At 35.2% G+C, this 144179-nt stretch overlaps 1 protein-coding gene and 1 non-coding gene across 2 annotated transcripts; both read left to right on the top strand.

Annotated features, from left to right (window-relative positions):
* The first annotated feature begins 8497 nt into the window (after window positions 1–8497).
* On the top strand, window positions 8498–8637 carry LOC128993669 (U4 spliceosomal RNA). The gene has a single exon (XR_008490798.1). It is a non-coding gene; the product is annotated as a U4 spliceosomal RNA (small nuclear RNA).
* Window positions 8638–37475: 28838 nt separating this feature from the next.
* On the top strand, window positions 37476–141965 carry LOC128991612 (uncharacterized). The gene is made up of 6 exons (XM_054414646.1): window positions 37476–37503; window positions 99119–99180; window positions 114673–114704; window positions 125326–125530; window positions 133838–133956; window positions 136671–141965. The coding sequence occupies exons 2-6, from the start codon at window positions 99138–99140 to the stop codon at window positions 141345–141347; spliced, it is 5076 nt and encodes a 1691-aa protein (XP_054270621.1). The 5' UTR covers window positions 37476–37503; window positions 99119–99137; the 3' UTR covers window positions 141348–141965.
* Window positions 141966–144179: the final 2214 nt, after the last annotated feature.

Raw genomic sequence — 144179 nt, 5'->3', positions numbered from 1 at the left:
AGAGGAAACTAAAGACATCACTATGAGCTATTTCACTTACATTATTTCATAATTAGACTAATTTTATCAATCATTAACATTAATTCCTAATATGCTTGATGCTTTAAACAATTTAATTTCAGTGTTGACGGATTCTAATTACTAAACTGTAAAATATAATTACTAAATTATTTACTTACATCACTGTAATTGACTTGTTGAGATGTTACTTCTTAAACTGTATTTCCAAGAATTGTTAAGTACACTTTTCTACTATGCTGTATATATTTAAGTCTTTATTTATAGTATTTTTGAGTCGCAATTTACTAAGTATCGTATGTCTGAAGTCACTGAGACGTTTAATAGCTAGAGAAGGTAGTAAATCAACCAATCAGACGTATCCGGGTCACTAGATAGTTGGGACAAATGGTACAGTAAGTCTTCGGTGTATAACAGTTTAATGGGGTATTACGATCTAACATAAACACACTCGCTCATAAATTCATCTTCCTTACTGATTTGCTGAAGACCGTTTAAAGGTACTGTATGTTTACGTACTGTAACTATTGACAGAGCTTATTTCTTCATTTGTAAAACTTTACAGTATTATGAAACGTCTACTTTCAAGATCTAAAGCCATTTTGTATGTTAATTGAATTATATAAATTTTGGTGCAACTTATGTTTTTCTTCTCGGCATTTACTTTAAACATTCATTAACAAACGACCTCGGTATCAGACAACTTTTCTTTTAGTAACCTAAAACTTTTATTTTGCGTTTACATTTGTGAGAAGCAATTAAAAACATAAAAATGTTCATCAATTATTGCAGATTTTTCAAATATTCAAGTTTGTAATAACATCCATAAAGACAAAAGTAGTAAACTTAACTAAACATTATTTTCAACTTGTGTTTAGAGAATAATAATTTATCAAGATATTTCATCACCTGTCACGACCAGAAGAAACATCAAAAAGCCTACAGTGTCAAAACCACCATAAAAGATGGACATTGATATGAAAGATTTGCATAGAATATTAATATTTCAAATACTTTTATCAGAAGGAGGGTAATATTCGTATTACGTTGACAGTACATTGACAACAAGAGAGAATTATTGGATCTCATCTCAACAATTAATTCTAAAATTTCCTCAATACCACGTTCATTTTGAAACAGGGACAGTATAAATAAAATTGTATTACAATTATAACTAATGTCATTTCATTAGTGCATTTCCTCGTGGTGCATTTTATTTGTAAAATGTGACGCAAGCCTTTCATGTAAATATGCTTTCAGGCAAGAAATTAATATTTTATTAATTGATAGATATTTTTAATGCCCTGTATAAAAATCTTTGGAGGTCAAATTTTATTTTTTATTTATTAATTAAGTACAGAATGCAAAACTATGTGTATGTTACAAAAACAGTTAAGATGTAGACTATAATATACAAATTTACATCAGCATAATTAATGTACTGTGTACGTAACAACAACAATGAAAGCTGATGCTATATGAAAATTATTAGGAGAGGTAGAAGTAAGTATAATACCACCGCAGTTTTTTTTCCGACCATTTTTTATCTAACAAAAAAATCAACAAACGAAAAGATTTGTTTTTATAGTTCCACGTGGTAATTTTCGATCTACTGGTTTGCGAACTCATTCAAATATATCTACACACTCGTTCATGCCAGATCCAATCAAAACTGGACCAAAATAACTCGAGTTATCGTGTTCATGGACACGATATACATATGAAAAATTTGAACGAATACTGTTTTTGGTCTATAGGAATATGAAAATGAACAAAAGAAATTGGTTGCGGGTCTAGTTCTTGAAAGGTAATAGCTTCTTCCCTATAAGGAAATTTCAGAAAAATTTCAAAATTGTTACTAATTTCATTTAATTTTTTTAGTTTACAAAGTTAATGAGAAAACGCCATGGCGCGCTCAGGTGACATATTCCAGCCACATCTATACTAGAAAATTATTGCTTTAAAAATGTATATCTTGGATACCTTATTTTAACTTGAATTTAATATCATTGGAGCAATACTTACCTTATCCTTCTAATAAATGAGCTTAAAATCTAATGGGGCAATAACTGTGAAGTCATGGTTGTTATAATTACAACACCTAATATTCTGTACAACTAGTTAGTTATTTTTAAATTATGCTCGATTAATTGTGGTAAATTTGTGGTGTTTATGATTGTAAACACAAGCTACAAGTTACTAACAAGACTATAAGATCGCGCCACTCATCCTACACTCGTCTCCATTCATGCTTGGCTTAAGATACCTACTTTCGTATGGTCGTCATTTTAAAGTAAAGTATTAAAGTACTAAAACATAACATTCTTAACAACTATTTAGTTATCAATCATGATTTTAAACACCTAAATGTTTACCAATAATTCTCAATTATGTTGATTCCCCATTTAACATTAAGTCAGGAGTTAAGACAACAGTTAAGTTAGATAACTGTTAAGTTGACAGTTAACATATAAAAGCTAACATTCAAGCTAGTATCAATCAGCTACGATTTACTGTAATGCTCGCATATGCTCCAAATGCACGGCGCGACCCTGGATAACGATAATGTTTCTTTTATCTGCAGACATTAGGACTTGCGCTAACGTGTGTTGTCGGTAAAGAATACGTTTAGGGTGTGACTTCAATGATTTCCAGGATCTATATTTGATTAAAAATTTTCATCTTCATGTAAAACGTCATTTCAATAAATTGTGTGTTATTTAATTGGTTTAAAAGACTTTGTGGAAAATTAGGCTAAATTAATTATGTGCGTTTTACTGAAAGTGTTATTTTACAGATCGTTTTTACTTTGTTAGTATTCTTTATTTATTAGCGGAAGTAAAGTTCGTTGACCTAAAAATTCCAACGAGTTTTATAAGTAGGATGAACACAATAAAAATGACAAATTTCATAGGCATGATTGCTGTACGATTGGCCATAACCAAGTTCCAATATTACAACATTAGCTTGGCATATCAGAGGATAGTGTTTGCAAAATATGATAAAACAATAACAAAATACGGTAATAGGATCAGATTAATTCTAACAATGTAAAATAGGCTCCTACTACGTATTCGCTGTTACAATTTAATCTTAATTTCATCAACGTAAATTACAGTATTGTGAGCTGAAACGCTGGAAAAGATATTTACATAAAATTACGTCAACAGAAGCGCTCTTACAATTTGACTTGTAGATTAATTAAATGAAAGACTAATCGCTTTATTTGGTCTGCCAAAGATTTACGTAAAACTGTGAATCCTAAATATTTGTTTAATAAATCGTATTTGATACTTACGAGACCGTTTGATTAATATTTACTCCTGACGATTTTTTTCTCGTATCTACGCCAGTAGCATTTTTGTAATGATGTCAAATACTTTTAAGGGAAAGCGGTCCAAACCTATTAAAGTTTTGTGGATGTGCCGGGGATCGAACCTGATTCTCAGGATGATAAATTATTCTCATTCAGGACAATTTTAATAGTTGGTAACTTACCTATTCTTATATCAAATACGACCAACAGAATGACCTACATTTTTTTACGATATCTTGAAGTTTACAAATTAAAATTTATTGAACCCGTAACAAAGTTGGCCCCTAATGAGGTACGAGTCGGTGTATTTTGGGCATATGTACTCAAGACATTTGCTGAGTATGTTGGGGTTGGAAATCTATTTGATTGTTATATAAAATTAGATAATGACTCACATCATCCGAAAAAAATACAAACCTTTTGTTTTATTACTCTGAGGTAATACGAAATTATCGAATCACTTACTAAACAGCAGGTTTATTTGCATTAACAAATTTGAAAAGTAGTAGGCCTACATTATTTATAATACATTATTATTGAAGTTGTACTGTATGAAGTAGTATTGAGATGTTGTCTATTCATGTAAAATATTTTAGTTTTCTAACTTAGTTTGTTAATTAATATTGCAATGAGTAAACGAAAAATATGGTTTATCACAAGGGCCCAAAATATGTCTTTTCAACCCTCGCTCATTTTCGACCTCTGCTTCACCTCAATCGTAAAACTTGAGCTCGGGTAGAAAATAGTCACTTTACGTCCTAGGGACCTGGTGATGGAATGTAGTAAACTATATTTTAATAATGCAACCACTTCACTTCTACGGTAATCCATCACTAATGAAGTATGTAGTTTGCAATTAACGTACGGTAGGCCTACGTACGTACGTGAACCATGGTAAGTATATCACAAGAGTAGCAGACGCAGACGCAGTCGCAGCAGAGTAGGGGGAATTGTAATTGAGTTCGAAATGTCTAAGGGGAAGAATAGGCATAATTATTTAGAGTTACGTTACGTTACAACTACCAACCATTGACTTTAAACACCATCGAGCGAATATATTTGAGGATTAGGTGGACCAGAACGTTACGTTCCGATACGTCCTTGAGAAAGTTTCGTTAATACACGTTGCTAAACGCTGTTGAATAATGGTGGTTAAACAAGAAGTCTATGTATTGCAACTCTTACTTCCTAGCGAGAGTGTAAAGACTCTATATCTGTTTTTAACACGTTCATGCGAATATAACTATTAGAAGTATTGCTCTATGTAATACATTGTGTTCCTATTTAAGTGAAATGAGTGCATTATAAGATAGTTTTATTGTTTATGGTAATACTTTAACCATTTATACAGGAATTTTATTCAACATCCCGTTAAAACTGTTAGCGCTACTCTGCGGCGTTTACTGGAACTACCTGCAGCAATAGTGCAGAATATGTCCGCTATAGAAGCACAGCGCTAGCTATTTATCAAGGAACAGGAAGCGATTGCTTCTATAGAATAGAATAGTGCTGTATAGACTTTATTTTCAATCGTTAAAAAACAAACTTCAACTTTTACATTGTGTTAATACTTCAGGAATAACATTAAACATTTTTAGACCCAAGAAATTGTAAAAATTTTGTAAAAAATACTGAATTAGCTTTGGGTACTGTCCTACTTTTTGCTTACTTCTTAATTTGTCTTTGAACAAGCTATGTATTATAGGTTCAGTACTACCATAGAAAATTCCTAACACCTTAAAAACAAACATACAGTATTCTATTTAAGAGGAAGGATTTCTAAATTAACAAATAATGGACGAGATGGTTTCATCTTGCCTTTATTTTAATGATCCTGACAAAATGTTTTGGAAGTTTGAACACAGATTTCAAGTTGGTTTCATGCGCCCCTCCCCAGCAAAATAAGCCAAAGTCAACTCTGCTATGTACCAGAGAGAAATCTTAAAACATTTTATGGACATAGGCCTATATTTCTTAGGAAATAAAAATATCTATATAAATAAAATTACAGTTTTGTCTGTACATTGCGTAGAATCATGCAGTTTTTGGTTATTTTTATATTTCATAGCCTAAGAAAGCCGAAACTAGTCTGATCTCAATTTCTATCTGTCCGTATGTCACTCTATCATTCTGTCTGTAATGCCAAAATGTCAATGTACGCGGCCTACTCCTAGAAAACTAGAGTACAAATCAAGATTCCAATAATTTTTCTGTATTCACTGGATTAGTGAGAGTGTCTTCGGCTATTATAATATGGCCTCGCTACTTTGGAAATAAAATTACGAACCATCAAAAACCCAATTTTGTGCGATTTTTGTCAAGTTTTCTCCTAATGTTTACTATTACATTTGATTATTTAACGAACAGCTTAAATAGCGTTTTAATTTATTTTTTAACACGTATGTGGCATTTCCAATTTAATTCTTGATCCAAGATTAAACACAAATATTTTATATCTTTTGTTTGTTCTACCGTGGCACACATAGAAGAACACTGTGATTAAAAGACAATTAACACATTTGTAACAAATGGAATTAAACTAAATTTTTTAAATGTTGTTTTTTTTTGGGCCATTTTAGGGCATTAAAATCCGAATTTATTGCTTCTTCTACATAGCTCCAATTGTCTTTTAAGTAGCAAACTGCAGTGTCGTCAGCGAAGCACGTTAGTTTACCTTTCAAATTCGCATTACAAAGATCTAAAAATAAGATATAAATTAAAAATAATCTTGGACCCAATACACGGACAATATAACGGACAGTTTCGGCACTACTAGAAGGGCTGCGCGTAGTTTCAGTTAACGCTGCAGAGTAGTGCTAACTGTACAAGAATGAAACAAGCTGTACAAACTAAAACCTTATCTAATACATCAATAATTAATTGATCAATCATTTCGATCCATGCGATTGCCACAAACGAGATGTTTAACTGTTTACAACAGCTGCTCATTACACTGATTGATTCAGGAATTATACTGATTGATCTGTACACTGATCATTACACTCCCTAAGGACAAAAACTTCTTTTTGCTCCCTAAGGATTAAAAATGCTACTATAAGACCCGCAACGCAAAAAAGCATGTATTAAAACACTGATGAAGAAAAATATTTTACTACTTTTGTAAATGTCTGCTTACTTGGCAATGCTAGCTTAGCCGCAGGAATGTTGAGCAGATGGTATCGTCATTTAAACCGGCGCTATCTATTAAACCGCGCACTGCGCACTCTTGTACAGGTACGGCAGTTGCCTTTTTTACTGAAGTATACATTCCAAGTATATGAACTATCTGTACAGTTTACTTTGAATGGTGTATGTATACGTTTACTCTAATGCCTGTTTCATGTGGTTCATATTGGCGGCGTTTGAGTGTGCTAATCAAATGTTTTCCTATTATTTTAGGGTGAACTAGCTGCTGTATCCGTGCTTCGCAACGGGAAGAATATTTAGAATGGGTGTCCCCTTTGTATCATAACATATCTTGATAGCATAGTTAATACTATCTCTGGGTTGATATACAGCAAGAGTTGTAGAATTGTATTTCCATAATCAACGTCATAGTTTTAGAATTAGTAATCAATGACAAAGTTTTATAATAAATTACTACTGACACTACTAGCATTACCTGGTTTCCTGTTAAAGGGAACATTCATTATTATCGATGATTTTGTTTTCGATATATCGATATTTTATTTTTTATCCGATATATTGATATCAACAAATTGAAACTTATCAGCGTACAACTATGATAAATAAATATTGTTCAGTATCAACAAACAATAAAAAAATATAATATTGAAATGAAACTGTTCTAAATTAACCAAAATTACTGTACCCTTTTAAAATTCCATTTGATAGCCAATCCCCAAATTCCTTTTCTGTTTTTAAACGGAATTTTGAAACGGTAACTTGGCCTACAGCAAGTTTGGTTATACAGTTGAATTTGTTTCTAAAATCAAAGAATCGTTTTATACAGTATTGACTTTCGCGTCCTCTCTTCCTGTCACGATGCACGGCGGCCAATGTAAAATAAAGTTTTCATGGATACAATTACCATCCTTAAACATCTCAAATACACAGTAATATACCTTTTAGTGTTGTGACCTTTTAATTGGAGCTATTATGTTCAAACATGTCTAAATGTTAATATAACATTTAAATACTACTTGTAATGGTACTCCCTGTAAATGGTAAACATATAACGGGTTGAATACCTCCACCACAGCAACCTACAAACCAAGTAAATCTCGATTTACCTGGTTGGATTTTCACTAAAATATTCCCCTAAATCTCAATCATTATGAGGTGAAGATAACTTTTCTACAACCTTCCTACTGTACAACTTATGAAATAGCGACCATACTAATGTAGGTATTTTAGAAGGACGAGTGTTGAATGGACGAGCCTTTAATGAGGCATGTCTCTTCTTATCTTTGCGAAACTGTTAAAACCTGTTCTTACAATACAATTGTAAAATATTGTAGTTAATAACAAATTAAAGTCCAAAAAGTACGTGTGGCATTCTGCTCAACCAATCGGTAACTACAAGAAACAAATAGATAGCAGTAAAAGATACTCAATCTCTACAGTATACAGTAAACAAGACAAAACCAACCTTGCTTATTATTTTCACCTGATTCATAAGTCCACGACCATCTTTAAAGGCAGCCGTAATATGACGAATTTACATATATTAGAGTTTGTATATACCAGGTGAAATCAATTACTGTGTGAAAATGAATAGTTAGTTTAGGTTGAGGTAACCTTTTTTATTAAAGTTGGTGATTTTCTTTCGTAATGCAAAATGTGTCCGCTCACCTCACAAAGCGAGCTGTTCATGAAACATGAGCGCTAGCGCTCCTAGCAGCGATAACTAGGGCTACCAAACTCATGTAGTGCAGAATCAGCCCGCAAGGAAGCGCTAGCGGTTTCCTTAATAAAATTGTACTTGGATAACAATATTATTCGAATTTAATAACTATTTTGATCCCTAACAGACTGTTATAAAAATGTATTAACAAGGTGAAATAAAATGCTTATAAATAAAAACATCTGGTCGTTTGCACATCGTAATTCTGAAAAAAAACCTATAGTTTATCATTTAGCACTCGCTGGGTAATAGGAGTGTAAATTTGGTTGGGTGCCTCTGCCCAACCGCCTCGGATTAACTTTGCGCAGTGCCAATATCGTAACCAATGAAGTTCAACTGAGGTGCGATTATTGCTAATTGAAAACCTTTACCAATATCCCGCCGTGGGGCGTGAAACACCACCCGCATCGGCAATTTTTGGCATCCCCCACGGGGGCTCATATCACCGAAAATTAATGAGTGGTGGTGAGGTGAGATACTACCACGACACTTGGCCTTAGGAGTTAGGGGATTGAAATATAAAACAAAATTGGCTCCTTCATTAAATCGATTAATGTTTACAGGGCTACAACATCAACTATTAACTATTGCTTTCTTGGTTACTTAATCTTTTTTGTTAGGCTATGTTTCAATAAAAATTCTATTATCATGTCATATGAGTAGTTTAAGAAAGATTTTATACTATGGACAATATTCTATTTACAGTTTGGTTTTTAAATTGTGTACAGTATGCTCATGTTAAATGGTTTTTATGGCATTTAATTAAAACAAATACAATAGGATGAGAAGTCTACTTGTGGTTGGTTAGTCTATGGAATTGCTGTCCAGGGACGAAATGCCAGCTGTCGTTGGCATTTGGGGACCGAGCAGGTTTTTATCTCACTTCAAGGATTTTTTAATCAACACAATCGCTGTTTTATTGCAAAATAATAGATTAACCTAAGTCTAAAAACAAACGTTGGAAATACTGGGCTATTATAAATATTCACATAGCCTTTAACATTTAAAATATATAATACACTTCAACTTAGAAAAATAAACGCTTCCTTGCGGGCTGATTCTGCACTACATGAGTTTGGCAGCCCTAGTTATCGCTGCTAGGAGCGCTAGCGCTCATGTTTCATGATCAGCTCGCTTTGTGAGGTGAGCGGACACATTTTGCATTACGAAAATTATCAAATTTAATAAAAAAAAGTTACCTTAACCTAAACTAACTATTCATTTTCACACAGTAATTGATTTCACCTGGTATATACAAACTCTAATTTATGTAAATTCGTCATATTACGGCTGCCTTTAAAGATGGTCTTGGACTTATGAATCAGGTGAAAATAATAAGCAAGGTTGGTTTTGTCTTGTTTACTGTATACTGTAGAGATTGAGTATCTTTTACTGCTTTCTATTTGTTTCTTGTAGTTACCGATTGGTTGAGCAGAATGCCACACATACTTTTTGGACTTTAATTTGTTATTAACTAAAATATTTTACAAATGTATTGTAAGAACATGTTTTAACAGTTTCGCAAAGATAAGAAGAGACATGCCTCATTAAAGGCTCGTCCATTCAACACTCGTCCTTCTAAAATACCTACATTAGTATGGTCACTATTTCATAAGATGTACAGTAGGAAGGTTGTAGAAAAGTTATCTTCACCTCATAATGATTGAGATTTAGGGGAATATTTTAATGGTCGGATGCTTATAGGGTGGCTAGGAGGTATCTTCGTCGAGCCATCAATCGGAGTAAACGCAGTTGCTGGGATAAATTAAGGGACGATGTTGATTCCAACTCTTGGGGCCTGGGTTACAAACTTGTAACCAAGAAACTTGGAACCCGCTCTCCACCTTCCGTCATGGACAGGGTCACTATGGAGAGGATAGTCGAGTCCCTTTTCCCGACTCACGCGTTGCGCCCACTGCGGGATTTTGGAAGGGTGGACGACATCCCACTTTTCAGCCCTTAAGAGCTGGTGGCGGCCGTCATATCCCTGAAGAACAACAAGGCTCCTGGTCCCGATGGGGTACCCGGTGAAGTCCTCAAGAAGGTTTTGACCACCAACCCCTTGATCTTTTTGAGCATGTACAACGCCTGCCTGGTTGAAGGGGGTTTCCCCTTGTGCTGGAAGACAGCTAGGCTTGTGCTTGTTGGGAAGGGCAAGGGAGACCCAGATCTGCCATCCTATTACAGACCTCTGTATATGTTGGATACGGCTGGCAAAGTCCTCGAGAAATTGATCCATTCCCGGCTAAATTCAGCCGTTGTCGCTGCGGGGGACCTCTCCCCTCGTCAGTATGGATTCAGGATGGGGCGATCAACGATTGATTTGATTGAGGAGGTGAAGCAAGCCGTGATGAGAGCTGAGGATTTTAACAACTACTCTCGCAGGGTTGTGCTGCTCGTAACGCTCGATTTGCGAAATGCATTTAATTCGGCGAGGTGGTGCGATATGCTGGACGCTCTGGAGAACACCTTCCACGTGCCGGCATACCTCATGCGCATCATAGAGGATTATCTCCGGTTTCGCTTCCTCACGTATGACACTGCGGAGGGCCCGCGGACGATGAGTGTCACTTCTGGTGCTGCCCAAGGTTCCATACTCGGCCCAGACCTCTGGAACGTCGCTTATGACAGCCTTCTGAGGTCTGAAATGCCTGAGGAAACTGTTTTAGTTGGGTACGCAGACGACGTTGCAGCTTTGATAGCTACACGTAGCGTTGAGCTGGCTCAGCTAAAGCTAAACCGAGTTATGCGTACCATAAACGCATGGATGGCAGACCACGGTCTCTCGCTTGCTCTGAGATTCTATTTAAATCTATATCTATAAAAGAGGAACTATGTATGTGTGTGTGTGTATATATATATATATACGTTATGGACTCCGGAACCGCTCTACAGATTGTAATGAAACTTTCAGGCATTATTAAGCATCTCGATGGTTCGAGTGAAGTTTGGTGCAGATCTGTCAAAAGGGCTCTGCTCCAGAGGGTTTTAAGTGGGCCAATGTCAGACTTTTTGATCTACAATGTTTACAAATAAATATAATTTAAAAGCAGATGTTTACTTCCACCAACTGTTTTTTAGGTTTGAATAATTACAGCATTCTGTAATTAGCATTAGGTAAGCATTAGTCATGATTTTAAATAGTGCCACAGTGTTTCTAAAGAGTGCAGCACAGAAAACTATTTTACTTTTGAATAAGTCCAAATGTATTAAACCCCAATCGCAGCACACCTGTGCACTTAACAACGTTTAAATTCTCCAATGTTAAATATTAAAACATAAAAACCTTTATCAAAGTATTATAAACAATAAAAGGGATGACTTTTTAAAATTTATGACAACAGCTAATTTGCAACCAAAAGGTGAGTGAGCGTAGCGAACGAACATCAACCTGGAGGCGAGTTAGCGTAGCGAACGAGCTAACCTGAAAACAAGTGAGCGCAGCGAACGAGCTCCAACCTAAAGGTGAGTGAGCGTAGCGAACGAACTTCAACCGGGACGTGATTGAGCCATGCGAATACTTATGAAGTTAAACGGGGCAAAGCCCGTGGGTACAGCTAGTAGGGAATAAATGTGATATTTTTAAGTAGACATTTTAGTGTAAATTCAATCAGACAAATGGAAATTCGCTTAGTCTGCAGGTTTGCTGCGGCGGGGGTATTTTCCAATATATCAGCATACACTAGATTTAAAATTAATCAAAACAAAAATGGTGGTATCCACTACTTACCAGATTTAAAAGTCATAACTTAAACGTTTCTATCTATATCTATAAAAGAGGAACTATGTATGTATGTATATATATATATATATATGTATATACGTTATGGACTCCAAAACCGCTCGACAGATTGTAATGAAACTTTCAGGCATTATTAAGCAACTTTCAAGGATGGTTCGAGTGAAGTTTGGTGCAGATCCGTCAAAAGGGCTCTGCCCCAGAGGGTTTTAAGTGGGCCAATGTCAGACTTTTTTATCTACAATGTTAACAAATAAATATAATTTAAAAGCAGATGTTTACTTTCACCAACCGTTTTGTAGGTTTGAATAATCACAACATTCTGTATTAGCATTAGTCATGATTTGAAATAGTGCCACAGTGTTTCTACAGAGTGCAGCACAGAAAACTATTTTACTTTTGAATAAGTCCAAATGTATTAAACCCCAATCGCAGCACACATGTGCACTTAACGACGTTTGAATTCTCCCATGTTAAATATTAAAACATAAAAACCTTTATCAAAGTATTATAAAAACTGTTTGGTTTGGAGTTGAGATACTATCACGACACTCGGCCTTTGAATGAGGCCCCTTTAAAAGTGAATAATGTTGACACGGCTACAACGTTAACTATTAATTGCTTTGTTAATTACTTAATCTTTTTGTTTAGTTTCAATTAAAAAATCTATTATCATTGTAGGGGCCTACAAATGTATAAATAAAGAATATTTGAATTGAATTGAACATTATTTGTCTCCGAGGCATAACGAATAATACAATACACTTTAACGTTTTACAGATGACTTTATAGTTGAAAAATCATGATATGAGAATTGATGTAACATTAATGGTTTTAAGTCAAGTAGGCTGATGATATAAGTAACACTACCAATTTTTAATTATATGTGTGTTGTAGATTGATAGCATAAAGATTATTATTTACTTTCCCCAATCATGTTTTAGTTATCAATCAAAGTAGCTTATTTGACATTAATTTTTCATACACTGTTTTTACACTTGTTTACAATCTGACTGATGTTTAACAACCAACTGATGTTAACCAGCTGTTAAACTACAATTAACTCTCATTTTAAATGGTTAAAGGAATTTAATCAGCAACACTGGGCCTTGGACAGCACTTTGAAGTAAATAATGTATTGAGATTATTCACCACACTACGATGTTTTTAGCCGTTTTATAAACGTTTATTGGAAGCCGAAAGCTACGTATGGGGACCGGGCAGATTTTTACATCCCTAGGGCCGAAAATCAGCTGCTCGTTTATTTGCATATTAAATACACAATCAGTATACATGAGCATTGTAATAGATTTGTTTTATTGTCACCGTGGCCTAGTGTTGTTGATTAATTAATTTAATTACACACCTAGTCTCTAGACTGTGGTTATTATTATTCTGGTGAATGGTAAAAGGGTACAGTGAGGTGTAAAATAGCGTTTATACCAAGGACCGAAATGGTTTTGCAGCTATTTATCGTATAAACTATCTTTAGCCGGCAAAACCTTATTTTCGAAATACTATATACTATTAACTCCTTGGCCTATGGAGAAAGAGAGCTACTTTAGACTCGCAAAACCTATAAAAAAACGGCAAAAAGCATGTAACGTTATACTTTATCGATGGACTGTTAACAGCAATATGTATTTCTGAACTAGACAATTATGACGTAAGTTGATATAAATGCATTGCGGGATTAGCATTGTGTGTAGCGGATGCGGAAGTTGTCGTGCGACCGAGCTTTCTACACTACAGCTGTCAGTAATGGAACATTGTCTAAATATTCTCAACAGTTGACTGCAATAATGAGCTTGCACCTCCTGCAGAAGTAGAACCATCCAACGTGGGTTTGGGGGTAAATTTTACTTACTAAGGTTGGCAAGGTCAAATCTACCCAAGATATTTTTCGTCTACAGAAAGTCCTAAATCCTGTAGGTAAATTTTTAAGGTAAAAAACCTTCACATCAATTAAAATCTCGTGTGAATTTCACTAAAGGGATGTTTCCAAGCAGTAAGCTTGTGAACCTTTTTCATCAGAGGGACTTACCATGTTTTATTTTCTAGAATTAATAGCAGTTTGAGATTGGCTGCAAAACATGGTTTACGGTGGTATCACAGGCAAACTCAATTAATCAACGAGATCTGAACCCTGAACGTTGAGTTCAGTGGTCCCGTGCTTTATTCCACTAAATCAACGATCCCTAACTTGTGGTTAGCCCAGATAACTTACATGGAATACAGAAATGAATCGACCAAAGTTGTGTACATACAAGTAACATACCAAACAAAATACCATCCATTCACCTTTATCATTCAAGAATTGTTCCTAGAAGGCCGCATGATTACACTAACGATATATTCAACCTCCAGTGTAGGTCTGTACAGTGTACATCGTATACACTGATTATACGATCGCACGCAGACCTTTGATTGGGCAAAAGTCATCTTCATTATATCAAAGGTTAGGCCGCTCGGCCAATGAAGATCAACTAGTTTCACTATCAACCATTGTTCAGATATTAAACAGTCTCGACTTTCTGTTATGAAGGTTTTCATTATCTTGTCTTTCATCCTATCTTTAAGTGTTCAAATGGCAAAGTTGTAACATAACGGTTTTCATTAACATTTAAACTTCTTTCTTTTTCCTCCTATCTTCAAAGAGATCAAATAGCTAAGATGTAACCTAATGGTTTCCATAAATGTTAGTTGTAGTGCAGCTTGAAGGGATTCGAAACATAAGTTGCGGCAATATGGCATAGCTAAAATCCATTGAGAGATTAGCAGAATTTGAATTTTAAACCCATGACTGCAACAGAAAAAAGCTCTGAGATCATTTGAGCTCCAAAACGTCCCAGCTGTCATGCAATGATAAAACCATCACTGATAGTGAGTCAGCTGGTCAGACGATAGTGCGACATACAACAAGCATCGATGTTTTGGGTTTGCATCCAAATGCCGCCATTTATCAGCGCCTACAGTTGCTTTGCTTGTCACAGGCATTTGAATCTCATGGGTACGGACAAATGTAGGGCCATAGGAGGACGCTAACCTCTTCGAAAAAAAGACGAAAATGTATGTACAGTAATCATACAGCATAATGCCCACAGATAGGCTAGGTGTTCCGCTATAACTCCTATACCTGTCGGGGTTATATGAATTGTGTGGGGACACAGATTACGTCACATGGAAGGTATGCGAGATTGACAGATCTTCAAAGCTGCTGCTCGGTGCAGACCAGCGAACACATAACAAAATAGAAGCGCTACTCGGAGCGCAGGAGCGTGGCAGTCTTACTAGACGGCGAAACGGACAAAGATGGCGGCGCTAGCCTACAGTACATGTCGGGGAAATAAATATGTGCACTCGAGTTTGAGCCTAACTATCTCAGAGATGAATAATCCAATTTTGTTGAAACAAAAATTAAATATAAGCTGGTTTAAATACGTTTTACGTGGTAGCAATAAAAAATCCGTTTAGCATAAAAATGTATATTGTTGAAAGATCCTAAAAAGTGCCGGGTTTTAAGAAACTCTGCAATAACACTGAAGTTTAAAATTTAATTGTCAACAACCCACTGAGCCAATCGGCCTGCCAGTTGCGGGAGAAATTTTTGTTTATATCTGTTTAAAAAACACCTTTTTTCGCATTATTAATCTGTCATATTGGTGTTATTTCTTGTATCACGACAAACACGATGGTATTTTGAACGAAATTTTTAGCGTATTATTAACGTTGTTAGCATACGTTTTAAAAATAAACATCAGCATAAAAACTATCGTGAGTAAAAATTTTAAAATGCATGGAACTGTTAACAATAAATCTACCAATAAGCCATACAAATTTCAGAAAGATTGGCTTAGTGGTTTGTTTAGAATTAAGTTTTAAACTTCAGTGTTATTGCAGAGTTTCTTAAAACCCGGTACTTAGGATCTTTCAACAATATACATTTTTATGCTAAACGGATTTTTTTTATTGCTACCACGTAAAATGTATTTAAAATGTATTTAAACCAGCTTATATTTAATTTTTGTTTCAACAAAATGGGATTATTCATATCTGAGATATTTAGGCTCAAACTCAAGCACATATTTATTTCCCCGACAGTAGTCCCGGCGTGTGCAGCGCGCTAGTCGTCTGCTATGCTTGATGAGAATAGTGTAAATATAAAGTTAATGATATTAGTGTAAAGGAAAACAATGTAATTGAGGACTTGACGAAAAAGTACTTGGACATTGTGTAGGAGTAAATTTGTTTCCAAATAGTACATATTTCTCAGGATATAAAACAATATGGACAAAAATCAGTTTTGTTTAGTACCTAATTAAAATTATTGCTCAAAAATATTTCAATATTAGAGTTCGCTACTACTGTAAAATAAGTAACGAAAGTCTTCACAAAAATAAAATCAGGCAACATCTCAATAAAACTGTAATTTTTCTGGGACAATAAATTGAGTGTAATTTTACAAATATATTAGGGAAGTTTAATTTAACTTACAGAATTATCTTTAGTTTATCTTGGATCATATTGAAAGCTAATTAATCCTTAAAAAGTTGTGCTAAACGGTTGAAAATTCTACATAGACAGTATAATTGAAAATTTCTTTAAAAAAATATACAATATTACAGTACAACAGTATAAAACATTACTGCACGCTAAATGTATAGACGACGGCCCGGCGGCGCAGCGGGCGTGGCGCGGAGCAGCGGCAATGGATCTCTTTTGTACCTGATTTTTTAGAAAACCGAACATGATAAAAATTTTCGGTGAATCTGATAGTTAAATTTGGTTATTTATCCACAACTTTCCCGCTGACGAAATCTCTCTGACCAAAAAATAAAAAATTTCCTCGCAATACAACTTTTTCATGTCTGAATCTGAAAAATTAAACTACATAAGTATTAAACATATTTATAACTCAATTACTATCATAACTAATAATTTTATATTAACACCATCGTTTTCCTCAGTATCATATCTACAAGTGTGCAAAATTTCAGAATTTTTTGTCAACTATTAATGTTGTTTATGATCGTGTATTTGTCGCGGGGTTTTTAATGCGAACTGAGCTCGCGGGTCTTGGATTCAGGCTGTATGACGGACCAAGATGGCGGATTTGGCCACACTTTCAGTGCATTTGGTTAAACGCCGTGTCCTCTCTATTATTATTATTATTATGTGCTCGCTGGTGCAGACCTCATTGTCGCCAACCTAAGGCCTCATTCACTTGACTGCTTTCTCCCTTGTCGTGTTCGCACGCGAGTCTGTCCTCAGCACCTCTTGGTACTTACGTAAACTGCTTCCCCGGCCACGGCTAACAAGGGGTTTAAGCTAGTGGTATAGGATCGAGAGCAAAGGCTTAGTGAGTACGATATACAACTCATACTATTAACCAAATCATACAACGTCATAAGGACTAACCCTATCACTTGTCACTTGAACACAAAAACAGCTGTGAGGTCACTTCGGGGGTTTTACGACTTTGTTCGCTCAAAACGTTTGGAGTCGTGTGTGAGTTGCCGGCAGAAACAACCTTTTCCAGTATTTTTTAATTGGCAGCTATCAAGCGAATGCGGCAAATACACTGGAATAATTTGCCAGCTGCTTGTAAAACGCTCTGTAAAATCGTGCCTTGAGGAGTACAAAGGTAAGAAGTGATGAGTTATAACGGTTAAATCCCTTATAATATAAGACCCAACATACATACTCATCAAATTGATAACGATCTCTAAAAAAATAAACAATAATTTGTGTTATTGAACAAAGTCTGTCAAATTGTATCATCTGAGGGGTAATTCCGAGGAACCAAAATTGTAGGGTATAATACTAATTGAACCGTAATCACTTCTAAAATAATCTAATAAAATTGTTGCTGGACATAGGAAATATATGATAGTTAGAAAGAGTAAAATAGTTCTGCATTTTGTTGTTTTAATTTCACTCGTAAGTTTGTACGTAATAAACTCTATCGCCAGGTGGTTAAGTATATTTATTCTTTTCTTTTTCTTTTAGCGTAGTAGGTTTGACTGTAAATGATGTAGCTTACCTCGACTATTTAGTCAGGAGTCCATAAAAAAAACAATCGGACCTGTGATTAAAAGAGACAAAAACCTAATTTCATAACGTGTTGAGGTGTTGATAATGCTAATATTTAGTTTTCCATACATTCTACAAAACACCTAACATATTTTATTCGCCAACCTGACTGTCCTATGTATTTAACAAATCCATATAAACATGTTAACAACACTAACGTCTCCTAGCCTTCGAGAGGGGGGTTTTAGTTTTTTTCCCGGAACCAATAATAGTAGTTTATTTACAAAACAATACTTTTAATATCACGTCATGAAACTTACAGAAACATTTTACATCCAACTTTACCTAATCCAACTTACAACTGTCCATAAATCAAACACACGTCCAATGAATCCTCGGTTTCCCAACTCCGTAATTCAAAACACAATGAGGATCGACCAATCAAAAATTCATAATTAGCCCTTCAGCTTCTGTACACAATTGGGCAATTAGACTGGGCTTTAGGATTTTGCAGGAGCTGTGAAACCTGACGTAACTATTGTGTGTTAATAATGTGCGTGTGGAAATACTTGGGAATATTTTTGCTTTATCATACATACGAACATTCCACTGCCGATTACGAAACAGATGACAATCACTGCCTAAAAGGTGTCAATATAACAATGAAGCTGCTAAGTGGATATAAGAGAGCCGTCTCGTTTGAATCTGATATGATGATCTAACTTACGTAACTATCTGGAAGATTCTTTAATGTATGATATATTTGTTGTCAATCCTTCCTCTTTGTTGTTCAAGATGAGAGGGAACAACGGGATATAGTATTGACCTTGTGAGGCTAAAAATACACTTATGTAGGAGCAAAGTACATTTTAAATACTAAGAAAACAATTATTGGTTTGAAACTGTAAGATGTTAATTTATCCAAGGTGTCGAATTGAAGCAATTGATAATTTGTTGACTCTAGAAACTAAATAAGCCAGACTTTATGTGAACTTATACACATAGAAAGGTATGTTCCCGTCATGAAATATTTGAACCAAACTCAAACTCCTGTTTGCATTTGGTTTCTATTTTTTTTTTATCTTTGTACAAATCCGTTAAGCCTGGTAAACATAACAAACCCACATTTCTAAACACCAATGAGGCAATTTAAGCACCTTTTAAAGAGCAATCCACCAATTGTAAGATAACCTACATCAACACCTAATCCTACTGACCTCTCTGGCCTATTACTAGTGAACAATGCAAAGACCTACAAAGTCACAATGATAAATGTACCAACGACGTCCACAGACCTGTAAATGATCGTAGGATCTGTTACATCCACGACAGTCTCGAGTGACAAAAGAAGTTGGTCACGATGCAATTCTGTGTAAAGATTGCAACTTGTGGGTCTTGCTGTCATCGGTAATGGACAATTAATGACTAGGAGTGTACCTGAAAGCAAACATTTGAAGCAGTTTTAATGTTCATCAGACGAAGATTGGACTGTTTCTACTCGTAATAAAGTTTATTACGAACTTGATAGAGTAAGTTTGTAGACCATGAGAAGGTTATCATTGGAAGACCCAGATGTTTATAGGTAATTTACTCGAAGCTTAAACTCGTGCTTAGAAACTAGGAATAGACTTAGAATCCAAGAAATTTATAACACCAGAAAACTTCTAGGATCAATACCCTACATATTTGTTTTGTAAAAGCACAGATTGATCATAGTCTTGTTTTGATTCATGATGTTCATAGGAGAATAGTTATTTGTGCAATTATATAGTGAGCAAAGTGAGCAATTGCCTCACTCGAGAGAAATTCTTACTCACGAGCCGTAGGCGAGTGAGGAATGGTTTCTCGAGTGAGGCGATTGCACTTTTCACTAGAGTTGCACATTATATTTTTCCTACAGTTACCATAAAAGAAATAAATTGGTAAAGAAACGTGCCTTCACGTTGCAAATCTGGAGTGGGACAAAGTAATTAGAGTGAAACAATGTTAACATTGTCTTACTGATGAGCAAATTGGCCATTTTGCTTTTTCAAATCAGTGAGAGAACATGTACAATGTTAGGTAACTGAAGGAAAATAATCATAGCTCTTAGTTACAAAGCATTTTCAAACAGTAGGTTAGTAGCGTAAAATTAGCAGCATTTGATTAAGATAAAAAGTATAATATAATACGATCGTGAGTTTTCTTTTTGGTGTCCAAAAACCAACCAAAAGCCAACTATTTCCTGAAGCACATAACCAGATTTTTTGAAGCCCCGTGCAGAGCCCTAAGATTGATAACGAAATGATGAAATGCCTATAAAATCCTGGGTACCTAAAGTAATCCTGGGTTAATATGAAAATCATCATAATTTGGTTAAGTGGTCTTTGCGCCATGTGAAGATTGACATATTTTTTCAGTACGGTAGAAGAGGTTAAACATAATTACTGTATTAGTCTTAGCTGTTTCTTGCATCTTTAAAGGATTTGGATTCATCCTTCAAGTAAACCTTCAAAACAGTAAAACATTAAGGGACATGGTTTGCCATAGTCATGAGGTTTATATGAAAAGGTCAAACAAGTGTAAGACTCGGATATTATCTCATTTTCGGCATTCCTGTTATTTTAAGTTGTAGTAGTTAGTTATATGATCAGTTACAGTGTCAGTTGAAGGGCCTCCCCCCGGAGAGGAGGTGGTCAGATGTTGGACCGAGATGCAGATACTCCTTCGTCTTCCCTATAAGACCTTTTACCATGATAAGCAGGGCCGCCGAAGGTAGTCATTTAGGAACAGAAAAAGATGAAGAACAAACAGCGGTCAGTAGAGAACCATAAAAAACATTAATAACTACAAACTTAACTTTTAAAATCCATTTGTAGCAATATAAGTACCGTACAGTAGTTGCATGGTACAATTTAACTTGAGTGTCTCTATGTTGAGAAATCCACGGACATCTAGGTGGACATCCATACGATGTGTGTAGTGTGTACAAGACGCACTGAAGGGTTGAGCAATTCTGGTAACAGAGGAAGTGCCACAGCCACATTAATCGCCAGTTGCAACATGTGGACCCAAGGTATTCATTATCTTGATGGTAGTGTGCTCAGCTGATGGCCGCTAAAAAGATTGGGTTACAGGACACTTCTTGTCCAAGTTAAAGGGTTGATTCTTTCTAAAGGTTTGTGGTGAAAACTGCATTATGTTTTCGAAAATATAGTTCATAAAGGAGTAATGTATCACAAAATATAATTACTGTATGTTACAGATAGCACCATTTTCCATCTTCGTTCAAGAATACAATTAAAAGTCCTTCTTCTATTTGGATGCAAAATAACTTAATTAATCACGTTAATGATAGGTAAACATTATTTTCAAAAATATTCCCAAAGGCAATACTGTTAAAAACATAACCTTAGTAAGTGCAATGCAAATAGGTGCATTCTAATTAACTTAGAAATTTTTACTCAGATGTCCTTTTCTCCGCGCCTATTCAAACTATCTCTGCGGATAGCGAGGCACGTGCTTGTGCGTGCTGACTCAACGAGCACATAATATATATGTGCTCGTTGGCTGACTTACTTATTCTTCGTCTGAGGAGAGTATCTGTCCACTGTCCATATAACAAGAGGAACTCGGGTGTTTCACGACAAGCCTCCCACGACCCACGAGGAGGAAAATGACATTTCCAACAAAACAAAATCTAACAATTTATGCTAAAAGGTAAGAACCTTCTAGCACAGACCACCACACCAACTCTTTGTTTAAATACACCTTAATATGGATCATCATCGATTTAATCAACTCTAGTCTAGTGTGCTGATAAGATTTTCCTGTCGATTTTTTCTCCTCTTCCACCCTCTGTAGATTTTACTTTCAGTATTAGGTCCTATTTGATGACGTCTTCACATTTCTTTCGTAGTTTTCCTACCCTTCTCTTCTGACCCATTTCTCTGACAAATCAAATTTTAGCAACTCCCATTTCATGCACCCTTTTATGTTACTTGTAATGATGCTCTCTTACACCTTTCTGCACATTCTTTTTTATGATGTTTATTGACTAAATGGCATAGCAGGTAAAAAATATATTTAGCCTAAAATTATTTTGGATTGTTTGGTATTTTACTATTCCACAAAAAAGATTTCAATTAATTCATATAATCATGCTGTTGCTTTATTTATTGTGTAATTAATTGTCACTTATAGTTTTTTTAAGAATTGCTGTCAACACTATCCACTTATATTCACTCACATAATAAAGACAAAAAGACGATCCTATATATAAACAACTTTTGAACCCACAGATGGTTTATGTTTTCGCTCAAACAAATCGACCCTATGTCCACCAAAAAACCCCATATTTGGGATTGAAATTCCACAAATGAAAACAGTAAGTTGAACGTCCTGATCTAATTCCACCAGGACGAACCACTAACAATCATCACTGACCTTTGTTGATGGTTTATCCCGCATGCGCAACTCTGATGAGCTTTTGCAAGATCCGCGATGAGTTGACTCGACGGGGAATCGATTAGGTGGATCACCGACCACCGATTATCCCACAAAATCCCAGCGATTATATTGTCAAGGGAAACAAAGGTTAACTATTAAATGCTGGATAGTCAAACGTCAATAACGTTTATCTACAAACACCCATTTTCGTATATAATTTTTGGGGTTTTCGGGATTTTTCAATAATTATTATTGTTGTTGAGAACGAGTGTGACAAAGTGAATTTATAATACAAATACTAATATTTATTCCCCAGTACCCTGGTAAATATCGATGCTTGAATATCAAGTCGATATTAGGAATAAGGACATTAACTAGTAGGCATGCAGTGAACAACTTTGTAAAATGGCTATACCCTGTTAGTACTAAATAAATACGTTCACTGATAGCTTAAAATATCCCCTAATACGTCAATTAATTGACTTGTTAAAAGAAAGTAGTGTGCACTTTGCATGATCTGAACAATTAATACTCTATAAATCTTGAGAAATTCTCCGTGAAGGTTCAATACTTGACCTGGTTTCTTTGTCAACGAGTTGTGTTAGTTAATTATGCTCGAAAGTGATTGGTTTCGATAGTTTTATTATAAATCTTCTTCAAAACATTGAAATAAAAGTAACAACACTGGTTATTTGAAAGGCTATTGTGGAAATTGTCTATCATGGCTGATAACAAATACGTTTCCACGAATGTTCAGGTTCTGGATCTGATCCTGTCTTCAGATGTGTTCCTAAAACATAACAAGATTCATTCACTTAATATAATTCGTGTACGTAGAATAATAGGAATATAATTAACCTATCGTACCTAGAAAGCTAAGTAAATCTGTGATGTCTATAAGCGTACAACAAATGTATACTGCAGAAACAACTCTGGTTGAATAACTCTCTCAACTCTCTTTATCCAAATTGCCATGATGATGAAGTAGATGTCGCATTGAGGAAAGTGTCGTCCCGATAGCAGACTCAGGTAAACGAGTCTGTTGCGCGGTTGCGCGTTGTCGCTTGCGCGCTGACGCAACAGCGTTGTTTTGCGATGAGCGGTAACCGCGCCTGCGCCTCGCTTGCGCAGTAATCATAAGTCGTTTAGTGCGGGTTTCCGCGTTAAGAACTCTAAATTCAGCGCATATCTGGGTAATCTAGTATATTTCATTATACAAATGCACTATCATGCAATTTATATGTCTGCGGACTTCCTTAGAAATTGTATGCATTGCAAGTAGTTTTGTCTGTACTTGATGCGAAGTATGTTTCCGAATAGAAAAGTTGAAAAGCTGCTTTAGAGAAGATATTTATAGTATCCCCGCGGATAAAAGGACATAAACTAGTGTATGCAATTAATGGAATCGCCATGGGATAAAAGAAAGTTCTTAGCTTCACAATATGTTATATTCCTTCGTGTTTTGGAAACAACTCTTTGAATACGTAAAATAAGCAGCATTTAAAGATCTTACAAAAAGTTAAAAGATTGTTGTTTCATTTCTAATGTTTTGCCTTAATATAGATCTTTGAAGACGTGGGGAAACCCCTTAGGCCTTAGACTAAGATTTAAAAACGATGATATGGCTGTGACACTCCTCGTTACTTCTATATAAATAAAAATAAATCACTTTTTTGATGGTATTCCATAACTCGAGAACGAGTGCACTAACGTAGATGATTATTGTTTTGTGTTCCTTAGTGCCAGGGCAGGCTTTTTATGTAAGGAAATTTATAATCCATCCAACAGTTATTCAGCAATTTGATTAAAAAAAATAAAAACATTGCCTTACATTAGGTCACTCACTTCAACCTGGAGGCGAGTAAGCGTAGTGAACGAGCTAAATCTGAAGGGAAGTGAGCGCAGCGAACGAGCTCCAACCAAAAGGTGAGTGATCGTAGCGAACGAACTTCAACCAGGACGTGATTGAGCGATGCGAACGAGCTCATCTTGAAAATGAACGAGCATTTGGCATAAAACCACATGAGACAGGATGTAGTCTGTCAGGCCAGCTAGTAAAAAATAAAATACGATATTTTTGAACAGATTTAAGCATTAGTCCAGTGGCTTGAGCGTGATGGACGACTGAAAGATACCTCAATTTGATGAAAGCATAAAACATTACAGTGCTGTAATTTTTAAAGTGTCAATCTAGTCTTAAATGGCGATCTATGATAATACGCGTTGTTTAATACAAAACACAAGTAATTCCCATTCAAAACACTGTATATACAATAGTTTTAAAGCAAGTACAACAATCAATTCTTAGTTTTTTTGTGTTCTCTGATACGACTAATAATTTGATCTCAAGTTATATAAGTCGCAAAGTTACAAGCCCAGTGGCCCATATAATACTATCATATCTTATGTTTTCAACTTACTTTCGTATGCGTTATGAATTTATTTGCCAAAGTTTGAATTTTGTGCTGTTATTTAAACGGATAAAACTAAATCCACTATACGTTCTAAATATCCGTAGTAAAGCTGCACTCTGCATTATTGTTCAAACATCAGTTTTATTACCAGCATTGTCGACTGGCTACCAGAATTGAAAACTGCAGCTAATACTTTGGCAACACAGAATTTATTTTTATTGCGAAGGTTTAATTTAGAGGAGTATGCCAAGGTACTCGTGAACGAGCAGTTTAACAGCTCTGCTGCAATTTATTTCCAACATCCTGGAACGTAAACATAAGGGAAGTAGTGATACCTCCGTATACGGGTGGAACAGCCTCCAGATGATCTTCCGGAGGTGTAGACGGCGGGGGCGGCGACCTTGCAGTGTAGGGCAAGGTCGTTGAGGATGACGACGGTCTATGGTCAGCACCGCACACACACGGTGAGTCTATCACTAGGGAAGGCTGCAAACCCACTGATCCAGTTAACTGAGTGGTTGTAATGCTCGCCTATCACGATTACTATAAAAATACCGGTATGGATCATAAACATAAACAAATGACGTTTTTGGCCCGAAAATAAACATTATTTAACATTGCTTAAATGGAACTTTTTTTTTGTTAGGGAGGTGTAAAATGCATTGTCTAAGTAAAAAACCATACGAGGCATCTCACTTTATTCTTTTTCATTCTTCACTCATTTTCGGGTTTAAACACGTCCATAGGGACATTCCTATCCCAATGGGTATTATTATATACTAGGTCTACATTCAAATAGCGAATCTTCATTTAAGTTGAGTGTGTCGATGAAGTAAGTAATAATAATAGAAATATTGACATGGCCAAGATGAAAAGGTTGTTTGAATAATGTAGTTAAGGAAAAGAATAATTTTTGCATTACAAGATTTCAAATTTAGCATAGGCAACTCAAAAAGTGTTAATAATCTACATTTAAAATTACCAACATGTAAAAAAAGATTACACAGTGACTAATTTACTTATGTGAAAAACTAAATAGCAACAACAAAACCTAAATGCTTATCCAACTCCTCTGCATGTTTTACAGTTTTATTTATTTATTTATTTTTTTTGCATGGTGTGCTCTTTGGATTTTTTGTTAGTCAAGAGGAAATGCATATATGTTTTGTTATTTTTAGTTTAGTATTAGTGACTTGGCGAATTGTAAAAAAACCGATCGGCTGAATAAATCTTGAATCTTCAAGTAAATTAGATCGCTCATCCGTGAGTTGGAGATACAATATGGGCTGAATTAGGCAATCCATTTGAGAATTGCACACGATTAACCTTTATGGGTTCTTCATAGAACAGAGAGATGTTTTATTGAGAATAAATTCATAATATGACTGATATAATATGTGGGATAGTTGAAAGTGGATTGTTTTAGTGTATTTAAAATATTATAATCTCTTGTAGGTTGCAGGAATGTCTCTTTCATGATGCCTAAATATCACAGTAACACATATTTGGACAAAAACTGCAACGCTATTGTGCTACAGAATACAGTTCATGTTACTTAAACTTTTACTAATTGAAATTGATAATCAAACAGCTCTATAAAATAAAATATTCTCTTGTCATTCATATTTAACGAAATAACTAGTAAATTCTCCTCTTCCGCAGCAGCACGCCTAGCCAGTTAATGCACCGATAGCCTGATAACACTGCAGTCATCGTGCAGCTGAAAAATGAATAAAATAAATTGGCCAGAATGTCTAGTTGTTCCCACAATACCATAAAATACAACGACTGTCATGTTAGACGGATGTAACGGTATTGTTCCCACGAGCTCCAGTCAGCTGTTATTTAGCCAAGGCTGTTTCTGATTGGCCGTCGTCGTGATGTTCCAAACAGCTGATTATACCGAGATCATCTGTAGTATAACTGCCGTGGTTTTCGCACCCGAGATTACACCGACTGTTGACTTGTGATAAGTTCAAAGACACGTTGAAAACTACCTTGAAGGAAAAGGTGGATGACGCACAGTATGTTAAAGAGAGATAGAAAATATATCCACGATAGAGATATTATTAGTTTTGAACAGATGTATTATGCTTAAAATAATGGTTTTACGTGGCTTCGTTTGTAAATTTTAAATTTTTATGATAGTAGAGATGAGCTTGTTTGTTTTAAAAAGTTAAATAAGGATTTCATGTATTTTTTCACCCAGGTTGTATATCTCAATATATGCATTAAGCATGACAGACTTAGTAGAGTATTAGTTTAATTTTGAGAAGAAACTTATGCGGTATTCGAACAATAATCGTATTCAAGACTATCAAGTTACACCTTCCTACAGCCAGGAATCCTTAAAAATCCATGTTCACTGCGTTCTTGAGGAAAGTGATCTGTCAGCGAGAAGATCCTGCAGTGAAGACAACATAGTAGTGACGTTGCACCATCAGGACACGAGTGTAATTAAACTGTCTGGTTAGCAAGAGCCCAAACTTGCCTTAACCTTTCACAACAAGTAGGTTGCAATGTCAGATTAAACGCCAAACTATGATAGGTCGCCTCGGCGCGAGTTTCACTGTTGTACGAGATCTTAATCTTCAGCTGCAGTTAATCATTATCAAATCCCTATCAGTGCGTGGGGTTAAACACTGGGTGGTTATATTTTGGCAATAACACACTTTTTTCATCGTCAAAGAACATATAACAGACTTTCATTAGTTAATCAGATCGAAGAACCATGAGCACTTTTTTAAAGTCCCGTGTTCACATCCTAGGACGCTAGGTTCTAGTCCGGAACTGTTTTGAATATTACCTCAGGCTAGTCCTAGATCATTATCACATGGATAAAATCAATTGCGATTGGAGGGATTTGAACCCGGATCTTCGGGCACCAAAGCCCCGCGCTCTAAAAATTGAACACTAATAATCACTAATCAGCTGTTTGATGAACAAAGTTGATTTGGTACTTTCCTGTTAAAGGGAACCTTCATTATTATCGATGATTTTTTCTCGATATATCGGTATTAACACATTGAAACATATCAGCTGACAACTACGATAAATAATAGACAACAAACAATAATGAAATGAAACTGTTCTAAAAAAATAACCTAACATAACTAACCGAACTTGCTGTGTAACATTCCATGTTTAACTTGCCTTTTCTGTTATCAAAAGGAATTTTTAGTTATAGTTGGTTATGTTAGGTTAGTTTAAAACAGTTTCAATTCTTAATCCATATAATAGACTATTTTAGCCTAAACGAGATCAGTTGTCAATATGTAATGGATCGGTAAACAAAAATATCGATATATCGAGAAAAAATCATCGGTAATAATGAATGTTCCCTTTAACAGGAAAGTACCGTTGATTTCTAAACACTGATCGGTCATCAGCTGTAGGTACCAAAATGTACTAATAATTTATAAATTTAATCAGCTGTTAGGAAAGAACACAATTGAACACCAAACACAAGATAGATACTGCAAGTCCTGCACTGTTACTCAATATTTACAGAGATATACAAAACTGAAACCTTTACACTGATTAACCATCTTACTACTTCAACAGATTCAACAATACACCAGTAACCTAACTAACCTAACCTAACCTAACCTAACCTAACCTAAAATGGCTTTACGGTAAGTGACATGCGTAAGCTACTGACGTACATGGAGCGTAAAGAGAAATGCAGCGTTTAATTGGCTGTTCATTGCGTTTTGTCACGTCATCGACGAGCTGTTTATTTAACATTGCAAAGATAGGGAAAGTAATCATATAGCATTGCTTTTGTACTCTGAAATGGACATCTCACCTATAAAATTGTTTACCAAATTGAACATAATACTGAATGATCACATCACAGAGTGTGTTACAGTACAAAATTACCTTTTATCCTCTCATTTGTATCACTGTGATAGTTGATGTGACATAACATATAATATATATTATTAAAAGTGGCACAGTAGTAACGCTTGCTTAAAAAGTCGACTTAACTCAACTGCACTCATTTTCAATCTAACTGGATACAACTTTAGCATGTGAATAAATATCTACCTCTACCAATTAGTGTTCAATTATTATTATTAGTGTTCAATCTAACCTACTTCCGTCATAGTCAAAGGTCATGAGGTTTCTTCCACCGTATTATGTTTGTTCTAGTTAGTGCGTATGGTATTGTATTATGTTGTCAGCAGTTAAAAAAATAACACTGATGAATACTGATATATCATATATCAGTTTATATAGTCGTATATAGTCGCGTTTATCCTGACGTTGACTGGTTCGTCAACTGCTGGTACTAAATGATATTCAATCGGTTTTAAAGGTTATAATCAGCTTTAGTAAATTTGATTTCTGAAGGTCAAACTATTAACTATTTGAGCAGATAAATCTTCAACGGTTAAACGCTGATCATTGATAAGTAATTATCAACCGCACTAACCACGATGAGTCATCAGAGTTGCAGCGTTTCAGAGCTGCGCTTAGTAACTGTCACTGTACAATCCCTTACTCCTCTTTCCCACAGCATTCCACTGCTTTCCTCTTCAAAGTGATTTGTTTTAATAGACAGCCAGCTATTTGAATGATGAATGCTGCAATTGAAACGTAATGTTGAAATATTGTTTGCAAATATGATTTCATGACATTTTGGTGTGAAATTTGCCTTTTAGTTTCTTTAGGTATATATTCAAAGGTTAGTGTAGTCATCAACCTTTTGTTAGAGGTCGGTAACTTCTTTAAACATTGCGTTTGCACGTCTACATACTCCTCAGCCCCGTGCGAGAAACGTATCCAGCAAAGCAAGGGTGGACCGGAGCAGTACTAGAGTAAAGTTGAACCGTACGGACCTGAACTTAATTTTTATACTGTAAACAGCGTTAACGTTTGACATTTTATTCTAAAAACAAAAATTTTTAATCCAACATACATTCATAATAATAACGGTATGACTATGATATAGTGTGATACATTAATTTGGTTAAGCTATAATTTTTATGTCAGCCTCAATGCGATTGTTAATTAATTTGTGTACGAGCAGCCGTGTTTCATACTGTACAGGCCAATATAGAGTTCAATTGAATCTAATGATTCATCGCAACTATGATTTTCCATGTTGACCATTGATTTGATCTTAAGCAAATGTGATTTTCAAAATATGATAAACCATTTTTTCACTACGAATAAATAAAAAACTCCTGCTAGTTTTAAATACCTAAGATGTTCCTAAGGCTAGTAAAGCTAGCAGTTAGAGGTATCCTTTCACATGTGCCAAGTTATGTAAGGCCGACAGTGACACTGACACTTTCAAGGTCTCTCTTTCTAATTGCGGAAGATTGCTAAGTCCCGTTCAGGAGACAATTTCTTCAAAAACTTTCGCTTAAAATTTCAAATACCAGTTTCTCGGCTGGTTTTAGCAAGGGCAAGGTCGACAGAAAGAATGTTGCATTACCATGAATACATTTTGTAACTCGTTGTGTTTGTTTGGATGACGTAATTGATGAGGCTGGCTTGGATTGAAAATAATAATTTAAATTTTGAAGACTATCTTGATCTATGGTGTGAATATAGGAGTGCAATAGATCAATTGAATTCAGCATTATAATTTTATGGCATATAATAAATAACCTATTTGCACCTCTATTTACAACATCCGACTTGGTGTTTTAAATTTAAAGATAAATAAATTGTGAAAACATGTATAAAATAAAATAAAATGTATGTGCAGTTTAAGAATGTTTCCCAAATTAATTTAGTATGTCTAAAATATTGTGTCAAAGTGGTATATGCCCAAAAACATTTTCTATCAGGAAAATTACTTTGTGATAGACTAAAACTAGGATCATTGACAGTACAACAGGTATTTAACCTTTTAATTTTAAAATTGAAAAATGCCATTGATAATAAGTTATCAGTCTCAAGAAGCTGTATAGACATACGTAATATTATTGACACTGAAATTTCTCTTCATGGAACTATACAATTAACACTACATTACAGCATTTATCAGTTTTCTCCATGAGTTCCGCTCTGCCACATCATGCAATGTGTGGAAGGTTATTGATGTTTGTCAGACATTTTCGTGTTACGTACGGCCACGTTCTTGGATAACAATAACCATGTTCTGGAAACACATTGGAACGACCACCCACCACACGATATAACACATTAATGAAAAGCAAATTATTCTTATGTGATTTGTTGCTGTTAATAATTTACACTTTTGATCAAAACATTTGGAATTTAAGATTGAGACTGAGATGGTAACTTAGGGGTTTAAGTGCCCTTCTAGACTGGTGAAATTTGTCACTGGGTTATTTATTTACACTAGGCCCGTGATTTACTTCTTCACCCCTGTGCTTTACAACGGGAAGAGAACGCAGGTATTTTTTGTAGTATCGTCTTCAGAAAATATCTGGACAGTCAGACCATAGACAAAAAGAATTAAATATAGACCGTTAGCTGTGCTGCGGTTACCATAGGTTCTGCCTCACACCACTGGGAGCGCCATGTAGTTACGGCGCACGCGCTACGTAACTACACGGCACTCTCAGCGGTGTGCGCCAGAACCTATGGTAACAATGGTATCTGCAACACGGCTGACAGTCTATATTTAAATCTGTTTGTCAATGGTTAGACGCTTATTCATGACGTAAATCAAAGTTTGTTATCAATTTCCATGAGTCCATATCAAAATAATAGTACAGATGAGTTATTTTTTGCCAACTGATACACCATGAGTCATGAGGCTCTTTCGAAAGTAATCTTAAGCACGGTAAGAGGTTTTTTTTCCCATTTGAATCTTATAGTTATGTAGTACTAGCAGAGCACCCGTCCTTCGTACAGGGTTGGCATATAAGTATAAAATGCTTATTGCAGTTATACTCAAGCTTTGCGTTTGCAATGGGGGGAGGACACAGTTTGATAAAAATTGTTTCATACATTTACGGTATGATATAGTATAACACATCTACCATTGCCATAATGTTCTACCATTGCACCTAAACAATAGAAAAAATAAATTATTAAACATTCGCACAATATCACAAATTATTCATTAAATTAAAAACTCAAACCTAACTGTAAACAATCCTACTTTGACAGTTCTCATTGTGTATCACAGCTTTTTGTTGATGCTTAGTTCAAATTAGCTGTTGTCATATGTGCATAAACAAAATAATAATAGTGCTGCACCCTGTTGGTAAACCTTATAACTTTTTAATGCTATTGCATATTATAGAACCAACTTGTAAAGTTGAAACAGCTGACTAAATTCTTTAATTCCCTTTAAATATGAACGAGGTGTTAGCCCGTCCTACGTACGGGAATTCAGTAGTCAGTTAAAACCGATACTCATAAGGTTAACATGGGGGACTACAGACCCACTGGGGTGGAGCCCGAAAGGATTTTGAGATAAGAATATGCCTAAATGTTAATAGGGAAAGTGAACTATCATCATGCCAAATTTCAGCCCAATCCGTCCAGTAGTTTATGCGTGATTGAGCAACACACAAACATACACACAAACTCACAAACTTTCAGATTTATTATATTAGTAAGATTTTTAAACACGCGTCAGCACCACTACACGTCGTAATAGGTAAATTTCAACTTCTAACTTAAATTAAAACTTCTTCAACGTTCTTTAAAGTATTAAACATTCCTCTATTACTCATGTTTTGTTTTGTTTATCAACGCCACTTCAGCCGACATTTTCCACAAAAATGCAGGGCTACCAGCATTACCGATCATAAACCATACAGGATGTGCAACTCAAGTCGGTCCATCATCCAGGACTGCCTCCAGTTGCTAAACAATAGTCTCGTTGCCCAACACGTCGCGCAGCAGTAGCAGACTAATTTGGATCCAGATAAACAAAACGTGTTTCACAACTTGTCATATTTATCTCCATTTAACGCGTTTTCGATTTCACATTGTGCTCCTTTCACGGTATCGACAGCACTGAGCTGGTAGTGTGAACTGTTGTTATCCGTGTGAACGTCTGGTTTGGATTTTACGAAGTTCCAGAGGTTTTGTGACATTTTTAATTTGCAGAACAATGAACACTAGATGAAAAGTAAAGGAACAATAGGAAAACTGAATGTGTAGCTCATCAAACCAAATTCTATTTGAATGTCGAATTGGCTCTTGATCCATAGAGTTGTATTTTGTATGTTTGGTATCTGAAACTCGATGGGAAATGTATAGTTTTACTACATTCTGAATAGAGTCGATAATCAGATAATTTAAAACTTCCACCCCGTTCCTCTTCTAACTACACTCTGAATGTTACCGACGCCGATGCCCGCGACTCTTCCTAGGAGATCCTCGGATTCTCTTGCCCAACGCCGTGGGAAGCCCGCGGGTCACGGCGGACGATGACGTCCTCAATGTCGTGAACATCCCCGGAACTGTCCCGCCACTTCCCGGAGTTCTAATGTCACTGGATCGTGGCTGATCAGCTGTAATAACCACAATTTCGGACCAATCACGGCACAAGAACACTTTTTCTCCTTATTAGCCAGCGATAACCACGGAAGTAAGGCATCATTGTTTATCTGATTCGAATGTGGATTTGCATAACTAAATCGTGAGTTATGAAGAATTGTAGACTTTATTGACTTGGAAGAGAGGTATGTATTTTGCAACAATAGAATTAGTTTGTGCAGACCTCCGTTGTGGTAGGTTATGTTGAGTAGATGGGTTTTTGGACGATGGTTTCGAAAACTTTTTTAAGAAAAATCTCTATCGGTAAATGAAAACTTATAGTTGAGTGAACAACCAGAAGAGTGTGCTTCAGTATAAAATTAAATCTTAACCATACATTTTAACTGTGACGGGGAACACAAGATTCTAAAGTCTACATTAAGTTAGTTGACCTTTCAGTATGGTTTGGTTATAGTATGTGTTTTTTAACTATTATTGAACTTTCATGCACTCCGTAATAGCTCAATTTAACTTAAAAACCTTTATTTCTATTCATAAACTGACTAATACTTAAACATGAGAATGTAATATCTAGTTGTATCTGTAGTGAAACCTTGTGTTTACTAACATAATATTTAATCTAACACAAATTTGTCGATTTCAACGTATGAAGATCTGTACTGATTGTTCCAATTCAGCTCCACTTTGTATCGCTTCTGTGCCAGTGGGTGAGGTGACCTCAAAGATCGTCTAATTTCGGTTTTGTAAAGTTCAAACGACTACCCCGCCCTATTCATCCTGATCTGGATCATATTAGGCAACCGGCTGACTGACCATGTCCCACAACCGCATCAGCTGTAAAAACAGCACCAGCTGCATATTACATTTTGAGACAATTTTAAAACTGAAAATTGTCATGCTTCTTCGACTCAGTGGAAATAGAATGCATTAGTTTTAATTAAATTAGTAAGCTTCTATGATCTTATAACCACAATGTCTTAGATAAGAACAATCTCTAAACATTTTTACCGACAACGTATTTATTTTATTTTTTAATAAGGAAGAAGAATTCTCATCATTTAATTAAAACGATGTTTGATTCATTACTCGATTATTGGCGGTTATGACAAACTACTTTTAGAACAACCTAAGCGAAAGATGGAAGAATAAAATGATACCGTACGGATAAAGTTATATTCATGAAGTATATTTAAAAATATGTATTTTAGAAAATTAATGCTTTAAAGTAATGTTTTAATCAATAGGAGCGAAGATACCTTCAAATTACATCAGTGGACGCTTACTCCGTCCAAAATCAGCGTAAGGCCCAATGAAGTAAAAAATAACAGCTATAACTTGAGAAAAATAGTTGCTATAAAATCATTTAAGTGGTTTTTAAGAAACGTTGATCTTGGAAACACACTAATTAACTGAACAAAGTAAAACGTATACAAATAAATATACATAAGTTCTGTTAGATACACTACACTAACACGGTGTAATAGAATTGCACCAACAGATTCCTTTTCAGTGATTGAATCACTTAATAACGGAGTGAAATGGACTCCAAAAAGGTCCAGGAAGTGTATTGAGCCAGTTCTAAATAGGAGGGTGAGAGAAATCATGCCGGAGCGTCGTTTAGATTGACAATGAATCGTTTAGAGGACGGTTTAGATCACCAATTTGCTCCAGGAGCAGTACTAAACGATCTGTCGGGTATTAAACGAGCAATGACATGACGATAGAGTGTCCCACGCACAGGATGATCTACTGAAGAAAGCAGCTGGGAATTCGATCAGCTGATATGGCAAATCAGCTGTTACCAGTGTTACCATCTCACGGATGACGGCGCAGAATGGTTCTCTTACTATACTGCGGAGTTGACTTTAGACAGGGCTATGTATTATGCAAAGTTGTATTGTAGTAAGTTTGAATTGATACATCTAATTTGTATGTTAAAGCTGTAGCCACTTAAATATTTGAAATATACTTCTTGAATTGAACCACCAACGTTATGTTAATAACAGATTTATGTAGAATATTCCAACTTTTTAACCAACAATTTAAAGGGATAAATCATTGTTAACACCAGTTATGTGAGATTAAATATTAGTATCAAAGACTAAAGGGTTAAATCGAATTTATTCAACAGTGTACTCTCCTGATCGGCTCATATAAATACAATATTTTAATAACGAAACATGGATCCATATGGATGGGATGTCTGCTGGAATGTTAGTTGTAGCTAAACATCTAGAGTTAGTTTGTTTTGGGGAAACTATGGATTTCACCAAGTACACTTTACCTTGGTACAAAACCTCATACCTGAAATCATTTATACGAAGCAATTTTTGTAATTTATTAAGCTGTTTTGATCTTGGTTGTGAGCTTAGAAGCTACAGCTTATGAAATAGCACTTTACATTGAACAAGTTTGCGTCAAATAAAACATGGAAAGGAAGCGTATTAATTTTATTCTTCATTAAAAAATGTGTATTCAAAGTAAATAACAATTTAAGCCTTACACTTGAACTCATGCCCAACAGAGCGTGTACTTCGACCTATAAGTATTTTAAATATGAGCACCTTATAATGTACTTGTTACAGAAAATCAATTCAATACATTAATAAAACACGGATAAAGAATAAACAGCTGTAACAATTTTGTCTTCAATAGTTGAATGACTAATCTACACGCAAAGATACAGTTCGGTGCATTAGGATAAGTGCAGTAGTTTAAGTATCTTTTGAACACAAATGTTATATTTGACATTTTGAAAAGTCAAGGAAGCCACTGACGAGACAAATTCATTGATGTTCAGTAAAAGTAAAGTTTCGTTGTCATACTACAATGATTCGAGCATTCCTTATAGCTATCAGTTTGGAGGTCACCACTTCGAAGGTGTTGTTGGGAATTTCAGCGTTGTTTCAGCGATTTCTTAAATAGCATTCGATTAAAGTATAGTGTACTCAGTAAAAGTTATATCTGTACTTAACTTGGACACTTTAATAATAAAATATTTCTTTAGTACCTTAAGTTTGGATTGAATTAAAAGTTTGTCTGGTTACACTAATTGGAGTTTTTCATCATCACATATAATTTGCGCAAAGTCAAACAATACTCAATAGATGATTTACGTATTGATAAGTAGACAAAGCGATTAAGATATTTGTCAAACATGTAAAAATGTAGCAGTTTCAATGAGCTACAAGTAAGTAACACACAATGTGAGTTGAACAAGTTATTCCAAACCTATTTAAAGGTATAAACTATTACCCATTTGTGCATAGAATAGTTAATAAAAAAATTGGGACTTGGTATAACTGTGTTCAATCCATAAATTGTTCATCTCACCTTCCTAAGTCTATTGGCCAAGAACGAAAAAGTATCGTACATGTGTAGACAAAACTGCTATGGATATCATTGACTATGCAACATATTTTGTCTATTATTTTTTACATATTCGATTTAATTAATTACAGAACATTAAAATATAAAAACGGAAACCCTAATCATTACAAAATATTCAACTTTTATTTAATTCATTTCATTCCACCTTATGGCAGTATAAATGTAAAAATGTTTTCGAATACCGGTACTATGTAAAGATTTTTATTTTATAACTGTTATCAAAATTATATAACCACTTATAAGACTTATATGATACTTATATGATATCAATGTACATGACTATAGTGTATATGTAGAATTTTGAAAGCCTTTCAGCAGAGCCTTGAGAGATTTCAAAATCATGACATAAATGTTCCTAAGTAAGGTAAGTAAAAAAATATAAAAAAATAACTCCCAACACCGTTACGGCTATTGGATGTACAGTTTGGTAATACATTAATGACAGACAGAAGCATATTCAATTTTATCTGGTGGTTATTATGCTGGCAAAGACTGTGCCCGCATCAAAACTCCATAAGGGCTATATTTCTTTTTGTATTACAAATGGATGCCAATATTCGTTCACTGTACATAATATTATACTACTACAAACACATTTCGAAGCAAAGTTTAATCACAAGAAAACACCCGACGCCCAATAGATCCCCTACACATTGAGCAGCGAATCACAAAACGTGCTCACGAGGAAGTAATCAGCAGCCAATCCTGAGTTGAAAGTGCAGATATCAATATTGGGATGAGTCTGGTGATCCTTGACCCAGTGGGGCGGGGGCCGGCGCTGCTGGAGTGCTGGAGCAAGAGCTGGAGTCAGTTACAGTGTGCCCGTCGTAGTGTCTAGTGCTGTGGAGTGGGGCTGGTGAGTCTGCCATGCTCTCTTGGTCTCTTGGTGGAGGGGTCACTAGTTTAATATTAGTTTATACTTATTCGATAATGTTTTAACTTATTCTGTATTTTATTTATGTCCATAACACTATTTTTGTTGACTTCTCCGTCATCGTCTTCGTTTTTCGTGGGGATTGGTTGGACTTAAGATCCCTCTTGTTTTATTTTTGGTTTTGTTTATTTCATTTTGTGTTTATCCACGATTGCCTTTCTTAACGGATTTTTGTAAGGGGTTTCCAATGGTATTTCTTAACGGCGACCTTTTGTTAAATACTGATTATTGATAGCCCCAATACAAAGAGCATCTAGGTGTAGAATCAATCCCACTTTAATAAAACCAGCGAATTTACAACCACTGCTTTATAATTCACATTTTTACCACTATTCTACCTAAATAGTTTTGAATGGTATTTTGCGTTAAATGTGTTTGTACGATTTACAAGTCAGTTAAACATTAAAACCACTCTATAATGTTTAAATCTATTTCATTTTTAACTAAACAAATACGTAAAATAGAGTACATCTAAGTAAAATAGACAAAAGAAAACTTATGCACACAAACTTGTGTACAAGTTAATAATGAATTAAGTAAGAGAGATTATGTCTTCATTATTTTTGTGTGAGCTTTAATGCTGCTGGTCAAGAAAGCACAATAAGATTATACGTTCGTTAAAGTCTCTGCAAATCTACGTTTAATTTCTCTGGTTTATTTTAGACCGGTTCATTTGGTACAAAAATTAACCCAACCGGTTGATGCTTAGACCAAGTTACGAAATAGTGAATCAAATTAATAAATTTAAATGCAATCAACTACAATTTCGTATAATAAAGTGATAAAGGTATAAAACTAGAGTATTAGAAAAAATTGGCGTACAGTCTGGCTATTTTATAATAGATAAAATTACTTTCAAATATTGTATACGAAAAAATCAATACAATTAGTACTTATCTTGGTTTAAATATTACAAATTAATTCAAACTTATGAACTGTGAAAACGTTATGACGGAAATAAATGTTACTAAACAATGGTACAATACAAAAAATGTTTTCGAGTGTTTGGTCAATTAAAAAAAAACATTACTTTATTGAACTAATATACAAATTTGTCACAGTTTCAACTATAACTAAAGTGAAATAATAATAACAAATAGTGCAAAATATTGTAGGCCTATTAAATAGTGATTTTTTTGCAGCCTACAGTAGAAAGAGTAATTATCAATTGAGAAGTGTATATTCCTAGTCAATGATATCACCTTCCATCGCATACCTGCCTCTTCCATAATCAATATCACTACAATACAATAACTCATACTATACACAATTTCCACTAGGTCTGAATAGAAACTCCCTAAAATAAAACGAAAACAATCAATAACATTCACAGTACACATCATTATAACGTTGGTGTCCTGACATCATTAAACGAATCGTCCACACACATCCTTTATGTCAATTTTACTTAATCAATTGCTAAATAAATAAGTGTAAACAAAGAAAAGTTAAGACAACAACATATTAGTTTGTTTTGTAAACAGCTGATTCAAAAATAAAATAATATTCAACTAAACAAAAGAACTAGTCACATGTTGAAGGAATTTAAAAAGTAAAAACGCTAGTAAAGCTAGTGACGTAATTAATTGTCTATGTTTATTATCCATTCCGTTATCAGTTCTAATATCCTTGATAATTAAACCACCCTCATTAAATCAATGTACATCGTAATTCCCCATATTCATTTATTTAAACTATAAAATATTCAGCGCCTCCAAACGTAACCACAACTAAACACACGCCAAACAACTTTTTAGATTTCATAAAAGGATGGTTAGTCTAATTGCAGTATCCTAGGTCAATGATGACGTTGTGTTCAATCTATGTCATTCATCTGTATATCTTTGGATAAAACCCGCCTGAGGTTGTGGTGTTAATTTTAAATCGTATTCCTGAGGATTCTTGATCTCCATCTTTATGACATCAATATTTCCGGGCCTAATCCAAACAAAGTTCAAGCATTTAAAAACATTGATTGTAAACAAAACGCTGCCAAGATGATTTAAAACATGTAAAAATTGTGATTTTCCTACCCTTTCCAAAAAAGTTGAGCAGTAAAATAATTTGCATATCTTTTTTTTTTACTCGTGTACAGAGCCTCGACTTGTACACATCGATGGTGTTATTATCTCGGTGGTCTACTAATCTTACTCATTTTCTATTATCAATGACAAAATCAGAGTAAATAACCTCATAGTTCTATAGGGCATTTTTATAATTAACCAGCTGTTAGTTAAAACAAATTATATTGCACTAAAACAAACTGAAGATTACAAAGATTTATTTAAAAAATCCTTTGAACATCCTAGTATTTTACCTTTGTATATTTAAATAATCTTTCATACTCTTATCGAAGGATTGAACGTATCAATGAATAGCATTACACGTAGTATAAATAAGTCAACCCTTAAGGCGGTTTCACACTGGCGTCCGCGGACGATAATTTCGTCCGCGGACGGATGAAATGATTCGGATGGATACTACGCGCCCCCTTCACATTGCGAGCTACGTTTCAAACGTCCACTCATTCGCGCATGCGCATATGGAGTTGGCCATTCCTACTACAATCATAGATTAAACATACTTCCTCTTACAACTCAGTGAAGGTGTGCAAAATGTCTGAGCCTTCTGTCCCATGGTGTCAACCCGGATTTTCTGTTCTGTGGCTTGATTCAAGTAGTGATGATAGTGACGACGAGGTTGTATGCCCTACTTTTTGTACTCATTATCAAAAAGGAGAAAGTGGCACTCATCCAATTAACAGTAAGCGGCAGCGATTTGGTGAATCATTGTAATAATGCAAATAATCAAAGTAATACAAATCTAATAATGATTTACTGTACAGTAATTCGTATAATATACATGGTTATTGGTTAGGATACTTTATTCTCTTTGTAATCTCTGTGGAGTGTAGTCGCAATTTCCAACCAAATTTTATCTTTCTCTTGTTGATCTCTATAAATTTCTATAGTTGTATCCCAGATAACTGGGTAGGCACGGACAGCCTCAATTAATTCAGCCATAACAAACAACAAGGGAGGACACAAAACAACAACTAGATGAACACTATGACTGTAAACCCAAACTACTAAACACTGTGATGCGAGTGACACATGCCTCGCTGAGAGCTACTGCTCTGTCTGCGCATGCGCGAGGGCGTGATCGTCCGCGGACGTTTTAGAAAAATCGCTCCCAGAGCGATTCCACCAAATCGTCCACGGACGAATTTCTGCATCCGCGGATGGACGCTACGTTTCAATGGGCGGTGTGAACGGTCCCATCTGATAACATGGGCAGCGATTTATTTTCGCATCCGTCCGCGGACGAAGAAATCGTCCGCGGATGCCAGTGTGAAACCGCCTTTAGTATGTCTTTTAATTTGTTTCAAATGCTGAATTTGTGTTACAAACACTGAATGTTTACAGCAGTTATGTTAAGCAAATTATATTATACCAAAAGCTAGTTTAGAGTCTTAGCGTCGGCTGCTAGACTTTAAAAAAATTAAAAGTTAATTTCTAAATAACTGGGACCCTAAACTAAAATTATGGCTTCGACATTCCCTAGTTCTCATAATTATCTTTCTTTCAACACAAAAATCATTAAAATCCGTCGAGTAGTTGATTCAGAATCGTGAAATAAAAAACCCCCTGTTACGTTTTAATATTATAGATGACTTTTTTAAACTCTTACAAATGCTAAAATTACCTCTGTATATTCATTATTAAGCTATTTGGGCTCAACGTCTAAAATACGAATCACTTGCTCATTAAGATATGATTTGTATACTTTAGAAATTATGGAAACAGGTGTTACTTTGCACTGTAATTGATTATTTATTTTTTAAATTTACATACAGTATTATGTAAAAAGTATAAAGCTAATTACCTTATAAAGTACCTTATAAGTATACCTTATTAAGTAATATACCTAATTAGTGCTTATGGCATTTATAGTACTTATAGCTCTTGTTGTACTTATAGTAGTAATACAGGGTGATTATAAATTATTGTTACACGTTTGAAACTCCATAAATGAAAAACCATACAGCCTATCATCACGGGGTGAGAATCAATTGAAAGAGGAGATTCTTAAGCTTTGTTTGGCACAACTTTAGTTAACATAGCTGCAAAATTAGCCTCTACAGACATTTTTGGATTGTAACTACAATTTTGAATTAATTTGTCAATTTAAAATCTATAAATTAATCTTGTGGTGGGAAAAGTATATACACAATAGAAGAGGATTTAATACAAAAATGAACAAAATTATGGCCAAAAACTATAAAGGCTCTATGTGCCGCCAGCGGTATTACTTAAACCTTTTGATAATAATTCAACATAGTATATATAGTTTTGGGATTCAGAAATGGTAAAAGCGTCTTTTATAAATTTAAAATCGTAGTTAAAATCTAACACTCGCGCCGCAGCAAACCTGCAGACTAAGCGAATTTCAACTTGTATGATTAAATTTGTATTTAAACATATTCATAGATAAGACATATTTATTCCCAATTTAAATAACATTATATTCAACAAGTGCTTAGGTTTGCTGCTATGGGGGAGGTAAAAAGTGTTTTTGACCAAACTGAATAGCATAGGAGGAAATAAATTAACTTGCCAAATTTTATCAACATATATCCATGAACAAGTAATCTACAACAGTTTTATTTTTGTCTATAAAAATAACATGGAGATTTTTAACTTACACTTTTTTAATTTTCTCTGTAACCTTTAGGCATACAAAAGAGCTTCAATATACTAAATTATTTATTTTTTAAGCTCTACGAAACGGTTTCGAAAGAAGTCCGGAAGAACCCCATTTTTACCCCCCATAAACCCCCGTTCCCATGGTCCGATCATGGTGGTTCGCGAACTCGTTCGAATGAATGTAGGTTTACACGTTTATATCAAATTTCAACAATATCGGATCATTTTTGCTCGAGTGATAATGCTAATGGACACATATATAAATATATGAATTTGAACAAATGGCGTTTTTGGCCTCTGGGGTTCTCAAAACGAAAAAGTAAATCGGTCCCGGGACCAGGTCTTACAGTGAGACCTACGGTAATAGCTTATTCCCTATATGGGAAATTCGCTAAAAATGCCCAGATATACGTTAATTTTGCAGCTATGTTTACTAAAACGGCTTCAAACAAATTTTAGAATCTCCTCTTTCAATTGATTCTCACCCCGAGATGATGGGTTTCAAAACTGTAACAATAATTAATTAACAATCACCCTGTATATGCGGTGCTGGAGATGTAAGACATTTACCAAGCTGTGTATCTAAATACAGTATTTTAGGCAACATATGGGTATTAAATTACTCTTTCGTGAAATTTTAGTTAATTTCAAACTGTTAAAACCCCCCTTTGACTTTATAGGAAAAAATCCTTTTTAGCTCTAAGCTATATTTTTGGTTTCGTCATAAAGGTCGTCTTACATCTTTGTCACAAATATAACCGAGCGATTTGTACTAACCACTCATACAACCTATGTTAATCGAAGATCGGTTCGTAGCAACATTGCCTTTGCAATATAACACATAGGTAGTTTTATTGCTGTAATTTTACAGTATTTTAAGCTCAATCAAATGAAACTTAAGAGCTAGATTTTGCTATGAAAAGTAACTCCCGTATCATTTATCGTTATCATAACTTAAATACAGCGTGCACACCATGCGTATTATAAACTGTATATGAAAACAAGATAAGAGTAGAACGTAGTGAGTTGATCGATGTTGCTGAACCAAAATCAAAAAGTATTGTTACTAGTGGCTGGTAAGAAGAAGGAGAGAGAGTTGAACGAAATTCGGAATCATGAATTTAAAAAAAATGGATCGAAAGCATAAATAAAATGATGTAATCAAAGAATCAAATTACGATTGACAAGTGGTAATCAGCCAATGACAAACTACAGATTAAGTAAGCGAGTTGCAGTTTGTGATGAGATCAATTAACTAACATACAGGAAACGATGCGGTGAAATCCCTTGTTGCCTTTTAGGACAACACAAGACTACAGACTACAGACAACCTTGTGCAGTGGCAAAACTACACTAATTAGTGGGGGAAAGCATAAGTGGTCTGTCCGCTTCATTCCATTCCGGTTTGTTTTGCCTAGGAATCATGCGTTCTTAAATATTTGCAATCATGTAGCTGGGTTTCTGAGAAAATATATCGCTTGCCTAGTAATCAGAAAACTGATGTTTCAATCCTCGTCAAAAATGAAATTTGAATATCATTGAAAAAATGAATCCTGCTGAAATTTTATTACACACATTTAGATTTTAACTCACACAATGTACCCCAATACTTAAAATAATTATGAAGTGTTTTGCAACTTACATCGGGAATTGGTAAGAATTGATTTTAAAAGGGCTCATTGCCTAGGTGTAGTCTTCTAGTGTGGAAAATTAACTTACAAGGGTATTTAAATGGACTTAATTATTGTGTATATTGATTTGTTATTGTAGTAAATATTTTCCCGTTCTTAAAATAGGTAACATCCGTAGTTAACGAGTTAAACTGAAGAAAACATTCAAAATATTCAATACGATTTATTGCAGTATGATCTGATCAAAGAATTGTATGTCTACAAAATAATATTGAGGGCTCGGTGTTTAATTTTTCTTTGTAGTCGTATTTACAAAGAAAGAGATTTTACGTATTTGACGAAAGGCTACAAAATATTTATCATATTGTTAATAATATTTGTATAGTCTCTCAAGCTATCCTAGGGAAGCTTTTGACCATTACCCTTAAATAAATGTGGAAAGTGAGGCAAATGTTAAAGTTGTAGCCACTTTTGGACAAAAGTGATTAAGTGAAGCCACTGACAAAGTATGCTGGTGAAAATTAATGTTTTCAACCAAATATGCTAAAATGTAAACAAACCTATATTAACGTAAGCGTATTTTTCATTCATAAATTATCACAGTTACTAAAGCTAAGGGTGAGAAATACTACTTTTGACTGAGATACACTGGGAATGACTCATTAAATTACGTTCTTTCAGTAAAAAAAGTTGGCTTTAGCTGGTCTATAGACGGGACGTCTACTCCATTATCTACAATACAATGCTATTGTGTAACAGAAAATGTACCTAAAAATAATCCTTCTACCTAACAATATGTGTTTATTCCCCCGCTGTTTCCGACTGGCTGCAACCCCGTGTGTTGCGCACGCCCGTGGGACTGTCTCGCGTGCGTCGCGACGTGAGAGAGTGTTGCTCCGCGCCGCCTTGACCGCGCAGCGCAGATCTGCGCAGATATAATCAAGTATTGTCCACCTCGTGTAAACAATGATGGTTAATTGTCGACCCGCTTGTCGAATATGAACCCTCAAGGACCACCTGTGTACATCATTGTTGCCAATTGTATGGAAACAATTTGTGGTTTCTAGAGGCAATTAGGTGTAAGCGGTCTAATGGTGTGAGCTGCTTTTTCTGAGTCTTAAATTTGTGGGAATATCTTTTGGTTTTAATTTGACTTTTAGCTCTTAGCTTGGACTATACAGACATAGAAACATATACCTTTTTAAGTATCGTAGTAGCCAATTTTAGAATGAAAATTAATGTAATTTAATTTAGCCTCCATCAGAATGTGATGTTGTAAATGGCGAAAATCTGTTAGCCACAAATTTTTAACCAACGAATTGAACATAATATAATTTTTTTGCCATATAACACCTTTAAAATATCGGTTCGGTAACGAAAACAGAAGATAGTATTTTTTTAAACTAGCACACTCTCTGATAATCTCATTTCACTATTTTCTAATTAAATAAAGCATTGGTTACAGCTGATTTACACACTAGGTGTAAATGATTCTAGTTTTGGTAAGAAAACGTTTTGGATGCTCAATGAAAGAATTTCTCCTAATGAGATTTCTCCAAAATTCGTTTCAGTTATTGATAGGAAAATTTTAATATTCGTCGGCAGAAATATTTGAAATAATAACCCTAAAGTTTATTTGTAAAACGATTTTCAATTTAGATTCACATTTTTGAAAATTATTTGGTTGGTGGTATCAAAATTGTGGACATATATTTATGAGTTATTTAACTTTTCATACAGCAGATCTATGGAACATAATAATTATTTCCTTTTGCGTTCTCTTCCCGTTTCGAAGCACGGGTCTAACGGGTAGTACATATGATAACGCAAAATAACCAGTGTATATGAAAATTATTTGTGTAAAGTCAACCGATGTTCTGAACACCAAGAAGACTTTCGTATTAACGGAAGAAAGCTCTGTTTGCGGAAGCAGCAAGTCATTATCTGCTGTTAGGTTATTACCACTGCTATAATTGTTGTTTCGTGTTCCATCTTGACAAACATTACAGAAAAGGTGTCTGACTAACTGAGCAAATAACATTACCGGTACCTATAATCTATGCTCTAATAGTATCATTATTGTAAGGTTCATGAAATATATAATTTTCTCTTATCGTCTTTTTTATCTTTAGTAGCTTCAAATGCATAGTATAAGGCTTGATGTTTTAGTTAATCATGTATTAGACTTTTCCTGTTGAATTGTTTCCACTTTCTTTTAGCTGGAAATTTTGCATTTTTCCTACAGGGCATTAAAACATAATTTTAACCTACAGTTTTCTGCAGTTAGGTTTTTAGTTTCTAAATGGTTAGTTTAGTTACATATTGGACATATGACAGCAGTTACTAACCATTTCCAATATATATATATTGCCACATATTCTGTATCAAGTTATCCTGAAACTATCTCAGATTGAACTGGGAGCTGTAATTAGGTTACATTACGTTACTTCAGGTAAGGTTAAGGTAAGTAAGTTATTTGTAAATTTACTGTAGGCAATGAAGCAAATAAAAAAGATAAACGCCTTTTTCTAAAAAAATCATAACTTTTCACTCAGCAAAATGTTCACAAAAAGCTAGTAAAATATGATGGGTATTTATATTTTGTTTTGAAATCATTATTATTTCCGTTTTGTAATGTTCTCTGATTTGTCTAAAATTTAATCAGTTTGGTATATAAAATTATCAGTAGTTGCCCATGTAAGAGGTAAAAACCCACAAAACAATTATAAAAACTTTCTTCGCGAGTTCCACATCCTATTGCAACCAACAAATTGCAATTGATGAAAGAAAAGATCGGTAGTATATAATTTTACTCAAGCATTTTTTTATCTCTCACTTTGTACACCAGATTCAATATAGTCCTTTCCCCCTTCCATCGTAGATGTATCTATGAAGACATCCCGTTAACTTTTCGCAACCGTTATCGTTAATCAGCTGCAGATACAATCAGTATCAGTGTTGCCACCCTAACTACTTGACGTTAACAACTAAAGAACCCTCACAGTTGCCTAACCTGCCAGCCTGAGACAGAATGTCATGGCCGTACTCTTACGCATCCCTTGTCATAAAAAATAACTGCAGCAATTATGCGAGGTTTTAATTAGGGAGACAACCTTTCAGCGTTCAGTGATTTTGAAGTTATTTATAGCGGGATTGAAGAGACTGCAGTTTTCTAATTGAAGGTCGATGCAGATTACAGTTTACGGGTGCAAAGTACACAGCTTACATTTAAAATGCAGTTAAAATGAGTTGCGTGATCTTTGTTAGTGTTTCAGGTTCAAGGGGATTTGGACGAATCAGTGGTTTACAATGTTTCACAAATATCTATTTTCATTTAACAGGGTACACGTTTATGTGAGTACAGGAAATCTCGTTTCATTGAATTCAACACTGCACACAATATATCATGCCCAAATGAAGTTTAGCTCATTACCAAATAAGAAAATTTAAGGTATTGTAAAATACATTCTTGTAATGATTCCGATTAAAGACAATATAAATACTACTTACCCCATATCCACCAAACAAATAAAAATATTTTCAAATTTTATAAAACAGAATATACAGGAATTTCAAAATACTGCTAACAACTTTGCCTTGAAACTTAATATTGTAATATTACTTGGATAAATTGTTATTTTGTAAAAGATAATCCTTAGTCAATTAAACTGTTTGGGCTATTATCAAAAATAGAAAATATATTAAGGCGTTGATGCAATTTGAGTACTGTTGCAGAATTGCCTAGTTTCTTTTTGCAGGCACGACGAGTCCTAAACTCATGCGTTATGTAGATAAATGGCTAGTTGAATATATGTTTTTATTTTCATTACTTTTTCATTCTTTGATATGAATTTTAACAGTGGGCTAAGTTTTTTTTTAAAATTAACAACAAATACATGTCAATTTTATTCTATATTCGTGAAATTAACTTTTATTTACTCAATCAAATATTCATGGATAGGCCTACTCGTTCCACTTATCTCATGGGTTTCGAAGTTTTTTTAGATTTATCACGGAATATTAATATGTATACAAAAATTATAGAAAATAAGAATAATGTACTATTATGCATTTTAATTTTAGACTAATAGCTTACAGAGTGATTTTCTTACCTCGATCAAGCTATAGTTTTCAATACATTTGTATATTTAAAATTAAGTTTAATATACTGTTTGTAGATTGCTTACAATCTGGCTATGGTTGAAATTAAAGTAAAGTTAATCAGCCTTTTAATTGGGGTTCACAATTAAAACAGTTATAAAGCAAGTAAGTCAGCACACTTGACCTCTGAAAGTGCCCTCTAAATAAAGCAAATGCTTAAGGGGCGAAGTTTTAAAGGAAATTACAATTTTCATAACCATTCGTCTATGCGCTGGATCGTGATTTTTAAATGACACGCCAATTGTAAAAATCGGTTGAGTAGGACGAGCGAAAAGTGGACGGAACAGATAAACCTCATCTACAGACAGTTTAGGCTTTAGAAACTATATAACATAAAAATTATGTAAAATAATAAATATTGCTGTAATGCACGAATACTTCTGTTAGAAATGTATAAAAGCTACATCCCCTGATTGCGTATACAAGACTTCCGACTTAACAAGATTCAAAACCAACTATGAACACAACAAAGACTCATTGTTAACACATCCTGCCTAACTCCACGCATTGCACAACAGCCAAGTTACGATAATTAATATGAAAACTCATAGGTAAAATTAATCCCAGCAGTATGGGAGGACTTGGCCAACAATACAACACTATACGAGGCCACTCTCACCTCGCAGCTCTGCTGACATTGGATAATTATTGTTTGTAACTATATAGTTTGTCCTTATGCAGCTAAATAAACAAATAAAAATATGTGTTAAAATTAATAATCATTAATGATGAGCTAAATGGTTTAAGTTACCTGGCTTCGCCAAGTGATCCTTCTTCAGTATTACACTACTATAGTTTCGGACTTGAAAATAAGTCCATCTTCAGGTTAACAAAAACGTCAATAGGTTATCTAACAAATTTGGTTAGATTCGTCGATACACTTAAAACACATACACGAACACGAAAAACACTATACAGTATTGGTTTTTTGTGTTTTTCGTGTTCGTGTATGTGTTTTAAGTGTATCGACGAATCTAACCAAATTGGTTAGATGACCTATTGACGTTTTTGTCAACCTGAAGATGGACTTATTTTCAAGTCAGAAACTATAGTAGTGTAATATTGAAGAAGGACCACTTGACGAAGCCAGGTAACTTAAACCATTTACCTTAAATTTAGTGATCCAGAAGCTACCTCACCATGAAATTAATGATGAGTGTGCAATTTAATATTTAATTTGTTTTGACACTTCACAAGGATTGTATGAATCTATTTTGGATTTTTTACTTTCCATCAAGTAACCTAGGTTAATTAGTTCCAATCGTACTTGATGAAAACGTTTTGTTACGAAATATTTTGTATTCACAGTTACTCATTTACAAAACAGAAACCTGTGAACCATTTATAGATATCATAATTTACAGATAAATATCAAACATAATCCTCTATACATTATTTATCGTCCTGAACGAGCATTTTATATTTTTTATGTCTTTGTCCGGTACATGTGCAAAGGTTTTTATTATTTAATTAATGTCTTGTTATTTAACAATTTTTAATATATTACTCTTACTTCGATGAAATAACTAAAGCGTAAAGCCCTAGGTTGTCACAATAAGCGTCAATCATGTTATGTTGGCAATAAATCATACATAAGTTATTTAAGTCATTATGTTAACATTATCGTAATTACCCGTAAACTGAAACGAAATCCACATAAAAAGGCGTTTGGTATAACATGTTTAATGTATTATTTCACTTCAGTATCAAAGGCCGATTCCATAACTTTATTCAGTTAGGTTGAATAAGATTAAATCCCAAACCAACTCACAACTTTGTTTAAATATGACAGCATCTTCACCTGAAAACACGCTCCATTATAACACGAAGATCGTAAATCTCACACCTAGAACCATCATTCACTGTCATAACAACAACACAGGAACGAGGAAGATGAGCTGAAATTCTTCCAGGATGAAAGTGGTACTGGCTAGCAATAAAGCACGCTATAAAACTAGGAACAGACCAGTCAGCTGATATAAGTCACGTGATTGCATATTCGTATTAATCAGCTGTTCCTGCGGGTTGGCGCGAACCACCTGCCATTCCCTCTGTCTCCCTCCCATGTATCATCACTGCGGCTGCGGTGACCTGGTTATGGGTCGGACTGAAGCACCTTGCGTCATTGTACTAATATCTTCCGGAGATACAAAAACTGGGGTTTCCTGCGATTAGAGATTTGTACATAGTGATTTCTTAAGTTTGTAGCATTTGAATAAAAAGTGTTAAACGAGATGGGTCGTGGAGAGTTGCGGTTAAATTTGTGTAACTTGAGTTTCGTAATGAGCTTTGTAAAGAGTACAGTGATGTTATAGGCTTGTTTCAGTATAGGGAATGAGGTAGGTTGATTATTGTGCCAAGACTAATGACCAGCATCCAGTAGTATGGGTTAAAGTCATATGAACTACATATTGTTAACCCCTGATGTTTTTTTTTTACGAAAATACACCCCTAACGAGAACATGAAGTAAAGATACATAGTCCCAATAAACTACAATAGTTTATCATATGTGTTTATAATCTATTAAATAGTATTTCAGTGTATCCTACCTCATCAATAACTGTAGGCCTTGTCATATATAATTCATAATAATGACTAACGACCATGGTGCATTAGACATTATTAATTAGATAAATTAATTAGTTCGCCACAGTGAAATATAATCGAACTAAATGAATCTAGGTTCACTTTTGTGACACTGGTTTAACGTACCTGTAAAACTTGTTTCCAAGAATTATAATTAGACTGATATTCATAATAATGATATAAAACAATTCTAACAAATAAACAAGCTTTTACACTAACCTTTGAGTCATCAACTAAAACATCTTTTATCCTCATCACGAATACCTTTATTTTCAAAACTCAAAAACGTTATATAGCAAAAAATAAGTAGCCTAATAAAAATTATGTAGGCCTACAAGTTTTCATTTGGGCATTATTTGGATTTACACTCGTAAGTAACTCTAATGCATCGCTGTTTGACAACTTTTATCTCATGGCTTCCTTACATCAACAAATTTTAATTTACCTCCAAACACGCCTCCCCCCAAATCGTGACGAAGTCCCAATTATTGCCCATATCTAATGAACAAGCCCGGCAGCTGTAAAGGTCTTCTCGCCTGTCGTGACCCTGTATAATTACCTGTTAGTACATAGGCAAAGCAGCAACAGTTAGGCCAGATGGAGCAACAACACTTCCTCGTGCTAGCTAACTATGATAAGCGAAATAACTTTGCAACAAACTGCATTATGGTGAGCTGTTTTGTAAAGCGTTGCAATAAGGGCATTTTAGATGGTGAGGATAATGAGGCTAATAAGGTTTTCCGGAGATAGGGGTTTCAGCAATGAAATCCTGATTGTGTCTAAAACATAGAATGTCTGTATTTATTTATCAAATAAAAAATGGCATATTTTCATATAAATGTAACAAACTGTTATGTCTTTAGATTGAAACAAATCCTACGAAATCCCTAGTTAATCACGTTTTTCGAAATTATAAAAATAGATAAAAGAAATATAAATGTAGTTGGAATAAGGTCGAAGTTTATAGTAGTTTATAGTTTATAGTTAAGGTTAATAGTATCAACATACTTATGTACTAAATAATTCAAAACGTTTCAGGACACTGAAAAAAATACTAAAAACATGTTGTACAAAGACAAATGTAAAATTTATATATTTTATTACAAAATGGAAAAATCTACTTTGCAAATTCAACAATGCAATTACTAAAAAGTTTAGTGCTTCAAAAAATTAACCTACTTGTATAAAAAACTTCAATATCCTATGCTCATCTAATTACTTTGCTACAACAGCATCGGTAGGCGTAAAATGAAGACATTGCCATTGAGTGAACAGTAACAGGACAGGTTGACATTACGGTTCCGAGAACTTTACTTACTATGAGGAAAGCATCCAGTTTTGACACCGTCAGTGGTGAGGAATATTCCAGAAACGCGGATGATGTCAATGTGACAAAGATGATAGTTGAAAATCTTCTGCAATGTTGGAAAAATTGGCGTTTTATCATTGTAATGGTTGTCGAGAGAAGATAAATGTCAGACTCTAATTTTGCATGGTTATGAAGAACGCATTTTTTTAACACCATATAACAAGAGCCAGATTGGGCACAATGCTACAAAATAGACACGGTACAATCTATAATATTAAAACGAAACAGTGTTTTTTTATTTCACGATTCTGAATCAACCACTCGACGGATTTTCATAATTTTTGTGTTGAAAGAAAGATAATTTTGAGAACTAGGAATTGTCGAAGCCATAATTTTAGTTTAGGGTCCCAGTTTTGTAGAAATTAAGTTTTAATTTTTAAAGAGTCTAGCAGCCGACGCTAAGATTCTAAAGTAGCTTTTGGCATAAAATAATTTGCTTAACATAACAGCTGTAAACATTCAGCTTTTGAGTCACAAACTCAGCATTTGGATAAAAATGTAAAGACATACTTAGGGTTGACTTATTTATACTAATCATTGATACGTTCAATTCTTCTGTAAGAGGATGACAGATTGATTAAATATACAAAGTAAAATACTAGGATGTTCAAATTATTTTTAAAACGTTTTTATTCGGTCGCTTTCTTGTCCGCTACAAATTTTGCAACCGATTTTAGACTAACTTCCCGATTAGCTAGGGACTTGAAACTTGAAACATATCTCACAAATGGAAGACAATGCAATATTATACAATTTAATTTTCATATTTCCCTTGGGCTACGCCCCATGGGCTTGTTTTTATTAAATCGATTTCTTGCAAATTTTGATACTTCCCGATGAGCTAGAGACTTGAAATTTGAAACATAGCTCACAAATGGATGACATTGCAATATTATATCATTTAATTTTCATATTTCCTTTCGGGCTACGCCCCATGGGCTTGTTTTTATTAGCTCGCTTTCCTAAAAATTTTGATATCAATTTTAAATTATGTTCCCGATAAGCTAGAGACTTTAAATTTGAAACATAGCTCACAAATGCATGACAACGCAATATTATATCATTTAATTTTCATATTTCCATTGGGCTACGCCCCATGGGCTTCCAAATTTTTCATGTTTACATTTTGAAAGAATGTAAATAAATATATCAATTAATTTAAGTCAGCTGTAAATACTTAAATTTGACAGTTCAAAGAGCAGAGGTTAAGAGGTACAGGTTATGCTCCTAAGAGATTCTTTATACAAACATTTCAAAATATAGATAAACAATCTGATTGCAGATATAAAGATGTTCATTAATAATGTAAATTGTTATTTATTTAATGTTCTATAAAGTAAACAATAAATTAAATAGATTGATATATTTATAGTTAGTAGGTAGGCCATACATTCAATCTAATACATAATTATATGAAAACAAACTCAAATAAACCTTAGATTTCCCACATGCATTTGTCTTAATCTGATATAGATGCTTGAAATAGATTTAACATCCTCACGCATCAAAAAACTAAAAAATATAAAATAATTTATAAATAAAAAACTTTTTTAAACAAAACGTTTTTAAAAAGTAGAAAATAATTTACAAATAATTTATAAATATGTTGAGAGAGTATAAATACTTGTACGATTTAAAACGAAAAACGTGGGGTGCATGCAATAGAGAGTTTACAATTACCTTCACCTACTGAACTAATGTATCATTATCAATTAATTGCATGCACCCAACGTTTTTCGTTTTAAATCGTACAAGTATTTATACTCTCTCAACATATTTATAAATTATTTGTAAATTATTTTCTACTTTTTAGGGCGTTTAAAAACGTATTGTTTAAAAAAGATTTTATTTATAAATTATTTAAAGCAATCTTTGTAATCTTCGATTTGTTTTAGAGCAATATAATTTGTTTTAACTAACAGCTGGTTAAATATAAACTATGGAACTATGAGGTTATTCTATTTACTCTTATTATGTCATTGATTATAGGAAATAAGTAAGATTAGTAGAGATAATTAGACCACAGTTTAAACCACAGTTTTAACCAAAATTAATTAAACCACAGAACAAATCTAGGCTCAGTACACGAGTCTTAATAAAAAAGGATAAATGCAAATCATTTTACTGCTCCACTTTTAAAGGAAGGATTAGAAAAATAACAATGTTTACTGGTTTTAATTCTTCATGGTAGCTTTTTGTTTACAATTAATGTTTGTCTGCTTTAACTTTGTTTGGATTAGGCCCGGAAATATTGATGTCATAAAAAGAAGATAAAGAATAATCAGAAATCATGATTTTAAATTACCACCACAACCTCAGCCGGGTTTTATACAAAGATAAACAGATGGATGACATAGATTGAACACAACGTCAACATTGACCTAGGATACTGCAATTAGACAAACCATCCTTTTATGAAATCGTGTTCAGTTGTGGTTACGTTTGGGGGTGCCTATATCAGCGCCCCCAAACGTGAAAATATCACTTTTATTTCAACTATGAATATACTGTAGTTTAAATTAACTAATATGGGAAATTACGATGTACGTTTTTTCAATGATGGTGGGTAATTATCAAGGATAGAACTGATAGCGGTATGGATAATAAACATTGACAATTACGTCATTAGCTTTACTAGCGTGTTTACTTTTTATATTCCTGCTACATGTGACCAGTTATTTTTTTTTCAAATAAATGTTATTTGAACCAAACAGCTGTTACAAAACAAATTGTTATTGTTTTTAATTTTCTTTGTTTACGCTTATTTATTTAGCAGTTAATGCAGTGAAATTGATATTATGGATAGGTGTTACGATTAGTTTTGATGTTAGGGCACAAAAGTTAAATTATGTGTACTGTGAATTTTATTGGACACTATCGTTTTATTTTAGGACGTTTCTATTGTTGGAATTGTTGTAGGCCTATACTATTTTATTTTAAATAATTTGAACGCTCCCTTCGGAATTTTCAAATAGGTTGTATAGTCGTTCATGGTAAATGTACATTTTGCCATGAATGGTTCGCAATTTTAATTTTGAATTGTGTAAGTGTTTTTTTTATATATTTTTTTAAACCCTTGAACGGAGTTATAATAAATTTATAAAACAATTATTACGATATGAAATATACAGACTTTGAATATTGGCTGAAATTACGCGTGATTTCTCTTAATAGCCAATTAGATAACTATGCTAAGTTGATGAAAGATTAATACAAACTTAATTAATAAAAACCCTTAAATTCCTCAGTCAACCAAGCTAGTTTGATTGATCATCGTCGTTATAATTATAAAGTTTCTTTCTATAACCTCTTGAAAAGTATTAAGACAGTGTTACTCACTTGGTTATCCACTTTATTATATAAAATCATGTTATTTGAGATTTTAATTTTACATAATAATTAACAAGAAATATTGATGTTGCTAAAGCAAAATGCTAATATAAGGAAACTATCAGAACACTTTAGAACCCATATTATCTTAATACTAGAACTGTAATGGCTTGTACAAAATATTTCAGAAAATACGTTTTTATTAGTAAGAATAGTGTTCTTCAGGCAAAGGATGAAATTGATTCCGAATGCCTAGTTGTATAGTTATAAAACGAGAACAAGAATACTCTTTCGGTCTATTCTTTCGCAATACGTAACAGCAATTACAGAAGAAGGAAGCGACATCTTTACGAGTAGGACCTGGTTTACTATTTAAGTCACTTCGCTCAGTAAATTAGCAGCTATTAAAACTAATCACTCATTGAGTCGTTTACAAGTGTTTAATTGAAGCAGAGGTTCCCATACTATCCCTGGCTATTAGGAGTGTTCAACATAACCAACACACAGAGCTCCATGGGAGAAATATCTGTCTGCCTGTTGTGTATTAGGCTACCATTCCCTACAAAGATAATAGGTTCCCGAATGAAAACTACTGTGGCGTGTAGAATATTTAGAAAATCGTAATTAAACAAGTAGGTAGGTAATTTCCAGAAGCATAATGATTGTTCTGTTATATTGGTACATCATATTATCAATTCGGAATATATTGTTAAAGTCATTTTGCTTTACACACTGAACAAAGATAAATAAAAAAAACGTTGGTCTGTGATAACCTGATTGGTTTGAGTAGTTATAAATAACTCGGAACAATAAAAAACTTGCTCTTCAATAACTAGGTTAATTACTGTAATTTATTAAATGAAGCGTGATAAAAATATTATTGATATTCCGTTTAGCAACAAGCCTTTACTTTGGATAATAATTACTTTATTAACAAGTGCAAATAATTTCAGTCAACGAACAACGATACGATACAAAGACTACTAAAAAAACTAATCTACTATAATTACTGTAACTAATCTACCCTTTCATACCCGGCCCACGGGACCATGCTAATTACAATTTTTGCGAATATTATGAACAACTGCAATGAAAAGTTATTTATTACTCGTGAAGTAAACACTCACAATAGTTTTAATAATCCATTAGAATAGATAATTCAATGTGCTAACAGGAGGTAACAACTTTTTTTATAAAAGTAACCTAAGATGTTAGCAATTGAAATGTGCATTTATTTTATAGGTTATGAACAATACGTCATAAGATTTACTGATAAAGTAAAGGTTTTTGGTGTTCCTTCAATCTATGATCACAGTTTGTCCATTTTTGAGCTCGTTTCATACACTGAAAAAAGTGGTCTCGTTATTGTATTAGAGACGTCAACGATAGGTTTGACCGAAGCATTAAAGATAAAGATTAATTGAAAAGTTATTATTATCCGTATTTAAAATATATTCCATTTTTATTAAACATTTTCTAAACTTTTCATTATTTAACAGAAAAAAATAAATATCTTTTAAAAGAATATGGGTCAGAAATAAGGGACAGGCGTAAAATAAATGGCAATACCATATTGTTTTTGCGATCTCGCACTATATTAGTCGAAGCGTATACGTTTTCCAAGCTACGCGTGAAGTTCTTAACTTGATTCTGTTCTCAATTATTTTACCTTGCATCTATTTTTTAAACGTCAACGATTCAAAATCTCCAATCCCTCCTGTGGTATCAACAGAGAGCGAGCTGATGATACAAGCTATTCATACTAGATTCTCTGTCACAGATTGAATTAAGTTTACACTATATCTAAAGTTACTTACAATATTATAAGGCCCCCACCTCTTCTAATATGATCAGATAGACAGTTAATGATGATATCATAATAAACACACCTAGCTGATGATACACGCTATTCCTTCACGAATCCCCACTGATATAATCCATAGCTTCCTGGCGAGTTCCCAAGGGCTTCCTCACACCTGTGTCTTTGTTGCTATAACCTTGCCCTTAGATGGTAAACAGATAACTTGTAAACTCTGGCAATAGTAATTACCACGTTATCTACCACCAACCACTCTCCTCCGTATGAAAGTTCCAACATCCTGTTGGTTGACACAGTCTCTATGACATGTTTTTAGTACTTTTCGTGTTCCTTAGTAAAAGGTCAAGCTTTCATTTACAAACATAGCTCTATGAATGTTTCCATCCATTGCTAAAATGCACATTACCGTACGGAAGTTCACAACATGCAACAAAAAACAACATGCAGATAAAACGTCTGTCGTCGTAGGAACTCTCTATGATTCCTGTTATACCTAAACAATATTTTTAAAGGTACTACAGTATTTCTATTTCAATACACATCAAACCATCTTCAGAATTTGTCTCAAACTAATCTGAACCCTTATTAAAAGAACTGTAATTATGAGTTATTTATATAATTCGTAAATACAAACGTCCTATAAAACAAAAACTGTAACTATTAGCTTACTATCTTAAGACTGCCATCAGAAAATACTAATTAATAACATGAGACGTTAATCAATTGATACTTATGGGAATCATTACTTGCAAGTGTGAACTACATATACAAGCAATCAAGTGTTGATACTTCAAATAGTACATCATCCAACCCATCACTCAAGTAACTGATTTAAATCCAGAGTCATCAGCGGGCGAAGACGAGCGCTGGCTTTAATTGACTGTTATCAAGATGAGCTACCAGACGTCATCAGGACAGTCAGCTGATTACAATGACATAGCTCTCAGCTGTTCCAGGATCAGCTGATGTAGAAGAATGCGCTCCAACGGCGACCTCGCACATTGCAACATGCCGTCCTTGAAGCATCTCCCATCCCTAGTCTGACCAACTCGCACATTTACTTTCATCTTTCGTTCCCACGCGCTAAACTCTGCCAGCTCAACCCGCCGCGTCGCTCCGTCCGTTCTGATTCGGCCTGGTTATAGATCACTCTCGCCAAAAAAGGATTCCAATTATGCCTATTGCCTCGATGTTGCTCTGATTATTGATTCGGGGCTGAAATGTGGAAACGTTACCGTATTTTTGCCGACTATTTCGAATGAAAAAAGATTACGTAAAACACTAACTAATTGTCCTTATAGTACTGTTTCAATACGCTGTTTTTTTTTCACTCTATTCAAACCTCTTCAGAATAAAATGACAAATCTACAGACATCTCTGTGTCTTAATGGTATTTAGCCTAGGTTATTACTTACTCATTTTCCTATATCTTTTTCCAAAGCTCGCTTAAATCAACAAACACAATTTTAGAGTGTAATTACCGGACTGTCAATTACTGTCATAAAATTTACAATTAATTTTTATCGTCCTCGAAAGTGACTGTGATATTGTGATTCACTTAACACACATTTCAATTTATGAAAACTACTGTGGCACTGCCGGCACTGGAGGTTTATAAGTTTTGAGATTGTGAAAGATTGGTTTAGTGAGCTGCCTTGCTCTTAGATTTGCACTATATATTTGGACTATTTGGAGTAAACCAAAATGGTTTGCAAAATATATTAATTGGAGACTTTCCTTCTATAATGTAGGTCCTCTACGTCTAATATAGAACAAATATGTTATAGCTCAATAAATTAATATAAATTAATTAATATAGCTCTTTCATTAAGTATAAAACCCCAAGACACATTAATAAAAATCAATGAAAGCTATCAGTAAAATACGTTTATAATCCATTTTTACTTATCATAACTATATTAGTAATAGTATTATGAAATACGGTTGAACTAAAATTGCTTGCATATCATCAAGATACACTGCAACATGCTGAAATGGAAATGAATATATCTGTGTATGTAATCAGACACTGCCTTTTAGATCTTCACAAAGGTCACTTTCACACCCCTGACATTCTGTTGTCACGGTACTGGGTGTTAAATCCAGGATAGAGAAAACCCTGAGTAATAATTTTGCCAACAGTTCGCAGAACCGCGATGAAAGTGAAGAAGTTGCATGAAGTCACCGAACCGTAAAACACAAATGGTTAACTTATTATTACACCCGCCAAATCTGCAAGTAGATGAGGTTATACAGTCTGATGTAAGCTGAAGATTGCAGGTAACGTTACGAGGGGTCGAGGAATGTCTGACTAAAATATATCTAGAGCAATTAAACACTAGCATAATCTGTGACGAAAAGAAAGTCTCGTGGGAAGAGCATTGTTACGTTCAGGGTCAGAGGTAATCAAAAAGAGATTCCTTCATCTGGTGATAACATCTTGGATGTTTGTTCTTTGAGGTTGCATGAACATTCCATACTTGGTTCCGCGTACTGGTTTTGCAAAGTACATCTGTTTTCAACTTCCCGTTAGTAATTGAATAAGAAAATTCAAAAATGCTTTTAAAGGTATCAAGAGTATTTAAAACTACTCGAATGAAATGATGACCAAGTTTAGGGAAATGTGTTGTGTTGCCCGAATTACTATACATTTTTGTCCAAACGTGTAAAATGGTTAGACTAAATATTCCTGTCTTAATGCTCCTTTTTCACAAGGAAACAGTATTTGCTATCTTACACTTTTCAACATTTTTTGTGATCAAACCAATTTTAGAACCATGCAAAATAAAGATCACCTACTGCAGGAAATAATCTGCCAAATCTTGAGGGTAACTTTGATTTGGCTGAAATGCCCTTTCTCGTGGACGAAGGAACCCTCTTGAAGTATTCCAAACAGCGTTTCCGATAGGGTTTCCTTGCCTGGACCGATAGGTATTTAGTGGATGATATCAGGATAAAATACACCTTAGACCCTGACGGCGCATAAGGTATTTTACTATCGCTAAAAAAACTTTTAGATATACGGGTAGTTCCTTTCCCTAGTCCCTTTTTTGGGCGAGGGGTAGCAAAGCCAGTTTATAAGCACACCTGCAATTATTCAGATCCCATTGGCATTTTTAATACCTTTTTCACAGAATTACAACAAAACTGGTAGAAAACTATGTGAGGGGGGGGAAACTAAGTTTCATTTTATGGGACGAGGGCACTTTGGGGATGTATCTTATAGATTTCAGGATTGAAAGAGGAAAACAAGGGTTCATCCATCGCTGAACCAGATTCATAAAATTATAACCAAGCCGAAATACGAAAACCTCTAAGACTTTCTAGGCCCAAGTTTTAAGAGCCATTTAATTGAGAAGAGTGGATATGGGGGTGTCATTTCAGCATTTCAGAAGAGAAAATAGTGTGATTATCAACACCCACTGAACCAGTTCAACCAAGGCTTCGACAATAGCAGAATGTCTGGTGCACTACTCTTCATACACCACATTCACCATTTCAGAATGACAAACTACAACTACAGGCCACCCTAATCCTTAAATTTTGGGATGCCAGGAGGGAAATGAGTTTGATGATGATCATCTGCTGACCAATTTTCCCCAATATAGTAGAACCACACTCTTTTCTCACGCTATTTTTCAGAAAGACAAGTTACTGTTGTCCAACCTTATTAATTCTACATTTGTATTTTTCCATGACCAATTCATACTTGCCCAGTTAAGATACATCACACCCCCACAGTTACATAATTTACAACGTGGGCTGCGGTTTCGTTGACAAACCTGATCACGTGAGGCTATGAGAGGTAGGATGAGCCTTTCTCTGTTACGTGATGCGGCACAATAGGTGTCTCACACGACCACCGGAACTGAGCCTCTCTCGCATAATTACTAGGGCTTATCAATACCTTTCATGTGCGTGAGGATGTACTGTGATGTAGTTAGTTATAGCTGATGATGTACTATTGGAACCTCTTCAACATTACTATCAGCAGTTCCTCAACTGAGTATCTCTCGCATAATTACTGGGGCTTATCAATACCTTAAAGTGCGTGAGGATGTACTGTGATGTAGATAGTTGTACTTGACGATATACTATTAGAACCTCTTCAACATTACTGGCAGCAGTTCCTCAACTGAGCCTATCTCGTATAATTACTAGGGCTTATAATGAGGGCTTATAATTACTAGGCTTATAAATACTAGGGCTGTGATGAAGTGAATTATAGCTCTCGATGTACTATTGGAACCTCTTCAACATTACTGAGCCTCCCTCGCATAATTACTAGGGAAACGGAGCGAGTGCCGTTCTATTCTTTGCCGTGGGGATTATAAACGGCCAAAACCGTCAGATAGGGCAAAGTGCCGTTTGACTCAACAGAGCGTAATAGTGATTCATGAGAGGGGTATTAGTGGAAGGGGGTGTAGTGGGCAGGATGTAACGGAGACCGGGTACAGTTTCTTAACTGGGTTACCCTAAAATCTATTGAAAATTAATATCGATTCGATTAGTAAACCTTCATTTTCAAATAGGAAGTCGATTCTTGGTAAAATGGCTGTTAAAAAGTAGTGCATGGTTGCAAACGTAGTTATGCTCATTTGAGTAATCGTTAGTTATGAAATTTAATTTATGTTGTGCAATTTGAGTTACTTTTGAATATCAACTTGTAGCTAGAGTTTGGGTGTTCGCAGGATCTTCATATTCCTCTTGCAACTTCCCTCCGTTCCTTCCATTTCTCTTCTTTCACCTCCTCGTCCTTCTTATCCTTTAGTAGTGGGGAAAGTGCTCCAGGTTCCCACTATAGTCCGCCAGGTGACGCCCCCGCCTCCTTAACAGCTGATGCCCCACTGATACCAGCTGATTGTTGCTGATTGTTTGCTGATAACGTGGTACGGTTAACAACCATTGTTTGCCTACAAAATGTGATTTAACTGTGTTTTCATGGTGATACGGAAAATTACGAAACACGCAGTTTATGACTTATGTGTGTAGACTTGGGGACAACGACTGGGCATTTTGCTCTACTACGTATGTACTATTATTGGTCTATACGACCATAGACCAATCGTAAATACATAGTCGTGTTTTTCAACACATGTTCAAATCCATTGCTCTATCAGATGAAACTCGTCTATAGATAATTTATGAGGAGTATGATTTTTTTCTCATCAGTATTCCTCTTTAGCGTAAGGAATGTGTAAATAATGTGTCCGGATAATAAATAAAAAGGAGTGGAAATAATGTGTAGACGGAGACTATACAATGAAGACTGTAGACCCGTTGTCGTGTTCTGAATCCAAGGAGTCTGACAGTCGCAACACTTTTCCTACCTGAGTGAGATGCTGGGATCTTCCCTCCCTCACTCCGTAGTCGACCGTGTCTCTGACAATGTCTAGTGTTGTGTTCATGTTGCTAGGTGTGCTTCTTCATACCATCAAGTACTAAAGCGCGTGAGTTTTTCGGTATTTGATGTTAATTAATTGTAAACTTAGAAATTAAACTATTCATGTTTTAACGTTTGTGGTGGAAACTAGACACGTTATCAAATACTGGATAAATACGTTTGCGTGTTATTTATTATTTGTGAGTCAAAGTCTGTTGAAACAGGCGAGAAACTGAATTTTAAAATATTGTAGATGTTTTAACAGGTTATATTGGTCTATATGCATGATCTTATAACTGATAACAAATACTGAAAAAGTGTTAAATCCTGTTCTTTTATTGTGTATTTAACGCCAATTCACCTATGTTACTACAATAAGCTAAGGTTCGTGATGTAGTAAATAGGCAATCGTTTTTTAACATAATTAATTTTTAAACTAATTATTGACTTTTGGAGTTTATTGTCATAGACAAAAATTCAATAATATTATTATTTTGTCTAGATGTTAATACCAAAAAATAAATTAAAACAGTTAATTATATTTGATTGGGAAGAGAATATAAATGCTCTTTAATCAAGAATATGATTGTTCCACCTACCTACATCACTCATTGATCCATCGTGATAAGTAACCAAATCCAAAAAAAAATATGCCCAATAAAATGACTGTTCTATGAATGTATGGATTTATATTTAAATTGATAGGTATGGATAACTAATCGAAAATTTCGAACATTACAGTTACAGAATTCATGGTCAACAAATGCAATATTATAATGTTTTATGTAAAAAAAAATCTTCTTATAATAGTGAAGTTACACATGTAATAAAAAGGGGAAAAAATTACTAAGAGCTCATTTTATACAGCTTATAAAAGTACACCTATTTAAACCTATTATTTCGAGTAATTATAATTAAAAATGTTTTTTTTTAATTATAATTCGATTGACATAACTAATTCCACATTATTATCTAAACGTGACGATCAAAAATAATGTGTTATGCGTTTCATATCCAGTCATATAATAATGTATTGTTGCATTATGCCGTAACCTAGAAAGATTATATCCACATGTTGAGGCAGGGAGAGGAACTTTTACAATATATGCCACATCTGCAACTACTGTATAAGGAGACTTGATATTTCCTTGACACCTTTTAAACTTAAATGAGAAAATTCATTTAAACCTAATTGTACACAAAAATCAAACTTCGATTTCGCTTCTTATAAGCTTTGAAACGACCCTAAATCTGACGGTAAATAGAGTTTTCATGGTTGACAGTTGTTGTTTTAATCGGATTGACCTTTGGATTAAGTTTCAAACTCTCAAGAGACACATATCTCGTCTTAATGTCGAAGAAAGTGGTTGACCAGGACTCAGGGCAGGTCAAACATTTACAAAGTTTATTTACATTTGTCAGATCGCGAAGTGAAAGGTTGTTCTCTCCCGTCTTCACCTGCTACATAGCATCTCATTGGACTGCGGTTCTAGTAAACTAGAGTTTATAGTAAAACTTCTCTTTATATTCAACAATTGCTACAAATGGGAAACCAATTAAAATCGAACTAGATGAGTTCGAGCTTTCTAGATTCACAAACTCTGACATCATCAATTCAGTAGTTTTTACAAAACGTTGTCCACATTTCCACTACATTTAGACAGCTGATAATTAATGTACAATTTTAGCTGGTCCAGCTAAAAATCTTAAGTGATGTAATGTAAGAGAGCTTATTTGAGTCAATTTTACCGTTTAAACGCTCAAAAAATTTAAAATAATTCACTGTTAGAAACTGTTCACATCTTTTCAAAGTAAAGTAGAAAGCAATCATTATTTCAACGGAGAAGAAACCGGTTTGGTTTCTATTTGTTATTAAAAACATCAAGTGTCATATTTTTCAGAAGTTCCAGAAAAATCTGGCTTTAGTTTTATTTTCTCATAACGGTATTATTATTTGGCCAATCAAGATAAAGAAAACGCACAATGTATTTACATTTCTAAATATTTGTGTTCCACAAACTTTTAAGCACTCCCTTTTGGAGGTAGTACATATTATTTTAAAGTAGAATATTGAATCTCTCCTTATTAACATTCTTTAAGTTGGAAATGTTAAAATGAAGAGACGCAACCGGTAACGCTCTGTTTATTCCAATCAACTGCTATTAGTGCAGGTTCTTTAATGCGTTGACCGTTCTGATCCAATAAACTAACTGGGTTGTGCCAGCATCCCCATGCAGCTGCTAGTTAATAACAAACTGAAAATGTTTTAATTGATCCACTGACAGTCACACGATCAAAAATTGATCAACAAACACTGGGTGATGTCGACTGATGACAATTTCCGATGTTTTACGAATACGCCAACTTTTTAACCAAACCAAACTGAAAGGAGGACTTCTTGTATAATATAGCATCTTTTATCTTATCTCCAACCAGTGGTATAGAAAATTCATGGACAAAAACTTGGTTACAGCTGGTCCATATTGCCGGGAAAACTACTCCAGCATTAAAAAGTCAATGCTTCTGTGAAAATATCTATTCTGGCTCTGATAGTGCTCAAAAAGCAATAATCACAGGTACAGAATGATTTTTGCTGAACAGTAGTTACTCACGTTTGACTTTAAAACTAAACACATATAACCTTCACCTAAGAAGAAATTAGTGTCAGTGTACAATAACAATAACCCATAAATAACCACATATGATAGCTAATAGTTTATTAATTAGTTTTCAAATCCTCCCACCGATTCCCATAATCACAATAACTCACCTTCACGTACTTTCCCAACTAACCAGAGGTTGTCTGGTAGCGTACCGCTGAAATGGTATCATTAACGAGGGCCACCGAGTTGGTGGTAATTGCTAATTACTCTATGTCATTGACTTTCTCCGCTTGCTTACTCTATGCTCGTGCGGGATGTTTACTCTGTGTAAAGGTTACCAGGCGCATCCCTGTGACATTTATCCCCGGTTCCGTATTGTTTCTGCAACGACCTTAATTCTTCCCGCTCGAATTGTGTTAAGCGTTTGTACTTTGCCGCTTGTTTTCCGGTTGCACATGAGCAAAGGTGAACATTGTGGTTGATCGTTTGAGATGCGCGTCATTATTTGTTTGGTAATTATACTTGATAACTTAAAATCATTTTCTTTATTTTTGGTGGTCTAGTTGTTCGTACGAATTAATCCTCAGTACCTATATCCCTTCGGGAAAGCACGAGAAAACATATGGATGAAGCACCAAGTTACCTCGATTCTTCTCTTCCAGGAAACCCCTGCAATGAATATATCAAGCGCTGGTAATATAGATTACCATAGTAGTGACAATATGGCAAAGAGTCCTCACTTTAGGCACGTTTTCCCCATAAGAATAACATGGGGATCATTTTTTGGCCACCAATTCTAAAAATCCTGATCTCGACCTATATCCCCTATATAAATGTTCAATACCATTGTACAACTTCATTACTATTTCAAATCCACATGCATTCACATGTATATTCTCAAAATCATCAACTTGACAGTGTGAGGTTTGTACGCGAACTCGGGCGCGCTCCCGGCTCATGCTTCTCTTCCCCATTGGCAGCTCATGTGGTGCAAAAATTGGGTATATGTATCTAGAAATATAAAAAATCGCTTATATCTTTAAAATAATAAGAGATATATAAAAAATAATGCCTACCCATTTAAGTTTCAGATTTGATTATATAAACCCATATCTGGCCCTATAAACCCAGATCTGGTTATATCGAGCCAGATCTGTCCATATATGATTCCAGATGGCCCTATAAACCCAGATCTGGTTATTATCAAGCCAGATCTATCCATATACAATTCCAGATCTGGCCCTATAAACTCATATCTGCTTATATCAAGCCAGATCTGTCCATATATAATTCCAAATCTGGCCCTATAAACCCAGATCTGGTTATATCAAGCCAGATCTGTCCATATATAATCTCAGATCTGGCCTATAAACCCCGATCTACTCATATATAATCTCAGATCTGGCCCTATATACCCAGATCTGGTTATATCAAGCCGGATCTGGCCATATATAATTCCAGATCTGGCCCTATATACCCAGATCTGGCCATATATAATTCCAGATCTGGCCCTATATACCCAGATCTGGCCATATATAATTCCAGATCTGGCCCTATATACCCAGATCTGGCCATATATAATTCCAGATCTGGCCCTATAAACCCAGATCTGGCCCTATATACCCAGATCTGGCCATATATAATTCCAGATCTGGCCCTATATCCCCAGATCTGGCTTTATAAACCCAGATCTGGCCATATATAATTCCAGATCTGGCCCTATATACCCAGATCTGGCCATATATAATTCCAGATCTGGCCCTATATACCCAGATCTGGCCATATATAATTCCAGATCTGACCCTATATACCCAGATCTGGCTATATCAGGCCAGATATGGCAAAGTCCAGATCTGGCCGTATAAACCCAGATCTAGCCAATTTTACAAATTAGACGCTGTGTATAAGTATAAAAGGAGCGAGTTGAGTGGTTCCTTTCTTCAGTCATCGTCACGCGGCCCACCCACCATGACCATCTCTTGGTAAGTTTAGCATGTAAACAATAGTTTAATTTGTATTACAATTTTTAATATTTTATTTTAAATTATAAAATTTATAAAATTCTTAATTTATAAAATTTAATTGTAAAATTTTTAATTTATAAAATTTAATTTTCTAAATTTAATTTTTCAAAATTAGATTTTTAAAATTACGTTTTCAAAATTATATTTTCAAAATTAATATTCCAAAATTAAATTTTATAAATTAAAATTTTTACAATTAAATTTTATAAATTAAAATTTTTACAATTAGATTTTTAAAATTACATTTTCAAAATTATATTTTCAAAATTAATTTTCCAAAATTAAATTTTATAAATTAAAATTCGTAAAATTAAATTTTATAAATTAAAAATTTTACAATTAAATTTTATAAATTAAAATTTTTACAATTAAATTTTATAAATTAAAATTTGTCAAATTAAATTTTATAAATTAAAATTTGTCAAATTAAATTTTATAAATTAAAATTTGTCGAATTAAATTTTATAAATTAAAATTTGTAAAATAAATTTTGTAAATTAATATTTCAAAATAAAATTTTCTAAATTAAAATTTTGAAAATTAAATTTTATTAATAAAAATTTGTAAAATTAAATGTTCAAAATTGAAATTTCTAAAATTAAATTTTATAAATTAAAATTTGTAAAATTAGGTTTTATAAATTAAAACTTCTAAAATTAAATTTTATAAATTAAAATTTCATAATACAATTTTCTAAATTAAAATTTCTAAAATAAAATTTTATAAGTTAAAACTTCTAAAATTAATTTTTCTAAATTAAAACTTCTAAAATTAGTTTTTCCAAATTAAAATTTCTAAAATTAAATTTTATGAATTAACATTTCTAAAATTTCTAATTTTATGTTAAATATTGTTAAAAATATCTTAAATTCTAGTTAAAAATTTTGAAAATTTCACAATTTCTGGATTAAAATTTTTAAATTTTCCAAAAGTCTATATATAGAGGTGGCATCAGCCCGAGACCTCATTCTTAAACATGAAACCGTCATGTCAACAGTGCTCCGTGTCGTTCTCCACCAAAAGTAACTTGATTCGGCACTACAAGTTGAAACACCAAATGATGGTGAAACTGTGCAAAGTTTGTAATTTAATCTGTGATAATAACATGGCTCTAATATCGCATTTATTACAAAATCACAAGACTTGTAATTTTTGTAAAAAAAATGTTGTTGGACATTTTAGGAGACATGTAAGTTCTTGCAACAATTGCCCATACACAATGATAAAATTTGTTGGTGAATCGATTAAAGCTGAACTTAAAAATACTCTTCAGTCTTGTCCTCTTCCGATAAAATGGACTTTAGTAAGGAGAATTAAATTTATAAAATATTCAATGGATCAAAATGGGCAATTAGTTAATGAAAAAGAATGTATTGCAGATTTTAGAAGTCTTACTACCTTAACTATTGAGAAAAGAGATTTAAAGTCTCAAATTGACAATGCTCTTTTAAAGATCGATGCATCTATACACAAATATCAAGCCAAAGGCAGTGAATGGATTTATGACCACACTAAATATTGGCAGTTGTATATTTACAAGTATAAGCCCCTAACTCCAAAGTCATATATCCCTACACCAAAAAGTATTCAATCAAAACATGCAGTTTTAAATATTAAAAATGCTGACAATAAATGTTTTCTTTGGTCAATTTTAGCAGCTTTACATCCAAGGAATGCTAAAAATGCTGAAAGGGTCTCTAGCTATGCACCCTACATAGGGCAGTTAAATATGACAAATATAAAATATCCCGTAAAAATATCTGATATAGAAAAATTTGAAACACAGAATAATATAAGTGTTAATGTATTTGGAGTTGAAGACCAGAAATGTATATATCCATTAAGAACGACCAAACTAAACAGTAATACTCATATAGATCTATTATTATTACAAGAAGGTCGTAAATCACATTACTGTTTAGTTTGTGATTTTAATAGGTTAATGCTGCGGTCTACAAAACACGACCATAAGAAGCATTTTTGTAAGTTGTGTTTACAACATTTTTACACTAATGATAAATTGGAGCGTCATATAACATATTGTAAAAACTTTGATGCCCAACGAGTGGAAATGTCTAAACAAGATACATTACAATTTAAAAATTATAAATATCAACTTAAAGCCCCATTTGTGATTTATGCAGATTTTGAATGCTTTATAAACTCCAATATACATATTCCATCAGGTTTTGCATTTGTTGTAGTAAAAGATTCAAAAATTATTTCTGAAGAGTTATATAGTGGTGAAAATGTTATGGATGTGTTTTTTGAAAGATTATTTGATACTTATGATTTCATTAAAAGTCAAATGTCGATATATATTCCCCTTGTAATGACTCCAGAGCAAGAGGTATCTTTCCAAAACTCAACACATTGTCATATTTGTGAAAAGCCCCTATATTTTGATAGGGTGAGAGATCATTGCCATTCATCTGGCCGATACTGTGGAGCTGCCCACAATGATTGTAATTTAAACTATAAAGTAACAAAGAAAATCCCAGTATTCTTCCATAACTTGAAAAATTACGATGGACATTTAATAATGCAACACTTGGGAAAGTTTAATAAACGTAAATTAAATTGCATAGCTAAAGATATGGAAAAATATATATCATTCTCTGTTGATGATTTGATATTTTTAGATTCCTATAACTTTCTGTCCCTTCCATTATACAAATTAGCTTCCAATTTAAATACATTTAGATTCATAGACAATCCACTACTACAACGTAAAGGCGTATTTCCCTATGAATATATGACGGGACCAGATAAGTTTGCAGAGTCTCTACCGCCAATTGAATCATTCTATAGCACTCTAACTAAAGAACATATATCTCCCAATGAATACGAACATGCTAAAAATGTCTGGGCCCATTTTAATATAAATAATTTACAAGAATATCATGATTTATACCTTAAAACAGATGTATTGCTACTGGCTGATGTGTTTGAGACATTTAGAGACCTGTGTTTAAAGGATTACAAACTTGACCCCGTACATATGTATTCACTTCCAGGATTAACATGGGAAGCCTGTCTTAGAATGACTGGTATAAAATTACAATTATTTCAAGATATTGACATGCATTTGTTCATAGAAAGTGCAATCAGAGGAGGAGTCAGTATGATTTCCACACGTTACGCTAAAGCCAATAATAGATATATGGGCAAACATTATGATCCCAATCAAGAGAGTGTGTATTTAATATATTTAGATTGTAACTCGCTATACTCCACAGCTATGTGTGAGCCACTACCTGTGGATGGATTTCGTTGGACTAATGAGATAGACTACAAATATAATCAAAATGATGAGTTTGGATACATTTTAGAAGTTGATTTAAAATATGATAAAAGCTTACATGATTTACATAATGACTATCCATTAGCACCAGAGAAAATGAATGGCAAATTAATACCTAATTTAAATGACAAAACTAAATATATTTTACATTACAAAGCATTACAAAAATATGAGGAATTGGGTTTGATTGTTACAAAATACCACAGAATTTTAAAATTTAGACAATCAAAATGGCTTGCGCCCTATATTAATTTTAATATTGAAAAACGAAAATGGGCTAAAAATGATTTTGAAAAAGACTTTTACAAATTATTAAATAATAGTCTCTTTGGTCGAACAATTATGAATCAACGAAAGTTTCGTGACATATATCTCAAGGATGAGTCACTATTAACAAAATATGTCACTAATCCAAGGTTTGACTGTAGCAAAAAGTTTGATAACAATTTACATGCTATACATTTAAATAAATTAGTTGTAAAGTTTAATAAACCAATATATTTGGGAATGACCATTTTGGATATTAGTAAAGTAATAATGTATGATTTCCACTATAATTATATGTCAAAATTTAAGAATAAAAGATTTCTAATGACAGATACAGATTCTTTAATGTATGCTATAGTTACAGAGGACTTTTACAAGGAAATAGAACATGACTTGCACTAGTTTGATACCTCTGGATATAGTAAAGACCATTTCTTATACTCTGATAAAAATAAAAAAGTCACTGGAAAGTTTAAAGACGAATTGGATGGTCATATTATGTATGAATATTGTGGTTTAAGACCAAAATTATACTCTTACATTCCTCTAAAATGGTTATATGAAGAAGACAAGCAAGCTTTAGAGGTCAAAAAAGCTAAAGGAGCTGATGGTGCTACAGTTAAACATCTCCTTAGACATCAACATTATTTAAACTGTCTTGCAACTGGTCAAGACTACTATGAGAATGTGACAAGAATTAAATCTACAAATCATCACCTTCAAACCTTGACCATGAATAAGAAAGTACTATCGTTTGACGATGACAAGAGGTTTATTCTAGAAGATGGCATTAACACCCTTGCTCTTGGTCATTATAAAATTGATCAAACATAAATCTATACTTGCCATTATTCTTCGACCTTTCTTTGTGTATTACGAAAAAGCCATATTTAGTTTTATCCCAACATTGGTGGCAGAGATTTCTAAATTGGTTAAATGAAAAATCATTACCAACATGATTGTTATATACATGTTTTAAATTTAAATCATCTTGTTTAAATAATATTAGGAAATTTACATTATCACGTAAATGTTTGTGTACTTTGCTGTAAGATTGACACAAGTAAAAACAGTTAATATTTTTATGTCGACCCATTGAGAAAAATTGTGTAATATTTGGACTATTTATGTCATCAAATACAACAATTGACTGTGATTTTACATCATTTGGTGTGATTTCACAGTCAGTAAACGTGTGTAATTTCACTTCGTCACACAAACTAAATATTTCAATTATTTTTTTATATTTTTCTTGTTCTAAAGATTTAGATATTAAATATAAGTTTGTAAATTTTAATCCTTCCTTTCTTACAATTAAATTGTAAATTACAACCGTCTTCCCACTCCCACTTGGACCACAAATAACACATCGAATATTAGTAGGAAATAGACCCAACTTCTTTGGTATTTTTTCCTTAGTATGTACTATTTTAAATTTATGTTTTTGTTGAATAAAAGACATTTTTTATATAATAAAAATGGTAAAAAATGATAATAAGAAAACATGTAAAAAGGGCAAAGGTTTATTCCTAAAGCCCTATAGGGGTCGAGGGTTATTGAATACTCTTATAAATAACCTTCCATTTCCACTTCACATACCATCATATCGGTACTGTGGACCTGGGACGAATGTACGTGAGAATTTAGCCAAAAATGTACCTCCAAAAAATAAACTAGACTCTTATTGTAAAGAGCATGACATATTCTACATGAATAATCCCGATACTGCTGCTCGGAACAAAGCAGACATGAGATTAGCAGACTTAGCTTGGACTAGAGTAACGGCCAAGGACGCAAATCTTGCTGAAAGAGCTGCTGCTTATGCCGTGACAAATTTGATGAAGGCAAAAGCAAAAATGGGAATGGGATTAAAATTTAATAAAAAAGATGGACAACTACCAGCTGTTAGAGGCCGCAAAAGACGTGCCTCACTTCAGGGGGGTGTACCTAAAAAACGAGCTAAAAAATCTAAAACCAAGAGTAAAAGAGTGCGGAATAGTTAATTTAGACAGTTCATCTGGCACACATTGGACAGCATATCGTAAAAATAAAGATATTGTAATTTATTTTGACCCATTTGGAATCCAACCTCCAAAAGAAGTAATTAAATATTTTGAGGGATATAAAATATTCTATACAACTGATCAAATACAAGATTTAAATAGTTCTATTTGTGGAATTTTATGTTTATCATTCATAAAAAATTTTTGTTTATAAAAATGGATTCATTTACTATAACATTTTCGGGTACAGAGTCAGAGCTAAAGTCAGTGTTCTTTCCTCCCATAGAATTAAATGATGATTATGTAATTGGATTAGTAGATTTTCAAAGTTATAATTCTATATTTAATGTTAAAAAACCTCTAAATACTTTAACATATTACAAAGTAGAGAAAATGACATTACCAAAAGGAGAGATCTCTGTCGACGATTTAAACCAGTTATTAAATGGTAAACTTAAAGTTATAATAGATAAAAATGGAGAAGCATTAATTAATACCAAATCCAAACTTTTATTTAAAGGGCTTATTCCAAAATTAAATCAACTTACGGGCAACAAATTAACTATTAGAGAAGGTGATGATGTTTTCTATTATGACCACAATGCTCCAGTTACAATAGAAATTTCTGAAGGAACATATGAGGTGGTTGAGCTTGCAAAGGAAATTCAAAAGCAAATCCCAGACTTTTTCCTTACAGCTAATAATAAAACTATGAAAGCGACACTACTTTCTAGCCACGTGTTTGATTTTACAAAAACATGTTTAGGGTCTGTTTTATTGGGATTTAAAGGTGTTTCTACTCCTGGTGTTCAGTTTGAATCTACAAATAAAATAAACATTAATAATGTAAATGTGATTAGAGTAAAATGTAATATTGCAAACGGGTCCTATTTAAACGGAAACAAATCACACACCATACATAGCTTTTATCCAGAAGCTCCTCCTGGCTACAAAATTATCGAAGTTCCAAGAAATATTATATATTTTCCTGTAAATAAGAGAAGTTTAGATGTTGTCAGTATTACATTTGCCGATCAACACGACAAGGCAATTGACTTTAACGGAGAAGAAACTACAATTACTTGTCATATAAAAAAGATATGAGAATTTATAAGAATTTATCTATAAGTGTACAAAATGCTAGGTTCCTAAAATCAATAGGACTAAAGTTAAAATTTTCTATTAATAAAAATGGAAGATTTTCTAGACGTTACAGGGAAATCCCAATTCGACGATAGTGTGGTTAAAATTACAAATCACTCCTATGTTCCCCACAATACTTTAGCAATAAATAATTCTGATGAAATTCGAATATGTATTAATAATCAAGATTTGCTAACTCTACCATGTAGGAGTTATCTGTATATTAAGGGAGAAATTGAAAATCATGATAAAGGTCATTTTATAAATAATGCATTTGCGTTCTTATTTGATGAAATTAGATACGAAGTTGCAGGTAAAGAAATAGACATTGTAAGAAACCCAGGAATTTCTAGTCTTATGAAAATATTGAGCTCTTACAATAAAACTACTAAATTGTCAAATGTAGCATTTGATTCTGACACAAATTTAAAAGAGTTCCATAAAGGTGGCAAGTTTAGTACTTGTTTGCCATTAGAGCTGTTAATGGGTGTATTTGAGGATTTTAATAAGGTATTAGTAAATGTCAAACAAGAATTGGTATTGAAAAGATCCAAAAATGATTTGAATTGTATATTAACAACCACTAGTGCTCCAGCCAGTGGCACTGCTGATACGATTCCCAAAATTACACTTAACTCAATTCAATGGGTAATGCCACACGTGATACCATCAGATGGAGAGAAGTTACAATTACAAAAGATGTTATTGCAAAATAAAAATTTGCAAATTGCATTTAGAAGTTTAGAGTTACATGAACTTCCATCATATCCCAATACCACAAGACATACATGGTCAGTAAAGACGTCTTCAAGTTTGGAGAAGCCTAGGTATATTATATTTGGTTTCCAAACAGCTAGGGATAATAGTGCACGAAAAAGAACTGATGAATTTGATCACTGTAAATTAAAAAATCTCAAAGTATTTTTAAACTCTGAATATTATCCTTATAGTGATTTAAATCTCGACTTTGAAAATGGAGATGTCTCTAAAGCTTATGAGATGTTTATGAGGTTTAGAGAGACTTACTATAATACTATCCCAGATCCTATGATTAGTAGGGCTGAGTTTATGAAGAAATATCCACTAATTGTAATAGACTGTTCTAGACAGAATGAAACAGTGAAGGAAGGAATTGTTGATATTAAATTAGAGATTGAAACTGCAGAAAATGTACCAGCAAATACATCTGCATATTGTTTGATAATACATGATAAAGTGTTTGAGTACAATCCTTTGTCAAATGAGATAAATAAAATGTAAATAAAAGATGAAAAACATTCAACAAGAATTGGTTGACTCTGCAAATCAAATACGAGAGAAATATAGAGCTTTAAAACGTGGCAAGTTTCTAGAGGCTGAAGAGAGGTTCCAAACATTCCAACCTTTAATAGAGCCATTACAAGAATTAAAGAAAATCACATCAGAAAGGCCTCGAATGGAGATACTCCCAATGACTCCATCTAGAATATCAATGATACCAAGATTACAACCATTACAACCATTACAACCATCCACCCCACAGAAATTAGATTTTGGTCTTTTAGCATCAGACTATTTAGGAAATTACCTCAGTAAAAGTAGTATGACAGACACTACATATGGTATTAGACGAGAAGCAAATAAATTTTTTATTGGAAATAAGGAAGTTGATATTGCCAATGATGATGTTACAGTTGCAAATAAAACCTACAAGGGGACAAAAGGTTTGTGGCAGTTGTTAACTTTAAAAGAACCTGAGAACTATACTCAAGCTGATTTGCAAAATTATAAAGAGATTTTGGAAGCTACAAATGGACATTTAAAGAGTTACAAAGATGGTGCACCAATTTCAAGTAATAGACATACTAAATATCTTAATATAATTAAACCTCTTTTTAAATCTGTTGGTGAAGGTTTGAGACAAGTGACTGGTAATAAAATAGACTATATTTATTGGGATGATCCTAATGAGCTTGTAGATAGGTTAAGACTTCTTTGGCTAAGTCGCCAAGCCGGTAACTCAGGAGTGGATAATGAAATAGATTCCATTATTGAGGAATTGAGAGAAAGTGGAATTATTTATTAAATAAAAATATGTTTATAGATAAATTTTATCGTTTATATAATCCATATAATAAGCCTGCAGAACCCAGGGCTAGTAGTGAACCTACTTTAAATTTACAAGACGATAGTTGGAATGGTATAAACCGTAAAATTGGTAATGTTAAAGATGGGGAGTTTGTAGATGATGTATCAACTTTGAGACAGACATTAACTAGAAAAGGTGATGTCTTTTTACAAGGTAAAACTAAATATGAGTTTTTAGAATCTAAGAATAAAAATTGGAATGCTAAAAAACAGAAAATTACTAATGTGGAAAAGGGTGAAAGTTTAGATGATGTGCCCACTTTACAACAGACTTTAATACGAACAGATGGTGGTACATTTGTACAAGACAATAATAATTATGAATTTTTAGAATCAGAGAATGGTGTTTGGAATGCTAAGAAACGGAAAATTACTAATGTAGAAAAGGGTGAAAGTTTAAATGATGTGCCCACTTTACAACAGACTTTAATACGAAAAGAAGATGGCAAATTTGTACAAGATGATAATAATTATGAATTTTTAGAATCAGAGAATGGTGTTTGGAATGCTAAGAAACAGAAACTTAGCAATTTGATAGAAGGTACAGATAGTAAAGATGCTGTGAATGTTTCACAAGTTCCAAAAATGGAAGCAGGCTATTGGAGTTTTTATAATAAAAGGTTAGTACGTGTTAAACCTGCCATTGATGAAACTGACTGTGTTATAAAAGAACAGACTATAACTTTTGATAAAAAAGAAAAATGTTGGGATGCCAAAAAACAATTTATAAGGAATCTACCAGAGGGGGAACATTTGGATGATATTTGTCTAATGTCACAAGCTATGCATTACGATGGATCAAAATTTGTGTATGGAGAAAAAAATTTTAATTTGATGGAATACAATCCTGATTTATTAGTTGCTGACCCCACATCTTTGAGTGGATTTAAGTATATAGATAATAGACCATATATACCAGAAAACTATGTATTTAAAAGAATGGAAGATAATCTATTGATTGGGGCTAATGGTGATGTATTTAGAGTTACAGGAAAGGATGATGTTATAAAAAATGAATAAAATTGCATACGAACTTCATAAGCCTGCAAGAAAGAATTTCATTAGAAGGTCTTTTAAAGTATTGGGTATAAACGAAACCATACAAATAGATTTAATTGATATGCAAAACTATGCTAGAGAAAATTCTGGCAATAAATATATTTTAACTTTAATAGATACATTTTCTAAAAAAGCTTATGCTGCTCCACTAAAGAATAAGACAGGATTAGTGGTTACAGAAGCCATTAAAACCATTCTACCAAAGGGGGTTAAAAACATTCAATCTGACAATGGAAAAGAATTTTTTAATCAATATTTTAGCAAACTAATGAAAAACTTAAATATTAATCACTATCACACTTTTTCTACAACTAAGGCTGCAATTGTGGAGAGGTTTCAGAGAACTTTAAAAAATTGGTTATATAGGGAATTTAGTGCTCAGGGAAGTTATAAATGGTTGGATTTACTTCCAAAGTTAATTCGAAAATATAATAATAAGGTGCATAGATCTATAGGTATGAAACCCAACCAAGTGAATATTAAGAATAGTAAATATGTGCATGAGAGGTTGACTTCTAAAGTAGTGCAAGTTAAAAAGCCAAGATATAAGGTGGGTGATAGTGTGAGGATTTCCAAGTACAAACATGTTTTTAGTAAAGGATATACTCCAAATTGGACAGGTGAGCTATTTACAATAGCAGAAGTTAAGAATACAAAGCCTGTGACTTATATCTTGAAAGATGAAAATGGTAATATAATCAGGGGAGGCTTCTATACAGAGGAGTTGTTAAAGACCAAGTATAAAGACATGTATTTGGTAGAGAAGGTAATTAGAAGGAAGGGTGATTTATTGTATGTCAAATGGCTTGGGTTCCCAAGTAGCCAGAACTCATGGATTTCCACTAAGGATGTCCAAGGGAGCGCGCCATGAGCCGGGAGCGCGCCCGAGTTCGCGTACAAACCTCACACTGTCAAGTTGATGATTTTGAGAATATACATGTGAATGCATGTGGATTTGAAATAGTAATGAAGTTGTACAATGGTATTGAACATTTATATAGGGGATATAGGTCGAGATCAGGATTTTTAGAATTGGTGGCCAAAAAATGATCCCCATGTTATTCTTATGGGGAAAACGTGCCTAAAGTGAGGACTCTTTGCCATATTGTCACTACTTACCATATTATTAAATAATGTTTTTCCGTAAGCCACAGGGATATAGAACACAGATTTTATAAAAAGTTTAATAAAAGGCTGATTCAACAAACATGAAGATTGATTTACTTTTATCGAATTTCAATAAAACTGATAATTTAAATATTAAAATAGTCTAATAGAATTTTGCTCAGTAATTAGGACTATGTCTTAACTTATTGCAGTATTTATTTAGCCAAATATCATTGAAACGAGTATGCACTTTAGACACTCCAAAATGTTTTACTCTCCATAACTTTCCTCTTCTTTATTTACGGCCAAAGCTGAATTTTCAAAATCACCAAAAGAACGTTTGCCTTTGTTATTCTTGAATTAGGGTGGTTGACCTGGTCTGGTGGCCTTAGGCCCCCGAGGCCCCGGCTTCAAATCCCACGGATTTTATGTGTGTAATGCTACTACCTAGCCCGAAGTAAGGTGCTGCACGGTTCTGGGATAAAGAATATCTATGGATGAAAAAGTAGGGCATACAAATTGAAAAGTGAATTGGGAACGCTTCAATTTCAAGAGTGTAAAAATCCTCCATAAGCCTGGAGCTTATTACTTAGAAGAACAAAAGTAAATAAAAGTCTATTATCCGGTAGAGGTGAGGTGGTTTCACGGGTACTTGGGTAGCGATGATGCAACCGCGGTGAAATAAGCTACAAACACGCTTGGTCGTCAGCCTGTGACGGGATGAGACTGTACACGCAGTTGCTGGTAACACTGGTAACACAGGTAAACGGTGTGTAAAAGGAAGACAGTGGGACCTCAGGCAAAGGCGGTTAACTATTGGTAGCATTGTGTAACATAGGAATTAATCAGGTGTTAATATAATCAGATAGTACGACCCAACATACACACACAATGCAGTAAGAATAATTTGACGTAAGAAGGATCTGATACAAAAACAGGTCGATGCAGGAAAAAATAAAAACAGACCAATCTGACGGCATAGAAACGATTCTAGGAGGAACACTTCATCGGTAAAGCGATGATCTAGCGATGTGGGACCTTTGAGAAGATATGGTGCAATCGGGTACAGGAACAACCACATTACTGTCAACCAGATAGTAAAAAGGCGATATAATAGGTATACACTAGAAATATCATTAGCCAAAACGTGAATATAGGTAAATGGTGCAATCAGCGACATCGGTATTTTAAACTACCAGTTAATTTAGTTAAGCTACACCAAATAATTCCGCCACCTTTTCTCTTTCCCTCTCAAAAAAACATGTCATATCAATTTAAAACTTGTTTTCACAACAAAGACTTCTGAAACCATTTAATAGAATAGAACGTGGCTAACATATCAAAACAAATCACAGATTCAGCATTGTCTGTCATGGCGTGCAGCATCTCCTAGATCGTGCTGAGGTGATGCGTGGAGTCAGCTCACGCACTGTATATGAGTGTGTGTGTGTGTATACATCATCCACAGTGGTTCCAAGTGCCAAGTGCCATGTGCCAAGTGCCATATGCCATGCGCCGGTCGCACATCCACAATACATGTAGGTCGTGCTCCTCTCTCTTACACTACCTTCACTCTCTATATCTGAGACCATCACATCTTTAAGGTTAACTGGAGCAGTGAACATATTCCATTCCACCACAGTCTGTTTCAAGTTATCATTTTATCTCCCTCTCCAATGTACATTCCAAATACAAAATACGGAAAAACACGATAACGAGGGTGGAAGTGGTTTCCAAAGATCTAAAGAAAACTGGAAATCACGATGTTAACAGTAGTAAAGTCTTTAGTGGTTGAAAAATATTCCATAGTCCAGTGTGTCGTGAGGAGCCAGCCACTTCGGTCCTTGGTCAGGAAGTGCGGCATGGATGCAGAGGTCGGGCTCTGCATTGCAACAGGTGACCCCCGGCACGTCAGGTATCCGGTGCTGGGCAAACGGAGGTCGGGCCCCGGGGAACTGGGGTAGGGGATTGTCCCCGAGGGTATACCCGCTCCTGACTAAATCCGGGCCGTCTCTTGCCGCACGATGCGCTGGTAAACACATGTATGGCTTGTCAAAACCCCCCACCCAACACATTATTTAACAGCAGCTCAAATGAGCAAAAATCGAAGTCGGAAAAGGAGTGGAGCCCTTTTGGGCGTAGCTCCAAGGTCAAGAGGTCGCCACCAGCGAACAACGTTAAGGCAACTCCACCACCTGCAACCTTTAAGGGCTCAAATGAGTTCCCCCCACTAAGATCTCCTTTGACAAGTGGAGAAGGAAAAGTAGACGTTGAACCGGCGTTGACGGGAACCCTCCTGGAAAGTACAGCGCCGAAAATCAGCCCCCAGAGGTCGGATCCTGAACTTCAGCGTTACCGTCAACAATACGACGATGCTGATGAGGAGGAGTCTGACCTCCTGGTAGAGATGATGGACCTCATCAATAATATGGAGGGAACCTTGAAGCTCCGGACCAACGTAAACCGGTCAATCAAGGACGGTCTCCCAAAGGTGAAGGATCGGGTTGCCCGAGTTCTCGAAATTAAAGGCTTGATGAGACAGGCTTTAGTTAATGAACGGGAGCTTGTGAACCAAGTTTTAGCCCCTAAACTGAACGACAAGGGCGGGAATCAAAGGAAACGGGCAAGGAGCTCACCAGCGGAGAGCCCCGATCTTCCTGAATTGGCCAATCAGCCTCTGTCAGATGTTGAGCAGAAGGTCGAGGACAGGGCCACCCAGATGACACCCCCTACTGAGCACACTCCAGCTCTAAAGAAGCGCCCTCAGCAGACCAGGGAGCTTGCCTCTCTCCCAACGGTTGACGGAAGCAGCTCTATGAACTCTGCTGTGGCACCATCAAATGTGGGTAACTGGGAGAAGAGGCTTTCCCGCAAAGAAAAGAGGAAATTGAGACGAATGGAGGCTGTCTCTAACAAAGAAGCTGCAGCAAGAGATCGAAAGATTGCTGATCCTGCTCCGGCGAGGGAGGTTCGTGGAAAGGCCCCCCCTGTTTCAAAGAAACCCAGGCCGAGAAAGCCCAGGGCTGAGGCAATCCTGATCAACCCCTTAGGGGGGCGCTCTTTTGCTGAAGTCTTGGGTCGACTCAAGTCTAAGGCCAAGCCAGAGGAGACGGATACGATTGTTAAGTCAATCAGGTGTACCCAGAATGGGAAAGTTCTCCTCGAGCTGGGGAAATCTGGTGACCGAGTGGCTTTTGCTGCAAAGGTCAGAGAGGCTCTGGGGGACCACGGTACTGTTCGGGAACTCGAGCCTAGGACCTCGGTGGAGATCCGGGACCTTGACGGTCTTTCGACTGAGGCTGAAGTCAGGGAGGCTATCAACAAGGCCATCCCTGATATCCAAAATGCCGACTCCCTTAAAGTATGGCTTACGCGGCCCAACCGCAGCGAGCAACGCATAGCTATCGCTGAAATGCGAAACCAAGATGCCAGCAAGCTGCTTAATCTCACACACCTGAGAATTGGATGGGTCAATTGCAGGCTCAGACGGAGGGTGGTTGTACCGCGATGCTTTCGCTGCCTCGGGTTTGGTCACTCTTCCCGAAACTGTAAAGGACCCGACCTATCCAAGAATTGTTTCAGGTGTGGCGGCTCGGGCCACAACAGGAAGAACTGTACCGCAGCAGAGCGTTGTTTTCTCTGCGCAGAGAAAGGCCAAAAGGACGCCTCATTAGGTCACATTCCAGGGGCTGGGCGATGCAGTGTTTTCAAGGCTGCACTCGACCTTGAGAAGGCTAGGTCTGGGAAGTGAGGATTCTCCAGGGTAACCTTGAGAGGTCCAGAACGGCTGACTCCCTCTTAGATCAGCTGGCCCAAGAGATCGGTGCGGACACCCTTCTGATCAGCGAGCAGTACCGTGACAGGGACCCACACTTCTGGTTCCCAGATTCTCTTGGTACTGCCGCTTGTTGGGTTCGAAACAGCACGGAAGCACCAGTGCGAGATCACGGACGCGGCCGAGGCTTCGTTTGGGTCAGGTGTAGGGACGTCACGTTTTTTAGTGTCTACCTTACCCCCAACGAGCCAATTCGGGAATTCCGTCTGAAGATTGACCGCTTAGAAGACAGTGTACGGGGTACCGTTGGGCATGTCGTTGTTGCTGGTGATTTTAATGCGAGGGCTGTGGAGTGGGGTATGACCTCTACAAACTCCCGGGGGAAATACATCCTGGACTTTGCCGCCAGGGCCGGACTTGTCGTCTTAAACGAGGGCGACACGCCTACTTTCCGGCGCCCCGGCATGAGAGGTACGATCCCCGATATCTCCTTCTCGTCGGAATCACTACTAGCACGGATCTCCAACTGGAGAGTCATCGAAGACCTCACGGCAAGTGATCATCAGTACATCGTTTTTGATATACTGGATGAACATCATAATCAGGCGCCTGTATCACGATCTGGACCACGCCGATGGAATACGGACAAGCTGGATGTTGAGAAGTTCACTGACGTAATCTCACGGGGAGCGCTGGTGAATTCTGCTGCACCTGTTGACGCCGAGGCATTGGTAACGTCCACGATGGAACTGATTGTCTCGGCTTGTGACCAGGCCATGCCACGCAGGGGACGCCGTCGCGATAAGCAAGCTGTGTACTGGTGGACTTTAGAGATCTCGAACCTTCGGAAAGCTTGTCTGAAAGCCAGACGTGCCGCTATGAGGGCCAGAAGATTCCCGGATTTCGAGGCTAAGTCAGCGGCTTATAGGGCTGCGAAGAAAGCTCTTCGTCGGGCTATCATCAGGAGCAAGGTTAGCTGTTGGAGGAGGCTTCAGGAGGATGTTGACTCTGATCCTTGGGGACTGGGCTACAAGGTTGTAACCCAGAAACTCGGCGCCCGATCACCACCTTCCGTCATGGAGGGCACCACCATGGACAGGATCGTCACCGCCCTTTTCCCGTCTCATCCTCGGCGGCCTTTTTTCGACTATGGCGAGGTAGGGGACATTCCACTCTTTAGCATTAAAGAGCTGGAATCATCTGTCCTCTCCCTGAAAAATAGAAAGGCACCTGGTCCTGATGGTATTCCCAGTGAGGCTCTCAAGAAGGTATTCTCAGTTAACCCCCTCTTACTGCTGAGAATGTACAACACATGCCTGTGCGAAGGGGTTTTCCCAACTCCTTGGAAAAGGGCTAGGCTTGTGCTAATCAGCAAGGGGAAAGGTGACCCGAATATGCCGTCGTCTTATAGACCCCTCTGTATGTTGGATGTGGCCGGAAAACTCTTCGAGAAACTGATCCGCTGCCGCCTGACGTCTGCCGTGGAAGCTGCCGGAGATTTGTCTCCTCGTCAGTACGGCTTCAGAAAGGGTCGGTCAACAATCGACGCGATATCCGAGGTACACAGAGCGGTAGAGCGTGCCGAGAGCTTCAATCATTACTCTCGCCGTATCGTGCTTCTTGTTACGCTAGATGTCAAGAATGCTTTTAACTCGGCGAGATGGGTCGATATGTTGAGCGCGTTGAGGAATAGCTTCCGCGTACCAGCATATCTGTTGAGGCTGATCGAGGACTACCTGCGCTGCAGAACTCTTAATTACGAAACTAAAGATGGTTCGCGGACGATGGATGTTACTTCCGGTGCCGCGCAAGGTTCGATACTCGGCCCAGATTTGTGGAACGCTGCCTACGACAGCCTTCTGAGATCTGAGATGCCAGAGGAGACCGTTTTAGTTGGGTACGCCGATGACGTCGCAGCCCTCATTGCTGCACGCAACGTTGAGCTAGCCCAACTGAAACTGAACCAAGTCATGCGCGTTGTAAACGCCTGGATGACTGATCATGGTCTGACACTCGCTCTGAGCAAGACAGAGATCGTCATCCTCACGAAAAAACGGATTGAAACCATCGTTCCGCTACGAGTTGGGAACGTAGTTGTCCAAACCACGCGAACCGCCAAGTACCTTGGTGTCATGGTGGACAACAAGCTGAGCTGGAGGGACCAGATCTTCCGTACGGCGGACAAGGCTGCTAGGAGTGTTGCTGCTCTTAGTAGGCTTATGGCCAATGTCGGTGGTCCCCGGTCCAGCCGTAGAAGACTACTGATGTCTGCAGTCCAGTCCGTGCTTCTCTACGGCTCTGAGGTGTGGGCAGACGCGCTTAACAAGGAGGCGTATAGGTTGAGGCTCGCACGAGTGCAGCGTCAGGCGGCACTCAGGGTCGCTTCCGCGTACCGTACGGTGTCCGAACCGGCCGTTTTGGTGATCGCTGGAGTTATCCCAGTCAAACTCTTGGCAGCGGAGAGGAAGGCAATCTACCAGAGACAAGGCTACATTGGAAAGGACGCTGCAAGAACAGAAGAGCGCTCCCGCACTTTTCAGATGTGGCAAGAAAGCTGGGAAAGGGAGACTCGAGGACGTTGGACTGCCAGACTCATCAGGCAGGTCCAACCGTGGGTAGAACGGCGGCACGGTGAGGTTGACTATTACCTCACGCAGTTCTTGTCAGGTCACGGCTATTTTCAGTCGTACCTGCACTTGATGGCCAAAACGAATTCACCTGACTGCATTTACTGCCCATGCATTCCCGACGACGCGGAACACACTTTTTTCCACTGTCCACAATGGGATATGCTTCGCCAGGAGGCCATTCAACATCTTGGGGTGCTGTCGATTGAATCGATCTGTGAGACCTTGCTGAAGGGTGAGGACAACTGGGACTGCTGGTCGCACTTTGTCCGGAATGTCCTTCAAGCTAAAAAGAATGATCTAGATCGGAACATAGTCTAGATTTGATAAGAAATAAACGGCTAGACACGGCGTAAGCCCCTCGGGCGTAGGCAAACTCGGCCTAGTTCTGATGAAGTGCGACAAGTGTTCCCAGGCTAGTGTCCGAAGAGTAGAGGAGGTTTTTAGTGGGTAGTCTCTGGGCCTTAAGCCCGTTGGAGTCCCACACTACAGGCTAGCAACCTGTGTGCATAAATGCATTTTCCCACCTCTCCCTAAAAAAAAAAAAAAAAAAAAAAAAGTGGTTGAAAAAAATGAGCTCGCAATACACAGTCCTTCGCACTTTCGACATGATGTATATATGCGAATTGTAAACGAAACGCGTAAATAATAAAGTAAATAAAGTATATTCGATTATACTAGATTAGATTTATTAACACTGAACCACCAATAAGACGAAGATGTATGAAAAATGAGTTTTGTATAAATAAGATTACAGATTTGTTACTTAATTATTGTTCGGATCTGAAGCCAAAATAATTCGAAAACTATGCGGCCAAGGTTAGCTGTGGCTAGTTTTGAACCATCAATAATCTTCTGAATTTTCGCAGGATGAAACCAGTGACCTCCTCATTTCCAGGCGAGCTCTATAATCACTCAGCTATGCTATACCTAATGCCAACAAGCAACAAGTTAAAACTATATAATGTGTCCAAACTAGTCTCGCCGTTTCCAGGACCACTGGACATAAGCTAGAGGAAGTAGGTATTCTTCCTGCAATCCCAAGTCCATGCACTGATCGCCGATTTCCCCCAATCACTGGAATCCGATTAGTATCGCCAACAGTCATGTTCCACTCTTACCCGAGCTGTGGCCGTGAGCTCCTCCTGCGTAGGGCCTCGATATTATAGTGGTAAAGTCACACAAGATTCGCCAACAAAACTGCAAACTTGAACAGCTACTTACAAGTGAATTCTTGCTAAGTGAAACCTTTGAATTTGAAATTTGAAGTCATAAGAGATAGCTAGGTGGTAGGACAGCTGCTTATAGTCTACTATCCTAGCAATTATAAGGTTGTCGGTTTGATTATGAGACAAGTCAGACACTTTTTGAAGGTTCAAAACAGGACCCAGCTGCTGTCCTTGATCATTTGGCTTTTCATATGGGGTCTTGACTAAATAAACAAAAGGTATCCGTAAAAAAACACTTCTTTGGGAATTCTATAGTCGTCGCCCTAAAACACCCAAATAGAAAAGTAAATACGATTCAAATTTATTTTTTATGTTGTCTCTTCGTGTCTAATCTTTTTACTATTGTTTCTTTCGAGAAAGCATCGCAGGTAAAAGTAGTTTCTACAATGAGTAATGATTACTATTTAAATTGCCGTTAGCGACCAGGCTAATTCAATAGACTCGGCCTCACAATGGTTCACAAATTGCTGCTAATCTTACTGAAGAACTTTTCATTGATACTCGATTGTTCTATTGTTATTCTAACCATGATTTGCGACTCAAGTGAGCTTGAATGGATTTCTGTTTGGTCTGATCTTCAAAGGTAGTATTCATTTTTCAAAAGGATCATCTTCAAATGGTCCAAAATCGTTTTATCCAATTTCATTTGGTCCAAAATCGTTTTATCCAACACTTTAATACGAGTTCGTTTGGTCCAACGGTATAAAATATTGCGTCCCTCACATTTTAAGGCGTTCAAAAATCCGCCGTTGTATAAAATAATAATATTAATACTGTAAAATTTTTGCTTTAAACATGGCGACTTTCTATGTTTTATTTATTCACTTATTAATCACTATTAATACACTGTTATAAAAATACATACCTTCTTTTTTTATTTATAGATAGAGTTAATGGTTTAAGGTAATACCATTGACAATAAGCCACAACAAATATAAACTCTCTTTTCAATAATTTTTCCTTGGTTCTCATGGGGAGTAAACAACATTTTGGGAAGTTTTACAAATAGGACATATCTTCACTGAGAAATTCATTTTATATATTTGTATTATTAACTACATGATTGTTACAAATACCATCAAAAACACACAACAAACATAGATTGAATTTAATATATAGATCAACTAGCTGTAACCCAAAACGTTACAAAACGTTTCAAACCGTTTCAGTGTAAGTATTTATTGAAGAAAATTAGTTGTATCTCCAACTAACCGACTATTTTTCATTATTTTGTTTTACTTGTAAAAGAGAAACGATTCGGAATTTAGAAGTATCGTTCTAATAAAACACCCTGCCTTTAAGTGGTAAGGTAAAACAAATTAAATTTATTTCCTAAGTTTTCTCTTCCACTCCAAAATATTTTTGTATTGATTCTTCGGAGAAAGTAAAGAGATAGAATCTGGTACTGCGTTTCTAAAATGGTTAGTAAATAACATTTAAATGTATATTTAATTTAGTATTTTAACTTCGTCCTAACGGTTCAATATAAGTATATATTTAAAAATACGGATTGTGCCATGAATTATATCACCATAACTCATTGTGTTGGATTTCGTTTTACTAGAAACCCACCTTTTACAATCCCAATGTTTTTAGAAAACAATTTTTCATAATGAATTTTGAATTATTTCGCAGTTTATGCGGTAACAGTATTTAATGTTCACAGGTTCTAAAGCAGCAGACAAATTTACAATTTTAAAGTCTCATTACCGAGTACAAAAAGAATTTCATCGTTACGAAACGTCTAGGAAAACGTTAGTCATTAGTTTTCTCAGATCCGTTCTGTTGCCATTTACTTTCTTTGTTAATTGATGACGTGATGGCTACACCCATCACGTGACCCCATGTCAGCTGATTGTTATTGTTACCAGATGATTTCGTGTCAGCTGATGACCTCTATGTTAAAGAATGAGGGACATATGGCAACACGATGCGTTTCTAATGTTCTTTCTCATTAAGAGGAACGAAGTGTGTGTTTGAATATTCTGTATTCTGTTACACAACTTACCACTAAACCCTAATGTTTATCTGATAGTAAGTTCATCTTTTGATGGTGGTGTTTCATTACCTGCTTTGGATCTGCCTATACAAGCGAAAGTATTATTTGCTAGCAGAGTACCCGTCCTTCGTACGGGGCTGGCATATAAGTTTTAAATGCTTATTGCAGTTATACTCAAGCTTTGCGCTTGCAATGGGGGAGGAAAAGTTTGATAAAATTTGCTTCTTTAAATTTACGTTATACTAATGATATTACACATCTACCATAGCCATAATGTTCTACCACTTCACCTAAACAATAAAGAAAAAAATATATTATTATGAATTTACAAAAAATCACAAATTATTTATGACATCAATAACATAAACATTATCATAAATAATCCTACTTTGACAGTTCTCATTGCGTATCGCAGTTTTTTTTTGCTGCTTCGCAAAAAAAAAAATATTGTGCTGCACCCTGTTGGTAAATCTTATAACTTTTTTAAGCTTTTGTATATCATTGAACCCACTTCTTTAGTTGAAACAGCTGACTAAATATTTTAATTCCCTTTAAATATGCATACTCATAAGGTTAACATGGGAATCTACAGAGCCACTGGGGCGGAGCACGAAAGGATTTTTGAAATAAGAATATGCCTATATGTTAATCGGGAATGTGAGCTATCATCACGCCAAATTTCAGCCCAATCCGTCCAGTGGTTTATGCGTGATTGAACTTCAAACAAACAATCAAACACACAAACTTTCACATTTATAATACTAGCAGAGTACCCGTCCTTCGTACGGGGTTGGAATATAAGTATCAAATGCTTATTGCAGTTATACTTAAGCTTTGCGTTTGCAATAAGGGAGGACACAGTTTGATAAAATTTGCTTTTTTAAATTTACAGTATTCTATAGTATTACACATCTACCATAGCCATAATATTCTACCACTTCACCTAAACAATAGAGAAAAATAAATTATCAACAATTCGCAAAATATCACAAATTATTCATGAAATGAAAAACATAAACATAACTGTAAACAATCCTACTTTGACAGTTCTCATTGCGAATCACAGTTTTTTGTTGCTGCTTAGTTCAAATTAGCTGTTTTCATAAATGCAAAAAAATATAGTGCTGCACCCTGTTGGTAAATCTTAGAACTTTTTAATGCTTTTCCATATCATAGAACCAACTTTTTTAGTTGAAACAGCTGACTAAATTCTTTAATTCCCTTTAAATATGAATACTCATAAGGTTAACATGGGGAATTACAGAGCCACTGGGGAGGAGCCCGAAAGGATTTTTGAGATAAGAATATGCCTATATGTTAATCGGGAATGTAAGCTATCATCATGCCAAATTTCAGCCCAATCCGTCCAGTGGTTTATGCGTGATTGAACTTCAAACACACAAACAAATAAACACACAAACTTTCACATTTATAATATTAGTAAGATTAGTAAGATATGTGTTGGTCGTTTACAAAAAAAAGTAATCTGTTGACTTAAGGCCGATTGAAATTGATTTCTTTTGACGATTAAGTACTGTAAAAATGACATCTATATATTAATTTGAAACTGTTGTTCTTTGTCACAGCTATTTTGAGAGAACGGCTGGGCGTAGAAACTCGGTAGAGGTGTCTAAAGAAAGGTCTTGGTCTGTAGATGAGCCATCAAAAGAGAAACATGGTGAATTCTCTTGGGTCTCTGCCCCCGTGGCCTTTAAATTCTCATCCCATGTTATTTTTATGGAGGGAAACGGGGTTTTTGTCACAGCTAATTTGAGAGAACGACTGGGCGTAGAAACTTGGTGAGTCTCTAAAGAAAGGTCTTGGTCTGTAGATGAGCCATCAAAAGAGGAAAGAGGTCAATTCCCTTGGGGCTCTGCCCCAGAAGCCTTTAAAGTTGCCTCTTCAGATTTGTTTACATTACGACCATATGCATAATTCTACACTACCTTTTAATGCAACAGCTGTTAATATTTAAATTGTGATTTATTGAATTTGTCAAAATGAAGTACAGTATTTGCAATGGATTTTTCTGATTTTAAAATTGATTTTCATCTGCATCGTGTCATGTTTTGCAATACATTGTTCTATTACCAAATCAGTGGAAAATCCTAATATCACAGTAGATTTTGAAATTATTTCTTATGGAGTTAACTTATATCTATTGTATGGGTTGGTTTCTGCCTTTTTACCACTTCTTGGAGATTTTACGTAGGTGATATTCTTTGGCATATTGCATCTGTAGACGAAACTTTGGTTGGTGTAATTATTACAATGGAAAAGAGCGAGAAATCCTGGACAATTTGATATAGGCTAAAAACTAAACTCAATTAACACTGTGCTACATTTCTTGAGCAATCATTGAAATAACCAATTTGCAAACAATGGAAACATAGAAAAAGTCATAGAACACAACCAAGTAGAATAAATAGAAATAATGTTTTTTTTTCACACTAAAAACGCTCAAAAAACAAGATTAACTTTTACAAAAAGAGATAAGATATTTACAAAAGATTTTGATTATATCTAACTGTTGTGTAGATCGTGAGTATTTCCATAATATTTGAGTCGCCTGTAATGCTTCGCAATTGCTCGAATTCGAGCAACAGGTACACTAGTTTCAAATGAATTCTAAAAAGCTTTAACGGTAAGATTTAACAAAATCATGAGGTTTCGTTCCTTTGTTCTCTGAGCAAAGACGAGCAAGCACTATATATAGATTGAACAATTTTCTATTAAATAAATTAAACAATTCAATAATCTACCCTTGTAGATTTGTCATCCTCATGGATATACTGGGGCCAAATTGAAAAAAGTTTCCGTCCTGTATATAAGGAGCAAGGCTACTTACTACATACTTGCATTTTATATATAGTAAAACCTGTAAAAGGGAGGCCATTCTGCCTTCCCTATTTATTTCTTGTTATTAACAAAATTAAAAGAAACTTCGACATTAAAAACTATTTGAGGAATTGGTCAACTAATGGATTTCTTCTGGTATATAAAAATGAAAAAATGTCGAAATTTGTGCTAAACTAAGCGAAAATAATTAAGTTTACTTACACGCAACCAAAGAAGTCTGCTTGGTGTATTCAAATATTCAAATTAGATCCAAACCAAAACCAAAGTAATTGATCAAAGTTATATAACTGTGATTTGACAAAAATCACACCAATTGCGGATATGTTTTTCATCAATGTTAATAGATAATACTAATTTACGTAATATAACTACAGTTTTCATACTTTTCATACTATGGTTACGTCAAATAACTTCAGTAATTTAAAAAATGTTGTACTTTAAGTACGTGTACAACATGTTTATCTTCGCCACCTTCACCTTTACCAAGACCATAATGAACCCCAATAGACAAAAATATTAATATCGTAACTATTAATTTAAGTCCGAAGCTACATTTATTCTCATGACAAAGACAGGCGGTAATTTCAAACACCTTGCATTCAAGTACGTCTTCAGCATGTTTACCAATCTCCCTCCATCAGCGCCTTCACCTTTGCCAGGACCACAGATCGTGGGAACTTGGATGCGCGAGAGTCGGTTCTAACGCGAGTACAATTACAAGTGACAAGCGCCAGTGAGGCGGAGCCCCCCGTAACTAACTAACTCACACACGGACCGAGGGAAGGTCATGGCGAAAGTGACGTTTGTGCGATATTGGTCATTTGGAACGTGGAGGATGGATTGTCTGGCACCCTACTTCTCTACGGACACTCATGAAGAGCAATAGAGGTTGTGGACCTTGAAAATTAAAGCGAAAGCCTGAGTGGATGTGGAAGTACGGGTGGTGACTACTCACCTATTACTGACGAATTTACTGATACTAAAGGAAGCCCACTGACTAAATACCCCTAAGAACTACAGGTGTACAGATTGGCACAATTAGAGTCGTGGACCCAACGAATCCTTGACTGAGGTAAAACAGTAGTTCTTTGTATCGTTGGTAAAACATTGACAAATTGGTCGCATCACTTTTGTCGTCCTCTTAACTTACGTGGTCATCTCTCTTAATGTTAGAGCATTGTGTTCTTTACTGAACTTATCTTATCCACTCGATCTCACCATCTCTTAGTAAAGTTCTTTACGAAAAGAAACATCATTCAACTGAAATTCTCCTAGCTAAAATTAAAACCAAGCCTAGAATCTTGGGGGAACAATAAGTTGTAAACTTTTCCGGTATACACATTTTCATTACAGTAATTTGACACTTCAGTATCAAGATTTTGAGTAATGGCATCAACGTTTAACAATGGAAACGGCACCACATCTCTGGAGAAAAGCTACTTGTAAAATAAAACACACAATAGTTGAATAAGCCTCTCATAGTGAGTTATTTTCATTGTAGTTATTTTCCTTTTTATTTTTTTTTTTTTATACACAGTATACAATGCCTGTAAACATAACAATCGCAAAAGTTTACTAGATGATTCCTTTTGAATATGTGTGTAATAAACTGACGTTGAGTGAGTCACTGGCACAATATCTGTAACTGATGTTTATTTGTACTCTACAACTCGCAACAACTTAAACCATAGATTAAAGGAGTGTTTAACGTAGGAATATACTGATTCCCGACTCCTCACGGAATAAACTACTGAGACTGAATTTTATCCAATAGTAAAATAATTTTCTAGCAGGTCCTCAAATTGGTTTCAAGTCCAAATTACACAACCGAATGATAAACAGCTGTGAACAATCAATAAACCACGACTGTGAAACCATTAGCTGGAGAGGCTGGTGGAATCATCACCGGTGCACCGGTGTGGCCAGTTTTGAGGCCGGCGGCGCTCCGGACGTTACAAAACTGTAATTTACGTGCGATTGTTATATTTGCCACTGCGAGGGGGCGGAGGCGGGGTATTTACCTAGTACTATTGTATTGTACGAGCACGCGCCGTCAGAAGCAATTAACCTCTTGTAGGCTCGACGGCTTAATAGTTATAGGAACCTTGGGATCCGAGTTTTTTTTTTTTCGAGAATTAATTACGTCAAAGAGATGCCACTGGATTTGTAACTGTTTTACGTATAAAATATATGTATGTAGAAAAAAACTGGTTTTTATGTGGGCTAGTGTTAAATTTTGAGTTTACAAAATTTGCATGCATTCAACATTTTCAGATCCATTGTTGTGTACTAAAATTGCTGCAGTCATTATTTATCGACAGTTATTTTAGCCACGTGCAGCCTAGTGGGTATAGAGCAAGGGGCATTAGATGCCGGGTTCAAGTTACGCCAGTCACCAATATTAATTTGCAATTTGAATTATGCTCGTGCTATGTTATAATGTTGTGAAGCGTTGGTTGAGAGTTTACCAAATGAGAGAGCTTCACCTCTCTTAAAAAAATATTATTAAGTTTAAAATTAGAGGACTCTAAGATTGTATACCTCCTTCCACATAAAGTCAGATTACTATTACTATAGACGTCCGTGCATTTTTTAAATCCCAGCACGTTCTACCCTACATTGATTAATTATCACTCACCCTCCCAACCGAGAAAGCTTAATGTACAATAAACACTTTTATACCTTCCAATTTTCTTATAGTGGTAATATGTATTGCAGCTGATCAGTTGACCACACAGCAATCAGATGGTTGACGGTTCTTGAGTCAGCATCTCTTTGAGGGGCGCAGCTGTGCTTTCCTATTGGACTTTCAATAAATAGTCGTAGCTTGAAGCAGCTGATCTTCTAGCTTAGATCATCTCACTTCATTGTACACTCATATTTTATCCTTTCGCCGTAAAATACGCAACCTAAGTTAGTTTCCAAAATTATGACTAATGTGGTGAAATGATAAACCAATGACAGCTCTCAAGTTTACTACAAGTTATCAACGAAAGTCAAATGCAATGTGTTTGTTGAAGAAACATTAACTCTCAGCCTACCAGTTGTCAAGTTCCTAAACAAACTGGTCGAACCCATACCTTCCTCTCCATAACCTCTGACGCAACGGTAACCAGCAACCTTGCTCTCTCTTGGCCGGTGTCGGTGTCCAATGTCAGCGGGGCAAGCTTCGCATCTCCGGACTTTCCTCAGCATTGGACCGGTGCTTTCTCCCGCCAGTATTGTCACCCTAGGCAGGCTTTCCCGCCAATCTACCTCTCGATATGATCAGCTGGCATTGTACGGTTGGTACTCTCTATTGAGCTGGTAATTGTCGTCGTATGGTAGAGGTTGGAATTGCTCGTTGATGTATGGGGAGTTATGTTGACAATGATAGGTGTGATCAAAGCTCTGGTTTATTATCAGGCCTGAACGGTTTATCGAGTCTTCAGAATATGCCCAAACTTCTTTATACTACCTAACGATCTCATAAGACTATGAATAAATTGACACTGAAAAAAAATGTATGTAACTGTGTAAACACAAGATGTTTAACCTTGTTAAAACAGAAAATACACTGTGGAAAGGAGCCTTAATAATGAATGCATGAGTAAAGTAAAATAAATATAGATGAGTAACTCTGATCTATAATTTTTTCTGTGTGTTATACACATTTGCACACTTAAAGCAAGCACTTTTATTTCCATGCACTTTAGTACAATTAACACGAAAACAATCAATACACAACAAAAGGTGCCTAGAGACAGTTTTCAAGAAAACAGGGACCTTCAGTTAAAGACCCAAATCTATTTGTTAACCTAATCAATAATTTTTAATTTTAACGCATATATTATCATTACTACTTAATTTTCCTTAAACAAGGCTTATCTTGAATCAATGCTGTCTATAGTTGCCTGTCGTTTTCATTGCGTTGCCTTGTCACGACTACTATGTTCCAGTATACGAATCCTTTGACTGGTTTGGATGTCTTGGGGTGAGATTGCAGCTGTGACGGGTGCTTCTGTACTACGGATCGGGTGTAATTACGAATTGACAACCTGCCTCAGCTGATAGTAAGGGTAAAGCAGTTTGTTTTTCGATTTTTTCGTCAGTTTCCTGCGAGTGGTGTGATAAAGCCAACGCAAGCTACGAGTCGTGAAGATAAAAACATTCCGTGTTGCAACGCGACTCACGAGTCGGTTAAATGGCTTTTATAACGAGCGCATCTTAGCATCTTTCAGATTGGGATTCATTGGTTCCTTGTTGTAGAAGACTGGAACAGATCGCCCTACTTGTGTAACATCCATCGATCAACGTTTTATAAGGACAAGATCTACTTTCGGGTCTTTTACGGGATATCTTGATTTCTGTAACATTTTATGTGAGTTTAGAGATCTGGAAACGGTTGTAAAACGGTTTTAGGTAGTGAAAATAAACAAACTGAGCCTATTTAAACTAAACCTTACTAAATAGATAGATTCATCAAGAATGAAAACCTAGAATATTTAGGCGTCCGAAAATCTAAAGAATACTTACAAACTGTAAAATGTGTTACTACAGTTACTTTTAATATTATTATTCTATTGGAAAGCGAGCTGGCGTAGTGGTTAGAGCGCGGGACTTCAGTCCCTGAGGTCCCGGGTTCGATCCCCGCCAAGTCACCAATGGATTTATCTAAGTGATAATGCCGCAACCCCTAGGTCTAGCCTGAAGTAATGTGAAAAACAATCCCAGGCTCGTGCCTAGCGTCCTAGGACAAAAAAATATTATTCTATTAGTAGATACTACCATTGATTAATATTCTTGATTCAGTAAATGATCCCTCTGAAATATTCCTTTCTAAATCAATCAGTGTCACAACTCTAACGTAGTATGAAATATTTCAAGAAAGTGCGAGCCCTGAATCATCTGCAAAACTCTGTTGTACTTATAATTTTAGATACAACCTCATTAACATTTGAGAACGACTAGTCTCGCTACTTGAAGGACATGGTTGTATCTTTTTTCTTATAGCTTGCACAATAGTATCCAAAAGTTAAAGTCATAACTGTAAACATTCATTCAGTGAATATAACATTAACCTAAGTACCTTAAATTTTAGTATATTATTTATCAAGACTATTTTCGACGCACCAGAGACATTACCAAGTGCACTAAACCTAAAAAGGTGAAAAACCCTTGGAGAAAATTAGTTTCCATGCTGAAAGAGATTTTACGTCCCGGTTGCTTCATGTGTAATAAATCGCTTCTGATGGCAAATGTCAGCCCATCGTGCATTTGCGAACCACAATGACACATTGTCCCGCGGTGGCGACAGAACCCATTGACTACAGAACTTGCCACACGGGCTTGTTTATCCACTTAGTGGTCAGATGTATAGCAAAAACACAACAAACGGGAGTGGAAAATTGTCAATATAATATGATGCATGCTTGTACACAAGGGGAGTTTTCAACGTTTATGTTGTAAGATCCCTTGTGCTAGATGTGTCGCCTCTTTTAGGTTTAGGAGGTAAAAATGGTTTAGTAATACATGGCAATTTCTTTATAGACAATTTGTACGTAAACAATATAGTTTTTACCAATGAAAAAAGTTATTTCTTAACGGACTCAACGGTGACATTCAACTTTAAACGTTTCCTAACGTTACTGTCCTTCATACCGCAAGAGTCGCATGGAATAAATTTTAAGAGGTTATTGTCAAATGAATGAATCTCCTAAACCGAAAGAAATGCTTAAATTGTTTACGTTCTAGTCGTCTAGTTAGCACCTGCCTTAGCAACCGGTCACAAATTGCCACTTCAAATACTGCGTCACGTTATTTTCACAAATCTAATTGCCAGTAATTGGTGGGATGAGATGAGACTAGCCTAGATGTTAAATCATGGAAATCTGTTCTGGAGGCCCTTTTTCAAATACTGTCAAACACCAAGATTATTTAAATTCCGCGATAATTTCAGAAACCACTAGTTTGGAGAAAGCCTTAAGCAGATTCTCAAATCCAAGCCACAAAAAGAGTAGTCTCTCAGCATACGAGAATTTTTTCATTGAAGAACACCCAAATACTTTTCAAAGCGTGTTTAAACCCAGACAGTGGATCAGAGCTCTAACAATAGACTAATCACTAAACAAGTTATGATTTATCTATATTATTAAGAGAAAATAAGGGAGTTTGTTGGATTTTTGTGTGCAGCTAATCGACCCCTAAATATTTATTTTTATTATTTGTATATTTGTATTTATTAGGTATCAATTTAAGGTCTTATCTTATAGATGTGCCTTTTGCGGGTTTGGCTGATATCTCGTGAAAGCCCTTCATCCTACAGGTTTTTAAAATTTCAGAGTTTGTGCTGAATTCTGTTGTCAATCATCTGAACTGTTTCAAGTTCACATTTGTTTACATCAAAACAAATGCCCATAATACAATTTTGTTTACATCCATACGAAAATGGGGTTATCTTACGTTGGATTTTGTGTTGGGACAGGATTTTGTGTTTTCATAGTACGTTTCATTAGCATTTGTAATTTTACTAAGATGCCTCGAAGAGATCGCACATGCAGTGAAAATAATAGGGCAGGCAATGCAGATAATAGGGATATGATGAGAAGTAATCGTTTTCACCCTTATCAACTATATGTCAAATATTTTATCACGGATTTTGAAGCCACGAAGTGACGCAGGCTCCTAGTACAATTGACTATACACAGACTAGTACGTAGAGTTGTTATACGTAGCGGGACACAAAACATGCATCTTATTAACCTTAAAGACTGCTTTTAGTTGCGTCGTCATTTCAATTGTTACCAAGGCACGTGTACAATTTCACAACATGTTGTACGTTTGTGTGTCATGTACGCCTTGACCATGACGGTGGACTGCCAGCAGCTATGACCATCGATTGAGATACTTTCCTGCGATATCAGACGTTTCCCATAACATACTCACTTTCATACTTTCATCCTCTATCTTGACGCGATCGTGCTACTAAACTGGATCAAATTATATCCAACACTGTAACTGGTAAATACAAACGGGTTGTGAAACTTCACGTTTGCAGTTTGAACAGGTTATATCCATAATATATATGGTAAGTTATATCCATTTGTATTTCAAAAGCTAAACTTGTAATAAATAAACACTAGAAATATGTTTTTTTGGAAGTAGCAACAAAATATAAAACATCAAGTAGCAATCAAACACTAAACACTATAACCGAAACCACCCCTGTGTGAAAACCAAGAAAATCTACTTTAAGTTTCACTTAATAATAATACAACACTTCTTATTTTTGTATGGATAAAACAAGACGTACCATAGTTTTTGTAATGACCGACTAAATGCCAATAATTCCACGGTATATATAATCTTAGCTGAAGATCTCCTAAATTGTTTGTAAATTTCCATAAGATTAGATACCTCAGTATTGAAAACAAAATAAAACAATACGTATCATACGTAGCCTACTGGGTACTGACTACTTGCTCGACTTAACCAAACCCGAGTAACCAAGAAATGCAGCCTAGACAGCTTAGACATATAAGATATTAGATGTTAGTTTAACAATAATCAGTTTAACAAAAAACTAACTAAAGTTAACGGATAATAAACATACACTAGAATTATGTTGTGTTAAAAAAAACTAGACATTATTTTGCCAAACATAGTCGGGCACCTGTTACGAGTACTATCCTTAAAATCAATATTTGTTGCATTTACGGTAAAGGGAGTTTCATGGAAGTGCAAATCTTCTGCAAAGGTCCGATGTGGGAGCACTAGCCCCTCATCTTAACAAAAATAATTGTAACAAAAAATACGTAAAATAAGTGTTTCCCTAATTCTCAGCGCATGTTACAGCAATAGTACTGTCCGCGGCACACAACGGGACCGACTATCTAGATGTACTCGATATGCCTGACCTATCACATATGTTCGGAGAGATTCGGAAGAGTGAAAACGAACACCATCAGGTTTGATCTTCATCGAAATTCGGCAACAAATTATCCTCTCTCTTATCTGTATTTCAGTCAAACAGTAACTGGTAAATATGTAAAATCATAGACAAAAAGAATCGTTCTAAATGCCAAACCAATACCAACCAACCCAAGTATTTATAGAGAATGTGGATTATAGGATATAAAGTTGGAGCTGTAGCCAATTTTTGGGGGTCAGTCACAAATTGGCTACTGTAAATATTACTCTTCCCTCTTAGTTTTTGATACAATGATAGTTTAAGAAATATGTTAAAGTCAACGTGTGCTGAGTTGGTCTTTCAGTTTAGCTGGGTTAATGAATTGTGTATACAAATAGGCAAGTGTGCGATTTAACTGTATGCATGCATTGTTTATTTAAACGGTTTCCACAATTCATTCAAAATCTACATTAAGAATATAGAATGGTTTGGGTTTATTTCTGCTACATTACTATATAGTTTTTTTTTTTGTTTCAGGGTTTTAATAAACGCCAACATGAGACCTTCCAGGCCCATTCTGTGGGCCACTCTTTTCTTCTGTAAGTAATATTTATTTTTTTACTCTAAGGTTTTGCTATGTTTTAGGGGGGTTTTCAACAATAATTCATGGACTATAATGGATTATAACCTTGGTTGTTTCATGTCCACAAAAACTGTAATTCTTTATACTGGTAAGCTAAATTATAAACACAATATTAATTCTAACAAAGGAAACATGGGCTACTTCTCTCCATGGTCAAATATTGTACATATACCTCGAAGATTTGGTTCAATCGGCTATTTTGTAAAGAAATATTGACAAGATGTTGGACTACGTACGGGAATCAAGTAGTCGATTAAAACTCAATATAATTCAAAACAGCTAGTTTACACGCATAAAGACAAATTCTGGCAATTTTAATAAGGAAAATCATCTTGTAAACCAACTTATTAGTTGGGTGTTTGCAGAAAAGTGGAAGAGGAAAAATGTGTTTGAAATGGCCTAAATAAAAAGAAAAAATGCCATTTACTTAAGGTAAAAGAGGTTTTTACAACCGCCTTAAATCGCCGATTTCTAGCATTTTTCTTAATTTTCAAACGCGATTTTCAGGGTGAAATTGGCATTCCCCCCCCCACACAAAAAAGCCAAAGGTAAAAAGTGCTTAAAATAGTCTAATTTTGTTGGATAAGGCAAAAAATCAATATAACATAAGTAGGTAGTATAAGTTCAATATTACCAAATGTTGATCCCAGTCTGGAGAAGTCTTTCATTGCTAGGTCCTCCAAGTGGTCGTCTTAATTGTGGTACTCCTTGGAATACATTTTTTATAGTTTATGTGTCTTCTCTCCTCCACGCATATCCTGTCCATCCGAGCCTTTTTCTTCTAGTAGGCACCCAGGGTGTTGAAACATTCCTCTTAGCTCTCTGTTCCTCTACTGCACCAGTTGACATTTGCATTACCAACCAAAAATAAATATATCAATTTTTCACTGCATTAATTGTCAAATAAATAAGTAAACAAAGAAAAGTAAAAACAATAACAGATAGTTTGTTTGGAAACAGCTGTTTAGTTAAATAATATTCATATGAAAAGAAAACTTGCCACCTGTGGAATGAATTTAAATAAAAATGTAAAACACGCTAGTATAAGCTGGTGACGTAGTTTTTCTATTTTTTTTACCATCCATACCATTATCAGTTCGAATATCAGTGATAATTACTCACTCTCGTTGAATCTATGTACATTCTAATTTCCCATATTCATTTATTCACACTATAAAATATTTCATTGAAATAAAAGTAATATTTTGCCTACATCAGCGCACCCAAACGTAACCACACATGAACACCGCCAAACAACATAACGTCAATGATAACTGTTAAGAAGTACTCTATGTATACACTCTACTGCCTGCCATTTGAGGATAAAATCATATGTCTTATTAATTGTTATGATCTATTTACTTACTTGTTTACATTTTATCAGTTTTGTTCTCAACCATGTCAATAAACCATCAATTGTTTTTCATCTCTTTTATTTAGTAAAATCATAGATAAAACATACTTTCTAATAATACTATCTATCATCATAGACTAACCAACCTATCATTAACATTATTGAATTAATAAGACATATGATTTTATCCTCAAATGGCAGGCAGTAGAGTGTATAAATAGAGTACTTCTAACAATAACATTGTGTTTAATCTATGTCATCCATCTGGATATCTTTATAAAACCCGTCAGAGGTTGTTGTAGTAGTAATTTAAAATCGTAATTCCTGATCATCCTTGATCTCCTTGTTTTATAACATCAATATTTCCCTGCCTATTCCAAACAAAGTTTAAGCAGTCGAAAATTTATTGTAAACAAAAAGCTCCCAAGAAGAATATAACATGTATTCATTGTTATTTTCCTAATCTTTCCTCAAAAAGTAGATCAGTACAATAATTTGCATAGACTTATCTTTAAAGACTCGTGGGTAGAGCTTCGATTTGTATACAGTACAACAATGGTCTTACTTATTTCTTTGGTCTACTTATCTCTACTAATCTTACTTATTTTATATAATCAATGACGAAATCATAGACTAAATGAAATAACCTCACAGTTCTATAGAATATTTTGCTATCCATCGAGTTGTTAGTTCAAACAAATTATATTTCACTAAAACAAACCCAAGATTTTAAAGATTGTCCTAAAAAATAAATTAGAACATCTAGTATTTTACTATGTATATTTGAATTATCAGTCATCCTCTTACTGAATAAATGAACGTATCAATGTTTGTAGCATTGCACATAGTATAAATAAGTCAACCCTACGCATACAATGGCAATTTCATATTTAATACAATGACAATATTTTCACAATTATTTAGAAACCATCACATTTAGAAGCTCACGTAATCATATTTCAGCATCTTCACTTACAAATTCAATTCATGAGGTTACCCATTGTTTCCCGAGTTACAATTCCACCCCGTGACAATTGACATTATCGACGATTAGGTTTCCCAGGATAGCGAACTATTCATATGCACGATCTGCATACGCGTACAATGCTGGTGCGAATTATTCAACTAGTCTGGAGGAAGATGGGGAATGTCGTGGCTCTTCCGCGTCGTCGCACGCTCTGGCCCGAGGGTGAACTCTTGGCGAGAGCGAGGGTCACCAGGGAAGTCACCTGACCTTCGCCCCAGGTCTACCGGAGAATCGCGTAACACGTTGTAACACGCCTCTAGGAGTCTCGGCTAGATACCTGAGGACACCACGAATGATTTGACTTTCTATCAATTATGTTTACAAGTTGTGGTGATCGGTGAAACGATCCAGCTGATAGTTGATGAACCTACAGCAAGCTAATGGATATGAAGAGGTCATGGGCGTTCAGAGGAGTAACCGTGTGCTTGACTAGCTGCACTTGATCAGCAGACTATTAAATGGTCTTGGTCAATGAACCATTTGATCTCAGTCAGTACCATCATTCATTTATACACTCATTCTAACACACCTCGGAGTCTCGAAAAGATTCAACCCAAATTAGTCCCCCCAAATTGGATTTATTTTTATTTACTTGGATTTACTTTCTATTAATTATGTTTACAAGTTGAGGGTTATAGGTGAAATCAACCCGTTTGTGAATTTGCACTGTACAGCAGCAGTTTAGGATTGGTATAAACGCAGTAAACCAGCGGCAATTGATAATACCTTAATGATTGGTCATGATGAAGAACTAGCTTATCTTAGTCAGTAACAGAGCTGTCTCATCAGTTCAAAACTCATACTTCTAACACATTCTTTTTACACTCCTTTTCAAAATCCTCTTTTACAAATTCTCGAAAATACCATTATCTTTACATTTACTAGTAATAACAATCGTTCAATGAATATAATCAGTGTTTTTCCGAATCATGCTCCCTAGTTTGATGTATGTTCCCACTAATAGGTATTAAAGATCAATTCCTAAGACACATACAAAATAAATCAGTATTATACAAGTAACATCATTTTAACAAGCCTTCAAGAATGTAGGCTACGAGCTACGAATATAGCAAAAATTCAACTTTCTCCTAACTTAAACATGTGTCATAATTCGCATATTAAGATCTAACATCAGAGCCAAATGTCATGGGATCTATTACTTAGCATTCTAGTACAACTTAATAGAGAGGAAATAAAGTTAACAGTTTAGTGGAATTCCTCAGTTGAGCAACTGAGCTCGCAGTAAACGTGTAATGATGTCAATTTTGAGTGTTTTGAGATAATGGTCGCCTAGAACCTTGCCAGTAGCAGACAGACGGACACGATCAGCAACTTTCTCTGGTAATTACAAATATCTTCTATCGCAAAACTTATCTGTCAGCTCTTCCTCTACAAGTGGCAACAAAATCTAACTCAATAAATAAGCATTATATTTGATCACATACATTACGACTGAGGTTTGTCGTATACTATTATCGTATACAGTAGGCCTATAATTTATACTGTTAAGATCAGTCTTTACTCAATGAGATTTTTAATTAAATTATTTATCATCCGTTCAAATCTATCTATCCTTATATATAATACATGAAGGCGATTTCTACGAAACACAACTCCTCCGTTAATAATGGACGGATTTTTATAAACGATGTGTGACGATTAAGTATTTTTTGTGTAGATGCCCCCTTTCTAAAATTCCTGTAATAAAAGTCATCGGGCTTTTCCCCACAGGCCATCAAAATCCCAATGTGTTTCTTATGAAGAAAATTTACTAACCCAGCTGTTATGCTTCGTTCTGCTATTAATGAAATTTGTTTATATGAAGATTTGTTTCTTGGCAGTGGCTATTCGCACGTCAGACGTGCGCCGCTACCACGCACGTCTGCTCCAAATGACGTCACATTACGTTCCTAATCTAGTCTTCTATTACTTATTTAATACGCAAGCAGGTTTTTTGTGACAATTACTACTCCGAAACTACTGAACCGATTGACATGTTTTTGGTGTCGTTGGAAAGAGTGTAACGTGAAGTTGTGCAGGAAACTTTATTTTTAGGGAAATAATTAGAGAGTGAGGCCCTGGGGCCCTTTAAAGTTTTGTATTTCTCCATAAGATTAACATGGGAAACAAAAATTATTATAAAACTCCAGCTGTTGTCAGAAATTAAAAGTGAGAAGAACATATTTCAATTGTAAACAGTCAATAAGTTTGCTAATTTAACAGTAAGTTTGCTACAAACATTTACTGACTTGGTAGAAAAGCAATATTTACTTTTTGAATTTGGGTTGGCGTAAATATTACAATGGAAAAAAGCTAGAGAGGCTCGATAAATTGATATACTAAAAAGAAAACTGAGTTAACACAGTGCTGCATTTCTTAGTAATCATTGAAAGAGCCGATTTGCAAACTATGGTAACATAGGAAAGTCATAGAACACCACCAAGGAGAAAAAATAGTAATAATGTTTTTTTTTTATTTATAATCGTTATTATGGACAACCTAATGCGGCTATGAGTAAGGCTATTTGTAGAAAACACTAAAAAACAAGATCAGCTCTTGAAAAATGATAAGATATTTACAAGAAATGTTGGTTATATCGATCTGTTAGGTACATCTTGAGTATTTCCATAATCTTTGAGTCAAATCTTTTAAAGTCATCAGAAATTATGACTGCTATTCGTTTTTAAATAACGCCTGTAATACTTAGCAATAGCTCGAATTCGAGCAACAGGGACACTAGTACTTATTTAATACGCAAGCAGGATTTTTGTGACAATTACTCCTCCGAAACTACGGAACCGATTGACAAGTTTTTGGTGTCATTGGAAAGAGCATAACATGAAGTTGTGCAGGAAACTTTCTTTTTAGGAAAATAATTCGAGAGTGAGGCCCTGGGGCCCTTTAAAGTTTTGTATTTCTCCATAAGATTAACATGGGAAACCAACATTGTTTTGAAACTCCAGCTGTTGTCAGAAATTAAATATTAATACTTTGTCTCCATGGAAGCATAAGAAAATTCACAATGTTTACATTTGCTTTGACATTTAAATGTAAACATATGGAGTGCAACTATGGGGCTCAGCGAGTACTTCTAATATAGAAATTCTCCAAAGATACCAATCGACAATGCTGAGGAAGATAACAAATGCACCATGGTATGTCAGCAATAGAACACTACATCAAGACCTTAAGATGCCTACAGTTAAGGACGAAATCATGACCATAAGTGAACGATATATTACGAAATTGGAATCTCATCAAAATCATTTAGCTCTTAACTTATTAAACAACATGGATACAATTTACAGACTTAAGAGGCCATCAATTCTGGACCTGCCCTTCAGATTTTTGTAAAGTGTTTTATTGAAAGATTTGTTGTTGAGAATCCTTAACAGCTATTTTTAATGTTCCAAAGTCAATTTTTCGTATTACATAGTATTTACTTATTGTTCAATCCCTATAATAGAACAGATTGTAAAGTAAACAAATAAAAAAAAATAAAAAAATAAAAATTTAAATGTAAACAACCAGAACTGTCAAATGCCTAATTCACAATTTCAGACAGCTGATTCAAAAAAATTAAACAACTATGTGGCAGATTTATTTAATCTTAAACTTTATGATAGATTATTTGTTATAAATCTATTTCAATGATTATGAAAAGTAAATAAAAGAAACGTCTTATAACACTTAAAACATATATTTACGCTTATACTGTTACTCACAAGACGGTAAATATAAAAAAAAGATGGTAAGTGGAGATTGATTTCGATTGGACACTCCAATCATCATCATTAGACCCAATAGGCGAATGACGTATGATTATGAAACAGATTTTTTCCCGTTGGAAGCAAAAATTAATAGTGAGAAGAAGGACATGTTAATTGTAAACCGTCAATGTGTAAATTATCTATGTTGTATTAAAAATGTGTATAGTTTTGGATATTGGTTTGTGTTTAATGATATAAGTTATTAGTTATTGAATTTTTATTTTAAGGATTTGGCATATGAGTAAGTCTATGATAAATAACACCATTTCAGAATTCTGCCAGTTTTTGCCTAACTCTGTCCTGTAGAGTTTAAAGTAGCCTACACCTTATTGTCTACAAATTGGCTAAATAACTTGGGTACAGTATGGTACTTTATAAAAGCTGTTGGCCTTTTTACGTTGACTTAAATTGTAAGCTTACCTTTTCCCGTCCATGGGCAGTTTGATTGTTAATAATTAATTAACCCTTTAAACTCGAATAGGACTGTTATGTAAATTGTGAGTATTTCCATTAGTTAATAATCTTTTAGGCGACTCTTTTAAAATCATGGAATTATGACTGTTATTAGTTTTTAAACAAGTTATTTGTTTATAAATAACTCCTGTACTTCTTTGCAATTGCTCGATTTCGAGCAACATGTACACTAGTACTTATTTAATACGCAAGCAGGATTTTTGTGACAATTACTCCTCCGAAACTACTGAACCGATTGACATGTTTTTGGTCTCATTGGAAAGAGCGTAACGTGAAGTTGTGCAGGAAACTTTCTTTTTAGGGAAATAATTACACAGTGAGGCCCTGGAGCCCTTTAAAGTTTTGTGTTTCTCCATAAGATTAACATGGGAAACAAAAGTAGTTATTGAAGTGCAAATAAAACTCATTATGAATTGACCTAAAGATAGGTTTTAATAAACTCTGAAGTCAAGTAAGATTTGTAACATACAAATACAAAATGTAAATAGTAAACAAAGAACAACTGTGAGACAATAAAGAAATTCATAAATTAAATAAGGAACAGTAACAGTTCATATGTATAAAAATATTATCACAGTTATGAAACTCTAGCTGTTGTCAGAAATTAAAAGTGAGAAGAAGAACATATGTTAATTTTGTGAACAGTCAATAAGTTTGCTAATTTAACAGTTTTTTACAAACATTTAGTGACTTGGTTGAAATGAAATGTTTACTATTTGAATTTGGGTTGACGTAAATATTACAATGGAAAAAAGTGAGAGAGCCTAGATAAATTGATATCTTAAAAAGAAAACTGAACACTGTGCTGCATATTCTGATTAATCATTGAAAGAGCCCATTTGCAAACTATGGAAACATAGGAAAGTCATAGAACACCACCAAGGAGAAGAAATAGAAATGTTTTTTTTTTATCTATCATGTTATTATTGGCAACCTTATGTGGCTATGAGCAAGGCTATTTGTAGAAAACACAAAAAAAACAAGATCAGCTTCAGAAAAAATGATAAAATATTTACAAAAAAATTGTGATTATATCGATCTGTTATGTACCTACATCATGAGTATTTCCAAATTCTTTTAGTCAAATCTTTCAAAGTCATCAGAAATTATGACTGTTATTCGTTTTAAAATAACTCCTTTAATACTTAGCAATTGCTCGAATACGAGCAACAGGGACACTAGTAGTACAGTATCTTGAAGTTAGCTCTAACAGATTCAGCTGTTTATTTTTTCAATAATTCTTGTGGAAAATGAAACTTCTGCTGTAGTCACCAACAAAATAACATTTCGACGTAGGTTCAGTTGTTGTAATCTATCCGTAATCTACTGACAAATCTTCCTATGCAAACCATGTCGTATTTATCACTAGCCCTAGGATATGTAAGAAAAAATCCCAACTAAGAATAAGAAATAAATCTTTGCTTCGGTGTGAAATTAAAAACAAATCAGGTTTCTGTCGAACATAACTCCAACAGACACTTCAAAGCGTCGGCCAACGCACCTGGTGGCGATCGCCGATGTTCATGCTGCTTTAATTGCAGTTTCTCCCGTCAGAATGAGTGATAGCTCGAAAGTAACGCAAGACTTGCCAATATACACTTAGCGATGCTATTGCATTCTGGGAAAACTGCATCCCTGCGAGCAGTTTTGAAATTACATGTTATGATTCAGTTATACCTGAATAGCGAGGAACACTTTGAAATAGATAACAGAACCATTGATGGTTGATCTAAAAACATCATAAGTTATGGATAATTAATTGATTGCTTTGCCGTTAAACATAACTGTGGAATGGGGAATATAAACCTAGGTAGAGAAAAAGTAACAGTGAAATATAACTCTGACCTTAAGAATCTGACTAGTTTATTTGTTAATACATTGCATTACATAATGAAACTTTTTGACTTTATCTAAAAAGAAAATTTACAAATTCAAATTCATTCTTGTCTATTGAACTGCTTACATAAACTATAATGCAACAAATATAACGGATATATAGATTTCCTTTATGTAAGTCTATATCATCCAACTTGTCTTATGTCACTACAGTACTTCAAATCTTGTATATTTTAAACCTTATTGTAGGTTTATGTACTTTATCGTTGTGTGAATGTAGTATAATCTCTTTGATAATGTATTTTCAAAAAGTAAATTAAATTTATATTGTGTGGTTTACATTTTTATTAAAAGACTGTTGTTTAAATGTGCAACAAAAGCCGTCGCAATTCAAGAATGTTTCCATGCTTATTTTCATAAATGAACAGTAACCCTAAGAAATCTCATTGGTGTCATATAACTTACCAATGACACACCACTCTTTTTCGGTAGTTCTTCTTTTAAACTAAACCGATCGAGATATCCCACACAGCCAAATCACACTTACACACATAATAGAGTCATTGTTTTAATACTGGAAACCTTCGAAGTGAGGTAAAAGGAGTTGTATCAATCCTGGTTTGCAAGCAGGTCAGTAGAGAACCAGATTCTGAAGGGTTTCGCCACTGGAGAAGACCAGTCCTGTGTTCTGTCTGAGTTACTGAAGTAGTAAAGTAGTAGTGAAGGTGGCTCATCAGCCAAGCTCAAGGATACACTGTCCATTCACTTGCTTTGTGATCTGCATTGAAGATCCTTCGGATGCTGATCTGCAAACGGATCCAATACTTTAGTGTGATTGTTGATTAGACGAATCGTAACTGAGAACTCTACATTAAAGACTTGGCTCCTGATATTATTTGCTAATTTATTCAGCTACGTATATTTTGATGCGTGTATTTACCATGTATATTAATTTTCAGTACAAAATAAAAACATGTTGACACTTACATAAATTGAGGATTAAAATGGGAAGGACAGACGACGAATCACATCGTTAAGATTGTCTGTTGATGGTTTCATCTTGTAAACCGGCTTTATAGAATGAGTGAACTGAAGTTTCATAGCTTGGAATTGACGTTTTAAAAAGGGATGTCTTCTTTTTGTTTATTGTAGGTTTCCATTTAATTTCAGATGAATTAATGCCTTCGCCTTGAACCAACATCAACGAGGTTTTCACAACTTGAGTGATCTTTGGTGGTTAGCTGAAGACGGTATCAACTCACAAACAACATGACCTGACACACACAAGAGAATGTTTTCTTGCAATGCAAGTTGCATAAACAGAAGAGCTTATCACAACCGCATCAACCACGACTACAACCATCCGAGCGAGTCGTAAATCTAAGATTCTTCAGGCCCCCAACAAGCCTGAGGCAGCAACCGGATGGCACCATTGAGATTCACTTCCGGTATCACTGTGACAGAAAACATCTGATTGGTGAAGTATTGTCGATCAGCTGATTGTCCTTGCTCAGCCACGACCGAGTGACGGACTGTGGGAGTCCTCATGACTCATCCGTCGTCTTAAGTTCAGTGCCGCTAACCTTATCCGATATTTATGAGTCCGTGAATGTCGAATCTAATAAATAATAAGTTCACTGCGCCATTTGATTCAGCACAGTTTTATAAGTTTATGGGATAGTTTCCATGATGTCTGGGTAAAGCTGGTGTAACTAATAGGGGGGAAATTGGAGTTGATTTGCGTTGATTTAATCAAAATTGAGGGCAATTGAAACGTTTATTCAAGTGGGTACGTCTTGTATATACCACAACCATGAAAATCCTGCTCATGGGATAATCTGAGGAGGTCTTCTTGTATAGTAACATTAGATTCTTAGGTAGGTTCCAATAGGTTTTCAGGTATTTTTGTTAGTTATAGCTCTTGCGTTATAGCTCTTGAGTATCTAATTTTGGTCATTTATTAGTAAGCTCTTGTCTTGTTAGTAAGCTTTATTAGAAAGACATATTGTCTTTCATTTACCAATTTAAGGTTATCAACGAAGAGCTCCATCATTGAAACTTACGCAATGCACTTTACAACAAAGCAGATGTTTCAGGCATAGCACTTGTGTCATCTCACCACAAAGTAGGCAAGAGAAAACTGACCACACTCACCACTGCAATCTCGCTCTCGCATTGTGCGACTTAACCAAATCATTATATCTTTAACAGCCACGCCTTCGGATTCTTCAAAACAATACCCAATGTTCATCTCGAACAATGAAGTAATGTATAAACAATAGTGTTGGGTATCAACTTCCTGGTAGCTATTACCAGGAGTTTCTCTTGTCACAGCTATGTCGACTTTGACCTTAGTATCCTTATCCGCTCGTAGTAACCCACCCCCACTACCATACTACTACTGAACATCGTGGAGAGATTCTGAGAGTGCTACTGTAGTGTGAAGGAAGGCTGGCAAAACTGCGGTTGACAATACTTTTGGTTTTACAGAAAACCCTGTCACCACAGATGAACGAGACAGGTTCGCTGCATACTCTTCCATTCTTTGAGTCTTCTTAGGTGATTAAACACAGTCTCCTTGATTCTTTCAACACAGTTGTGTTTTACACTCTTTATTTACCTTTGCAATCCATGTTGTTTATTTACCTTTTCGACTATTGTTATAGTCGTAACAGCATTATTTAAAAAGATTTTTATTTTTTATACCATCAACTATCAATAGCTCAAATTAAAGCCTATAATTTACGGATTATTTCGAGTCTAAAACATATAAAAATAACCCCACCACAGCAAACATGCAGACAATCTGGAGTTATTGATTTGTTAAATAGTTGGTTGTTCACCTTGCGTTTGCTTAAAACTCGTCCGATTTGAATAACTAATAGCTTAAATGAAAGCCGGTATTTCACTAAAGGTTCTTAGACCAACATTTATGGGATTATATAATTATAATTGGTGTAATACATCTTAAATTGAAGTAAGAATTCGAAAATAAATTAAATGTATGTTTTTGGTAGAGTAAATACCTTAGATAAATATATGCCGATGATTTGACCTTCAATTTGAGACCTCAATCATTAAAATTTGTCGGGTAGAAGAGCCAAACGAACTTGGAAAAGAAAAACCAATTCTTTTAAATAAATAAGATTTGGATATCAAATGAGGATCGACTATAAAATACTGTATTCCAATTTTACTTTGAATTCACAGTGTAGCTTCAATATAGTCCGGTAATAAGTTCCGAATCATACAAGAACAGAGTAATCTGATGACAATTTGAATTTTCAAAACTTTTGCTGATAGCAAAATATACCAACAAGCTTTAATTTCCCCTGAAATAAAAAAAATAATTGTGAACAAGTTACTTTACTGTTGCTTCATAACACATGAGACTCAAACAATATTTTACTAAATAAAGGTTACAACACGTTTTAGAAAACAACAATATATTGTGATGTTTTTTGATTCTAGAAATACTTAAAACTTTTACCTTTGTGAACTAGATTTAAAACACAGAATCATACATTGGCATGCGATTTTGCTAGTACAGAATGTTTTGACTGAGTTTTTATCCACGAGAGCTCCCAGTCATGCGCCGTCGACCATGAGGATCTCCATACCACGTTCCATCAGCTGTCCGAAGGTGTCAATGCCAGAGCGATCGTTCTCAACATCAACACGGATTATTTTCACCATTTACGTTTTTCTAGCGTATCGGGCTCCAGCTTTCCCTCTTCATCTGCGTATCTCTGAAGCACAGTTTTCTTGTTTGTTGGTTTACTTTTCCAGCTGAATGAATATTTTCAAACACAAAAAAAAACACGAGAGTCCACGAGACTGACCTTGTGTTCTTTTTGTAGATTCAAATAAATAGTACCGGGAAACCGATTCATAACTCGCTATAGTTTATTTCGATTGTCGAAGTAATAATATGAAGGAAACTCACATTTGATTTGCAACTAATTTTGGTTTTTATTATTTTAGTGTCTGTCGAATTTCAATTTATTTTGATGGCAATTTTAACCTGAAGATCCACCATCGATCTCTATTAGAGATCAATGCAATCCACCTACAGTGTTGTGTATAAACAGTGTTTTGACAGGTTGTTTAAAATAAAACAGCTGATTGAATTTTTGGTTTGGATTCTAATTTACATAAAAATTATAATATTATGAAATGCGCTGTTAAATTTTTGGTTTAAATTCTAATTTACATAATAAGTATAACATAATGAAATGTACTGTTAAACCAAAGTTTGCCAACAATTGACTCAGTACTTCGAGGAAAGCTTTGTTGAATAATGAGGAGAGCCAAGTAAAATAATTAGCATTTGATCAGAACTATTTCCCCCCCCCCCCCACATCGAGTAATCATCAGTGTAGGCTAATCTTTGCTCAATAATAAGAACTGACGTTTTTCCCTTTGTACTGTACATTGTAGTTTGATATTATACTGTGGATTGTATAAACACATGTTACAAGTCTTTTGTTTACTAAAATTGGTAAATTTTCGCTACGATAAAAACGGAATTTTCGTCCCAAAACGTAATTTACCCTAGAATATTAATGAATTCATCCCTCTACCATCAACAGTATATCTATAGTCCTGTTTAACCATTTAATATCCATCCTAGAAATAAACATTTGTTCAGCCAATCTAGACACAAAAACGCAAGTTCACAGAACAGATCAGCCTTGGCACATTTCTTTCTCTTCGACTGCGAAACGTAAAAACTTGAACGACACCGCATAACTGTAATTGTCAGGAAATAGTGTCACAGTGTTTACAAGGTACAAGGATGCGACATACAGAGCAATATGGTCACACTACATTGTGTGAAGGTGTAGGCCTCTCATTACACCTTGGAATAGACCTCCTTTCTGCGTACTTATGAAGAGTTACCTCCTGCGCCCTTCAGCCGCTGGAGATCTCGTGAGATATCTGTTCCCGTTGCTGAAGATAACCTTGTGAAGATATCTTGGTTTCTGGAGGACACCTTGTAAAATATTATGAAAAGAACTACACACTTCAATATTTCAACAAAGATTAAAATTAAGATTAAAGTTTCAAGCTTGACATCTATTAGTATTCTAGTAATATTGTCCACACATACGTACTGTGACAAAATAAGTTCTATTTGTATGAGCCGAAATGGTAGGTATTTAAAAACTTTAATTTGTGAAATGGTTACTTTTCACATATTCCAAATTTGTAATATCTGCCATTTTCACTAGGGGTGACATGTCGATTTCAGGTTTGCACCATTGCTTATGTCTTGACAAACCCTTCAAAATGAGGGGTCACTCAATAGGGGTTGTTTTTTGGGAAAAAGTCACCCCCTACCCTGTTAAAGGGGTTAAAAAACATTTTTTATGTAAAAAATTACGGATCCTTTGTTAACAATCAATGCCACAAATAGAATATTTCTATCTATCGGTTTAAAAAATAATTATTTGTTTCAATACTTAAATTAACACACATTATATAGTTATTCGATGTGTAATAATGCCGTGACCCCGTAGTTTGGAACGCATCTTTAGCCAACATATCAAAACTGAAAATGACAGGTCAAGGAGAACTGTATCTGTTGACGATCTCCCTCTACAAAACACCATATTACAATAATAACATAATCCATACGTTGTATGGCCAAAATAAACTCCCAACCAGTACCTGCTAGCTAACATAAAATGCACCTTTATACGATTTTAAAGGAGATTTATTACTTAGTTTGTGTATATGCAACTATCAAATTCAATAGTCAGTCTATAGGCAGACCCCAAATTAATATTAGCTAATAACAATATAGTTAATAATATTAACCTTTGAGTACTGTAGTAGACATCCCGGTAGTGTGGGTCACCTGAGGCTATTTTGTTTTACAGAACATAATTAATTGAATAACGGGGTGTTATGGTTGATCTTACATAAGTGTGTAAAATAGCTTACAATAAGTCTTTTCAGTTTGGCTTAAAATAGTTGTCAAACTTGAAATCAGTACGGTAACTCAAAACAGCGCACCCTGTTGATGTCTCCGCCATCGGCGTTCATTTGTATTCTTAAACTAACTACAACTTTAACAGGTAATGCATCTCTAGATAGCTAGATAGCTTAACACAACAATGTGTTTAGCTGTACTGTCATGCTTGTTCTAATGCGGCGTTGAATACGCACGCGCAGAGGCTCAATTGCAAGAAACAACCGCAGTGGCCAATAACCGAGGAGTTGTGTAAATCAGGGTCTCACGCAGCAGCATTGTCTCACCCGCGCCGCGCTTACATAAAGAGAAAGCATTGGGAATCCTAGCTCGTCTCACGCCGCGCGCCAAACAAATTGTTGTAAAAACTATTAATAATCTGCTATCAATAAATTGTACTATAACTAATTATTCAAAATTTCCAACTAAATACTAAATTGAAGCACTATAGTAGATTACTCTGACTTCTCGTATGTGTTCTTGTTTATCCACCCCTTTGGTATTTTATTCGTTTTAGTGTAGAGGAACGGTTCACTATACGTTTTGTTAGATAGCATCGCTAATATTAGTCCAAAGAATGAAATCCGGCCCAGCATCGATCTCGCTTGGAATCAAATTAGAGAATTTCAGATTTGAATGCAAGTACAGTCAACCACTCGGCTACAAAACCTTATCCATGTAGATAATGAATTGCATTAAAACATAATGCTAAATAAAGTACACATTAGGAGTCAAGCTTTGAAAAATTAACATAAAAAATAAATTAATTACATGTATAGTCAATGAATAGTAATTTATTCCATTTTAAACAGTACAATGTTGTGGTTGATTTCGTCAAAAAATAAATCATCTTAATTTTGGCTTCATTGTAAACAATAGACAACATGGCATGCTATAATTTTATAATTTGTGGGTTGGAACAATATTTCACCCTCAGTAAAGCTCACTGTTATGCTACTGATTTGACCAGCAATCACTGCATGTTCTAACCACTTCCATCTTTGTTTCAGGTCTATGGACGTCGTCCCTGGCCGGAGTGAAGGTGAGTACTACAATTACCAATTAGCAATCAATTACCCAATTAGCACATACCGATGATAGACAATCGCTATTGGATGTACCGTTTTAACGACACTAACTACTCTTGACCGTAACCTTTCAAAGGAAACCTTTAAATTGGTTAATTGCATATTTTACCCGTTACAACAATAAAAATTGCGAGGAAACTAAGCTATGGCAGTGTTATTTACTAACGTTCTGTGTAAGACTCATATTTATCTACTCTGTAAGAGTTGCACACTTCGATTCTCACAATTACCCCAAGCTATTGTATGCGGTTGAAGCCTACTTAACTAGCGTGTCATAACTCATACCCTACTTCTGCGATGTGGTTAGCATGAATTACTTAAACAATGAAACCTAAATATACTAATTTAGGTGGAAACAGTATACTTTAACTGATAATGTTAGTTGAAATTGCACGTAGAGCCCCTAAAAAGTAAATTCCTTTAAGTTATAACGTAAATAAAACGTCTTCTAACAATATTCGATATATTTATAGTGATTCTGCAAGTGTAAAAATAGAGATTTCAATCTGTCACACCAGTCAAAGTCTCTGTGATAAGCAACATATTATCTTAGTGTACATTTATATCTTTCATGGTTCCAATTAGATACACAATGAAGCTTGCTTTCTGAGCTACTGAGCCATCCATGTCTCTGAATATAATATAATAGATGTAAATTGGTGGTATAAACATTGGAAATGGGATGGGAAATGACACCAAAGGAGCCAATCACTAAAGAACTTTTTCAAAAGATATTTTAATAAAACATTAACACGAGTTATTTCTTGTCCACTTTTAGGGAGAGCCAAAATTCAATTCCAGAAAAAAAAACAAAAAAAAACACACATTAAACCTGTACCTCACAATTTACAAACATTCCAGTTAATTGAACAATTTTCAATGTGGTTTATTGGTTCGAAAATGTTGAATAATTTAATAATAATTTTAATTACCCTTGAAAATTCTTCAAAATTTAAACTCCCTGATAGCTCAAACTATTGTAAATGAACTACTGTAAATTTTACAGTGTAAATTTTATTTTCCTATACCTTTTTCTGAAAATTGTAGTTATTTTTTTGTAAAACAGCTGTAATTTAGTTTTAAGTCTCAGATTTAACTCTTAAAACAATTAAGTCCTGTAATGTATATGATTTACTAACATTTAATCCAATTTGAGCCTGTTACTAAAGCTGTATAGTTGCAGTTAAAGCTGACCTATCGATGAGGCAGGGATCTCGAGGCCAACATATCGCTTATCGATGAGAACTGACCCATTTATCAGTCTCTCTCTCTCACTCACTCTTACACATTGCGTTATACAATCATTAGCATGCTGCCATTATAACGCATCTTTCCCTTACTGGGGAATACAATCTTGTTACCTGTTATTAGAAGCATAATTGAATTGTTTCAGTAGAATGGATTGTTGTTGAATACTCAACAAACATTCTAAGTGAACATAGTGAAACATTCTAGGATTTCTAGGTGAACATAGTGCTCGTCTTGTAATCACAAGGTTGCCGGTTCGAATTTGAGAAAAGTCAGTAGCTTTGTTTTGGTTCAAAACTAGACCCAGCTTTCGTTGACCATTAATGGGCCCGGAACCGCCAAGCTTCAATAATTTTCGCCTTAACACCTTAACATATAAAAAATATATAGAACGGTTCTTTGTTTGAAGTTCATTGTTGGTGATGGTGAGTTAACGTTGTTCAAAGGTTTATTGCGGACATTTTCCATCACGATTGTAAAAAACAAAACACAACGTTTCGGGATCTGGAATCTGATCCCGTCCTCAGGTGAAAAAACTTAACTAACACATTACAACTAACAATACACAAATGCCGAACCTAAGTTGGAATACACTACAGAAGGTAGCAGTCAAAAATATGCACTGTATAGCAGTCAAGTCATGATACAACATGCAAATAATAACCAATCACAAAACACTATAATCTATAACACTATAATCCTTAGTGTTCCATTGTGTGAGCTTTTTACGTTACACCTTTTTAGATTATAGTGTTTTGTGATTGGTTATTATTTGCATGTTGTATCATGACTTGACTGCTATACAGTGCATATTTTTGACTGCTACCTTCTGTAGTGTATTCCAGCTTAGGTTGGGCATGTGTGTATTGTTAGTTGTAATGTGTTAGTTAAGTTTTTTCACCTGAGGACGGGATCAGATTCCAGATCCCGAAACGTTGTGAATTGTTTTTTACAATCGTGATGGAAAATGTCCGCAATAAACCTTTGAACAACATATAGAACGGGGTTTAATGAATACATTTCCAATATAGGTGCTGTAATTAACGCAATCGTTACAGACTTTCAAGAATATAAAATGCCCCTAACATGGACCACTTAATAATATTTTAATTTCCTCGAAATGTACGTAAATGAATGCGGGTCCATAATATTTAGTAAATTTCATGCCACGAAAATATTCTATTTAATTACATGGCAGTTGAAGTTGGTGATTAAAATTTTCATCAAGCCAATTTTGTAACGGCTACTTAGTAACTGTAATGTGTTCCTCCTGTTCTACTCGTTCTATTCACTTTTAAAACAACTCTCCATCACTACGAGAGTTCTAAAGGCCCATTCGTATCATTAACTGTCTAATGCCTCTGCGGTGAACAGGGCTCCAAAGTGCTGACGATTATATAGAACAACTGAGGGAAAGGTTGAACAGCTGTTATCAAAGCGGAAGGCGAATAATACGAACAACTGACGGCCAGAGAAGATTTGTAAGAGGTTACTCAACAATGTTGTACGCTCAGGAGAAAATGACCAGTTGAAGAAGGGTTCGTTCCAAATCCTTGGGATTTCAGATAGTCTTTAACAAGTCAGGTAATTTAATATTCATTAGTTGTAGGAAAGGTGCAATGTAAAATGTATTAATGACACGGGATTACTTAACGAAAATGGAATGCAATCTAGGATCGGGAACCAGCTCTGAACTCCCATCTTCTGCCATGCTTTCATCTATTATTTTAGATAGTGAAATTAATTATTATAAAGATACTATACGGAATTTTAAACCAGCACAATATATTTTATATGTGCCTTAGTGCGACTCATAACTGTTTTACACTTTAAATTGGAACGACTTTTGTCATGGTGCTAAGGTCATGAGAATTTGTTATAAATGTAGGAAGAGTTATGAGTTAGAACGAAAGGTATTACAATAGAAGCATTAATAAAATCATTTCCAATATGAGTTTTCAATGAATTAGGCCTAATAACGACTCTCGTAATTATTTTGCTCAAAATTAGGACAGTTTATTATGTAGGGTTTGTATGTATACTGAACGCAAAAGTATCTTGATGGATAGCTCACCACACGGTTGGAGTGAAAGAAACGAATAAGCTAGTAAAATGAAAAAGGAAAAAATCACACACGTTACGATAAGATTTCTTATTACCAGTTACTCTACTACTTTACGAATGAGAAATTATTTGGAGTAGAAAAACGATAGTCTGATGATCGGTGACATGACAAACTAGAGTGTGTTGTTCATCTGAAGACCAGTAAAGACGGAGAAAAATTGTATACCGATTCTTCAGACAGTGGTATATTACAATATAAGAGAAAATGTACGATACAAACACAAATTCTAAGAAACTAGAGAACCCGTGCGGCTCGATGAGCCGCATAGAATAAAACATAACGCCGAGGAAAACGTTATGCTTAAATTCGAGTAATTATAGTTACATCTTAGAGTTGTTTAAACACTTGTTAGAAACTAATTTTAAATATCTCTATTTGCGTCGTCAAGGTTCACCTACATAATTTCTGCTCTCAGTTTTAACTTATAACTTCTAATGAATGCTAAACGATCTGTATCAATTCTAGTTAACATGTTAACACAAAGTTTTTCTAGCATTAAGAATTGAAGAAAACTGCCGCCTTACAGATAACCAGTGTTAAGTAATTTAAGTTGGGTCATTTTATTTCTTTGATTTGAGACATCCCCTTAATCAAACGAATTTTCTCCGTAGAGAATACTGAAAAGTAGGATGATATCAACCATTCATGTGCTCCATTTTTTACCCACAAACCCTGAGTTACCAACTGGAAAGCCATAATCTGCTTGGAATAGGCTAAAGCAGCAACACTACCTATTGAAAGCTGGTTAACGTATTTTAACGTGTTGTCTGTCAGTCAAAGTATATTCCCGGCACCAGAACGTTTTCACATTGTTCAGTGGAGTTTCTCTTAATACCTGTCCCAAAGTTTTGAAAGTATGGATTCATTTGTCGAAATAGGTTGGATAACTATTGTAGCTATAAGATTTGGATAGCAATTTTCATTTTCTCTTTTTGAACATCATATATTATTTGCCTCTCCTGAATCATAAAAATAAACTTCACCGTAACTACTCGATCGTTGAATACATAAACACTAATTCCTTCACTTATTTTACTTTACCACCGTGATAACACTATGTGCTTCGTATATTTTATCACTTCCAAAGTAAGTTGCATAGCAGAACTGTCATATATCTGGATGGGTGTCTGTTAGACCAGACCTCTCTTTTTCTACTCTCCTCATACACATAGACACAAGATATCTTATTATTAATGTCTCCTCCTCCAGTTTTCAATATTTCTTCTTTGAACTTGATACATTTTCTGTTCTTCAAACATAACTGATTAACTGTTTAACTTTGTCTTAACCTACTGAATATCACAAACATTAATATTTACTCCCAAAAAGCTAATGAGCATCTTTTTATAAACAGCTGTTTTTTGTTTCAAAATTTGTTCTATGTATTTCTTATGGGGAAAACCCGACCTTTGAGAGGGTCTCACGCCCTTAACGCCCTTAAGAGTAGGAATTTTAAAACTCTAAAACCTTATTGCAAAACTACATATTGAGACGAATCTTTAGAATCCTTAAACGTTGAAATTGGTCCACAAATAAGGGAGGAGTTGCGTTAACAAAAAACGGCTTCACGTATTATATATATAGATATTGAGAATGAGTGTATGAATCTGAAAAATTGCTTTAAGATGCAAGCTGTGATGAATAGTATGGCACGACAATAAATTGTAACAGTAAGTGTTAAACGTATTTATGTAAAGACCAAACACACATTCTAAGCATTAATATAATGAGTTTATGAACCTGAATGTCAAGATGTACGATGTGGTCAATTAAAATGGTGAACAATCAAAATGAATGCGTATTCATACAATGTACGTATTTACGTATTGTGCGTATTAATGTACTAATCTACTGTGCGGATTTACGTATGGACATCGGTCCAAGGTCATGTGACAACGGTCACTCAAATGTCATCCAGAGGTCAGCTTGATTGGCCAGTCACGTTTGTGAATGTTAATTTCAAGCGCAAAGATTTAGTCGAGGCCGTCGTCTCTTTGTCATCACTAAACTTCTCATGAGTTAGAATAGGATTAGTGCATTTGTATAAAACATACATAGATGAAAAATGTTCTGAAAAATTCTTTATCTGTGTGATAATAATAAGGTACATTCATATTGTGTTTAGTCAGACATTATTTTGTTTCTCCAAAATATTGAAATATTGAGACCCATCTTTTTTGATAAAACCATGGAACCCATTTAACTTCTTCAGAATTATTATGCAAACAAATTCAAATAGGAATTAGTACGCACATTTTTATACAAAACGACCAGAAAAGCTATCCGTATAATGCAATAAAACATTCTTTCATGAGAAAACACACATTATATGAAAATCAAAGGGATCCTTCTAGAAGAACGGTGAAGCGAGAGATAATATCTGCCAAGAAAATAAACCGGCATATAAAGTAGCGCAAAAATAAAAATTGGACTGTTCTTCCATAAAACTTGCAGATACAGCGAATTTCCATGACAAAGGCCAATTATTAGATTAGTGTAGTACTGATATTAAAATAAGCATTATTGGCCAACAATTTATTCTATAAATCCTTGGCAAAACGTGCAGAAGTTGCTTATAATAATAAATTTGTTTATCAAATCAAGAAAAAAATTGTGTCATGTATTATTATTGTCAAACATTTTTGTATTCAATGATCTAGATTAAATCGATCGAAAAATTACTCTATACAGGTTTAAAAAAAAAAAATCAGCGATTAATTATACCTCTCTAACAAAACATACCTTACAGTTCAAAGTTGACTATCGACATAGAAAAGGTCACACGCATGTTGAAGAACCGTGATTATCTTAATTCACGATAATCTATTGCAAGCTGCCTAAATGTCAGCACTGTATTGCAGTGTGTATACTGTATGATTGATACGTAGTCATAATACCTTTCCCATCTCGTTATCTCTAGTATTATTCTGTCATTATAAATCAAATATTGTAAGTTTCTGTAAATTATGTAAATTTCATATCAAACGGACACGAAGTTTAAATATATTGAGAGTGGAAAATAGCTGAAATATTACGATTTTTAGTTGTAAAATGTGTTAGTCATGTTGCAAATCATTTTACAAATAAAATCATTATATTTCGGCTATTTTTCACTCGAACCTTTTAAACTTTACGTCGTTTGATAGGGAATTTAAAATTCTAAATAAAGACGTTCCTGACTATTGTCACGAAGTCATCATTTAGTAATTTGAATTCTAAAATATAAAATGAACGCCACTTTGAAATTTTAAACAGGACCAAGTTATTTTTTTTGTCTAACATACAGTATGCCTATAATACTAATATAACCTATAAGCCTAAAACTATAACATCAGTACAGTTCACCCTTGTACTGTAACGGCTCCCCGTTGTTTTGCTAGATACGCGCAGAGGCTCATGTGGATGGGCAAATGCAAAATAAAAGAGGCAGCCAAAACTTTAAAAAATAATAACTGAAATACCGAGAGACGAATTGTAAACAAAACATGATCTTAGCGGCACCGGACGGAATTACCAACAAATGTCAGCTCAGAAAAAATAATGATCTAAACCAAAATTTAAACGAGTGCAGCAAGCAATCCGTATAGACGTATACAAGCAACATATTCCAAGTAGATCCAGAAGTAGCGTTGGATAGACACGTAATGATTGGTTTCAAAACATCCGCCGGTCTATGGAGGCATTGTCTTAGCCGAGATGTTTTGATCCTTCCGGATTCTCAGGCCCAGCCCCGCCGGAGCCTGACGGCCCTTGCACAACGCCCTACTGACCTAATCTTTTCTTAACTCGTTCATCTTCGTCTTCATTTTTCGTGGAAACTGATTGGCCTTAGGACCGCTCTTGATTTTATATTTATTTTATGTCTATCAACCCCATTGGTATCTTTAAAGGTTGCTTGTAAAGGAACCCTTGTAAAGACCCTGGTCCCTGGTCTTACTACTAAACGTCAAGAAAGTATCGGGAATCTGAGCTTGTCTTGAGGAGTGGTTCCGCTTTGGCTAAAACGTTGTTTAACAAATCGAAATATCCCGTCTTGGCAAAAATTTAAATTCGGTACCATCGGTTTGAATACTAAATAAAAGCACAATAGTCAATCTAATTCTGGATTGATTTCTCGAACACGTTTGTGATTTCTACATCATTGGCATCTCATACGTTTTTGTGTCAATATCTGCTGAATCGTTTGTATTGAACTTGAAAACTCGTTTCGGTCACGCCTCGGTACCAACTTAGGGATTAACATCATATCTATAAATTCTACTGTACAGTAGTTATATTTTGCAAAATTCCGTAAATTTGATTATCTTATATACCAAAAAACTTTTACAAAATTTATGACAGCTAGCCTGGCCATACTACTGGACCGAATTACACGCGGTTGGTACCAAATGAAATATATTTTCCATTAGATGTGCAGAATTCCTTTATAAATTAAAATAGACTAAAAAATAAACACAACAACTTATTTAAAATTAAAAAAATTAACATGGGTCTTGTGGGTTGCTCAATAAATAATAATAAATAAATTCCAATAAATTTCAAATCACATGTTTTATTTACAGCATGGGGTGAAAATAGAGACGTTTGCACAATACATACTTTTGGTCGAGTTTTTGACCACGGGTGAGCTCTCGTTTATATTAAACCAGGTAATTAATTAATTGTAAAATATTCTGACTTCAGTTTTGGTTTTTAGTAAATTTGTATATAGTTTTTTTTTTTTCAATTCCTTCCCATCATTGAATAGCGTAAACAAACGTACAACGGCTATGCCCGAGAATTCAGCTGAATGAAGCAAACTGTTAAGTCGGGCTAATCTTTGTGACTTGATATAAACAAAATGTTAAATGAAATAATGAACTGGAGAGTAGACAATAGTTCATGCAAAAAGAACTGCTGAAACCCAAAATAAATAAATATTTGAACGAATAGAGTTTTTGGCCTTTAGGGGCATCAAAATGAAAAAGGATATCGGTCCCGAGTCTAGGTTAAGGCCCTTCTAAGTCTTACCGTGCCACCTACGGTAATAGCTACTTCAATATAGGGAAATTCGCTAAAAGAAAACACTGGTGAGATTTTCGTGTTTAACTAAGAGCCACTTTACACCAACAAAGATTTAATGTTTAAAAAATCCAAATAAAAATACCCCCGCCGCAGCAAACCTGCAGACTAAGCGAATTTCCATTTGACTGATTGGATTTACACTGAACTGTCTACTTAAAAATATAGCATTTATTCCCGATTTAAATAGAATTAGTTTAACAAGTACTTAGGTTTGCTGCATCAGGGAGGGTAAAACTGTTTTTTTTTTTTTTTTTTGTAAAATGTTAATAGTTAGTAAGAAATAAAAACATTTTCCAAATTTGATCAAAATATGTTCATAAACAAGCAAACTACAACAGTTTACTCATTCTCCATAAGAATAACATGGGAATTTTAAATTTACAATTTTTTGGAATTTTCTCCGTAACCATTAGGCGCATAATAACGCTTCAATATACTAAATTATTTGTTTTTTAAGCTCTAAAAAATGGTTTGGAAATAAATTGCTAATTTTTGTGTTTTTTGGGTCAAAAATGGGAAAAACCTATTTTTACCCCATAAAACCCCCCGTAAACACCCGTTCCCATGGTCCGATCATGCTGGATTGCGAACTCGTTCGAATAAACGTAGGTTTACACGTTTGTACCAAATTTCATCAAAATCGGATCATTTTTGCTCGAGTTATCGTGCTGACGGACACACACATATATATATATATATATATATATATATATATATATATATATATATGAATTTGAACGGATGGTGTTTTTGGCCTCTAGGGACCTCAAAACGAAAAAAAAATCGGTCCCGCGTCCAGGTCTTACCATGAGTACTACGGTAATAGCTTATTCCCTATATGGGAAATTCGCTAAAATAGATAATTTTCTGCCGAAATATTTAAGTCAAGATGAAACACTGAGCATATCATCAGTTCAACACGGACGCACCATATTTGGGTCACGGGGAGAAATGTGTGAAACTATAATGCGTTCATGTCTGGTCATCTGGAAAACAACCTTCATAACAAACGATTTCCTGGACGAATAAACGATTTCACGTGGAGACGTGGTATGAAAACTGTAGGAGAGAAGCAAATCCCCACAGTGTAGCCTAATTTAGTACAAGAAAGTCTAATGTACATCTATCTTTACATTACACAAAAAAATTAATTATATTATAGTTTTGTTTTAGCAAACTTCGTCGTCATGGGAAATTAAACCCGCAATCCAAGTAATCAACCTTTGATTTTTTTTATAATTGACTTTATTTGCAAAGGATCAAGATGAATGGACCAAGAACGACGAGCCCTAAGCGCAATTAATGTGACTAGTTTGTTTCTGCAAGACCAATTGATGTGTAGATTAAAGGTATAATAATTGTTTATTCACAGGTGTTGGTGGTGGTTGAGGTACTTCCATTCAAAGCTCAAACAGACAAGCTATGTCAAAGAACCTCGACTTTGGTTCATAGTTTCCTTCTGTGAATAGCAGCTTTCAAAAGCCTCAGGCCATCTGTCCAGTTCTATAACGCCTGAAAGTTTAGGGGATTTCGTACTCATGAGCTATATTAGATCAGTATGAAAACCTGGTGATAAAAACATAAATATATCCTAATCAACTTCCCGTATTTAAGAATATGATAAGATCGTTTTTTGAAAATGTATATTTATAGTTCTACAATCGTAAGCTTTGTCACCAGCAAAACTTATATGGCATGCGCAAAGCAGTTTATCAGGTAACTGTCTTTTATAAATACAAAATTGCAAACAACTTAAATGGCATAGTCTGCGTAACCCAACAGTTAGAGTAATCGCCTTCAATTCTGAGGGTGGCAGTTCTATTTCAAGTGAGATCGAATCTGTAACCCAGATCGAGTTTGTCGATGGACTAATAACCCCATTTAACGAAACATTAAGGTACATTCGTCAAAGTTCAGTGGGGCCTTTTCCTTACAAAATGTGAAAATACCAATCGCGCAAATAAACCCAAACAGTGAATTAAGAATTTAAATTAAGTATGGTCATAGATGAAGTATAGCCTACTTTTGGAGATAAACGCTGAATAATTAGGAGAACTTCGGCCTAAAACAGTTTTTTATAGTGACAAACCAGTGAATGATATGAAGTCTATCTCATTGATTGTTTCATGATTTTACAGAAGCTTCGTCTGCCGTTGCCGACGAGCGAAACGATAGCTGCAGTGGCCAGGGAGATGGGTGCTGCAACATTTCAGGAGTCTCTGGAGGAACAAGACCAGGAGCAGGACCAGGAGCCGGCGGCTTCTGAGGGTCGGAGGGTGCAGAGGAAGCTGATCACTGGAGGCGAGGACATCGAGGACAACACGGAATACCAGGAGTATCAGGGTGAGTGAATAAAACTGTATTCGTTACCTGCCTAATGGGTAGTGCCAAGAGGGCGAGAGAGAGATAATCTTGTGCTTCATAAATAAAAATTGGATGTGTTTTAAGCCTAGTCAGGCTTCGATACCAGATAGTTAGACCTAAACCGGGACATCAAAAAAAAAGGTTTCAAACCAGTGCCAAATTGTTGAGTACACTTCCCTCAATATGTAAAAAAAGTTACACTGATTTGAGTGTCGGGTTTGGGAGGGAGGGGGTGAAAATGGGGTGGAAATATGACTTTTTTACTTTTTCGCAAATACCTCAAAAACGGTGCGTTTTTCTTAAAACATAATCAATTACAAAAATAATCTGCATTAAATTTCGAGCAAAATGATACCATACAATACCTATCTACTCTGAACGGTTAAGGTAATATTGAGGGGTAAATGTGATTTTTTTCTTACAATTCTAAAAAAGTTGTTTTTTAAATGGAGGAAACCCATGGACACCCATAAAAAAAGTTTCTAATGAGTGCCAAATTGTTCAATGAACCTCCCTTAATATGTATAAAAAAGTTACACTGATTTGAGTGTCGGTTTTGGGAAGGAGGGTTAAAATAAAGGGGGGGGGGGAATGGGACTTTTTTTGCTATTTTACAAATATCTCAAAACGGTGCGTTTTTCTTAAAATATAATGAATTACAAAAATAGTATACATTAAAATTCGAACAAAATGATACCATACAATACCTATCTACTATGAACGGTTCAGGTAATATTGAGGGGTAAATGTGATTTTTTTCATAAAATTCTAAAAAAAAGTTGTTTTTTATCTGGAGGAAACCCATGGACACCCATAAAAATTTTTTTGAATATTATTCATAAGTAATTTTGTAAATTTTGTTAAGTAACACTTTTTATTTTCCATTTTAACACAAATATAACTACAATATAACTAAATATGACTTACCTACCTAAAAAGACAAACCTACCTAGATACGGGAACACGGTGAACTTTCTACCGTTTGAATTCTCAAGAAGATCGAATAAAAAATAACTGAAGTTACAACGATTTTTAGTTGTAAAATTATTGTGATCAAGGCTACGCTATTCAGGGTTGCCTCATTTTACAAATAAAAATCGTGATATTTATTTATTTTTTATTATTTTAAAAGCTAAATAAAAGTGTTAAGAAGTTTTTTCATAAAATTAGCCATTTCTAGCAATTTTAATTTTTAAAAATTAAATGGCCACCATTTTAAAATTTTTATTGGATTAAGATAATTTTTTTCTAACGTGGGTCTATTTTATCACAACATACATACCAAGTTTGTTAATGATCGGTTAAAAAATTCAGAGATGAAATAATGTTTTTGTGAAAAAAAACAAAATGGCAAATATCTGGTTAACGAAGCGATTTTAGAAAAAATATTCTTGATTTTCTTTTTATTTTCACCCATAGAACCATTTCCTGGGGTTTGGCTGTTTACTTACAGGACTCCCTGTATACAGGATGTCTCACCTAAAGTGAACCAATAGCTAACTTTTTTATCATGAGTTATACAGTTGACTTCTTATGGGACAATCCCCTTTATTTTTTTAGATGATTTGGAATGGTTCCCAATTTTAAAAATATGTTCGCCATTTTCCAATATGGCCGACAACTTTGTTGTTTCTTATGGAACACCCTGTAGTTTATGATTGTTTTAGAATACAAATCCAATTTTAAAACATTTTTAATTTTGACATTTTCTCTTAAAAGCTACTTGTTTAGGAGTTACAGCATGTTACACTTATGGAAAAAAGGCTTGTTGTGTACATTCCGCATCCTGTAGCTCATAAACGAGTAAGTTAGTAGAGAAAATACAAAGAACAAAAACTTTTTTATGGGTATCCATGGTTTTCCTGCATTTAAAAAACAACTTTTTAGAATTAAAAAGAAAAATCACATTTACCCCTCAATATCTCCTAAGACGTTCATGGTAGATAGGTATTGTATGGCATCATCTTGTTCAATATAGATTATTTTTGTAATTCATTATATTTTAAGAAAAACGCACCGTTTTCGAGATATTTGTAATATAGCAAAAAAAGTCCCATTCCCCCCCCCCCCCTCTTTTCTTTTAACCCTCCTTCCCAAATCCGACACTCAAATCCATGTAACTTTTTTATACATATTAAGGGAGGTTTATTGAACAATTTGGCACTTGTTAGAAACTTTTTTTATGGGTGTCCATGGGTTTCCTCCATTTAAAAAACAACTTTTTTAGAATTTTAAGAAAAAAATCACATTTACCCCCCAATATTACCTGAACCGTTCATAGTAGATAGATATTGTATGGTATCATTTTGTTCGAAATTTAATGAATATTATTTTTGTAAGTGGTTATATTTTAAGAAAACGCGCCGTTTTTGAGGTATTTGCGAAAAAGTAAAAAAGTCATATTTTCAACCCATTTTCACCCCCTCCCTCCCAAACCCGACACTCAAATCAGTGTAACTTTTTTTACATATTGAGGGAAGTGTATTAAACAATTTGGCACTGGTTTGAAACTTTTTTTTTATGTCCCAGTTTGACCTTTTTTAAGCTAATTGCACTGTACTAAGAGGGCCGAGTACGATTCCCGACATATCTACTAAAATTTTAGAGGTCCCATCAATGTATTTTAGTTCCTTATATAAAAATGCTACTGACGTAGTCTGCAGTAGACATTTGCGTCCGGCACGTATTATGAATCTTTCTTGAATCGATAATATAGTTGTTGAAAAATATTTATTAAAAAATTAGACCAAAAATATCCCGATCACAGCAAACCTGCAAACTATGCGAATTTCTATTTGCCTGGCAAGATCTCTACTGAAATTATTTTTATTTGTCAGATTTATTTCCTATTTAATTTACATATAATTTTACGAGAACTACTTTTCAAGGTTACCTGAAGATAGCTCTAGAGGCAAGTTTATGTCCAGTAGGAGTACAGCGTTTTCCGTGTTTACTATTTACTTCTTATTTTTTTACTAAATATAACGATCAATTTGCAAACTGCTTTTATAACAAAGCTGTAAATGGTAACCATAGAATAAATTACACATTGTAGAATGTATCCTAAAACTTAAACTCCAGTTTGCAATTTATTCATTGGAATGATAATTTATTGTTTTCGTTCGTACCATAGCAATAAACGAACAGTAAAACACTTAAATTTGAGGACAAGTATGCAAATTTGATATTACGGCCTATCGAAGACGGGCAAGAAGTGTAGGATGTCCGGAAGACCGGGAATATCAAGAGAGCATTGGCTCTAATTTAGGGAAAAGGCACCATTATTGTACAAAGGGTGTGAAAGTGACGACTGAAGTCTTCCAGGACAAACTGGGAGTTATACGAGTAGATAACGTAAGTGCTGGATAGCTATAGGTGGTTCCTGCATGATAACAGTCTGGTGAAATACTGTCTTAAGACAGTTTTTATTTGAGGTTCACAAAAATTAGGTGGTTTGAGGGGAAGTTCCCCCTCTACATTCTTTTGGTACAGCTGATTAAGGTTTTGGCAAACCTCAGCTGTTTATCTATTATTTTTAAGGTAGGTTCAAGTGGAGGGGATATATTTTCCTTCTATAACCACCTAAATTTTGTGAACGGAGTACCTATAGAAATGCAATGAACTCGTTCTACCATAGACAATTAGTATATTTCGTACCTAGGGCCGAAAATGAGGTTTTGCCGGCTCGAGGTAGTTTTGAAGTTCGAGACAAACTCGAGAACTTAAATCGATCGAGAGCTGCAAAACCATTTCGGTCCGTCGTTCGAACGCTATTTTTCACCACACTATTTCCTATTACCACTATTCACCACTATAATAATGCTACACTATTTATATTTTAATAGTCAACACAACTACAACTTTAAGGTTATGTGAATAAAATAATTTGAGGAATCAGCAAAAATAAAAATAAATAGTTGCTAGGCAACAGTGACAGTAACACAATTCTATTGCAATGCTATGGATTTTGATTGTGTATTTAAAATGCATTCATGTTTTAAGTAAGCGGACAGCTGATTTTGCGGCCCCGGCCTGTAAAAACCTGCTCGGTCCCCAAATTACGATGACAGCTGGCATGGCCAGCAAAACGTAACTTTCAGCCACCAATTAACGTATGTAATACAGCCAAAAACATCTTAGTGTGGTGAAATAGTATATTTCGTACCTAGGGCCGAAAATGAGGTTTTGCCGGCTCGAGATAGTTTTTTCGAGACGAAGTCGAGAACTTAAATCGATCGAGAGCTGCAAAACCATTTCGGTTCGTGGTACGAACGCTATTTTTTACCACACTATACTCCATTACCACTATTCACCACCATATAATAATGCACACTGATAGTCAACACAACTACAACTTTAAGGTTATGTGAATAAAATAATTTGAGGAATCAGCAAAAATAAAAATAAATAGTTGCTAGGCAACAGTGACAATAACACAATTCTATTGCAATGCTATGGACTTTGATTGTGTATTTAAAATGCATTCATGTTTTAAGTAAGTAAGCGGACAGCTGATTTTGCGGCCCCGGCCTGTAAAAACCTGCTCGGTCCCCAAATTACGATGACAGCTGGCATGGCCAGCAAAACGTAACTTTCAGCCACCAATTAACGTATGTAATACAGCCAAAAACATCATAGTGTGGTGAAAATAGTATATTTCGTACCTAGGGCCGAAAATGAGGTTTTGCCGGCTCGAGATAGTTTTTAAGTTCGAGACGAAGTCGAGAACTTAAATCGATCGAGAGCTGCAAAACCATTTCGGTCCGTGGAACGAACGCTATTTTTCACCACACTATACTCCATTACCACTATTCACCACCATAATAATGCACACTGATAGTCAACACAACTACAACTTTAAGGTTATGTGAAGAAATAATTTGAGGAATCAGCAAAAATAAATATAAATAGTTCCTAGGCAACGGTGAGAATAACACAATTCTATGCAATGCTATGGATTTTGATTGTGTATTTAAAATGCATTCATGTTTTAAGTAAGTAAGCGGACAGCTGATTTTGCGGCCCCGGCCTGTAAAAACCTGCTCGGTCCCCAAATTACGATGACAGCTGGCATGGCCAGCAAAACGTAACTTTCAGCCACCAATTAACGTATGTAATACAGCCAAAAACATCATAGTGTGGTGAAAAAGAATTTACGGACACACGGGTACTAAAAAGGCCTACGGACAGGGGTCGTATAAAAACAGCTGTTGGTTTTCATTTTTTTCAAGTTTAAATTTTTCTTTTGTCTAGAGCTGCATACGAAAATACTTTTTGAAATATAACCATAGATTAAACATACTATGTTTTATCTATGATATAACCTTCAAAACATCGAACATTTTAAAACCAAACAAAATGCTTTGATGACAAAGTGGCGAAACCATTTTTTAGTTTAGGCCGCGTTTAGTCTCAGAGGTCAGCCTTGTCGAGGAACGTGCACAATGTTCAACGGAATACTAATCATAAATGGCTTATTGCGATGTGATTAATTTTGATGCTTACTTGTATTTTAAGATTAAGTAATTGAGCGGAGCGAGCTCTTTGAGATCGAACCCATCGATGTATATGACCTAACATTATAGCCTAATGTGCCGAGTTTGGTTTTCCTACTGCAATGCGTTAAAAAGTTAACCGGCGTGGTCCAGACTTTTACCTGGACAGTAAGACTCTACTGAGTACTGAGAAAATGTTAATAAATCTCCTCGAATTAGACAATGTTTATTAAAAGATCTATTCGTCAATTTTGAAGAATACTGTTGTTAAAAATATACAGTAATGGAAATTTAAGATAGGAAATGTTGTCTTTAACGATAGACACAGGGATACCATCGACACCAGGGGCGGAGCCACCTCTGAGGCTTTGGACAACAATTCATGTTATCTTTGGCCTATTAATTATAAATTTAGATGGTGTAAATCAGTGCCATAAATTGATTTTATTGTTAGCCAAAGTTATGATAACCATGAAACAAAGTAGCCATGTTCAGGATTACCAGTTAGGGAATTCTACCCAGCCACTGCCAGCACAGAGTTGCCAACAATGTATTATTACAGAGTACCTACACTTTTAGCAACGCAACCACCATGACACTCAGACAGAGTTATACTGTCACAAAGTATTGCAGGTGCTATTACTCCATTACTAAACTAAGCACATGCTTTCCCACTTTATTATTTTATTTTCTATCGGACTAAGCAATTTAACTAATCGATTGGTTGTATAAGTTTTTGTACTGAGATGGAAAGTTTAATTTCTGAATTTTGTCTCCAATTGAGTGACCTTGTAGCTAGGAGTACAATGCAGATGTCTGCTTGCAATAGGTATTGAGCGGAGTTAGCATATTAATCCAATACTTTTCTAAAGTCAAAGCTACATCTGTTCCTTATAACTAGAGCTCACCCCGTGGTCGAAAACTCGACCAAAAGTATGTAATGTGCAAACCTCTTTATTTTCACCCCACGCTGTAAATAAAACATGTGATTGGAATTTCATCCATTTGTTTTGATTTTCTGTTATACTTTGTTAAAATTTCGTCACCAACATAGCTCACCCACAAGGCTCATGTTATTTTTTTTTTATTTTAAATTAATTTTTCTGCTTATTTTTGAGCCTATTTAAATTTTTAAGGGATTCTGCACATCTACAGGCAAATATCTTTCTAACAGTATGCGTAGATTTTCCCTGCAATGCACAAGAGCTGAAAAAAAGGTTTTAAAGAAACATGCTTACCTATTAATATATAGATATTCATTCCAAAAACTAACAGTAAATTAATAGTTGTGCTATTTGTTTAGTATTAAAACTTATGAAGCCCATGGGGCAGGGCTCTAAAGATCTGGAAAAGACATAAACCTTCCCAAGTATACTGTAATAGAGAAACTCACCTAAATTCATAATCGGATTCATAATTTAATCATAAAGGAAAAACAGGCAGACATCGCCAATATATATATAAACTAGAAAAACATTAACTGCTCAAATGCAGTCTCTAGCACTTGAACATTTGGAAATTAAATCGGAAATTAAAGGCGATTGGAACAATAGTAAAACCAAATCCAAATAAAACGTTACAAAATTGGAACCTATAATGATTTGTTTATACATTACTAGCAGTACCCAGCGCACATTGCTGCGCTTAACAACTATTATTTCAAATGGTAATCTGTTGTTTACAAAATATAATAAAAAATATACCGATAAAAAAATAGAATATTTTATTTTACTGAAATGCCAGGGGATAAACAATGACTTTTTGTTTTTTCATTAGGTGTATAAATATAAGTGTTAGGCCTACCAACACCTGAGCACGCAACATACAGCTGTCCGTGTGAAAAGCATGCATTTACTAAATTTAAACCGGCGATAGTCAGGGATTACCCTTGTGCCTTATCAATGGTGATTGCGAAAACAAGACACAAAGTAAATTGTAGTCACTTGAATTCAAATGGTAATTCGGATTAAATCATCGGTATTTCTCCTTTGAACTTACGGGCAGTCATACTTCCGTAAGGGACATAATATTAACTTTGGGACGCATTTCTAAAAAAAAACTACTGGAGGTAGAGTCACAGGGTGTATTTTATTTTAAAGATAAACTTATTGGCTAGTTCCTTAAACAGGGTTTTGAAATTATCCATAAAAATGGATTGTTTATACAAAATAGAAAAAATATTGAATTTTTTAAATTGTTCTAACCAAAAGATATCATAATTTAGGTTGCATAAAAAAAAAAAAATTCCCTTTATATGGAAAATGGAACTGTGATTGTATATAAACTTGATGTGAAAATTTGGTTCTTGATGTATCTCTTATAGTTTTTTTAGATATGTGTCCCCAAGGTTTATAAAATGTGTTTCGGAAAATCTATGAAAAGAAAAGGTGATTACATTCTAACACTCACCATTGCTTTCATACTTTTGTTTATATTTTAGGGAAAACAAAAAAAATACTTTAGTATTATATATCAATGTAAAAAGGAAATTCTAAGGAATCAAATCAAATAAAATCAAAATATCTGTATATATATATATATATATATATATACATAGGTACTTCCTCTTTTATAGATTTAGATAGATAGGTTTCAACCTCTAGGATTCAAAGCTGAGCCATCTTTTAATACAACCCCTTCCTCCCTAACGGATTAGTCTAGTTTTTAAACAGAACAGAATCACAGATTCTCTATATGGTTTGCTTCTCTATATGGTTCTACGAAATATCATTTTGACTACCGTACTTAGTTACTGGACGACGCTTATTTAAAGTGTGTTTGTGTTCTTCAGGGGTGATGGGAAGACCAGGAGTGGACTTTCCAGTCTTACCAAGCATCCCGACTACTGCATTCAGCTGCAGAGCCGTCAAGAAGCCAGGCTACTACGCTGATTTGGACACTGACTGCCAGGTATTTGAACACATGAACACATCAACATCACAAAAGCCAGCAAACACCAACCCCCCCCCCCCCCCCCCCCAGTAGCTCACATCACTAGTAGGTGTGGCAATTGAGGGCGCAAGCTGGTCTAGTGGTAGAGAGCGGGACTTCGGTCCCTGAGGTCCCTGGTTCAAATCCAATCAAATCACCTATGGATTTTATCTAAGTGATAATGCCGCAACCCTAGGTCTATCCTAAAGTAATGTAAAATACCCCCGCCACAGCAAACCTGCAGACTAAGCGAATTTCCATTTGCCTGATTGGATTTACACTAAAACGTCTCCTTAAAAATATCACATTCCTTATTTAAATAAAATCAGTTTAACACATACTTAGGTTTGCTGCAACAGGGAGGGTAAAAGTGTTTTTTTTATGTAAAATGTTAATAGTTAGTAAGAAATAAAAACATTTTCCAAATTTGGGCAAAATATGTTAATAAACAAGCAAACTACAACAGTTTACTTATTCTCCATAAGAATAATATGGGAATTTTAAATTTACAATTTTTTGGAATTTTCTCCGTAACGATTAGGTGCATTATAACGCTTCAATATACTAAATTATTTGTTTTTTTAAGCTCTACAAAATAGTTTAGAAAGAAATTGCAAAATTTTATGTATTTTGAGTCAAAAATGGGAAAAACCCATTTTTACCCCATAAAACCCCCCATAAACCCCCGATCCCACGGTCCGATCATGCTGGTTCGCGAACTCGTTCGAATAAACGTAGGTTTACACGTTTGTACCGAATTTCATCAAAATCGGATCGTTTTTGCTCGAGTTATCGCGCTAACGGACACATATATATATATATATATGAATTTGAACGGATGGTGTTTTTGGCCTCTAGGGACCTCAAAACGAAAAAAAAATCGGTCCCGGGTCCAGGTCTTACCATGAGTACTACGGTAATAGCTTATTCCCTATATGGGAAATTCGCTAAAACAATCCCGAAACAAAAAGTATGTGGGGCAGTAGCAATTTACTTCAAACACAAAAATACTAGCTTGTCATGCAGCAATAACAATAAAGCTACGGTATCGCAATACTGAATTCAGACATTGCATTTATTATGGTTTGTTATTTGGTTTTGTTTCAACATTGAGTTTTCATTAGTTTTATAAAATTGACTCACGTTTTTAAAATCATGGAGTGATGAAAACAGTGCCTGTACAACTGCAACTTCTTGATATTTGTGTATCCTAGCCCTTGGTTCCAACTAAAGGAACAGTATTGCGATTGTATCCACCTTAACATTTTTCAGACAAAAGGAGAATGCTGTTTAGGTAAATGGACAAACCGAATCACCAGGTTGTCTTGCCATTGACAGCAATCCCCCTGTTGACTGGTCAGATCGTCGACAACATGATTGGACCTTTGACAGATTCACCTCGCGTCACTCAATGTACCTTGTTGAGGGAGAGAATGCAATGTGAACTGTGCAAATCCGTATTTCATGGTATAGTGACCACATTGTACCACCACCACTCTTTCAAACACTTCAATGATGGCGAAAGTATAAACATTCTATAAGCGGTGCTGTTAAATCCTCAGAAGGATATTTATTGAAGTGTGAACCAGCGGACAAGCTTAATAATAATATAACACGTTGTCCTCTATAGGTATTTGTTATTATTCATACCTGCAAACTTTAAATTTCATTGTTAATACATTTACTTCAAATATAAACGTTTTTGTTGATTGTAAGCCTTTACAGCTTTTCCCCTTACCAAGAACTTGTTTATCTATCAGAATTGTTCTCTGGTTATCTTATTAATCTACAACCATCTTTCTGTCAGCTTACAAACTCGTACAGTGTACTTTCTTTTTGGTTGTGTGCGCTTAAATAACTACGGTACCGGTACTACGGTAGGTGGCGTCCCCATCTTAAATGATAATAATAATAATAATAACACCGAAGTTACTTTATATTAAAAAAATACCTTTATTTAAAAAAAGAGTATTTTCACTCCCTACCATCCTGCTAACATTGAAGATATATAAAACTCTGATTTGTAAATACAATGATGGCATAGGACATCCTGGGCAACCAAAAATGAGAATGGCCTTATGTTATAAACACCTGACTTTAGTATATCTACCTGTAAGCATTGACTGTTGGAAACTGAAGTAGAAACTCTATCTATATGGACCAGAAACTGTCACCAAATTTTATAAAAAAAAGGAAAAGTTTTGTGAGCCAGTCACAGAATGGGCTATAGCGTCAAAAAGTTTTGTTTCCTACCTTATTTTCTATTGCTTATGGGTCATATCAGTTACTATAGATCACATCGAGTCGTTTCGTGAGTTTGAGTTGGAACAAAAGATTGTATATTCGACAGAAATTAGTAATTCAGATCAGCACAATCTGTCAGTGGCTCACATCAACTGCGACGATTTTGATTAAAAACTGGCGACAACTTGAATATGGGGATTGGAGATAGCATGTCTGGTTGTATCAATAATCAAAGCTATAAGTTAGTTTTTATCCCTTTTTGGTCGATAAAGGTAGGATGTCTTCTTTAGTTTACAAAAGTCAATGGTTGAAACATAAACCACTTCTATCAGCTGCTTTAATTTTCCTTTGCACACATTTACTTTTTCATGCACAACGCTAGCCCAATATAAAAGTTTCCTTGGTTATTTGATTGTTTTGGAATTAACATATTGTGCATATGATTGCAGGTGTTCCACATTTGTGATGGGGGGCGGAAGATCTCGTTTTTGTGTCCAAACGGGACAATCTTTCGACAGTCTCATTTAATCTGTGACTGGTGGTTCCGAGTGGACTGCGGCAAGTCGGTGGAATTATACGAGGAGAGCGCAGAGCAGTTGGCTGCGGATCAAAGAGTGTACAAGCAGAGGGCGGAGGCGCTGGGACGGGCGGTCAACAAGGGGGATCAGCAGGGAGAGACGTTGGCCACTCAGAGAGAGATTGAGAGTTCATCACCGAAGCCAGACACTCATATTGATGCACCATTCTTTGAAACTGCTAAGCTCAACTACAAAAATAGACAGAGTGCAAGAAAGCAACAGGCCTCACAGCAAATAAAGCAACTTGTGACTCCAGTTCCTGAAGTAGAGAATATCCATTTTGAAGCCAAAAATGTAAATCAGCTGCAGTACAAGAACTCACAGGACACGAGGCCCAACAAGCCAGTTGACGAAGAAAACGAGCAACAGATACTGTCTGAAACAGCCTCTTTCGCCAGCAGCAGAGGTAGCAAATTTGGAAGGCAGTTTTATCAGGAAAACTATTTCACACCAAGTTCCCAGTTACAAAGTGGCTCCACTGAACAGAGAAATCAACCGAATTATCAGACAAATGACAACGATCTTCAATTAAGCTCAAAGGCTCCACAACCTCAAACAAGTATTAACTTTTTATCCAGTAGTACTGTTTCAGAGAACTCTTTTAGCTTCCCAACAAGCACAGTTTCTTCTTTGTCTTCTGAAGGTTCATTTCAATCCAATCCTGGCGTTTCTACTAAATCAAACTCAGAACCTTCACCACCAAGAAATTTCAGACCAATTGGTCGTCTTTTGCCCACATCGTCTCAAAATAGTAATTTAAGGCAAAGTTCAGGTAGAAATAACTTTTTCAGATCCAATAAGCAAACTTCAACTACAAAAAATGTGGCTACTTCAAAACAAACACCCTCCGACGTTCCTATTAACACCCCTAATACACCAAGCCAATCTGAGTTTAGTTCACCTCAAAGTATGGACTTGAATTCTGTGTCGCCCTCATTTGTGCCACAGAAGAATTTCAACAGACCGAGTCCTGACCTTATACCTCCAGAGCAAAGTCCAACAACAAGGCAGAATGGAAGGCTTCAGGCTCAAGCAAACATTTATCAGAATAGTAAGACTTATGTTCAATTTAATAGAAATAGAACTGCTACAACATCAAAAAGCCTAGTGGTTGAATCCTCAGTAAATAGGTTTTCGTCACCTACGACGTTGCCCTCAATACAAGAAACAACAGCCAGCCCTAGACAAAGGCAAAAACAACGTCGATTTACAAGTACCACTCAAAAGCCTGTATTTACTGCAAAATTTAAACCGAGTAAGTCATTTTCATACGTAGAGCTAGAACGATCAAAAAATTCTCAGGAATCTGCAACGCAGCCAACTGAGTCTTCTTCAACGCTAGCGAGCTTTAGCCCGATAATAGATAGTCGCAACAAAGTTGAAAATGTGCATTTTGGATTGAATGAAAACGTACATGAACAATTTTCCACAAGCAGCTACTCTACTTCAAATACGCCTACTTCTGTAGCCAATACAAAAGAAAGCATTTCTACTTTCTCTACGTTGTCATCGACTTCACCATATTCACCAACGATACCAGATCGTCCAGATCAATTTCCCTCCCAAAAACTAGTTACTAGATTGGAACCAAAACAAACAACATCATCTGTTCCAAACAGCAACGATGATTCCCGCCTAGATAAACTGGCAAGTTTTAGTAACATTGATCCAGCTGAGATCAATTTACTACCTTCTAACACAAATAAAGGGACAAGAAGCAAATTGATGATTCCTGATTCTTCTGGACCTAATGCACTTCATACACTGGCTCTGTATTATGCTACATCAGAGGCAGACTCAGGTACAACACCAGCATATAACGCTGAAGACACTTTTCCTCCACAATCCACAGAAGAGCTTTATAATTTCTCATCTACTGGCTCTGAGGAATCAGACAGTAAAGTAAGAGATATATTAAAAACACACCCTAAACAAGTTTCAAAAATATCAGATGAAATTTTGCTGAGATCCCATTCTGGTAGCCCAGATAATGAGACTGAAATTGATAATGTTAAATCCACTGTTGATACTGATGATGCTGTCAAAGATATCTCGACAGTGTTGACAAAAGCTACAAAAGATTCGTACGCCTCTCTTTTTAATGACACGGAAAAGAAACATTCACATGGTGACGACATGCCTTGTACTGGGGATGATATATATGACCTAGATGCTGGTAAAGAAGCATTGACAGAGAAAAATGAAGGTATCAAAGAGGATGTTCAAAATGATTTGGACATTCAACAAAGTCGTGGTATTGTTCAGCCATTGTCGTCAACTAAAAAGCCTTTTATCCCGCTTACTTCAAATGTAGATGATCTTCCTGATGAGTTAAAATTAAGAGATTCCACTGACCTTAGAGAGTTGGCGCAGGTTTTTAGTAGAGCTTTGTCAGCATATCTAGAAGATCCTGATTCTTTTAGAAGGATTTTATCAGAGGTTCGTCCTACAGAACCTACGAGTGCAAGTGGTTCTGATCTAACACAAAATTTAGAAGAAAATGAAGACGAAGTCCTAGACTTTTCTGATGCATCAAATCGTGGTCCCAGGATAATTACAAATAACCAACAACCTGTTCTAAATCAGCAATCTCAAATAAACTCTTTGGATATAAAAGAAATTAATAGCCTTGCTCGTGAAAACTACACAACGGGACCATCAACCGATGCTAGTGTAAAAGCAGGAGCAGAAGAAAATTCTGAAGGCCAAGCTTTCTCAACTGCTAATCCTACCTCTTTAGCTGTTGATATAAACTACCTTTTGAGTAACAATAATAATGTTACTTTTGATTCTGTTACAGAAGATTCATATTTACCAACAGTGGAGATTGAAGAGGACAAAAGTAGGTGGGGTAGATATGGGGGATTCCATAATAACTCTGTAGTTTCAGAATACCAACCATATGGATCTGATGTATCCAATACTGTAACGGGAAGACCTATAACCGAAACAACTTTTGTGACAGAAGGCTCGTCGTTTGACACTACATTGGATGAAGCGCAAAGTGAGTATTTTACCAACAAAAATGTTTCGACTGCTGCTTCAAACCAAATTGATATAGAGTCTATTCCTGAACAGTTGGGTATTGTTCCTGCTCAAGATATCAATGCACTAGTTGAGGACCATAATGACTGCAATGACCCTTCACATAATCATGGTGACCATTTAAGTTCAGATTCAATAGAACACAAGCCGTTTCTTATACAAACAGAAGAAGAAATATATGGAAGAGGAACGGATCAAGAAAAGGTACTCATTGCGTCTGGAAGTCAGTCATTTGTATCAAGGGATAACTACGTAAGAATCTTAGGGGCAAAGCACGAATTCGATACAAAGAATAGTGTTGCCTCGAAAGTTCAAAACGTAAATGAAAATAGTATCAGACCGGTAGAACCAACAACTACAACTCAGAAGACTACAACTATGAAAAGTAGAGGGTCCGTTCGATTCGGTCCACCATCAACTGCTGATCGATCTGACATATCAAGCTTTAGGAGGAGACCAAACAAGGAAATAACATTTCAAAATGTAAACTTAGGAAATGGTGTAACACTTGAAAGAACCAAAACTATTCGTTACTCCACACCTGAAATACAAAATGTTCAACGTTCAACTACGTACTCCCCAGATATCAATATTAACCCAGTGTCAATAAACGAGGGATTAAGTCTTGTATCTAATGACGTGGTTTCAACAACTGAACATCCACTGCAAGCATCTGGAAGTACGAGATCAATAATACGAGCTACAACTTATCATCCAAGTTCTTCTCTCAAACCAGATTTACCAGATGTTATTCCTCCCCGAGGATCACTTCGTAATTCCTGGCAGTGGAATGCAAGACCCTCTAGTAACGCAGATATTACTACCCCGGAGAGTTTGATAAATACTATTCTTAACAATGAAAACTTTGCATCTTCTCCCCAAGACTTCTCCACCTTTGCATCTACCCTTTTACCACCAAACGTAACTCTTGAAACGGCCAAAGAAGAAATGCTCGAGAAAAAAGCAGAAGAAATCTTTGGCAAATTGAATGAAACCAGTGCTAATATGCTAATGAATGTAATGAACCAAGCTGAATCTAATACCACAGTAAGAAGGCTTGTTCTTCTGTTAGTGGCTGATCGCAACGGAAAAGAAAATAAATCTTTTGAAGACTCAAGGAACCAGCTGATACAAGCATTGCTGAAGACAACTGCACCTGAACCTACAACAGCAGGGATTACAGAAAGTACTCAATACGAGGATAAGAAGAGCACAACAAAAAAATCTGGAAGAACACGAACCAGGTCTAGAGGTTCTTCAACAACTACAACACAAAGTAGTACCACTTCTCGGTCAAGAAATCCAAAATCCTACAGAGGAACGGACCCTGATGTTAAAACAATCACAAGTAATGATGCTTCAAACAAACCTGAGCCTCAGTTTTTAAGATCTCCAAATCTGTTTCCACAAAATCCATCAGCATCTAGCTTTGGTTCGGATCCTGACGCTCGCGCCGTTGAACTGCTCAAATCCTTGTATCACCTCGCTGCAAGATGGGGGTAAGAACGTTGCATCTCCTCATTGGTACAATATTTGCTCACCTCGGGCCTGAGGCGTCGATGGGAGATGAGTCGGAACGATCCAAGTAAGCCAATCTCTCCAAGGTCAGGCTAGTCAACAACAATCATCAAGTCTTGGATATTCCCTGATTACTGGAACTTCAACGATGAAGTTTTACTGATCATGTAATATCCTAATTGTAAATAATGAAACTGTGAATATTTATGTTAGTATTTGTTACCAAGCTCCCGCTCGCAATGGTCATAAAGTTCCCTTATTATTATTTTATTGTTTGTGTACCTATCCTACTTATACATGAAGTGATTTGTATATTTGTGAGCTAGAAATGCTCCTTTACTCAGTATTTGAACAATCAGATGGTTTGACAAAGTCTCTTGTTAGCGAGTAACACCACTTGCGCACATTTGTACTTTGTTCACAATGATTTCTTATGACAAAAGCATTGAAAGTAAACCTAGATAATATAGGTAAGCCAATTATTGAGTTGTTACAAACCGTAACCCACTTAGTGCTTATGTTTGGTTAATTTATGCTGTCCCGATAAAGAAAGCTGTTATTTTAAATGCCATTGTCTATTTAATAATGTTTAAGTTGTATGAATGTCGAACGAGTGAAATGAAGTGTTATGTAATATAAATATGTAATTATTATAAATACAAGTAAAACCTATTGTTTTTATTATTTTTCCTGTTATCAAATTATAAATCAATTTGCTGCACAGTATGTATCTTATCCGGACTCCTCGGGACCGAGGCCAGTCCGAATAATGGTTTTTCCGGTTAAACCGACGTCCCCGAAAACTCTTTAAAAGGGACCGTTTAAATGCATTCTGTATACAGTATTTGACTTAAATTTAGGAGAGCATTGTATTTAGACACGTGATCATTGGTCTCAAATCTTTCCCAAGAGAACAGTAATTTCAGTACCGCCCACTTCCGGCTGATCTAGTCCGGTTAAACCGATGTGGTGATAAAAGAATTTCCTGTTAAAGAGGTGTCATTTCAGCCGAGTGTAGTCGGGTTAAACCGATGTCCGGTTAAAAGGTGTCCGGATAAGAGGGAGTCTACTGCAGTATATTTTGTACCTAGGGCCAAAATTTGCTTTTGCTGGCTCGAAATAATTTTTTAAGTTTGAGACAAAGTCGAGAGAGCTGCAAAACTCTTTTGGCCCGTGGTACGAATGCTATTTTTCACCACACTATACAAAATTGAGAAAATATAATACAATATGCACACTAACAGTCAACATAACTGCAACTGTATGGTTATGTGGAAAAATATTTAGAGGAATCATTAAAAATAATAACAAGTAATTGCCTAAGCAGAGGTGACAGTAAAACAAGTATTCAAGTATATTGAATGCATACAGCTTGTGGATAAATCTTCATTAATGTTTTAAGCAAATAAGAGAACAGCTGATTTTCGGCACTAGGGCCGCAAAAACCTGCTCGGTCCCTAAATGACAATGACAGCTGGCATGGACAGCAATACGTAGCTTTCAGCCTCCAATTAAAGTACGTAAAATGGGTAAAAACATTGTAGAGTGGTAAAAATTCTCTACCAATATGCAAATAAGAATATTGTCTATTGTCTACAGTTGAAGAAGCTGTTGACAAATATTCCATTTATCTACTTCCTTTTAAACATGGATTTGGAACAGGGAGGTGCAATACATAACAAATAACGAATCTCTGGGGGGTTCGGGATATATGTTTGCAAATATGGTGTTTTAAAGTTAATACTCACATGCTTTGGTAACTAATGAAGCTACCAAATAAAAATAGTATATTGTAGACGAAGGAGGGTAGCTAATACATAATATTATTAAATTTAAATATTAAATCCATTTCCTATACTTTGATTTTAGGCAAGTGCACCACCCCCCCTTAAGGGGGCATGTTTTGAAATAAGTAACTTAAAAGTCATCCAATTTTAGTTTTCAATTTTTAATTTTAAAATATCACAACTACTTTAATCTTGCTTTCATTTTATTAGGTTTACAAAGTTGTCAGTTGTGGCAATTTTTTATTAACAGTTGAAATCATATATCTAACAAATGCTTCACCTTGGACCTCCTACAGAATTTGGTAGTTTGTTTAGTGATTTTGTTTAGTGTTACCTAGACTGGACTATAAATTGGTAAGTATTATATTTTTTCCAAAAATGGTATCGCCTTAATGATGTGAGGTCTGTCATCCACCCCCATACATGGAAATTCTGTTCATTAATATACCCAGAGATATTAAAATTAGCATATCATAGAACCAGATTTTCTTTTAAAAATCTGCATTAAATTTGTGCTGTCTTAACTCCTATTGTGAATGAATTCTTTGATTTCAATGATCTCTATGGGTTTCAGTTCTTTGGTTTACGGCAGGGAAGTAAAGCACAGAGGATCAAACACTCAATGGTACTTTTAAGCGGTGTCTAGCACTAGTGCTGGTGTCCAGGGCAAAGTCCAACACCTCCTAACTTCCTTGCCCTCATGTACTCCAACAGTTCAACATTCACGATAGAGGAATACCCTATGCCTGTGTGATAGGAATGTCCGCATAGTGCTTGCACTCTACCTTTCCTTGCACATCACAAGTATGTTTTCGGCACAGCTTACCAGATATGAAGGCTTATCCCATAAGCGTGTATTCTCTGTAACTTACTCCTCCGTGTTTAGCAGAAGTTTTATTTGTACTACTATTAATAGAATTTTTATAAGGGTATAAAAACCTGTTTAATGATAATTCAACATTTTTACTACTCAAAAGAGGATATTTTAATTTTTCTATACTTGTTTGACTGAATCCTTTTCTAATCCTTT

This window comes from Macrosteles quadrilineatus, unplaced genomic scaffold (genome assembly GCF_028750875.1).
Source record: "Macrosteles quadrilineatus isolate MER2022 unplaced genomic scaffold, UCM_ALF_1.0 Scaffold_4__1_contigs__length_99947679, whole genome shotgun sequence".
In the NCBI taxonomy this organism is placed as follows: domain Eukaryota; kingdom Metazoa; phylum Arthropoda; class Insecta; order Hemiptera; family Cicadellidae; genus Macrosteles; species Macrosteles quadrilineatus.
This window is presented reverse-complemented; position numbering and strand designations above follow the sequence as displayed.

Bases quoted from the DNA above. Each gene is read 5' to 3' on its own strand.
- LOC128991612 (XM_054414646.1), top strand. From the start codon at position 99,138: ATGAGACCTTCCAGGCCCATTCTGTGGGCCACTCTTTTCTTCT. The intron at 114,705-125,325 runs GTGAGTACTACA...ATGATTTTACAG, and splicing joins CGTCCCTGGCCGGAGTGAAG to AAGCTTCGTCTGCCGTTGCC. The intron at 125,531-133,837 runs GTGAGTGAATAA...TGTGTTCTTCAG, and splicing joins GGAATACCAGGAGTATCAGG to GGGTGATGGGAAGACCAGGA.